Source organism: Canis lupus, chromosome 26, assembly GCF_003254725.2.
Source record: "Canis lupus dingo isolate Sandy chromosome 26, ASM325472v2, whole genome shotgun sequence".
Classification (NCBI taxonomy): Eukaryota; Metazoa; Chordata; class Mammalia; order Carnivora; family Canidae; genus Canis; species Canis lupus.
In genome coordinates this window covers 7751812-7878259 of record NC_064268.1, presented here as the reverse complement: position 1 = coordinate 7878259, position 126448 = coordinate 7751812, and the positions used below count along the sequence as shown (strand labels likewise).

The 126448-nt window shown below is 50.1% G+C and overlaps 5 protein-coding genes and 2 long non-coding RNA genes across 15 annotated transcripts; 4 read left to right on the top strand and 3 right to left on the bottom strand.

The window, feature by feature from the left end:
• The first annotated feature begins 13587 nt into the window (after positions 1-13587).
• Positions 13588-61429, top strand: TMEM120B (transmembrane protein 120B). 5 transcript variants are annotated; one of them, XM_035706676.2, is made up of 12 exons: positions 13588-13791; positions 32212-32330; positions 34072-34188; positions 38673-38732; positions 39360-39455; positions 45626-45715; positions 52587-52652; positions 53552-53613; positions 55026-55118; positions 56806-56870; positions 57206-57274; positions 57665-61429. In XM_035706676.2, the coding sequence occupies exons 1-12, from the start codon at positions 13723-13725 to the stop codon at positions 57776-57778; spliced, it is 1020 nt and encodes a 339-aa protein (XP_035562569.1). In that variant the 5' UTR covers positions 13588-13722; the 3' UTR covers positions 57779-61429. The 5 variants fall into 5 exon arrangements, with proteins under 5 accessions (XP_035562569.1, XP_035562571.1, XP_035562568.1 ...); XM_035706678.2 differs by lacking the exon at positions 45626-45715; XM_035706675.2 differs by lacking the exons at positions 53552-53613; positions 57665-61429 and having other exon boundaries at positions 56806-57328.
• Positions 54252-71208, bottom strand: RHOF (ras homolog family member F, filopodia associated). 3 transcript variants are annotated; one of them, XR_007406248.1, is made up of 7 exons: positions 70534-71208; positions 70198-70285; positions 62033-62142; positions 61812-61946; positions 59671-60920; positions 57685-57742; positions 54252-54846 (listed from the first exon to the last, which is right to left on the bottom strand). XR_007406248.1 is itself a non-coding variant. In XM_025473834.3 (5 exons), the coding sequence occupies exons 1-5, from the start codon at positions 70657-70659 to the stop codon at positions 60756-60758; spliced, it is 624 nt and encodes a 207-aa protein (XP_025329619.1). In that variant the 5' UTR covers positions 70660-71208; the 3' UTR covers positions 58576-60755. The 3 variants fall into 3 exon arrangements, 1 of the variants encoding a protein (XP_025329619.1); XR_007406249.1 differs by having other exon boundaries at positions 59759-60920; XM_025473834.3 differs by lacking the exons at positions 54252-54846; positions 57685-57742 and having other exon boundaries at positions 58576-60920.
• LOC125753755 (uncharacterized) lies at positions 62138-71606 on the top strand. The gene is made up of 2 exons (XR_007406250.1): positions 62138-65963; positions 69699-71606. It is a non-coding gene; the product is annotated as an uncharacterized LOC125753755 (long non-coding RNA).
• Positions 71607-72006: 400 nt separating this feature from the next.
• Positions 72007-78055, bottom strand: LOC112676353 (basic salivary proline-rich protein 4-like). Its single transcript, XM_049102128.1, has 4 exons — positions 78051-78055; positions 76950-77780; positions 76726-76822; positions 72007-74232 (listed from the first exon to the last, which is right to left on the bottom strand). Exons 1-3 carry the CDS (start codon positions 78053-78055, stop codon positions 76744-76746), a joined length of 915 nt encoding a protein of 304 aa, XP_048958085.1. The 3' UTR covers positions 72007-74232; positions 76726-76743.
• A 2978-nt stretch (positions 78056-81033) lies between these two features.
• On the top strand, positions 81034-104859 carry SETD1B (SET domain containing 1B, histone lysine methyltransferase). Of its 3 annotated transcripts, XM_049101955.1 has the most exons (18): positions 81034-81223; positions 81745-81932; positions 82164-82262; positions 82894-83164; positions 85232-85344; positions 86232-87470; positions 90939-91766; positions 92134-92395; positions 92486-92643; positions 92818-92838; positions 92926-93040; positions 93592-94071; positions 95386-96639; positions 97499-97665; positions 99769-99900; positions 99997-100116; positions 100194-100331; positions 102250-104859. In XM_049101955.1, exons 2-18 carry the CDS (start codon positions 81759-81761, stop codon positions 102421-102423), a joined length of 5745 nt encoding a protein of 1914 aa, XP_048957912.1. In that variant the 5' UTR covers positions 81034-81223; positions 81745-81758; the 3' UTR covers positions 102424-104859. The 3 variants fall into 3 exon arrangements, with proteins under 3 accessions (XP_048957912.1, XP_048957910.1, XP_025329614.3); XM_049101953.1 differs by having other exon boundaries at positions 81036-81223; positions 92486-92838; XM_025473829.3 differs by lacking the exon at positions 81034-81223 and adding an exon at positions 81482-81633 and having other exon boundaries at positions 92486-92838.
• A 3202-nt stretch (positions 104860-108061) lies between these two features.
• HPD (4-hydroxyphenylpyruvate dioxygenase) lies at positions 108062-117832 on the bottom strand. The gene is made up of 14 exons (XM_025473827.3): positions 117726-117832; positions 117584-117610; positions 116739-116801; positions 116303-116407; positions 115678-115720; positions 115406-115488; positions 114367-114456; positions 112896-112999; positions 112166-112243; positions 111473-111635; positions 111268-111339; positions 109708-109830; positions 108470-108586; positions 108062-108376 (listed from the first exon to the last, which is right to left on the bottom strand). The coding sequence occupies exons 1-14, from the start codon at positions 117726-117728 to the stop codon at positions 108266-108268; spliced, it is 1182 nt and encodes a 393-aa protein (XP_025329612.3). The 5' UTR covers positions 117729-117832; the 3' UTR covers positions 108062-108265.
• On the top strand, positions 108211-125468 carry LOC112676503 (uncharacterized). Its single transcript, XR_003146562.3, has 4 exons — positions 108211-108348; positions 111499-111631; positions 114419-114483; positions 125030-125468. It is a non-coding gene; the product is annotated as an uncharacterized LOC112676503 (long non-coding RNA).
• Positions 125469-126448: the final 980 nt, after the last annotated feature.

Genomic DNA, 126448 nt, shown 5'->3' with positions numbered 1-126448 from the left:
TCAATCCTCAACCAATTAAACCCACCAGGTACCCCTGGAGCCTTGTTTCATAATAAGAAAATTCTTTTTTTTAATTAATTAATTAATTAATTAATTAATTAATTAATTTTTAAGATTTATTTATTTATTTATTCACGAGAGACACACAGAGAGAGGGGCAGAGACACAGGCAGAGAGAGAAGCAGACTCCATGCAGGGAGCCCGATGTAGGACTTGATCCTGGGACCCTGGGATCACGCGCTGAGCCGAAGGCAGGCATTCAACCACTGAGCCACCCAGGTATCCCACTAAATTTGCTCATTATTGTAATTCCTGTGCCCAGCATGGTGCTTGGCACATAGCAGTCTCCACACACAGCACAGAGCCCAACACAGGGCTTGCTCTCATGACTGTGAGATCATGACTTGAGTCAAAATCAAGAGTTGGATGCTTAAACCACTGAGCCACCCAGGCTCTCCATGTCTCTTCCCACTCATTCCCATTCTTTGATAACCACTAATCTATCTTCCATCTCTATGGATTTGCCTATTCTGGACATTTAATATACATGGAATCACAAGTTATGTGGTCTTTTGTGACTGACTCCTTTCACTTAGCATATTTCTTTCTTTCTTTCTTTCTTTCTTTCTTTCTTTCTTTCTTTCTTTCTTTCTTTCTTTCTTTCTTCTTTCTTTCTTTTTTTTTTAAGATTTTATTTATTTATTCACAAGAGACACAGAGAGAGAAAGGCAGAGACACAGGCAGAGGGAGAAGCAGGCTCCATGCAGGGAGCCTGATGTGGGACTCAATCCGGAGACTCCAGGATCACACCCTGAGTCTAAGGCAGGCTCTAAACCACTGAGCCACCCAGGGATCCCCAGCATATTGCTTTCAAGGTTATTCCATGTGGTAGCATGTATTAGTACTTAGTTCCATTTTGGTTTGCTTTCAACTTATTTATTTTTTTTAAAGATTCCATTCATTTATTCATGAGAGACACATTGAGAGAGAGACAGAGAGAGAGACAGAGAGGCAGAGGCACAGGCAGAGGGAGAAGCAGGCTCCATCCAGAGAGCCTGATGCAGGACTCCATCCTGGAACTCCAGGATCACCCCCTGGGCCGAAGGCAGGCACTCAACAGCTGAGTCACCCAGGAGTCCTGGCAATATGTACTTTTCTATATATATGTCACAATAAAAAGGTTATCATTGTTGGAAATTTGGAAATCAAGTGTTCTGTTTTATTAAAGATGAACAGCATTGAAATATTTCTACCATCCAAGCTCTGTGAATGGCAATTTTTTAGGTGGGAGAAAAAAGAAAATTTGTTAATAAATCTTTGTTGAACAAACCTTCTGCCTTTTGTTGGAAGAAACAGAAATTCTGAGAAGTCACCAGCAGGTGGTGCAATGAAACAAGACTTAATCTTGTAACCTAAAAAGCAAACCAAAATAAAAACATAAAAAGCAGCCAGCAGTCCGCCTAGTCATTGGAAAACATTTTTGTGAATTTCCTATTATTTATAATCTTCCTCCAATATTTTCCATCATACGAAAGAATCTGGCACATAGGGCTTCACTGGGTAACTGTCAGTCTTTATTCTTCAAATGCATCGAACAAAGAGAAAAACATACTATGTTTTCTCCCTTTTGTTTCACACCAGGAATTCAAAATAGTAGGAATGGCTGGGACTCGTGATATAGGGCCTTTTGTGTCTGCAACAAATGAGAATGGCAAAGGTGTCTACTAATACATTCCTCATATATTCTGAGATGGCATTTGGCTTTTGAGGTGAATTAGGAAGTGTGCAGTTTCTAAACCTTTATCAAGACCTTCCTTCCACTCATCTCTGGTTGATAACAGCCATTGGAGGTTGGAAAATTTTTCTCTAGAAAATTAATGAGAGAGACACCTGGGTGGCTCAGTGGTTGAGGGTCTGCCTTTGGCTCAGGGTGTGATCTCAGAGTCCTGGGATGGAGTCCCACATCGGGCTCCCTGCATGGAGCCTGCTTCTCCCTCTGCCTGTGTCTCTGCCTCTTTCTCTCTGTGTCTCTTGTGAATAAATAAATAAAATCTTTAAAAAAAAGAAAATTAATAAAATAAGGGATATATATTTTTTTAATCTGGAGACAAAGCCAAAATAGGAATCACCATGCTCATCATCCCTTTTATCAAGATATATTTCTTTGGGGCAAGGTGGGCATCAGGACTGGGAGAGGATGGTGCTGGCAATGGGAGATTGGTTACAATGAGGGGGAATGATCAGATAAGTAACTATACTAAGGACAATGGGAGACAGGTTTCTCACTCTTGGAAAGAGAGTTGGGAATATGGAAAAGAGAGAAAGCTAGAATGAACCCTGTGGAGTAGCTTGGCCCAGGTGTCCCTCTCTTATTAATTTTCCATATTAATAATAGAGTTCTAAATAAAGGTGCAGGGAAACCTGGGTGGCACAGCGGTTTAGCGCCTGCCTTTGGCCCAGAGCGTGATCCTGGAGACCCGGGATCGAATCCCACGTTGGGCTCCCGGTGCATGGAGCCTGCTTCTCCCTCTGCCTGTGTCTCTGCCCCCCCCCCCTCTCTCTGTGTGTGTGTGACTATTATAAATAAATAAAAATTAAAAAAAAATAAAAATAAAAAAAATAAATAAATGTGCAAATAGGTACAAATATATATGTACAAACATACATGTGGTCCCTAGATCTGTCCTTGGAGAGAACTGGCAGTAGTGATATCCCATAGTGATGAACATACATCCAGTACCTGAAACTTGGTTTTTAGATTTCATTCTCCACTAAAAGGAACCAACAATGATGGGAGAAATGGCTGATTCCAGAGTTGGAGCAGGGAAAATATAAGATGTGTTTGGAATATCTTTTTTTTTTAAGATTTTATTTTTAAGAAATCTCTGCACCCAACATGGGAATTGAACTCACAACCCCTAGATCAAGAATCTCATGTTCTACTGACTGAGCCAGCCAGGTGCCCCTGGAACATCTTTTTGTGTCAAAAAAACCAAAAAACCAAAAAAACAAAAAAACTAAGGAAGTGGGGACCTATTGCGAGGGCACAAAAGTCAGCTAAAGAATGAGAGTAACTACAATGGAGAAGCTGGGAAAACACTACCTTTGGGTGTTTTTAAGATTTTATTTATTTATTCATGAGAGACACAGAGGCAGAGACATAGGCAGAGGGAGAAGCAGGTTCCCTGCAGGGAGCCTGATGTGGGACTCTGATCCCAGAACTCCGGGATCACACCCGGAGCCAAAGGCAGCCGCTCAACTGCTGAGCCACCCAGGTATCCCAGGAAAACACTACCTTAATCAAGCAAAATGAACATCATCTCTAGTGGAACACATTGAGGTTCTAAACTACCTGATGAACTGTAATGAGAACATAGCATCACTTCTGAGGTGGACCTAAAAAAAAAAAAAGAAAGATACCTAACCCTAACCTTAGTCTAAGCATGCGGATGTATTAGGCAAACCTAACTGAGGAAATGTCTACAAAATAACCATCCTGTCCTCTTCAGAAATACCAAGACAAGGAAGACAAAGAAATATTGAGGAAGTATCCCATATGAAAGGAGTTTCCAGGACGTCTGGGTGGCTTAGTGGCTGAGCGTCTGCCTTTGGCTCAGATGCTGATCCTGGGGTCCTGGGATTGCATCCCGCATCAGGCTCCCCGCACTGAGCTTGCTTCTCCCTCTGCCTATGTCTCTGCCTCTCTGTGTGTCTCTCATGAATAAATAAATAAAATCTTAAAAAAAAAAAAAGTGAAAGGAGTTTCCAGAGGCATAGCAGCCAAACACAGTGGGAAACTTGAATGGGGTCTGAGGTTTAGAGGGCAGTGATATATCAGTCTTAGTTTCTCGATTTCATTGGTTGCACTTTGACTGATTAGGAGAATGTTCTTTATTGTAGGAAATGCTCACCAAAGTATTCAGGAGTGATGGGGCAAAGCAGATCAGCAATCTACACCCAAATGGGTTTGAAAAGTCAGTTCTTTGTATTGTACTTGCAGCTTTTCCTTAAGTTTGAGATTGTTGAAAAAGTTAAAAATTTTTATATGTATGTATAATCAAATCACAGAAAGGGAGAAAATGGGGCACCTGGGTGGCTCTTCAGCTTGGGTCGTGATCCTGGGGGTCCTGGGATCGAGTCCTGCATCGGGCACCCCATGGGAAGTCTGCTTCTTCCTCTGCCTGTGTCTGCCTCTCTCTCTCTCTGTGTCTCTTGTGAATGAATAAATAAAATCTTTAAAAAAAGGGAAAAATATTTGTGATTGTGTATATGATAAAGGACTTGTATCCAGAATATGTAAGGAACCCTTACAACTTAACAATAAAAAGGAGGGCAGCCCGGGTAGCTCAGCAGTTTAGCGCCGCCCTCAGCCCAGGGCCTGATTCTAGAGACCCGGTATTGAGTCCCACGCTGGGCTCCCTGCATAGAGCCTGCTTCTCCCTCTGCCTGTGTCTCTCATGAATAAAGAAATAAAGTCTTAAAAAAAAAAAAACAATAAAAAGGAAAATAATCCCATTTACAAATGAGCAAAGGATTAAAATAGACATTTTCCCCAAAGAAGATATACAAACGGTCAAGAAATACATGAAAAGACATTCAATATTTTTAGAAATTAGGAAAACATAAATTAAAGCCCAATGAGATACACTCCATGCAAAACTGCAGGCATGGCTAAAATGAAAAACACAGACAATAACAAGTGTTGACATGGATGTGGAGATACTGGAGTCTTCATGCATTGCTAGTGAGGGTGTGAAATGGTGCAGCCACTTTGGAAAATAGTTTGGCAGTGCCTCAAAATGTTAAACACAGGGGTACCTGGGTGGCTCACAGTTAAGCACCTGACTTTGGCTTAGATTGTGATCTCAGGGTCCTGGGATCGAGCCTCACATGGGGCTCTGAGCTCAGTGGGGAGTCTGCTTCTTGTGCCCCTCCCTCTGTCCCCTGGCCCCCATGCTCTCTTTCTCAAGCAGATAAATAAAATATTTTAAAAAATGTGTTAAGCACAGTTACCATCTGACTCAGCAATCCTTTTTTTTTTTTTGACTCAGCAATCCTACTCGTAGGTTTAATACCAAGAGAAAAGAAAACACATATCCACACAAAAACTTGTACACAAATGTCATAGCAGTATTATTCATAATAGTCAAAAAGTGGAAACAACCTGAACTGCCATCAACCAATGAAGGGATAAGCAAAATGTGTATTTCCAGTCTGAATCTGAAGGCCTGAGGACAGGAAAGCTGACACTGTAAGTTCTAGCCCAAGTCCAAACGTCTGAGAAACTAGGAGAGTTGATGCTGTAAATCCTCATCTGAGGGCAGGAGAAGACCGATGTCCCAAAGTGGTCAGGCAGAGAGAGAGAGAATTCTCCACCTTTGGGTACTCTTCAGACCCTCAACTGATTGGATAAGCTGCCTCCTAACATTGGAGAAGACAATCTGCTTTACTCAGTCTACCAGTTCAAAAGATCTTTTCCAGAAAAACCCTCAGAGACACACCAAGAGTAACATTTCACCAGACATCTGGGCATTGTGTGGGCTAGTTGATATGAAATTGACCATCACAATATCTCAATAAAGCTATTGTTTGGGGCACCTGGCTGGCTTAGTTGGCAGACAACATGTGACTCTTGATCTCAGGGTGTTAAGTTTGAGCCCCATGTTGGGTATACAGTTTACCTAAACAGTAGCAACAACAAATATATATAGTAACCTTCGAAACTGTCAAGGTCATGAAAACCAAGGAAACACTGAGATACTATCACAGACCAGAGGAATCTATTAAAGACATGAAGCCTAATGCCATGTCAGGTTGAATTATGGAACAGAAAAAGGATGTCAATGGAAAAACTGGAAAAAACTGAATAAAGTCTGAAGTTTCATTTATAGTAATATGCCTATGTTAATGTCTTGGTTTTGATAAAGGTGTCATGGTTATGTAAATTGTCAGCATGAGGGAAAACTGAATGTAGAGTATGTGGGAACTCTCTGTACTCTCTTTGCAGCTTTGTAAATCTAAAAGTATCCCAAAATAAAATGTTTATTTTTTTTAACCTAAATATACTGTCAGTGCTTTCCAGTACTTCCATAGTGTTGGGCACTTTATCTATATCAATGCATTTTTTTTTTTTTTTTTTTTTTTATAAATTTTTATTTATTTATGATAGTCACAGAGAGAGAGAGAGAGAGGCAGAGACACAGGCAGAGGGAGAAGCAGGCTCCATGCACCGGGAGCCCGACGTGGGATTCGATCCCGGGTCTCCAGGATCGCGCCCTGGGCCAAAGGCAGGCGCTAAACCGCTGCGCCACCCAGGGATCCCTATATCAATGCATTAATCCTCGCGACAATCCTAAGAGAGCAACTCCCAACTTATTTATTATTATTATTTTTTAAAGATTTTATTTATTTATTCATGAGAGACACGCAGAGAGAGAGAGGCAGAGACACAGGCAGAGGGAGAAACAGGCTCCATGCAGGGAGTCTGACGTGGGACTTGATCCCCGGTCTCCAGGATCACGCCCTGGGCTGAAGGCAGCGCTAAACCGCTGAGCCACCCGGACTGCCCGCAACTCCCAATTTAATAGAGAAGGTGAATTATGGACTCAGGGTCAGGCATCTGACAAATGGGAGAGCTGGGATTTGAACTTGGGTTTGTCTGGCTAGGCCAAATAAATCATATGCTTTCCAGCCAGGACTTACAGCCCCAGGTAGGTTCAGTAATGCAATTAACTAAATAAGGACAGAAAGGACATTTTTATGCCCGAAGTATAAATATTAAATAAATGACATTTAATGACCATGCTTGCTGTTTACATTATAAACCTGTGAACATGGGTGTGTGGCTAAGTTGGAAGAGCACGTGACTCCTGATCTTAGGGTCATGGGTTTGAGCCCCAGGCTGGGTGTAGAAATTATTAAAAAAAAAAAAAAAGAAATTATTTAAATAAATAAAGCTTTTGGGACGCCTGGGTGGCTCAGCTGTTGAGTGCCTGCCTTTGGCCCAGGGTGTGATCGTGAAGCCCTGGGAAGAAGTCCCACATCAGGCGCCCTGCATGGAGCTTCTCTCTCTGCCTGTGTCTCTGCCTCTCTCTGTATCTCTCATGAATAAATTTAAAAAATCTAAAAATAGGGGATCCCTAGGTGGCGCAGCGGTTTAGTGCCTGCCTTTGGCCCAGGACGCGATCCTGGAGACCTGGGATCGAATCCCATGTCGGGCTCCCGGTGCATGGAGCCTGCTTCTCCCTCTGCCTGTGTCTCTGCCTCTCTCTCTCTCTCTCTCTCTCTCTCATAAATAAATAAATTAAAAAAAAAAGAAAACAAAATTAAAAAAAAATCTAAAAATAAATAAATAAATAAAACTTTAAAAAATAATAATCCCATGAGCAGAAAGACAGGGACTTAAAATTTCTATCAAACATCTGAAAAACAGGCGCCTGGGTGGCTCATTGGTTCAGTGTCTGCCTTTGGCTCAGGTCATGATCCTGGGGTCCTATTGGGGAATCCATGTGGGTTCGAGTCTCACATCAGGCTCCCCATACAGAGCCTGCTTCTCCCTCTGCCTATGTCTCTGCCTCTCTCTATATGTCTCTCACGAATGAATGAATAAAATCTTTAAAAAAAACCCACACATCTGAAAAACATTTCAGGAAAAAATATTCCATCAATTTACATGATGGACTGTTTCTGTTATACTAAGTTCATGCAATCTTTCTTTTTCAGGGTGCAGGAGTGACCATGTATCTTTAATCAGTATATGCATGTCATTTTGGGCTCTACTTTTTTACTTAACATGATTGAATATACCTGTTTACAGGCATCCATTTAGTTCCCATAGTGATCATTTTAACAGCCATCTAGTATTATATGAAATAGACTACAGCTTACTTCACTGTTTCTCTGTTGTGGGGCATTTGGGATGTTTCCAGTGCATGGTTGATCTAAAAAGTGCAGCTATAAACATCTTTGCACAAACTGCTTGTTAAAATCTTTGGGGACTATTTTCAGCAAGGGCATTTGTGGGAAGCAGATGAAAGAAAAGTCCCTGGAATCTTCAGTTCTCCTTGGACAGATGCTCTTTTTTTTTTGGAATTAGCTCTTGGCATCCTGTAATGTGTAACACAGCTACCAGTAGCTTAATGATCTTGGATATGTCACTTCACCTGTCTGCAACTTGGACTCTGGCTATTGAAAATGCGGTCCTCAGACCAATGTTATTGTCTGCAAGCTTGTAGAATTATAGGATCCTTGGCCCTTTCTAGAACCTACTGAATCAGTTAATGAGATCTTAGAAGGTAGTTCTTTTTTTTTTTTTTAAGGTTTTATTTGTTTATTCATGAGAGACAAACACAGAGACAGAGGCAGAGGGAGAAGCAGGCTCCATGCAAGGAATCCGATGCGGGGACTTGATTATGGGACTGCGAGATCACGCCCTGAGCCAAAGGCAGATGCTGAACTACTGAGCCACCTAGGCGTCCCTAGAAAGTAGTTCTTGATCACATTAAAAGTTGGGGAAACTATGCCTTAATATTCACCTGTCAAACAGGGAGAATAGAAGTCCTTCCTCAAGGCTGTTGTGAAGGCTTAATGCATTAATGCATATACATAAAGTATATACAAGAGCACCAGGCACATAGTGGGTGCTATGTGTTTGCTACTTTTATGACTCTTTTCAGCTGGTCATACAAAGTCTCAGACTGACAGGTTTCCTAAATAGAGTGCCTTAAAAAGGGATTTCCCTCTGGTGGTGTGGGCAGGGGGTGAGGAGGATAATACACTTTCCCACTCCTCATGATCAAAGTCCTTTAGCAGAGCCAGATCTAGTCCCAGGGAGCTGACAAGTGAATCTGAGAGCACTTTGGGTAGGAACTGGGTCAGGGTGGCAGCCAGGGAAGATCTGATACTTCTGGCCCCTGAGCGGCGATGCCAATTGGGGTGGCCAGCCCCTGCCATCTACAAAAGGGTTCCATGAATAATGCATGTGCCCCTATATTCCCATTTTTCAAAAGAAAGTAAGAGTTTGGATTTTAGGGGTGCTTGGTTGGCTCAGTTGGTAGAGTGGGCAGCTTTTGATCTTAGGGTTGTAAGGTTGAGCCCCAAGATGGGTGTAGAGATCACTCTAAAAAATTAAGTTAAAACGCTTGGATTTTGGGGCACCTGGTGGCTCAGTGGTTGAGCATCTGCCTTTGGCTCAGGTCATGATTCCAGCATCCTGAGATCGAGTCCTGCATCAGGCTCCCCACAGGGAGCCTGCTTCTCCCTCTGCCTATGTCTCTATGTCCCCTACCCCCGAATAAACAAAATCTTAAAAAAAAAAAAAAGCTTGGATTTTAATATAAAATTGTCCTTTTCTTTTTTTTTTTAATATTTTATTTATTGAGACACACACAGAGAGAGAGAGAGAGAGAGGCAGAGACACAGGCAGAGGGAGAAACAGGCTCCATGCAGGGAACCCGACGTGGGACTCGATCCAGGATCTCTAGGATCACATCCCGGGCTGCAGGCCGCACCAAACCGCTGCGCCACTGGGGCTGCCCTGTCCTTTTCTTAATTAAAAAAAATTACATAAATGCTTATAGTGGCTTTATTCATAATCAGCCCAAACTGGAAACAATCCAAAGGTCCCTCAACTGGTGAATGGAAAGGAAAAGCAAATTGATCATACAATGAAATATACTCAGCAGAAGAAAAAAAATGAACTATTGATGCATAGTTGCATCAATATGCAGCATAATGCATTTGGGATCCCAAATCTTTTGGTGCTGGTGAAGTTACAGTAGTATGGACCAGATTTATCTTTTCATCTGAAACAACCACAAAATGGGGAAGCTATATACAAAATGATGTTTCTTTTTTTTAAAAAGATTTATTTATTTATTTATTTATTTATTTATTTATTTATTTATTATTATTCATGAGAGACAGAGAGAGAGAGGCAGAGACACAGGCAGAGGGAGAAGCAGGCTCCATGGAGGGAGCCTGATGTGGGACTTGATCCCGGGTCTCCAGGATCAGGCCCTGGGCCGAAGACGGCGCTAAATCGCCGAGCCACCTGGGCTGCCCCAAAATGATGGTTTTTTAAAAAAAGATTTTAAAAATATATTTATTCATGAGAGACAGACAGAAACACTCAAACACTGAGCCACTCAGGTGTCCCCAAAATGATGTTTTTCATTCAAAACACTGGATGTCAGTCAACAGAGGATGGGGGCACTGAGAAATAGGAAACAAATTGTGGGGGTTATTTCTACCATTACCCCACTTATTGTCTTTTTTTAAAAAAGATTTTATTTATTTTTTCATGAGACACACACACACACACACACACACACAGAAGCAGAGACACAGGCAGGGGGAGAAGCAGGCTCCATGCAGGGAGCCCAATGTGGGACTTGATCCCAGGTCTCCAGGGTCACACCCCAGGCTGAAGGTGGCACTAAACCACTGAGCCACCAGGGCTGCCCCCCCCCCCCCACTTAATGTCTTGAGAGAGTTTCTAGGCACTGGTGCAGGGAGAGGGGGGGGTCTCACGTGAAGCCTGGCAGATCCCCAGAGTTGACAAGATAGAGCTGAGAGCCCAGGGGGACGGAGGAGGTTAGAATTGTAGAGAGGAAACAGCTGCACACAGAGAGTCCAGAGGCCCGCCAAACCCTACCCCTACCCCCAGCAGTCAGCTGAGTACTGGTCAACATGTATGCAAGGACAACCACCTGAAGCCAGGGAAAGAACCACCTAAAATAATTAGAAGTAAGCATGTATAGCACTCACACTGGCCCAGGAATAGTGCCTTGTTCCACTAGCCACCCTGAAAAACTTCATGATTCATTGGTCCTACCTCACATAGTGGGGAAAAATTAGCTCTAGACTGAGCACTGTTTTAGTCTCAGATAAATGTTAAAAGCAAGATTTGAAAGGATAAAATTGTTTCCAAGTAACTACATCTAATTTAAAGCTCAAGAATATTTTTAGGAAAACTGAAATACAAAAGAAGGAGGGGGAGGGGAGAGATAGGGAGGAAGAGAAGAAAAAGTGATTGAGGAAGGGAACCAATCAACAAGGTAAAATTCACAATGCCTGACATCCAATCAGCAATAACCAGGCATGCAAACAAAGCCTTTTCACCTTTATTGGGAGATATTGTTATGAATTGAATTGTGTCTCCCAAAGATATGCTGAAGCTCCAACCCCCAGGGATGAGAATCAAAACTCAAAGTTCGTCATTAATTTGTTGGGAATCTTGAGTAAGTCATACTTTTCTTCAGGCCTCATTTAAGAATTCCATATATTTCTGTGTGCTTATGTGTATATTCCCTATGCAGTTTTTGGAGTGGTTTGTGAACCCCAAAAGTTGAGAACCTCTGCAGTAGATGATCTTTCATGTGTATTCCTTCGGTAGATATTAAGGCCTTACTATGTGCCACACTCTGGGGATACAGTGATGCCCGAGAGAGAGACAAGATCCCTGAGATCTCATGCAGATTATATACTCAGGGAGGGATTCATACAACCAACATGGAGACAAGTACTTTCACATAATGGTAACTTATACAAAGGAAATAAGACAGGTAACATATAAGTGATTGGGAGGAGGCTTGAAGCTCTGGGTATTCAGGAAAGGTCTTTTTTTTTTTTTTTTCCAGAGATGTTACACTTTGAATTGTGTCCCCGCAGAAAGATATGTTGAAGGTCTAATACCCACTATGTCAGAACACGATCTTATTTGGAAACAGGGTCTTTGCAGACGTAATTAGTTAAATTTAGATGAGATCATGCTAAAGTGTGGTGGACCCTTAAATCCAGTAAGACTGGTGTCCTTATAAGAGGAGAGGATACAGAGACAAGCACACAGGGAAGAAAGCCATATAACAACAGAGGCAGTGCTGGAGGGATGAAGCTGCAAGGCAAGGAATGCTAAAGATTGAGGGCCACCACAATATAGGAAGAAGTTAGGAAAGACTTTACCCAGTTTGGAGCATGTCTTTGCTGACACCTTGATTTCACACTTCCAGCCTCCAAAACTGTGAAAGAATATATTTCTATTGTTTAAGCCACTCAGTTTATGGTATTTAAGCAGTCCAGTTTGTGGTTAAGGCAGCTCTAGGATTTCTTTTTTTTTTTTTAAGATTTTATTTATTTATTGAGACACACACACACACACACACAGAAGAGAGAGAGAGAGAGGCAGAGACACAGGCAGAGGGAGAAGCAGGCTCCATGCAGGGAGCCTGACGTGGGACTCGATCCCAGTCTCCAGGATCAGGCCCTGGATTGAAGGTGGTGCTACACTGCTGAGCCACCCAGGCTGCCCAAAAGTACAGAACTTTTTTTTTTTAAAGACTTTATTTATTTATTCATGAGAGATACACACACACACACAGAGGCAGAGACACAGGCAGAGGGAGAAGCAGGCTCCATGCAGGAAGCCGGAGTGGGACTCCATCCTGGGTCTCCAGGATCAAGTCCTGGACAAAAGGCGGTGCTAAACTGCTGAGCCACCTGGGCTGTCCCCTAGGACTTCTTTTCTTTTTATTTTTTGGTAAGTAGGCTCCATGTCCAATGTAGAGCTTGAACTCAGGACTCTGAGATCAAAAGTTCCATGCTCTATCCAGTGAGCCAGCCAGCTGCCCCCAGCAGCCCTAGGAAATTAATACAGGTGTCACTATAACTAAGGCTTGAGGGATCCCTGGGTGGCGCAGCGGTTTCGCGGCTGCCTTTGGCCCAGGGCGCGATCCTGGAGACCGGGGATCGAATCCCACATCGGGCTCCCGGTGCATGGAGCCTGCTTCTCCCTCTGCCTATGTCTCTGCCCCATTCTCTCTCTCTGTGACTATCATTAATAAAAAAAAAAAAAAAAAAAAAAAAAAACAAACAAAAAAACAAACAAAAACCTAAGGCTTGAATGATGAGAAAAAGGCAACCATATGAAGATTTAGAGGGAATGTTCCATGCAAGGATAGGAAGAGAAAAAAGTGTCTGGGAAGTACTGATCCAGGGGGCTGAGATAGGAGATGTCACTGGGAAGGGAGGCAGGGACAGATCCTACGTCCATGCAGGGAAGGAGAGGCAATGGTGTCACATGAGCAGCAGACACTGCTGTCGAGAGTCGCGCAGAATCTCTCGCAGGGGACTATGCAGATGACAGGAGTCTAGATGTATTAGTTGCAGTAAGTCATGACACGGTGAGACGTCGGGTCCCTCTCTGCCCTTCCCCTCCCTGCCTGGCGACCTTGCTGGATGGTCAATGTCAGTTCTAGCATTACAGGCCATTGGCTTTGGCTCTGTTCAGGCAATGAATGCCGAGAGTGCTGAGCTCTCAGCTCCCCCAAATCCTCCTTCCTCCCGACTCCGGACATGCCAAATAAACACGATCTTGTGCAAATGCAGGGCGGAGAAGTTCCCCAGCGTCAACCAGGAGACACTGGAAGGGCAGCAGCACCCGCCAGGAGACGGCAACCGAGACCGCCAAGACCCGAGGACCACAGCGGTCTCGCGGCGGGCGCGCGGGGGCGGAGCCGGCGGAGGCGCGTGCGCATGCGCGGGCCGCCTCCGGCGAGGGGGTGGGGCGGGGCCGGGGCGGGGGCTGTGACGTCAGGTGCGCGCGTGGCTCCGGCTGCGCAGGAACAGCTGGTGCCTCCGAAGGCGGCGGGCGAGTGGCCGCGCTGGGGTGCCGGTGTCCGCCCGCGCCACGCTGCGGGAGCTGCCGCCGCCTCGCATCGCCGCGCCATGTCCGGCCAGCTGGAGCGCTGCGAGCGCGAGTGGCACGAGCTGGAGGGAGAATTTCAGGAACTGCAGGTAGGGCCGGGCCACCTGGTCGCGCAACTCTGCTACCTGCGGTGCAGTGCCTTCCCCTTCCTGCTTCCCCAGCCGGCGCGGTGGGGATCATCAGGGTCCAGGGCGGTGCCCCTGGCTGGGCACCAGGGGCTGGTGGTCCGCGTGGGCCAGCACCCTCCTAACTGCCAGCACTTCAGTTCTTCATCCACTTGGGGCGCCCGGTCCTAGCCCCCCATTACCCCGCCTTCGCACCGGCTCTGCTCCGCACACCTCCTCCTCTGCAGAAAGTTGGTCTGTGGCCTCTGAGGGGAAGTTCCAGGTGTGTCATATGGGGCAAGCCTGAGGGGACAGATTTGTCCTGGGTTTCACAAAACAGCCCAACCCCCACCTCGGCAGGGGTCTCCCCTAACCTCACCCCGTCCACCTGCTTTTGGCAGCTCAGCTTCTCTATTCTGGTGAGGTAGCCCTCTCTTCTGCAACTGCATATTGCGAGATGTGCTTGGGAGCCGTTCACCTTGAACCCCTAGGCTTTGCTTAGGGATTAAGGACCCCTGTTCTGCGTTTTGGGGGCTCTGGTGTCTATGCCCTACTCTCCGCCGCTGCTGCAGACTGTTTGGCCTTGTGGATGACATCTGTCAGTTCTGACAGCTGGTTTGCCCCCGTCAGTGATAGAGGCTGCTCAGAGCCCTCACCCATCTGGCCCAGAACTTTACACCGGATAGGATGAGGCCAGATGTAAGAGAGGCCCCTTGAGAGAATGACATTGCCCCTGTGGGGTCCTGGCCGGAGGAGTTGTTCTTGCAAGGAGGTTCAAAGAGGTCCCAGCTACCAACTCAGGTGACTAGAGACACCTCATTTGAAACCTTGGCATTGGCCAAGAAGGACTTCTGGAGCGCTTCTGGGGATGGAGCTTTTTTCTTCTCCAGCTACTAGATTGTATTTGTTTTCTGTGGAGTTGGGCTCTGTTTGCCAGAAATCACATTGCACAGCCTCACCCCACTTCTTCCTATCCTCAGCTGGAGCAATGACATGGAGCTCTTATCTGCAGTTGGTTGGCCTCTTACAGTGTCCACAGGAGGGGAGAGGATTTTGTCTATGATGGGTCTTCTAGACATGAGGCAATAGACCTTGATGTTTAAAGAGAGGGGTGCTGCAGAGATGGAGCAGGAAGGTGGAGGGGTGGGGTCTGTTTTAAGCATGAGCAGAGAATAACGTAGGCCTTTTTTGGCCTGTGGGGCACGTGTGGGTTGGTGCCCTCTCCTTCAGGTCCAGGGCGTAGGGCTCACCCAGTTCCGAGGGGATCCTTCTGGCTCCAGTCCCATCTAGAAGATTCAGCTGCTTCTTAACACTTAGTCCTATTGGGCTCTCGGATCATGTTCAGCCGTGGAATCATGGAAGGGGTGTTAGGGTTGAGAGTGGGTGAAGAGTTTTACTGTGAGGAGCTTTTTTCCTGAATTGCTTTCCCTTGCCCTGCCTTATACTAGGAGGAGGAGTTGTCTTAACACTTCAGAGCCATTCAGTTAATGCAATCAACAGCAATTAGATAGCTAGTCTTGGCAGGCAGCACTTGCAAAGGAGGCATTTGATTTATGTTCTTACTTCATATCTTTGGGGTTCAGGTGTGTGAGGGACAGAGAGGAATGGAGAATTCTGGATTTTGTCCCCTGGTACACAGCAAGGGCTGTAGGACAGCTGACTGGGGGGTAGGAGGAGCTGTGATGTCACCTGCTCAGTTCTTCAGCAATGGGGGAACTGGAATGGACTGGGCCTTTGGAGAAGAGGGACCCTGCTGGCCTCAGGATTTGGTGGACAACTCCCAGGTCAGAGGCCAGTGACGGATGGAAGGCCACAGAGTCCCCTGTGAGTCAAGGTCATAGACTAGAGCAAAAACATTGTCTATATCTTCAGTTCATAGATGGGAAGCTGAAGCTTGAGAATCTAATTCACTCAACTGGGGTCACACAGCTCTTGAGTGGTAAAGCTGGCACTAGAACTTATTATTCTAAATGCTTAGTTCGGATGTCTCTCATTGTGCTGGGAGGCCCCTCTCTTACCTCCACATCCCCCATAATAAATATGAGAACTTTGAACACCTGAGATGAAAGTTTCTGGGATAGGTGTATAATAAGTAGGGTGTACATCGTCATTGTGTGTGTGTTGGACAGACTTTCAAATACTTTTCAAATATGTATTGGGAAGTCACAACAGGTAGGCAGGTGGAGAGATTGGAACTAGAAAGGAAAGATTTATTATTATTATTTTTTTAACCAGAAAATTCCTGTCTATCTTAGTTTTCCCTATGTCTGCCTCAGAATCTGGGATTGGTGGGTTTCATGTTTGCACCTCTCTGATTATGTCTTTCTTGAGGTCATAGCTAATGTCTCTGTTTCACCTCTCCTTCCCTTTTTCAAATGAGGAGAGGAAAGAGGAAACCTAGTTGTCAGACCCCAGAGGATTTGAAAGGTCTTTGGAATTCCCCGCCCTCTTGGCAAAAGTCAAGTCATAATCTCTAGGACTTTCTTTCTTTCTTTCTTTCTTTCTTTCTTTCTTTCTTTCTTTCTTTCTTTCTTTCTTTCTTTTTTTTTTAAAGATTTTATTTATTTATTCATGAGACACACACAGAGAGAGAGAGAGGTAGAGACACAGGCAGAGGGAGAAGCAGGCTCCACGCAGGGAGCCTGATGTCGGACTCGATCCCGGGTCCCCAGGATCAGGCCCTGGGCCGAAGGCGGCGCCAAACCGCTGAGCCACCGGGCTGCCCGGACCTGTTTTCTTTTGACTGTGATTTGTATCTGCCAGAGCCTCACTAGATTCGGGGGCAAGGTCAAGTGGCTATGGGGACTTTGTTTTCTGGTTGGGATTTCAGCCATGCTGGTGAATTGAGCATCTGTCTGAAACCAGTCCATGTTTGGCCCTGTGGCCTGTGGTATGACCACAGAAGGTCACTTACAGACACCGTGGCAGGTGATTTAATAAACATTTCCTGACTTGCATCACTGGAAACTTGACCCCATCTCTGTCCATCCAGGAAGGAGGTGGCCTGAAGAGGCCTTTCCCTAAACCTGACTTCACAGAAATGCAGGGGCCTGGTAGGCCAGTGTCAAAGATTTTTGGCTTTTCCTACCAATGAAACAGGCAGCCCTCTGGCTGCTGTGTATAGAATAGCTATGAGAGGGACAGGGTAGAAACAAGAAGGTCAGTATTATTTTATTAAAGCTCTATGAAATAGATCCTCTTATCCCATTTTACAGAGAGAAAATCATATACCCAAAGCCACATGTCTTGTATATATTGGAGTCAGGATTCAAACCCAGGCTGTTGAACATCAAGGTCTATACTCTTAACCACTACCTAAGGCAGGTCTGTGCCTTTTGTAGCCTTTTGTTTCTCATTCCTCTTGCATGGCCTTATGGATCTCTTTCTTTAGAAGTGGGCTGTGTGGAAAGAACCCCTGGCCTGCCCCTGTCTACTACCTGCAAGCCGCCTCTCTGAGTTTGAGTTTCTTTGTCTATAAAACAAAGGCTGACAATAATAGCAACAGTAAGAGCTAACTGTATGATCTATGGATTATTTCATTTAATCTACTTTCTACTGAGGCTGAGAGATGTTAAGTAGCTTGAAAATCATGGGATTTTGGAATTTGAACCCAAGTACATGGTACTGTGTACATCAGATATTCTTTGAGTTCTTAACACAGTGGACTCCCAAAGTATCTTGAGACCCTTGGCTCTGGAAAGAAATATTGAACTTTTGAGGTCTCATTTAATTTGTACAGTGCTTTGACATAATGCATTAGTCAGGATTCTTAGTTGCAAGTGACAGAAACCTCGTTCAGCTGGCTTTAAGCCAAAAAAAGGAGTTTATTGGCTCATATATTGGGAAGTCCAGTGACAAATGGCTTCAAGTCAGGCTTGATCTTGGCGCTCCAATGATGTCTTTGTGTGTATCTCTGTTTCTTCTTCCCTTTAAAAAAAAAAAAAAAGATTTTATTTATTTATTTGAGAGAGAGCATAGCAGGGGGAGGAGCAGAGGGAGAGGGGCAAGCCGACTTTGCATTGAGGGCACAGCTTGAGGTGGGCCTGGATCCCATGACCCTGAGATCATGACCCTAGCTAAACCAAGAGTTGGATGCTTAACTGACTGAGCCACCCAGGAACCCCCTCTCTGTTTCTTCTATATCAGCCTTATTGTCAGGCAGTCTCTCCCACGTGTGGTAAAGATGTGCACTGGCAACCCCAGGTTGGCATCTACCAGCTTAGCAAATTGGCAGAAACAGAGCATCTTCCCTGGTAATTCCAGCAGGAGTCCCAGGGCCAACTTTTTGTCCTAACGTGGGTTATATGATTATCCCTTACTTAACCAGCTACTGTGGCACTTATTGGCTGGGCATTGGTTACATGTCTTCCCTGGAGCCTAGGACTGGAATGATATGAAATAAGAATAATCCAGTTAATCCTATAAAGGAAAATAAAAATACTGGTAGTATGGCTGGGTGGCTCAGTGGTTGACCCTCTTTGCCTTTGGCTCAGGGCATGATCCCGGAGTCCAGGGATAGAGCCCCGCATCGGACTCCCTGCATGGAGTCTGCTTCTCCTCCCTCTGCCTGTTTCTCTGCCTCTCTGTGTGTCTCTCATGAATAAATAAGTAAAATCTTAAAAAAAAAAATACTGGTAGTAAAAGAAAGAAAGGGATGCTGGACACGCATCTTTTGGAGGGGGGAATCTATATTTGTGATTCCCACACTGTGTCAAGGCACCTTCAAGGAACTGCTTCAAGCTCACAGGGACACTATAGGGTAAAATTAAATTTTCAAGGAAAACACAATGACATCTGCCATACACCACTTAAACTGCTAATTTGGCATAGTTCACACCTGCACGTTAGATCACACTAAATTCTTTTTGATGATATCTTATCTTTGTGAAGTTAGGTTTCTAGTGGTCTGTGATTAGAATCAAGTATTATGTGAAAATCTGTATGGAAAAGAAATGATGGTGACAGTGTCCAATCTGATTCCAAGGTTTGAGAATTTAACACAAAGCCCAATAAGTACACACATCCCATTAGTAAATAATTTTGGTTATTTCAAAATGAAATAAAAATGTTTTTGTCAATTTCTGCATATTCTTTTCCTCAAAAGGCTACTGAGTTGTTAGACATAAATACTTTTCAGTTATTTGACTTGAAAAGTATACTGAGACAAGAAGGGCATGGTGAATCAGCAAAGTTTGTGAACCTTTCTTTTATGCCCCGAGTATGGTGGTGTTGACACAATTATGTATATTTGCCAGAATTCATTGAGTTGTACACCTTAAGATTGGTGAATTGATATGTAAATTATACCTCAATAAAATTGATATGTATAATATACCTAAATTAAAAAAAATAAACCAGTATATGGCCTGTTACCTCATCTCCTAACTCCTTGACAGCTGAGGAAACTGAGATACAAAGAGATTATATGACTTAGCTAAGAAGTGACAGACTGTGGATATGAAAAGTTAGGTTATCCTGCCTGCCAAACATCTGGCACTCATGTCTAATACCTGCACTTACTGCTCCTATAGCAGACATCACGAATCAATCCTGGCACATGACTCAGTTTTTTCCAGTATAAAATTGTTGCTGTTTCGGTGAAGTCAACTTGCCATCCTTAGTAGTGTTTTCATGGTGATGAGTCTTAGTTAAATATATTCAGCATCCAGAAATCTTTGTTTGAATTTGCTTCCTTGGAAAGATAATTACATAAATGTAATCTCTCAAAAACTTACCCCTTGGTGGGCAGCCCCGGTGGCCCAGCGGTTTAGTGCCGCTTTCAGCCCAGGGTTTGATCCTGGAGACCTGGGATGGAGTTCCACGTCAGGCTCCCTGCACGGAGCCTGCTTCTCCCTCTGCTTCTCTCTCTCTCTCTCTCTCTCTCTCTCTCTCTCCCCCTCTGTCATGAATAAATAAATAAAATCTTAAAACAAAACAAAACAAAACAAAAAAAACCTTACCCCTTGAGAGAAGCACAGCTATCAGACACCACATTTTGGTGGTGGCCATGTCTGTTGCAATCTGTTGGGTTGCCTACCAACTTGCAATGCTTCTGGGCCAGAGCCCTCTCTGAAGATGCCGTGAGATTCCATTGCTGGCAATTCTTGCAATAATTGTTGACTTGGGTTGTGACTCCCCAATTCTGGGTCTTATTATTTAGCCAAGTTGTGTTAAGCAGACATTTCCAAATGTTTCACAGCCATGCTGAGACCTGGAGTCATTAACCTCATCTTCCCACTGGGGCAGAGCTTGGGGCCTGAGAGTACAGGAGAGGTAGCAGATCACCAAACCTCTGAAAGAAACTCACTTGTTTGTGTCTTCTACATGTGCTATAAAAGGATGGTAATTAGCCATTGTAGGAAAGAAGGTATGGGCATCCCAGCTCACAGAGCCAATATCAGTGTTTTTCTCTCTCCCTCTCTTTTAATCCATTCTACATGTTTAGAAGTAATGCATATCCACAAAGTTAAACATTCAAATAGAGATGTTCAAGAATTTTCAGAACACTTGTCTGTAAGAGCTAAACACCAGAAACCTAAATGTTCTTCAGAATGGATATTTCCACTGAACATCCATAGGACGGGCTATGATGAGCAGAATAAATAAACTAGAGCTACATGTGTCAACATGAATAAACGTTTTTATTTATTTTTTTAAAAGATTATTTATTTATTCATGACAGAGAGAAAGAGAGAGAGAGAGAAAGAGGCAGAGACACAGGCAGAGGGAGAAGTAGGCTCCATGCAGGGAACCTGACATGGGACTCGATCCCAGGTTTCCAGGATCACACCCTGGGTGGAAGGCGGCACTAAACCGCTGGGCCACCGGGGATGGGGATGTCTGGATAAACGTTTTTAAAAGAAGAGCAACATTGAGTGGAAAGTTGCAGAGACATATATACAGTAGGACATGGATGATAAAGTTAGAAACATTCCAAACAATACTATGTATTGCTTGTCAATACATGTTTATATAGTGCAAGGGAGTGATACGGGCCAGATTCAGTATAGTGGAAATTCGGTAGGGCCCTGGTGAGAAGCAAATGACTCCCAGAAGGGTCTCACTGAAAGGAGTTTAAAGAAAGGACTTTACAGAGATGTGGCAATTTAAGGGTCAGGCCCCTAGAGCTGGGGCCAGTCCTGTTCCTGAAGAGGGGAGGAGATGGTGCATCACCAGAGCTTGACCAAAGCTTGTTGCTGGGGAAGGAGAGGTGTAGGACAGAAGCTGTAATTATTGAAGGTTGCAGCAAAGTAGAGAGGAAGCAGAAGCAACAAATACCCTAGCTTCTCTCTCTTCCCACCGTGCATCCCATTGGCAAAACCCAAGTAGGAGGCAAGGCAAGGGAGTGCAGGAGTTGCAGTCCATAGGGGTCAGCCTCCTTGGGCTCAGAGAAAGAATTGATCTGGGGTGGGCAGAGGGGCAGAGGTAACCAGTAAAGGGGTTCCCCTCTTTGGGGGCAGAGGATAGGAATACCATCCAGAAAGAATACATAGAAGCTTTTAACTCTCTGTGCACTATTATTTTTTAAACTGAGGGTGAGAATATGGATGCTCATGTTTATTTTCTATCAATTATATGATTTTCTATCCATTATGTGATTTTATATCTTTTTTTTTTTGTATGCCTGAAATACTTCATAGTAAAATGAGCAGGAGACCAAAAAGTAACCCAACAGTACCAAAAGGCTTATAAAGAAAAACATCTCTAGTGTGCCTGGCTGACTCAGTTGGAAGAGCATGTGACTCTTGATCTTGGGGTCATGAGTTCTAGCCCCATGTTGGATGTAGAGATTACCTAAATAAATAAAACTTGAAACAAAGAAAGAAAGAAAGAAAGAAAGAAAGGAAGGAAGGAAGGAAGGAAGGAAGGAAGGAAGGAAGGAAGGAAGGAAGAAAGAAAGAAAGAAAGAAAGAAAGAAAGAAAGAAAGAAAGAAAGAAAAAAGGGGGGAAAAGAAAGGCAGCTTTATAGGTTCACTGTCAGTCATTTATATGATTATGACCATGCAAATACTATTTACTGCAGAATTGAGTAAATTGAGTAAATTGTATTATGCTTGTATTTTCTCTCTTGGAGATTTTAATTACATTTATATAGTTAGCATTTGATTCTTTACTGGCAATGGTTGCTCATAATTATCCTCTTTTTTTTTTTTTTTTTTTTTTACCCCTAAAGCTCCATCCGTAGATAAATCAAGTGTGTTTCTTTTCTTTGGCCTTGAACTAGACAAGTTAAGGTGTGGGGGTCTGCTTGTGCTCCCAAATGGAGTGCTTTCTTCTGCAGCTGCTTATCTGCTTTGGTGCCCCCAGCACTCTGGGTTATTTTTAGAGGTAGCAACTTGATGTGGTAGTCAATCACATTTAATAAGCTGGTACTCCCCACACTGTGTGCAGAGTGGACTCCCAGTGTTTGGTGTTTCCCATGTTCTAATCCACTGCTGCCAAGTTTAGAAATAAAAATAGTGGTTTGGCAGTTTGTCATTTTCTTTAAAAGTTAAACATATATTTACCATATGACCAGCAATTCCATTCCTAGGTATCTACCTAAGAGAAATGAAAATGTGTCTACACGAAGATTAGTACATGTTCATGGTCATAATAGCTAAAAAGTGGAAATAACCAGAATTTCCATTAACAGGTGAATGGATAAACAAAATGTGATGCATCTATACCAAATTTGTATTGTAAAGTAGCAATAAAAACATAGTAATGAAAAAAAAAACACAACATAGTAATGCATGCTTCCCCCTACTATCCAAAAGCACAGCCTTCCTATGGAAACCTTTCATAAGCCAGAATGGCGTAAAACAGAGTATCCCCTGCTTTCCGAAAGCTTTATGCCACTGCTTTTATGAAAGACCTCCATTAGTACCTGTTTTTGCTAACCCAAAGAGATCTCAAGAGGATTTTCACTTTTATGAAAAAAGCCACTGCTTTACTAATGGAAGTCTTTCATAAAAAGCAAAATGGTATAACATGAACTTTCAGAAAGGAGGAATACTTGTGTATGCTACAACATAAATAAACCTCAAAAACGTGATGTTGAGTGAAAGAAGCCAGACCCCAAACCACATATTGTATGATTCCATTTATATGAAATATTCAGAAAAGACAAATCTGTAGGAACAGAAGGTAGGTTAGTGGTTGCCAGGGATTGGAAGGAGGGGAGTAGGGAGGAGGGACTGCTGTCGTGGATGTGAGGGATCTTACTGGGTGGTGGTGGGATGCCCCAAAACTGGATGTGGTAAATATAATAAGCATCACTGAATTGTACACATTAAATGAGTGAATTTTATGATATGTGAATTATACTTCAATAAAGTTGTTTAAAAAAATGATGGCTTAGGTTTTTGGTTTGTAGAAAAACACCCAATCTCTGTTCAGAGATCTACATTTTTAGGTGCCTATTTAGTTACTGGCTTGGTGAAGGATTCATTCAATGAGGCTCCAAGTCTTTGTTTTTGATTCCTTGAAGATGATAGTGCCCAGGGCAAGAGGTTGGTAGTAATGAGTCCAAGATTTTTGGCTTTTTTTCTTACCTGGAGTGATTAACTTTGCCCAGAAGGAAAACTGTTCTTTGGTATTTTTTTTAAAGGTTTTGTTTATTTATTCATGAGAGACACAGAAAGAGAGGCAGAAACACAGGCGGAGTGGGGAGAAGCAGGCTCCATGGAAGGAGCCGGATGCGGAACTCGATCCCGGGACCCCGGATCACACGCTGAGCCAAAGGCAGACTCTCAACTGCTGAGCCACTGAGGCATGCCTGTTTTGGGCATTTATTTATTTATTTTTTAAGATTTTATTTATTCATGAGAGACACAGAGCGAGAGAGGCAGAGACATCGGCAGAGAGAGAAGCCAGCTCCATGCAGGGAGCCTGATGTGGGACTCGATCCTGGGACTCCAGGATCATGCCCTGTGCCGAAGGCAGGCGCTCAATCGCTGAGCCACCTAGGCATCCCGTGTTCTTTGGCATTTTAATCCAAATTCTGACACTTGCCTCTGAAATGAAGACATTCAATCCAAACTGGCAAAGTCAAACAGAATAAAACAGTATTTGTTTATGTAATTGAGAAGTCAGAGGTGTATCACCTTCAGGTATGAGTCGATCCAGGGGCTCAAATGAAACCATCAGGGCTCAGCCTTCATCTACCTCTCTGCCCTGTTTTCCCATCATTTGATTCATACTCAAGCAAAACAGCTCTGTTAGCTCTGGGCTCACGTTAGATCTTCCTCCTTCAGACTAGTAGAAGAAGAGCTTCTTTTTTTCAGCAGTTCTGGTAAAAGACCTCCAGCTGAGTTTTGTTGGTTTTGTTGTTTTTTGTTTGAGTTTTGTTGGTTTTGAATGCCTGTCCCCAAATCCGCCACTTGGGTCTGGAGACTCATATTCTGATTGGCCAGGCCCAGGTCATACGCCCTCGAACCTGGGACAGGTTCAACCCCATTCCTAGCCAGATTTCAATAACTGAGTGTGGGGAGGGATGGATTTCCAAAGAAACTGTGGAGACATGAACCAGAAGAGGAATAGCTGCCTGGTTGGCAAAAACAACAGAAGGCTTCCATATGGTGACCAGTTCCATTTGAGGCCACAGGTTCAAGGCTGATGGATGAAAGCCAGGATTGAATTGTTGCAGTGTGGCTCATTCTGCTCATGAAAAAAGCATTTCAAAGCACAGGTCTAATTGAGGGTCTTCTGGAGACACCCTCATCTGCAGAGGATAGCTAGGAATTCCAAGGGAGAACAAGAATTGTATTCCCCACCCTACCTCTCAGAACCACCTCATGGACAGTAGTGCATCAAGAGACAGCTGTTGTGAGATCCCTGGGTGGCGCAGCGGTTTAGCGCCTGCCTTTGGCCCAGGGCGCGATCCTGGAGACCCGGGATCGAGTCCCACGTTGGGCTCCCGGTGCATGAAGCCTGCTTCTCCCTCTGCCTGTGTCTCTGCCTCTCTCTCTCTCTCTCTCTCTCTCTCTCTCTCTCTGACTATCATAAATAAATAAAAATTAAAAAAAAAAGATACAGCTGTTGTAAAATGGTGCAGCTGCTATGGGAAATGGTATGGTGGTTCCTAAAAAAAATATTAAATATAGAATTACTATTTGATCTAGCAATCCCACTTCTGGGTCTATACCCCAAAGAACCGAGAGCAGAGATTTGAAATAGATACTTATACAGCCATGTTCATAGTACATTATTCACAATACTCAAAATATGAAAGCAGCCCAAGTGTCCACTGAATGAGGAATGAATAAGGAAGATGTGATATGTACACACGCACAAAATGGAATATTGTATATATATACAAAATTCCATATATACAAAATGGAATATTGTATATATATATACAAAATGGAATATTAGTCATAAAGGAGAATGAAATCTTGCCATTTGGAACAATTTGGATGGAGCTAGAGTGTATTGTGCTAAGCAAAATATGTCAGAGAAAGACAAATACATGATTACACTCATGTGGAATTTAAGAAACAAATAAGCAAAGAGAATAAAAGAGAAGCAAATGAAGAAACAAGCTCTTAATTATAGAGAACCAAGTGATCATTACCAAAGAGAGGAGTGGGGAGATGGGTTAAACAGGTGATGGGGATTAAGGAGGGCACTTGTCATGATGAGCACTGGGTAATGTATGGAATTGTTGAATCACTGTATTGTACACCTGAAACTAATAGAACACTGTGTTAACTAACTGGAATTTTAAAAAATGATTTTATTTATTTCTGAGACACACACACACACACACACAGAGAGAGAGAGAGAGAGAGAGGAAGAGACATAGGCAGAGGGAGAAGAAGGCTCCATGCAGGGAGCCCAATGTGGGACTCGATCCCGGGATCCTGGGAGCACATCCTGATCTGAAGACAGACACTTAACCACTTAGCTACCCAGGCGTCCCACTAACTGGAATTTTTAAAAATTTAATCATTTATTTCCCCCCAAAAGTCTCTGCATTTTCTTCCCAAAATGTTTCCGAGAAGTCAGATGTAAATTATGAAGAACTGAAAGGGTTCACATGTTGTATAATTCAACTAAACTATATTCTCTTCTGTTTGGTTTTCCAAAAAAAAAAAGACAAATAATATGTAGAACCACATATTATTTGTCACATATATATAAAGTATCTAGAAGGTCAAATTCATAGACAAAGTAGGATGGTGGTTGCCAGGGGCTGGGGAAACAGAAAAGAGAGTTGTTGTTTGATGGGTTTGGAGTTTTAGTTGAGATGATGAAAAAGTTCTGGAGATGAGTGGTGGTGATGGTTTCACAATGATGTGAACATATATAATACCACTGAATTGTACATTTAAATTTTTTTTAATTTTTAAAAAAGATTTTATTTATTTGAGAGAGTGTGTGGATAAGCAGGAGGGGCAGAGGGAGAATCAGACTCCCTGTTGAACAGGGAGCCTGACTTGGGGCTCAATCCCAGGGCCTTGAATTCATGACCTAAGCAGAAGGCAACCCCTTAATTGACTGAACCACCCAGGCATCCCTCCACTTAAAATTATTAAGATGGTAATTTTTAAATGTGTTTTATTAGAATTAGAAAAAATTTAGAAATTTTAAATGATTAAAATGGTAAATTTTATGTTATATGTATTTTATTACAGTTAGAATAAGAGGTAGCAGTCTGGAGAAAAGTTAGGATCCATGAAATGAATTGATAATCTTTCCTACTGCTTATGGGATTGGTATGAGGTGAAATCAGCAGATTCTGGGTGTGGGTGAGGGATACCTTGGGAGTAGAGAGTATGTCACACAAAGGACCTTGTTTCTGACTCCCCCCACCCCGACACCCCAACCCCATATTGTTCTCCTCTTAGCTGTCAAATCCTGAGTCTGGAGCTGAAGACAGGAGTGGACCAATATATGGTCTCCCCTGGGAAGTGGCTCTAGTTGATGGCAGAGAGAAAGAACCAAAGGGGAACAGGAGTGACTCCATATGCCCAGGGACAACATTGTGGGAAGATTCACAGACTTCCTATCCCTACCCAATCTGATGCTTTAGGATTGAGCAGAAAATATCACCAGCAGAGATTAGAGAAGTGCCTGTAGAAAAGTAGATGTCATTGAGTGTTGGTAAGATGTCGACAAATGTCATATGCTGTAAGTGGGAGTGTAAATTGATACAGCCACTCTGTGGGCAGTTTGCCAAGATCTATTAAAACAAGGCTGTACACTTTGACCCAGTAATCCTTCTTCCCTTCCCTAGAGAGATGCTTGTGTGTATGCCCATGGAGGCAGTGCAAGGATATTTTTTAATGTTGCATTGTTGGTTATAGGTAGAGACTGGAAACAACCTAAATATCCAGCAATAGAATGGCTCAATAACTGTGTCCATAGCATGAAATTTTGCATAGCTCTGAAAAGAATGAAGTATACACATTCTTATGTTTGTAGATCTTCAAGACATATTGTTGAGTGAGAAAAATAAACTTGTGGAATCATATCTATATTCTGATACTGTTAATATATTTTTAAAAATCAAAAGTATGGGCTTTAGTGTATAAGCTATGCTGCTGTAACAAAGAAATCCCCAAGTTAAAAAAAAAAAAAGGCTTAAATGAGGTAGCTTATTTGTCACATAGCAGTCCAAAGAGAGCTGTGGTCCAGGGTAAGTGATGTTCAGTTCTGTGTCGCTGTATAAAACAATAGTAATTACATTTTGCTCATGGATTCTGTGGGTCAGGGGTTTAGACAGGGCATGATAGGAGTGGCTTGACTGTGTTCTGATGTCAGAGCTTTAGCTGGGAAGACATAAATGGCTAGGAATACCTTACAGATTGTGGCTGGGATCATTTGGAGGTTTATTTCTTTTTCTCTTTTTTAAAAGATTTTATGTATTAGAGAGAGAGAGAGAGAGAAAGAGAGAGGTTAGTGAGCAGGGAGGGGAGGGAGAAGCAGGCTCCCCACTGGGCAAGGATCCCAATATGGGGCTCGATCCCAGGACCCTAGGAGCATGACCTGAGCCAAAGGCAGACACTTAACTGACCAGGTGCTCCTATCTGAAGATTTCTTTACCCACTAGTCTAAATGTCTGAGCTGGAATGACAAGAATGTTTGTCTCAGTTGGTACGATTGATCAGAGTGCCTACGTGTGACTAGGTTTTCTATACATCATGGTGGCCTCAGGGTAGATGAACTGTTTGCTCTAAAAGCAAGTGTTCCAGCAAATAAGGCAGAAGCCACATGGCCTTCCATGACTTTTTTTTCTCAGAAACTATAGTGTTGCTTCAGCCATATTTTATTGGTTAAACCAGCTACAAGCCTATCCGTATTTAAAAGGAGCGAACATGGGATCGCTGGGTGGCGCAGCGGTTTGGCGCCTGCCTTTGGCCCAGGGCGCGATCCTGGAGACCCAGGATCGAATCCCACATCGGGCTCCCGGTGCATGGAGCCTGCTTCTCCCTCTGCCTGTGTCTCTGCCTCTCTCTCTCTCTGTAACTATCATAAATAAATAAAAATTTAAAAAAATAAAAATAAAAATAAAAGGAGCGAACAGATATCTCACATTTTTATGTGAGGAATGCTAAAGGATGGGCGATCATGTTTTAAAACCATTACAGGTGGGAAGCTCTGTCACATGAAGTCATCAGAGGTTGGTTTGGCTGGGGAAGGGACATTGGGATTTGCCATTGACATCAAATGGCTTCCATCTCTGATTTTAAGGTAACTGCACCTCTTGTTGCCATATCCCAGCCAGGGAAGGGGACAGTGGAGGGCAAGCAGCTCCTTATAAAGATGTGATTCAGAACTTACACACACCACTTCTACCTGCATCCCTTTGGCTAACTCACAGTCCTCCTACTACACATAGCTGCAAGGGAGGCTGGGAAATGTCTATTTCTGGGTGGCTATGTGCCCAGCTAACAACTCAGTGGGGTCCTGTTATTTAAGGAAATAAAGGAGAATAAGTATTAGGAACAATTCATTTTTGCAACAGTGTGTATTTTTCATGTACATGTATAAATATTTATGTGCATATATGTAGAAATAGGTCTATATAGATATACATAGGTAAATAGACTACAGTCTGGAAAAATACATAGATAAAAGTCCAGAAGAATCTGGTAATAGTAGTTACCTCTGGAGAAAGGGGAGAAGACAGGGTGCTGGATATTCATAGGTGACTCCAGCCATAGCTGTAGCATTTTAATTTTTTTAATTTTTATTTTTTAAAGATTTCATTTATTTATTCATGAGAGACACAGAGAGAGAGAGAGAGGCAGAGACACAGAGGGAGAAGCAGGCTCCATGCAGGGAGCCTGATGTGGGACTCGATCCCGGGTCTCCAGGATCACACCTTGGGCTGAAGGCGGCGCTAAACCGTGAGCCACCCAGGGATCCCCATGTAGCATTTTAATTTTTAACGAGGATATTGTCTTCATGTTTTACTTAAGAAGTTAGATATTAATTTAAATCCAAGGGGGCCTGGTGAGCATCTGGCTGCTGATGTTGCAGTCTCGATCTCATTTTTCTGTGGTGGGATCCAGCACCAAAGATTGCCAGGAGGTAGCATGGCCCTTTATCTTTCAACATCAGCTGGTGTCACCGAGGACTCTTGGTTCAGAAGCCCCACCTTCTCAAAAGCTGAGTAGTCTACTTGGGATCTCTCTTCCCCCATCCTTCCTGTCCAGTTCTGGAGAATTTCCTGTAATACTAGCAGATTAGTTGAACATAGAGGGCCGAAGAATTCAAAAGTGAGTAAATCACAGCCTCCCTCTTTACAAATTACTTGTTAAGATAGGAAGCTGGTCACTGTAAATGGAGAAAGCAGTGGGCAGCAAGCAATCAAAGTTAAAATCACAGACATGGTGTCCTTCCTGATAGGAGACACTGAGGACACAGTGTCACTTTAATGGTATTTCTGATCCAAATGCATAACCAAACTCCAGTCATGAGGAAATATCTGACAAACCCAGATGGGGATGACATTCTTCAAAACAACTGGACTGCACCCTTTAAAAATATCCATGTCATGAAAGACAAAGAAGAATTGAAGAACTGTTGTAGACTAAAGGAGCCTAAAGAGAAACGATGATTTGATCATTGGACGATGGATATATAAGAGAATGTTGTGTTCTTAGGAAATACACACTGAAGTATTTAAGAGTAAAGAAGCATGTTGTCTACAACCAATTCCCAAATGGTTTAGAAAGAAGTGGGCAAACTTTTTTTGGCAGAAAGGCTATGGAATAAGGATTCTAGGCTTTGGTGGGCCATATGGTCTGTGTCACAACTACTCACTCTGCCTGTTGTAGTACCAGAGTAGCCTCGACAATATGTAAATGAATGGGTGTGGCTGTGCTCCAATAAAGTTTATTTATGGATACTGAAATTTCAATTTCATATGCTTCTCACGTGTCATGAAATATTCTTTTGATTTTTTTTTCAACCAGGCAAAAACCATTTCTAGCTTACTGCCCATACAGAATCTTGTGGTTGGAGATTTGGCCTATGGGCTGTAGTTCACTGGTGCCTGTTATAGAAAAAGAACACACAGGGCAGCCCAGATGGCTCAGCAGTTTAGTGCCGCCTTTGGCCCAGGGCGTGATCCTGGAGACCCGGGATCGAGTCCCACATCAGGCTCCCTGAATGGAGCCTGCTTCTCCCTCTGCCTGTGTCTCTGCCTCTCTCTCTCTCTCTGTGTCTCTCATGAATAAATAAATAAAATCTTAAAAAAAAAAAACACACAAACACATACACACACACACACACACACAGTATAAAGCAAATATGTATGGCATAATGACAACAGTGAATCTGGGTGAAGGGTATACGGGAGTTCTTCAGCAAGTTTGAAATTATTTAAAGCTAAAAAGTGGGACACCTGGGTGGCTTAGTGGTTGAGCATGTGTCTTTGGCTCAGGGTGTGATCCCAGGTCCAGGGATCGAGTCCCGCATTGGGCTCCCTGCAAGGACCCTGCAAGGACCTGCAAGGAGTCTGCTTCTCCCTCTGCCTATGTCTCTGCTTCTCTCTGTGTCTCGTGAATAAATAAATAAAATCTTAAAAAAAAAAAAAGCTAAAAAGTTACAGAAAAGACATGATTTTCCTCTCCAGGGACCCAGGAAGGAGAGTGAGAATGCAGTGTGAATTCAGGGGGACCAAGCCCATTCATCTCAGGGCCAGAGTAGACTTGCTCAATATTCTTTGATGTTCCTAATTTTATCTCTTCACTTCATTGCCATCACTGCTTCTTTATTTTCTGGCTTGACTGTCATATTCTAGAGACCCTGCCTGGCAGACATGAGAGTTTAGGCTTTGACCATCCCCCTTTTTTTCCTCCCTCTGGTAAATACATTTATCCACCACCCAAGAAAATAGACACTTTAAATATGTTCATTGGATTATGGTTTTTAATTTCATGGTCCCTGTCCCTCATGCTGTTTCCTCCAAATTGTTGATGTTTGTCTTAGATGATCAGAACTCTAGAGGGAAGGGTTGTTACTGAGCATATGGTGTAATGTTGGGTGAGGTGTGCTGTGGCAACATGATCAAGAAGTTGCTGTGTTCATCCTCCCTGCATTGGAGGGAGTCTTTCCCTAGGCCTTGTGGCCCTGAATTGTTATTTCCAGAGCCTGAGGTAGGGAGGGCTGACTTTGAGGGAAGATGTTTGTCCTTATTTGATTTAGCAAGAAGTCTCTTTATTGCCAGGATGAGAAATCTAACTCAAACTAGCCTAAGTTAAAAAGAATTTATTAATTCATATCACCAAGAGTATTACATTCAGACCAGGTTAGATCTCAGGGCTGAATTGATGCTGTGAGAATTCTATCTCCTCCTGCATTGCAATTTTGTTTTCCTGTTTGGCTTCATTTGCGCAGCAGCCTCAGGTGTACTTTCTAGCGATTAGCAAACCTAGAAGGAGGGCATTTCTAAACCAATACTTCTAAACCAAAGTCCCAGGGCTGACTGTCACTGGCCCAGTTTGAGCCACGTGTCTACCTCTGAACCAGTCACTGGTTAGGGCATCGGAGGATGCTGATTGGCCAGGCCTCGATTACATGACCATTCCTGGCATGGAGACTGTTAGCTCTACTCAAACCATCTGGTCCAAGAAGAGGTTGACAAGAGGTGGCCCCTCAGAAGCCACCTCATATTTGGTTGCTGTTGCTAGTAGGAAGGATGGAAGCCAGGCAGGAAACAAAACAAAACAAAACAAAACAAAACAAAACAAACAAAACAAAACATTGGTTCTATACACAGGTTCTGTGCCATGCTGCCTTCCCTAGTTCCAGTCCCAGTTTTCTAAGCTACATCTTTGATGGTGGTAGTTGTATCATTGTAGCTGTCAAACTGACTTCCACAGCCATATTTCATGACACAAGCAAAATATGAAAAACCACCCATTCACATTCTCCCCTACACCCTACTTGGGCGCCTCTATCTCTCAGGAAACCCACAGGATCTACAGGCAGAAGCTGGAGGAGCTGACCTCACTCCAGACTTTGTGTAGCGGCTCCATCAACAAGCAGAAGACGCGACTGAAGGACTTGAAGCACACACTCCAGAGGTAGGCAAGGCTGCAGCTCTTCTGGTTTTAAGGGACTTGCCCAGCTCAAAGCTGGCTTGAGCAGAGAATGGAAATTTTAATGGAAAAAAACCAGGAGTAGTTTCAGACATCACTGGATCCAGGGGTCAAAAGATGTTTTTAGGAATCTGTTTTTTTTCCCCCTCTCTAAATTCTGCCGTCCTCTAGATTGGCTTCACTCTCAATTGGCTGACTGTCCCCTTATGGTCACTGAGATGACCATCAGCAGTGCCAGACTTATAGCTTCCAGACTTACCTCCCCCATCCTTACTTCCTATTGTTTTTGTTGTTGGTGGTGGTGTTATTGTTATTATTATTATTATTTTTTACCACAGCACAATCACTTGTTTTTCAGTGAAAGTTCTGGATGTGATTCTCATTGCTGGAATTGGTCACATGCTCATATTTTAACCAATCACTGAGACTCTGGTTAGGCAAAAGTAGGTCATATGCTTAGTTTATGGACCTGGGGGATGGGACAGTCTTACTTGACTATATGGAGTGGGAAAGAGGAGGAGAGGTAGTTTCCCAGAGGAAAGTTATTATAGGTCTCTGGTGTAGGCGGTAGGAAGTCTGGCATCCCTGGGGTAGGGAAGTTTTTAAGCTCATGACTTAGTTCAGTTCTTGAGGTCAGGATCATATGTTCACTTGCCAATCCTCATGTCTTCATGGTGTGGAAAGAGCTCTCATCCCCCATAGGTAAAGGGGTCTAGAGAGTGATTAGACAGGCAAGGAGACTGAGGCTCTGAGTGGCTTATCCAGTTGACTTAGCTGGGTCTCCATACTATAGTGTATTAACTCTTGGTCAATTCTTCCCTCCCCTTGTGGGCAATTTTTGCAAACGTTACTAATTATATCCCTAACTTTGGCTGACCATTTTGGAAATGGGGGCCCATTAGTCATGGAGTAAGAGTGTGAATGGTTCCATGTAATGACATTGCCACTCAGAAAAACACACCTTACTTACGGTAAGACTCAATAGTCTTTATCAGTCTAGGATTTTTCATCCATGGCACTGTTGATAATTCTGCTGCAAGGTCTATGCTATGTATTCTAGGATGTTTGGCAGCATCTCTGGACACTACCCGCTATATGCGAATAGAATCCCCCATTCCTGTTTGACAAACAAAATGTTCCTAGACATTGACAATTGTCCCCAGTTGAGAACCATTGGGTTAGAAGGTTGACCCATGAGGACACACTTAATACACTGAGAGGGTGTCCACTGTCTTGTTTTTCTAGTCTTGAGAGTTAAATATCACCAAAAAAACCCCAGACAGTGATCAGTTAACTGCTAACAGTTTTAAAGCACTTTCCTGTCTGCACTCCTAGTAATCTTCAGGCTCTTCTTTTAGAAGAGTAAGAAGCAAGGTATTGCCTCTAGAGGTCCATTGAGGTCCTCATACCTTGTATGAAGGGTCATTCTAAATGTGTTACATTTAGCGTACTCACTTACTCCTCACACCAGTACTGTCCATGAGGTAGGCCTGATGTTACCCCTGTTTTTCGGGTATGGAAAATAAGATGGAGAGGTTAAAGGGCTTTTCCAAGGTCACAAGCTAGCAGTGACCCAGTGTCAAACCCACAGGGTACAGAGGGAGAATTGAGGTTGCAAGAGGCATTGAGATATAAAGACAGGAGGGCAGTGCCCAGAGCCCCCGGATTCTTTCTCTAATTTGAGTAACACCCCGCTTATCCTATGCCCACACATCTGACCAAACAGGTACAAGAGCCATGCCAGTCGGGAGGAGGCAGAGCTCATTCAGCAGATGAGCGCCAACATCAAGGATCGTCAGAACATCTTCTTCGACATGGAGGCCTACCTGCCCAAGAAGAATGGGTAGGAGCTGGGAACTTACCCCACCCCTGCAGTGGGCAGACACCCAGGCCTAGAGTACTGGTCTGTGTGATTCCCAGCTGCCTGCTGGGGCTTGAGGTTGAGGGAAAGGAGGGAAGCAAGAGGAGACAGAAGGCAGCTTCCTCAGATGTTTCTCCACAGAACAGGATGGGGTCTCAGAGTGACCTTCCTGGGAGGGCTTTTGTAAGATTTGGTTTCCAGCACCTGCCACATGCGTGGTGCCACCCAAGGTCAAGAGAAGAGATGTTCTTTCCTAAAGAACAAACATTTGTTTATTTTATTTTTATTTTAAATTCTGGTATAGTTGACAGTACTGTATTAGTATCGGGTGTTCATCAGCCGATGCTCATCAGCACGAGTTCACTGCTTCATCCCCATCACTTGTTCCCCCTACCCCCAGCCCCTCTCCTCTGATGACCATCAGTTTGATCTCTGTAGTTAAGATTGTTTCTTTTCTCTCTCTCTCCCTCTCTCTCTTTCTCTCTCTCTTTTCCTTTGAGAACAAACATTTATTGAGTGCCTGTTGTATGCCTAGCATTGTGCTGGGGGCTTTTGAATTGTCTACAGCTTGGTGAATCAGACCCAGGTATCCAAATTCTAAAAGATTCAAAGACAATTGGGGGTGTTCTGCTCAGGTGGCTCAGCCCATGTTTGGATGTAAACACTCTGACTCCAGAGCTTTTGTTCTTTCTGTCTTCCTCCTTTGGAGAAGTCCCATTTCCTCCCTCAGGTGACATCACTGCCACCTGTTCCAGAGCAAGATCAGACAGTGTTGTATCAAAACCTGGTGCAGACTGCTAAGTGTGCTCGCATCAGTTACCTCTGGCCCTTTCTCCTGGTTTGGCCTACCAGTAGCCAGAGGCCCTATCAGGAGGCTTACTATCCCTTTGACATTTAAAGCCATTCCTCTTGGCTTCTCTTTTTGCCATATTTGATGAAAAACTCTTTGAGTTGGGTAGTGATGATTTTCCATAGAATAAAACTGCATGACCCTTTTTAAAATTAAAAAAATACATAAAAATATTATTTATTTATCCATGAGAGACCCAGAGAGAGGCAGAGACACAGGCAGAGGGAGAAGCAGGGTTCCCACAGTGAGCCTGATGCAAAACTAAATCCCAGGATCTCAGGATCACAACCTAAGCTTAAGGCAGATGCTCAACCACTGAGCCACCTAGGGGTCCCTAAATTTTTTAAAAAATATTTTATTTAGTTATTTAAGAGATAGAGACACAGAGCAGGAGCAAGGGGAAAGGCAGAGGGAAAAGTAAGCTCCCCACTGAGTGCTGGAAGCCCGATGTGAGGCTCGATTCCAGGACCTTGAGAACATGACCTGAGCTGAAGACAGACGCTTAACCCACTGAGTCACCTGGGCGCCCCAGCATGACCCATCTTTACAGTGTGACTCAGATACACTTTCCCAGCTCTAGTCACCTTAGTCCTCCATACATTTTACGTTGTCTGGCAATCTTTGGCTTCATGTGACGGAAAACCCAACTCAAAGTGCTTACAAAAAAATAGGGAATTTATTGGCTTGTATAATAGAAAGGTGCAGATTTTGCTGTGGGTCTGGCTGGATCTTGCTGCTCAAGTAATATTGTTAGAATATTGTTAGGCTCTGTCTCTTAGGGAGCTTTCCTTTTACTCTCTTTACTATGTGGGTTTTGTTCTTAGGGAGACTTTCTCTGCAAACTGGCCCCAGTAGCTCTGGGTTTGCATTCTGCCAGCTTACCAGTTCCAGTAGAGAAAGCCTCTTTGTTTCTTAGTAGTTCTGGGGGGAAAAAAATCCCAGGACTGAGTCTCATTGGCTTGTGACCAATGTGTCACGTGACCATCCTTAACCCAATCAGGAGGATGCACTGGTTTGATGGGCTAAGTGCAGCTCACTGCCTTACCCTAGGAACTTGGGGGGGTGTTGGTGTTGGTGGGGGGATGATGAATCTCTGAAGGGAAATGGCACTGCTTTTTCAGGAAGTATACTGTATCACTAGGCAAAAAAAGAAAGATGTTCTTTTTACACCTCTGCTCCAGTTACACCATACTGGAAATGCCCCTAGACTTTACTCAGAGCTAGAAAGAAGACTCTTCTGTTTGCTTTTCTCCTCTGGACCTTCTACTCATCCTTCAAAGTCTCATTCAAATATTGTCAATTAGATGAAGCCTTTCCAAAACCCCTCTCCCTCTGTGGAATTAACCCTTCCTCTCCCAAAATTTCATAACCATTTATTTGTACTTTATTAGTGCCATTGGGGTACAGGCTATTGTAACAAAAGCCTGATGATGCAGGGCCTCCAGCAAGTTGGTGGTTTCTCTTCTCACACAGCAGTCCAGAGGTCAGAGGACCAAGAGTGATGGGCTCATGGGGTCCTGTGAGGACTCAGGATCCTTCCAGTCCAGCTCCCTGCCTCTCCACTCTTCAGGGAGTTGTGTTCATGTGCATGGCCAAAGCTGGCTTACACCATCACATCCTCAGGAAGTGGAGGGCAAGCAGATCCTTTTTACAAAAAAAAAAAAAAAAAAAAAAAAAAAAAGTTTGCCATTCCCCAGCAAAGCCAAAAACACACAAATTCTATAATCTAGAAATTCCACTCCTATCTCTATAGCCAGTGGAAATGAGTGCTTCTGCCCTCCAATAGACATGTATATGAATGTCAACAGCAAAGAATCCAGACACAAGGGATCCCTGTTTGGCGGTTTGGCGCCTGCCTTTGGCCCAGGGCGCGATCCTGGAGAACTGGGATTGAAAACCACGTCGGGCTCCCAGTGCATGGAGCCTGCTTCTCCCTCTGCCTGTGTCTCTGCCTCTCTCTCTCTCTTTCTCTGTGTGACTGTCATAAAAAAGTAAAAAAATAAAAAAAATAAAAAAAAAGAATCCAGACACAAAAAGGATACATCACATGTTGCATTAATTTTTTTTTGTATGAAATGTCCAGAATAGGCAAATCCATAGATGGACAGTAGATTAGTGGTTGCCAGGTGCTGGGAGAAAGGAGGAAAGGAAGTGACTGCTGATAGGTATGGGCTTTCTTTGGGATGATGAAAATATTCTAGAATTAGGTAATGGTGACAGTTCTATAATATTTTGAATATACTAGAAACCATGAAGTTGTATACTTGAAAAGGGTGAGGTCATAGGGGTGCCTGGCTGGCTCACTCAGAAGAGCATGTGACTTTTGATCTCAGGGCCATGAGTTCAAGCCCCACGTGGGGTGTAGAGATCATTTAAAGAAATAAAACTGGGCAGCCCGGTGGCGCAGCAGTTTAGTGCCACCTGCAGCCGGGGGTGTGGTCCTGCAGACCTGGGATCGAGTCCTGCGTCGGGCTTCCTGCATGGACCCTGCTTCTCCCTCTGCCTGTGTCTCTGCCTCTCTCTCTCTCTCTGAATAAATAAATAAATAATCTTTAAAAAAATAAAACTTTAAAAAATGGGTGATGTTATTTTATATGAATTACATCTTGAGGGATCCCTGGGTGGCGCAGTGGTTTGGCGCCTGCCTTTGGCCCAGGGCGCGATCCTGGAGACCCGGGATCGAATCCCACGTCGGGCTCCCGGTGCATGGAGCCTGCTTCTCCCTCTGCCTGTGTCTCTGCCTCTCTCTCTCTCTGTGTGACTATCATGGAATAAATAAATAAAATCTTTTAAAAAAAAATTACATCTTGATTAAAAAAAAAAGTGTTCACAGCAGCTGTATTTCTATTAGCCAAAAACTGAAAACATCTTAAGTGTTCATCAGTAGTAGAATGAGTAAGTAAGTTGTGGTATCTCCATTGAGTGGAATACTATACACAGACAACATGGATGAATCTCACCAACATAATATTGAGGGAAAGGAGCTAGGCATAAAATATACTGTAGGTATACCTATAAATATACTGAAGGTTATACTTCAGTTTTAAAAATAACCCTTTTTAAAAAAAATAAAAATAAAAAAATAAAAATAACCCTTAAAAAAAAAAGATGTTATTTATTTATTCATAAGAGATACACAGAGAGGCAGAGACACAGGCACAGGGAGAAGCAGGCTCCCTGCAAGGTAGCCTGATGCAGGCCTTCATCCCAAGACCTTGGGATCATGACCTGAGCCAAAGGCAAATGCTTAACTGCTGAGCCACTGAGCTACCCAGGTGTGCTAGAGAACCTTCAAATTGACCTAGAGATTGTACACGTGTTCACCTCACTGGTTGGAATTTAGTCACATGCTCACATTAGCTACAAGAGAGCCTGGGAAATATGGTCCCTAGGCCAGCTAAAATGGGAAATGGCTTGGTCATGACTGTTGTGTGTCACAGTTGTAACATACTCTAGTCATTCTCACTCCATGTGAGAATTTTACCGCTAAGTTTAGCACTCTATTTTCTAACATAGGTGCTTAATGCATGCTTACTAAGTTTGAATGTTTTTGGTTGGGGCCCACTCCCAGGGCTGGTAAGGAACAAGTCGGCACTCACAAGTACTTTCCTTCCAGGCTCTACTTAAATCTGGTCCTTGGCAATGTGAATGTGACCCTTCTCAGCAACCAGGCCAAGTAAGTATCTCAGACTCCCACCTGGCTTTAGGGAATCCAGGCATTTTGCTCTTTCAACTCAGAAGAAATGAACCAAGCTAGAATTTTTGCGTAAATAGAAAACATTAAGAGTTGGGCTCTGGCTCTTAGTTTTTCTGACACTCTCTTTTCTGTGGGGAGACCATCCTCAGACCATTACTTCCTTCTCTTCATGCAGTTGATACATTGGGTAAACAGAACTGCTACTTTCCCATGAGAAATGGGCCCTGCTCCATTCCACTCCTTATAACACCTAGTTCTCCTGGGCAGCAGGCAGTACTGTCCATCTGAAAGTGGTCAGTTCTGGGGGTAGGAGAGCTCTGGTGTTTTTGTTGCTGTAGCATCCCCATCATCGGCCCGGAGATCTACCCCAGGAGTCCAGGGACACGGGAAGCTTTACATATGGGTCCTCTTTCTCTAATCGATCATCACCATTAATTCAAGACCAGAGCTTTCCTTTGGGATCAGAAGGTTCTTGTGGGCAGTGGGTGGTGGTAGGTGGAGGATCTAATGGGGCTGAGGATTCTGCCTCAAGATGAAATATGGTTATATTACTGTAACTATAGTTAATAGTTATATGACCTTTCCTGGGGGTGTTGCTCACTGCAGATTTGCTTACAAGGATGAGTATGAGAAGTTCAAGCTCTACCTGACCATCATCCTGCTCTTGGGTGCTGTGGCGTGTCGATTTGTCCTCCACTACAGGTAACAGGAAGTGTATTGGTGTGTGTAGACATGGGAGGTGGGGGGGGTCTCTTGTATCTGCAGTGTTTGGTAGGTTGTAGGTAGAGAAAAGCCTTTTCTCATGAGAAATAGCAGTCCTGTCCACTCTATATCTGTCTAACAAATATCTACTGAACCCCTATTGGAGAGACCTTGTAACTTGGGAAAGAGCCCAATGGCATACTCATGTAATGGAATATTATTCTAGTAATAAATCGGAGTAAAGTATTGATACGTGCTACAACATGGATGAACCTTGAAAACATTATGTTCAGTGAGAGAAGTTAGTCACATACATACATATTGTATGATTCCATTTATATAAAGTATCCAGAACAGGCAGATCTATAGAGATAGAAGGCAGATTAGTGGTCAGGAGCTGGGTGGAAGGGAAGTGGGAGTGGGTACTGTTGATGGACATGGGATTTATTTCCTTCCTTCCTTCCTTCCTTCCTTCCTTCCTTCCTTCCTTCCTTCCTTCCTTTTCTTTCTTTTTCTTTCTTTCTTTCTTTCTTTCTTTCTTTCTTTCTTTCTTTCTTTCTTTCTTTTTTCTTTTCTTTCTTTTCTTTTCTTTTCTTTTCTTTTCTTTTCTTTTCTTTTCTTTTCTTTCTCTTTTTCTTTTTCTTTTTCTTTTTCTTTCTTTCAAGATTTTGGGATCCCTGGGTGGCGCAGCGGTTTGGCGCCTGCCTTTGGCCCAGGGCGCGATCCTGGAGACCCGGGATCGAATCCCACGTCGGGCTCCCGGTGCATGGAGCCTGCTTCTCCCTCTGCCTGTGTCTCTGCCTCTCTCTCTCTCTGTGACTATCAAAAATAAATAAATAAATAAATAAATAAATAAATAAATAAATAAATAAATAAATAAGATTTTATTGATTTATTCATGAGAGACACAAAGAGAGAGGCAGAGACACAGGCAGAAGGAGAAGCAGGCCCCTCACAGGGAGTTCAATGCAGGACTCGATCCCTGGACCGGAGTCACACCCTGAGCTGACGGCAGATACTCAACCACTGAGCCACCCAGGTGTCCCAGGCATGGGATTTCTGTTGGAGTGAGGAGAATGTTCCAGAATTAGATAGAGATGATGAATGTACAGCTCTGAATCTATAAAAAGTAATGATTATATACTTTTTAAAAAAGATTTTATTTATTCATGAGAGACACACAGAGAGAGAGAGAGAGAGAGAGAGATAGAGAGAGAGAGAGAGAGAGAGAGAGAGGAACAGACACAGGCAGAGAGAGAAGCAGGCTCCATGCAGGGAGCCTGACGTAGGACTCCATCCTGGGACTCCAGGATCACACTCTGGGCTGAAGGCGGCGCTAAACCGCTGAGCCGCCTGGGCTGCCCTGATTATATACTTTGAAAGGATGAATTGTAGGGTATATGAATTATGTATCAATTATAAAAAAGGGAAAGAGAAAGAGAAAAAGGAAAGAAAGAAGGAAGAAAAAAAGATAGATCATAGACTGCCTGGGTTTGAATCCTGGCTTTGGGACTAACTGATGGTTACCATGAGCAGGTTCCCTCTGAGAGCCTCAGTCTCCCCATCTGTGAAATGAGGGTGACACCAGGCTTTGGTAATGCTGCGCATGGAGAGCTCTGCCCAGCACCTGGCACCAGTGGTGCAAGTGAGAGCTCGGCTACTGCTTTGGGAGCAGAATGGGGCCACACTGCTCTGAGAGGCTGAGTCCAGTGGGTTCAAGCTGCCCTGCCTCAGGGGGTTTTATTTCTCCCCCTGGCCATGGGTTTTCTGCTCTAAAGGGAGGCAACCAAGTACAGCTTGGGTGTTTGGCCCATGTGTCAGGGGGTTATTTCCTGGCAGGCTCTTGGCTGGGAGTCCAGTTTCTGATCTGGCCACTTGAATGTCCAGACAAAGGCCCTTTTAGGTCCTGGGCCCATGCCTGCTTGCTGCCTCGGGCCTGGCCTGTTTCCCCAGAGGGTAGAGGCTGCACACACCAGTACTGTCTGCTCACATGCCCCTCCGGAAGGAATAGAAGTTCTTGATGTGCAACCAGATTCCCTTGCACCGGGACATCTGGGGCCCTCAAAGGACAAACATATGGTGTGTTGTCAAGTTTTAAAGTTAGTGAGGGCCTGGGTATTTCAGTTTCTCCCCACCCCTTTCTGTGTTCATTTCCTGGGGCTGTTGGAACACAGCACCAAGAGCTGGATGGCTTAGAACAACAGAAATCTGTTCTGTCACAGTTCTGGAGTCTAGGAGTCTGAAATGAAGGTGCTGATGGGACCACACTTGCTCTGAAGGCTCTAGGGGAGGATCCCGCCTTGCCTCTTCTAGCTCCTGGCGGTGCCAGCTTCCTTGGCTAAAAGCTGTCTCCCTCCAGTCTGAGCTTCATGTACTTCGGTCTCATCACACAGCCTTCTCCCCTGCATGTCCCTGTGTTTCTCTCATGGCCTTCTTATGAGGACACCAGTCTTTGAACTCAGGGTCCACCCTAATCTGATATGACCTTATCCTAACTAATTAAATTTGCAAAGACCCTATTTCCAGATAAGGTCATATTCTGCGGGCCTGGGCGGATGTGAATTTTGAGGGAACACCTAGTGTATGTTCTGTGGGTTAAAAATAGGACAGGGGAAGGGGGCTGGATGGACAGCTCATCTCCGTTCTGCCTTCAGGGAAGTTTGTCCTGCTGCTTAACCTTGGGCAACTGACCTAACCTCTCCCCACCTCGGATCCTTCCCATATGAAATGAGGGTAATGGGAGCTACCTGGTAGGATGGCCGAGAGGACTGGATAGGTTCTATTTGCAGTATTTAGACTAGTGCCTGGCACATAAGTGCCATTAAAGTGTGAGCAATTGTGATTGCTGCCATCATTTTGTGCTAAGGCTGGGTGGGCTGGAAGAGATTGCAGCTTAATATCCAGTGCATCCAAGGAGGAGGAGTCTCTTTCCTTTCTTTGCCCCCTTGGGATGGCTTCCTTGCTGGGTGCCCCACCGAAAGGCCCTTCTATGGTGCCTCTAGGTCTGGAGCTGGGCTGGGCATAGCCAACGTCCTTCAGAACTGTGGGTTCTAGGTCCAGCTCTGCCTCTCCCAGACTGTGTGACTTTGAGTAGAGCCCTTTCTACTCATCTTTCCTATGGCCAGAAGACATCTGCCCATGTTGTCTGGTCCTTGGGAGGCTTTGGTGAGCCTGCTGGAGAGTGTGATGCTTCTTTCTTCTGCCTCAGGCCAAGAGGCTGTGTCTAGTTAGGACTGTCCTCTATCAGGATTGGGTTTTGAAGCTTCAGGAAAACTGGTTGGAATTAAGCTCAGGTTAGTTGGGTTTGGGTTTGGATCTCACTCCTGGCCAGCTCATTTTCTCTCTCTGAGCCTCAGTATCCTCATCTGTAAAATGGGAAGTTGTACTGTGTTGGTTTGTGTTTCCCCCAGAAGCAACCCCCAGGGTGAGCATTTGAGTGCCAGTAGTTTATTTCAGAGGCAATCCCAGGAAACATTGGTAAGGGAATGGAGAGTGAGACAGGAGGGGCTATCCTGTAGGCACCTGGAGCCCAGTGCTGCTGGAGAACTGAGGGAAGGCATGGGACATGCCTCAGTTATCCCACTTGAGGGGCGGCTGAGCAAGAATATTTATCTTCCAGCTGCTGTTGTTCAGGGGAGTTGAGGACTGCTGCCAGAAGGTGTTGATTCCCTGTCCCTCCTGATCTGCTTCTCTTCACCAGCAGAATGAGCTCTGAGGGCCTGAGAAAGCCCCCAGACATGCCAGGAATTCCAGATTCCAGCTGCTGGGAGTTAGATAGACGGGCATAGATGTGGCAAGTGGATCTGCCACAAGAAGCAGTCCTGTGGGGTTGTTTGAGGATCCAGAGAGATTGTCCGTGTAAAACGCCTGCCGCATCGCAAGTTCCCAGTAATTAGAGCTGGCCTGGTGTGGCCACCTGAGTCATGGTCCCCAAAGATGTGCTTGTTCTAATCCTCAGAACCTGCAAATATGTTACAAGGCAGAACATCTCCGCAGATAGATTAAATTAAGGGTCTTGAGAAGAGATTATCCTGAATTATTCAGTGGGCTCAATGGAAGTACATGGGTCCTTATAAGAGGGAAGTAGGAGGGTCAGAGTCAGAGAAGGAAACATGATGATAGAAGTGGAAGTCATGGTGATGCCATGCCACGAAACAGGAATGCAGGCACCTCTAGATGCTGGAAAAGGTAAGCAAATGGATTCTTCCCTAGAGTCTCTGGAAGGAAGCCAGCCCTGCTGACCCATTTCAGACTTCTGACCTCCAGAGCTGTAAGAGAATAAATGTGTGTTGCTTCCAGTCACTAAATTTGTGGTATTTTGTTACAGTAGCAACAGGGAGCTCAGACACTCAGGCCAAGCAGGCTGAGGCCGGTGCTCAAGCATGTCCCTGCAGTGCTGCGGCCATACAGCTTTATTTTTATTCCCCCTCTTCACTGATAAGATATAGGAAAGGACTAGTGAAAAACATGCTGGTAAACACGACTCAGCCTGGGCCTGCCTCCTGTCTGGAAGTGAGCTCAGAAGTCAATGTGTAAGTGACCCTCTGCCCTGGGGAGGCTGTCCCCACCCCAGCACCCCATTCAAGTCAAGCCTCTGGGGCAGCCCGGGTGGCTCAGCAGTTTGGCGCTTGCCTTCAGCCCAGGGCGTGATCCTGGAGACCCGGGATCGAGTCCGGCATTGGGCTCCCTGCATGGAGCCTGCTTCTGTCTCTGCCTCTCTCTCTGTGTCTCTCATGAGTAAATAAGTAAAATCTTAAAAAACAAAAAACAAAAAACAAAAACAAACAAGTCAAGCCTTTGACTTCCTCAGAGTTAAGGGTCTGGGACTCACTTCTCAAACTTTGGGTACTTTGTGATATTTCCCAAAATTATAACACGGAATGTATGTAGCCCTCCCTGTGTGCTAGGCCCCATTCTACGCGCTTCATATATTAAACTCAGCTGATGCTCACAAGCAGCCTGCACGGGACCTGCTATCATTCTCCCCACTTCAGTAGAGGAAGTGATGTCACAGGAGAATCACCAACTTGCCCGTGCTCCCACAGCAGGGAAGAGGCAGAACAGGGATTTGAACTCAGGCCCTGTGTTTCCAGAGTCTATTCCTGACCCTCCCAAGACTGCCTCTGCAGGCGATGGTTCAGGAGGGCTTGGGGTTGAAAGTGTGTCATCTGTGGTCACAAAACAGGGTCACGTAGCTCAAAAAACACCTTCCAACTTCTGCACTTAGTATTCGAGTCACCCCCTTCCATTTCCGTCTGAGGGTTATCATAGTTGTCGTAGTTCAGAGGTAGAAATGGAGGAGATTGGGAGTGTTCTCCCTCCCCTGTGCAGACACCTAGCACCCCATACGGTCATCTCTGTTTCCACACTGAGTGGATGTGTATGGCACTAGGAGGTACAGAGGCGCTTCCATTTGGGGTGGAAGATATAGCCTTCTTTAGAGCCAGTGGCAGGGGAGCCTTCTGGGGGGCTTTCTGTCATTGGCTCCGTGCCAGGATCCTTCACCCCGGAATATTCGGGTAGGGGGCGAACCTTCGAATTTTATAGACAGCAAAGCTGAGGCCAGGGAGCCCTCTGACGAGGTCACAAGCCGCGTTTCTGCCAGTTCTCCCCTCTGATCAGGGCACAGCAACAGCTCCAGCCGCTCTGTTCTGTTGGCCTCTAAGGGCCTTCTCTGCCAGGCTCTGGGCTATGGGTACCGTAGAAGAGGCAGGGAGTTCTTAATTCATCTTACAGACAATTCAGGCCATAAGAATTTTTTTGTAAGTGCAAGAAAGTTTATAGATGTTTTAAGGGGACAGAAGGAATTTACATTTAGACAGTTTAAAATAAAGTATGAAGCTTTCTACTTAAAGTTCTCCTGTTGCCATCAGACAATAAGAATTTAGAAGGGAGACAGGGTATCCTAGGCTGTGCGCTCAGGGGAGGAGATGAAACCTCAGCTTGAGCCTTAAAGGCAAGTAGGATTCTGGTGGAAAGGTGAGGAGGGGCACAGGCATGCGAGGTGGTGGCCTGGCTTCCTCTGTCTTCCCCAGATTGGTGGGTGTTTCCAGAGGTGGCCTGGGTGAGCGGCCCTCATCATGGTTTGCTGTTCTGTTGCAGTGCAGGTGAGAGAGCCATCCCTGATTCTCATGCCTGCTCCCCTTCCCGGGGCTGTTTCTCTCCACCAGGGTGACGGACGAAGTTTTTAACTTTCTGCTGGTGTGGTATTACTGTACCCTGACAATTCGGGAGAGTATTCTCATCAGCAATGGCTCAAGGTAATTGGGGGCCCGGCTTTGAGGGGGGGGCATAGAGGGGCCAAAGGGAGATCTGTCATGGAAGGGATGCAGGTGAGGGCTGTTGACCTCAGCCTGTGTTCCCTTCCTCCATGGAGGGGAGAGGTGTCCGTGACTTCAGAGCCATGGAGGAGGAAAACTGTGTCAGCTGCTGCAGTGTCCCCTCCTGTGGTCCATCTCCTGCTTACAAAAAACTCTAACTCAGATGGGTTTAACACAACAGGAAATTTGTTTTCTCATATCAAGGAACAGGTCCGTTGGGACTGACTTCAGATCAAGCTTAGTCTAGGTGCTCATACAGTGGCATCAGGACCCACTTTCTCTCCACCCCTCACCTCTGCTGTCTACTGCGCTGTCTTCATTCTCAGGCTCCATGCAGAGGCACCCTGGAGCTCCAGGCCCACATCTTTATTTCTAGCATTCCCAGCGAAATAGGGCACATTGCTGTCTTCCAAGGGTCTCCCTGGGTCACATGGGCACTTGCAGAACTGATGCCTGTCTCTGAACCAATCACTGTGGCTGGAGAATGCACGGCTGTGATTGTTCGAGCTTGAGCCTCACGTCTGCCCCTGGTGACAAGAGTGGATAGTCCCCCATAGGGAGTTGGGGAGGATGGAGGACACGTGGTGAGGGGCTTGGTTCAAATCTGCCCTGTTACCCAGGTGGTGCTGAGAAGGAAGACGGCCAGACTGGGGGTGAAGCTTCCTCAGTTCTAATCCCACTGCTGTTCCCAAGCAGCTCTGCAGCCCTGGACAACTGATGTCCCCTCTCTGGGCTATTTCACAGCCCTCTGGGGGGAGTGTGCCTCCATGGTGCTGAGTGAATCACACAACCAAGGGTCCCCACCTCTGAAGGCCTGCAAATACAAGGAGCCTCTCTATTTTGTTATTCTCCTTTCTACCTCTCCTATCTCTGAGTGGAGAGTCTGGGGGCCCAGTTAATACCTTAGACTTGGCACCTACAGGACCCATTCTCCATAGGTCTGATTCCTTTTTGGGGTAGCTGTTTCATCTGTGTGTGCCATGCTTGTTCCGTGTTTTTCCCTGAAATGGAAAGTAACAATCTCCCAGCCCCTTCTTGCTTCCTTCCTCCTGGACACTAGTAAGGAATTGTTATGAACTATGCATTTAGGACTGGGGGCATACTGCAAACCCCTAAATAATTTGCCACCTTTTCACTTTTCTGCCCAGTGTTCTCTTATGGCAGATCCCTGCTCTGCTGGGCCTTAGCCTGAAGGTAGAGCCTAGAGGTAAGGACCAGGGGCCCAGTGATTTTTAGTTATACAGCCCTATAGCCTGTAGCCTGTTAGAAGAGATCAGTGTTTCTCAAACAGCATGCATTCTTGACCCATCCTTGTCATTTTTACCTTTTCCATGTACCATCTGGATGATAATTTTCACATTTTAAAGCAACCTCTCCCCCCCCTTTTTTTTTTCTAACTTAAGTACTAGTTTATTTTAAAAGGAAATTTTATTTCATCACCATACATGGAAAACCAGCATTAGTTGCAGGAAAGAGGAAGTAGTGTAAAAATATCCTTTTGTTTTCTTCATATAACTTATTGGAGTCAATTATTCTTGCTTCCGGAAGGCTCTGAGCCTGAGGCCTGCTATCTCTCTGTGCGTGCACATGTATGTAAAAAGGGAAGATTAGTGGATCTTGAGAGACATTTTTTTAAAAAGATTTTATTTATTCATGAGAGACACAGAGAGAGACACACACACACAAGCAAAGGGAGAAGCAGGCCCCATGCAGGGACCCTGACGTGGGACTGGATCCTGGGACTCCAGGATCAGGCCCTGGGCCAAAGGCAGATACCAAACTGCTGAGCCACCCAGGTGTCCCTTGAGAGGCATTATTGAAGAGACTCTCTCCTTGACTGAATCAGGAGAACAAAGAACTGAAAAGATGACCTCTCACCATGTGATTCAGTATCAGCTAGTGTTACGTTGGAGTGTCATCTAAAACTTGGTGGTACATACCCCATGCTTTGGGAAACACTGAAGTAGAACATCTTACCAAATAAATAACATTTATAGTCTTCCTTAATTTTAGTGAATAGTATCTTTCTGCTTTTGGGTGTTGTCGGAGGGGAGCCAGGATGGTAGATAGTGGGGGAAGAGGGCCAAGGCAAGTGGCAAGGCCTCCTTGTCATGAATTCTCTTCCTGTCCCCATGGGGTTACTGTCAGTCTTAAGTTTTATCCTTCTGCTGGACTCATATTAAGAGTCTTCAGAGGCATGCTACAACTCTAACTGTAACTAACACATTAGTAAGAGTTACTCTGGTCAGCTCTTTAGTGTACAAGCTGTAGTGGGAGGGGGTGTGTGTGGTTACCAGGAGGAAAGGAACAAGCCTGAGTGGAGGTCCCTGCAAGTGTGGGGCACACCAGGAAAATGGGGAGGGGGACACTGGGGGACAGAAGTGGGGTTCCAAAGCCGGGCCTCATTTGCCTAACACTTCAGCAAGTATCTCAAGTCTTAATGGCACTGTTCCTGTGGACCTATCTCTCTGGTCTCACTTGGGGCAAGGATTTGGATGTGGTGGCATCTGGGATCTGGAATGGGTAGGGTAGGCTTGGTGCTTTATCTTCTGGAATGACTACAAGAGCTGTGGCTCATTAGCTCAGCACAATAATCAAATCAAGTTCCCTTGCAAACCCTGCAAATGAGGGAAACTACCTGATAGGAGTACACATGACGGGGATGGGGGAGAGGCATATATAGGCATACCTTGTCTAACTGTACTGTGCAGATAATGTGTGTTTTTACAAATTGAAGGTTTGTGACAACTTTGTGTCGAGCAGGTCTATCAGCACCATTTTTCTAACAGTATTTGCTCATTTTGTGTCTCATGTTTTGGTAATTCTTGTAGTATTTCAAACCTTTTCATTATTATTGTATGGTTATTAGTGATATGTGACCAGTGATTACAGTTCACTGAAAGCTCAGATGATGGTTAGCATTTTTCAGCAATATATTTTTATTTTTTTTAAATTTTTTTATTTTTTTAATTTTTATTTATTTATGATAGGCACCCAGTGAGAGAGAGAGAGGCAGAGACACAGGCAGAGGGAGAAGCAGGCTCCATGCACTGGGAGCCCGACATGGGACTCGATCCAGGGTCTCCAGGATCGCGCCCTGGGCCAAAGGCAGGCGCCAAACCGCTGCGCCACCCAGGGATCCCTATATTTTTATATTAAGGTCTGTGCATTGGTTTTCTAGACATGCTATCGCAGACTTACTAGACTACAGTATAGTGTAAACATAACTTTGATAGGAAAGTTATAGAAAACCAGAAGTTCATTTGACTTGCTTTATTGCAGCGCCCTGAAAGTGAACCCACAAAACCTTTTAAGTATGCCTTATATTAATGGTTCAAGGAGGTGAAAAGGGCGCCAACAATGTTAACAGTCCTCCTCCCTGAAGTCTTGCTCCTTGGAAGCGCTGGCTTCCAGCATCCCAGGCCAGCATCGCACCAGCTCAGCAATCTCCTAGGAAAGGGGCTCTTTCCTCCGCAGATCCAGGTGTAATTCGAGGCAGCGTTCTGATTGGCTCGGCTGCCGAGATCACCTGCTCATCCCTGAGCTAATCGGTGCGGCCGGAGGGATGCAGAGTCCTGATTGGCTGCCTCTGAGTCACGTGCCCGTATGTCCCGTCATCTCGCCCTCAGCCACCCAGACTCGGTGTGGGGATGAGGTGGTTCACCCAAGGAGAAGCCTGGCGTGATACCAGAATGTGGGGATGGGGTGGAGGTGGGGTGATTGACAGAGAGGCAAGACAGCAGATGTCCTCTACACCCAGAATAAATAATGAATCAGGGATCGTGTTAGCTTCTCTGGACAGCCAGCCCATGGGTGCCTGGTGCCAACTGGCAGTTATAGGGGCCTTTCCTAGGATAAAGCCGTGCAGGGGTGGCCAGGATGGAGGGATCCACAGTGTGGAAGCCGGTCCCCCACCCACCCACGTGACCTGGAGCTCAAAGCCAGAAATAGTCTGCGGATGAATAGTTGCTGGTGCCTGCAAGTCGTGCACACGTGCAAACATGGCTAGGGTGTCCTGAAAGGAGGCGTGGTATCCTCGGACACAATTCCCAGATGCTAAGCCATGCTATTCCTACACGGTGCCTGGGTGTGTACCGCTCTTCATTGGGTATCTACCATCTGCTCATTAAATCGCCCATAAGCCCCTGCAAACTTTATTTCTTTGGTCACCCATTAGAGTGACCACTAATGGGTCTAAGTTTCTTTGAGGGTGATAAAAATGTCCTAAAACTGATGTAGTCATGGTTGTACAACTCTGAATATACTACCACTGACTTGTATATTTTAAATGGGTGAATTGTACGATATTTGAATTAAGTTATAGCAGAACAGTTGCATAAACACACATGTGCACAAAAGCAGCCCAGCACTCTGGCGTGTGCAGATGGATGAGGGAACTCGAGAACACCGTGCCAGGGAAGAAGCAATTTCTAGCCTTTCCTAGTACCGCTGAGCCCTGCTTACCGGGGGCATCTGTCAGAGCTGGGCTCTGGCTGCTGTGGCTGTGCAATGAAAAGCTGCTGCTCTGCCAGGCTTGCAGCACAGAGACTGCGTCTGGCTCTGGCCGCTCCCACACGGGGAGGGGGCATCTTTCAGGGGGGCTTTGGGGAATAGGACAAAGGAGCACAGGATTGGCCAAGCTTCCAGGGCTTGTGTGTGGCTCTGCGAGAACTTAGGGGGAAGTGGTTTCAGAGAGGCTTCTTGGGTACTCTTCAGGCTGAAAGTCTGAGGCTGGGGTTATCTGCCTCTTTCTGTCAGAGAATGAGAGCCAGGGGTCCTTGTAGACATTGACAGGCAACCCAGAGACATGGTGGGATGGGAGGAACCGGAATCAAAGAAGTGGGTGGATGTCCTACCGTGTTCCTCCATGCTGGTGGCATCAGACCAGCTGCTGCTTCATCAGCCACACCTCCTGGACATCATTTCAACATTTATTGCGTGTGTACTGTTTGCTGGGTGCTGTTAATGCTGGGAATAAAGAGCCATGTGAAACCTTGTTTCTAACCATAATGCTTGAGGCCTCTGCAGGCCATGCCTGCACCCCTGATTTATGTCCAGATCTATTGTGGGACTGCAAAGAGGAGAGATGAGTAAGATCCAGTCTCTGCTCATGGGATCTGCATTTTGGTTGGAAGGTTTTAAGGCCACTCAAACCTGCTTATTAGGACAATCCAAATTAAAACCTCAACAACACACTAATTTTCACTAATAAGATTGGCAGAAAATTTAAAACTTGGAATCTAGCATTAGTGAGGGTTTGGGGAACCCAGTTTCTACTGCTTAGTCCTTGGGAGGAAGGAGTCCTGCTGCTCCCAGGCTGCATTTGGCAAAGCAGATCGCTGCCACATTGTGTTCTCTGCCACAGAGTTCTGAGACAGGGGCTGGACAGGCCAGGAGAGGTAAAGGTTTGAGGGTCCAACTTTCATCCTAGGCTGGAACCTTAACACTGAGGAGGGGGTGCCAATGAGGCTCCCTCCCCTGCTGTGAAGTGAGAGCCCTTAAGGGGGTACTGGGTTCTGAAAACGGTTCCCACAGCTTCTACACTGGACACACAAGGGCCAGGGTTGGGCCAGGGCCTGCTGTAGGTAGAGGAGCAGATGAGCCCGGGTCGTGGGCTCCCAGGGAGAAAGTGCATCTGGGATGATGAGATGCTGCGAGGTCAGTGTGTGTGTTCTTTCTCTGTGTCTGCAGGATAACAGAGGTAGCTACAGCTCTGTGTGCGAGTGTGGGTGTGTGGGCTGTTTATTCAACACACTTACTGAACACCTGCTCTGAGCCAGGTGTCACAGATACATCAATGAAGAACACAGACAAGATCCCTGCTCTTCTGATGTTTACATTTAAGGGGGAAAAGGGTTCAGAGTACACATGAAGGGAAGAAATGAATAATTTCAGACAGTGGTAAGCACCACAAACAAAATAAAACAGGGTAATGTGATCCAGAGTGGGGCTGCCTGGCTGTTTTAGATAAGGTAGTCAGAGAAGGCCTTTTGGAGGAGTTGACAGTTGGTCCAAAACTTGAATTTGGACCAGGAGCCAGGCAGGCCAAGTTCTCAGAGCAGAGAGAATAGCTAGTACAAAGTCCCTGTTGGTCTGCTTGGGCTGCCGTGACAAAATACCACAGGCCGGGGGAGCTGAAACAACAGAAATCTATTTTCTCACAGTTCTGGAGGCTAGAAGTCCAAAATCAAGGTGCCAACTCCATTGGTTTCTCCTGAGGCCTCTCCTTGGCTTGCAGAACCCACCTTGTCTTCATGTGGCCTCTTCTCTGGAGCATACCCACCCCTGGTGTCTCTTCCCCTTACATGGACCCCACCCTGTTGGATGACGGCACACCCTCAGGATGTCATATAACCTTAATTATCTCTTTAAAGTTCCTGTCTTTGAATACAGTTACATTCTAAGGTACTAGCTAGCCCTAAGGGAGTTAGGGCTACAACATAGAAACCTGGGCGGGGGTGGAGGGACACATAATTCAGTCCATAATAGGCCCTGAGGTAGCAGTGGGCTTGGCAGGTTCAAGGAGAGGACAGGGAGATGGGGCTTGAAGTTGGGGTGTGGTGAGGGATGTGCTTAGGGCCACGGGAAGCCATTGGAGGCCCGAGTGCTTCTGTGGGTCTCCTGGCTAATCTGCGAGTGGTTTGTGTGTGATTGTGTAGCTCTGGGGGACAGAGGAAAGGCTGAAATCATGGCATGGATCTATTTCATGGCTGCAGAGTAGCCCATGCACACATGCATGGGCTCATAGACTGGGAATGAGCCACCTGTGTTTCCCTCCACACCTGAACTCCCTCTCCTTTTCTTCTCCAAGAATTAAAGGCTGGTGGGTGTCTCATCACTACGTGTCCACATTCCTCTCTGGAGTGATGCTGACCTGGTGAGTGTCTCATGGGGGCCCGTGAATAGGGAGCTGGCAGTGGACGAGAGGGCACCTTCGAGGCTCCTGGCCTGGGCTGACTTCTGGGCCAAGGAGGAAAGTGTGAGCTTACAGCCAGCCGGGAGGCAGGGATCCCCTAGGCCAGCTGGGAGGTTTCTGGGGGTGTTCCGTTGGCCTGCTAGTGGGGACACAGCTGGCAGGGAGCAGTGACAGAAAGAGGACACAGATGAGGCTCCAAAGGAGACAGACAGAGGGAGTGGGGATCAGCAAGAATTTAGGCTTCAGAATGATGATCCAGGCCCCCTGCTTCTAGAATGGGCTTAAAGAACAATGACAAAAGTAACCTGGCCCAGCCCCAGGGACACTGGTGCAGAAATCAGGACCTCCATTTAATTTTATTTATTTTTTATTTTTTATTTTATTTTTTCCATTTAATTTTAAAAGCTTTTCTTCTTGAGGTGCCTGGCAGGCCCAGTTGGAGCATCTGACTCTTGATCTCGGGGTCACGAGTTCAAGCCTCATGTTGGGTGTAGAGATTACTTAAATACGTTTTGTAAAATTTAATTATTTTTTAAAGGATTTATTTATTTATTTACTTACTTACTTATTTATTCATTCATGAGAGACACAGAGAGAGAGAGAGAGAGGCAGAGACACAGGCAGAGGGAGAAGCAGGCTCCATGCAGGGAGCCTGACATGGGACTTGATCCCGGGACTCCAGGATCATGCCCTGGGCTGAAGGTGGCACTAAACCGCTGAGCCACCTGGACTGCCCAAATACTTTTTTTTTTTTTTTTTTAATTAAAAGCTTTACTTCTCTTAGCTGGAATAGAGAGGGGCAGGGATGAATGTCTGATTTCACAGCATACCTCACCTTTGCTTTCCCCACTTCTTTGCAGGCCTAACGGACTGATTTATCAGAAGTTTCGTAATCAGTTTTTAGCGTTTTCCATTTTTCAGAGTGAGTGCCTCTTATCTAGGTTTGGGGAAGGGAACACAGTTTCCTGGGGCTTTTGCCTTGGAGACCCCTGTCATCCCTCCTCCCTTGTAAGGGGTGTGTCTATGGAAGGAAGCTTGGGGCAGGGGAGGGTCCCAGAAATCCAGCAAAGGGACGTCTGCCCCCAGATCACCACCGATTCCTGGGGGAGGGGCGGCCTGACCACCCTCACCCCTAGGAGCCCCCATCACTGCCTTTTCTTCCCTGTGTCACAACTGGGCCCATGGTGATGTTTGGGAACTGAGTGGTATTGGGGGCACTACCTCAAAATGGAAATAGAGTATATGTTCTTTTTTTCATTTAAGAACAGCTCTGGCTTGGGGCTTCTGGCTGGCTCAGTCGGTAGGGTGAGTGATTCTTGATCTTGGGGGTGTGAGTTCAAGCCCCACATTGGGTATAGAGATTGCTTAAAGGTAAAATCTTAAAAAAAAAAAAAAAAAAAAAAAAACAGCTCTGGATTTATATGAGTGAATTGGTCCTAGGGGTCCCCTCTGAGAGGAGTTTGGATAGTTGGAGATAGGGACAGAGTTTTGTTTTTTACCAAATACCTAGTTGTTCCCTTTGAATTTTATTGTGTGCATATAACTGATACAAAAATACAATTTAATTGTTTTTAAAGGTTTATTTATTTATTCATGAGAGACATGGAGAGAGAGAGGCAGAGACACAGAGAAGCAGGCTCCATGCAGGGAGCCCCATGCGGGACTTGATCCCGGATCCCGGGATCATACCCTGATTCGAAGGCAGACACTTAACCACTGAGCCACCCAGGTGTCCCCCACAATTTAATTTTTAAGGAAAACTCTAACAAAGCCGAGAATGAAAATTATATATAATCTCACCCTTAGAAGTGATCACTGTTAATAGATTTAAGTCCTTTCATTTATTCATATATACGTATATACTGCATTTTGTAGTTTATAAATCTGGGATCTCTATACATATAGCTTTGCGTATAACCTGTTATTTTCTTTTAACAATAATGATGGTTTTTTTTTTCTGTGTCAATACATGGCATTCTGTCTCCTCATTTTTAGTAACTACTAAGTATCCCATTTTATGAAAATGTCTCTTGCTGTCTTGGCATTACACACAGCTCCCAGCATGGTGCCACCATTCCAGCGAGCATCTGTTCTAGAAGTTTCTAACCTCATTGGTGCTTAGTTGGGTCTTCAGATAACCGGCTCCCATTGTATTCTGGATAAGGGATAAAGTAGGTTCAGGCTGAAGTGTGTGTGTGTGTGTGTGTGTGTGTGTGTGTGTGTGTCTCTCTCGGGCTGAGAGGGTTGCACCCTCTGGGCATGGAAGACCCCTGAGTCTGCACGGAGGCACCCAGTCCTCCAGACCCTGAGCTGGGCGCTGTGCTCCCCCTGCAGGCTGTGTCCAGTTCCTGCAATATTATTACCAGAGGGGCTGCCTCTACAGGCTGCGCGCCCTGGGGGAGAGGAATCACCTGGACCTCACCGTGGGTGAGTAGCCCAGCCTGGGGAGGGGTGGGGGGGTGGGGGACAAGTGCTGGTCCCTCCCTGCTCCCTCAGACCTCACCACTAACTCCCAACACTGGGAGCACGAGCCAGTAAGAAGGTAACAAGACCTACCATCCACAAAGCCAGGGCTGCCAGCCTCTACTTAAGTTGCTTTTCATAATTCATGATGGATTCTGTTCCAGCCAACAAGCCTGAGGCCAGCTGTGTGCCAGGCCTTGATGCTAGCTTCTGTCTTACTCTTATTTTTTAAAAATTTATTTATTTATTCATGAGAAACACAGAGAGAGAGAGAGAGAGAGAGAGAGAGGCAGGCAGAGACACAGGCAGAGGGAGAAGCAGGCTCCATGCAGGGAGCGTGATGTGGGACTCAATCCTGGGTCTCCAGGATCACACCCTGGGCTGAAGGCAGGCGCTAAACCACTGAGCCACTCAGGGATCCCCTGTCTTATTCTTTTTAAATGTCTATTTTTTTGCCTGTGTTTTGTAATATACATAATTATATAAGCATAGTGTTGTTGTGCATGTATAATATGCCTACATATAGGGACGCCTGGGTGGCTCAATCTGTTAAGCATCTGACTCTTGATCTCAGCTCAGGTCTTCATCTCAGTGTCATGAGTTAAAGCCTTGAGTTGGGCTCTATGCTGAGCCTACTTAAGAGGAGTAATAATAATATGGCTACATATAAATATGTATAGACACATACACATATATACATCGGGAATGTGTACTAGACTATTATATATATATATTTTTTTTTTTGAGAGAGAGAGCGAGAGAATGTAGTGGGGAGGGGCAGAGGGAGAGAGAAAATCTTAAGCAGACTGCACGCCCAGCTCAGAGCCTCACACAGGGCTCGATCTCAAGACCCTGAGGTCATGACTTGAGCTGAAATCAAGAGTCAAAAAAAAAAAAAAAAAAATCAAGAGTCAGATGCTTAACTGACTGAGCTACCCAGGCACCTGTGTGCTTAACTTTTTTTTAACTCATGGATCAAGTCCCCAGTCAAAAGAGCTTAGAGAGCTCTTGTCTCAACTTTCACAGGAAACTAATAAAATTCTGTCATCTTTTGAGATGGTCATTTCAACTGAATTACTCTGCAGAGTAGGCCCTACTTTGTCAAGATGCAGTTGAAGTGATACATGCAAAAGTCCATTTTAAAATGCAAAATTCTGGGATGCCCAGGTGGCTCAGTGGTTAAGTGTCTGCCTTTGGCCCAGGGCGTGATCCTGGAGTCCCGGGATCGAGTCCCACATCAGGCTCCCTGCAGAGGGAGCTTCTCCCTCTGCCTGTGTCTCTGCCTCTCTCTCTCTCTGTCTCTCATGAATAAATAATCCTTAAAAAACTGCAAAATTCTGTGCAAATTAAATATATGATTAAAAATCAGTGCCTGGCATGTCCGCTTTCTTTAAGTGTTGTCAAGCCCTAGGAGTTCATGGTGACTCGAGGCATGAGAGCAGTCATGCCTGTGACGGGTGTTCTACATGCTCTCTGGGTGGTGTTCATAGTTGAGTGTCACCCATTGATGACAGGTGAGGGCTCCCCCCCCCCCCCCCCCCGTGGCTAATCTCCGGAGACTGGCATGGCTTGGTGGTAGGTGCTTGGTGGGGCTGTGGGAGCAACTGAACCCCCTCACACAGACCCTTTACTTCCTCTTTCATCTCCACAGAAGGATTCCAGTCCTGGATGTGGCGGGGCCTCACCTTCCTTCTGCCTTTCCTGTTCTGTGGCCATGTGAGTCCCCTGGAGTTTGTGGGTATCCCCTGTTCTGGGCTGACCCCTGGGAACAAAAGGTCCTCAGGCCTCTCCCTCATTCACCAGCTGTCCCTGAGCTGAGCATCCCACAGGGTCCTGGAGCAGACATGGCCCCTGTCTGTGCCTTGTGCTCTGGGATGCTGAGGCAGGAGCCAGCAGTGGCCTGTAGCACCAGCATACTGAGCCCCAGATCTTCAGGCTGCTCTGGCCTGGTGGACACCAGAAGCTGGGGGCCTGGTCCACCCCCTGGGCTTCCCCATGTGGGTCTCCAGGGGAACCCGATGGGGTAAGTGGTGCCTGCCTCCTCTCTCTAGTTCTGGCAGCTGTACAATGCCATCACGTTATTTGAGCTCTCCAGCCATGAGGAATGCAGAGAATGGCAGGTATGGTGTGTGTGTGTTGGTGGGGCAGACGAGGGGTCCTGGGGAAGGCTGAGCCAGCTTCCTCGGCCACCCCTTTACTTCCCACCATGGGGCCCTGTGCCCTGAGCTCCCTGCTCCTGGGGCCCAGGAGACCCTAAGTGGTCTGAGAACCCTACTGAATGCTAGGGGGGTGTCCCCACCTCGGGGCCCTGCATGACCCTGAGGACTCATGCACTTGGTCCAGAGCCCTGCTTTCTATGGATGGAACTCTGCAGTTTGCCAGTGGCTTGTTCTAAGAGGGTTGCGAGGTCACAGAAGCAGCTGATCAAAGCTGGCTCCCCCTTTTCTTCCTTTCCCCTCCTCCCCCTGCCACCCTTCCCCCATCTCCTTGCATGGCCCTGCCCCTGCCAGGTGTTCGTGTTGGCGCTCACATTCCTCGTCCTCTTCCTTGGCAATTTTCTGACCACACTCAAAGTTGTGCACGCAAAGCTGCAGAAGAACAGAAACAAGGGGAAGAAGCCGTGAGCCAAGGGAACCTGATGTCCCCCGGCCCCCCGGGGTTCAAGACTGCAGGGGGTTCCAGCTGGCACCCTTGCTGGCTGCCGGGTTTTGTCCCCACAGTGACCGTGGTCACTGGCAGCAGCCAGCCCAGGGGCCAGCGCACGACTGTGAGAAGAGCCGAGGCCCGGGTCCCTGGCAGACAAGAGGAATGTGACTCCAGTCTGTTGGCACTATGTCCACCTGCTCCAGCCTCCCTATTTATGACCTATTTAACATGGCGGGGGCCTCCGGACTGCTCCCTAATCTGCAGTCTTCCCCCCCTGCCCTCCTGGTCAGGGCCAAGCCCTGGTCGGTCTTCCTGGGGTGGGGACGGGGGGAGCCCTAAAGACTCAGGGAGTCCCTCAAGTTGGGGTCTAGCTGTGCCTCGCCCGGGTGCCGACCTGCCACTTGCTGAGTCCCCAGCGGGTGGAAGGAAACGCCCGGTGTCCTGTGGAGCCTCCCTCCTCGGGGCACACTGCTCCTGCTGTAAGCTCTCCTGGCCGCCGCTGCCCCGTGCCGGGGGTATTTAAGTTCTCAGAGAACCGCTGTCTGTCTTGTGCTCTTTGCAATTCCTGAGTCTCCAGCCTGCCTGCCACCCCCCGGGGAGAGCAGCTGCCCTGCTTCCCTTCCAGAGGGCTTGGAGGGGGGCGGGAGGGCTTGCTGCAACCACCAGGGGGCGTCCCAGCCCTGGCATCACTTGGGTAGTGTGAGGGCTTTTTTTTTTTTTTTTTTTTTGACACTTCAGAGTTTGGCTTCCTGACCGCCACCCCTCAGCCCACTTCCCGCCACCCCTCAGCCCACTTCCCGGAATTCTTGCAGTGAGTACTCAGGGAGGGGGACCCAAACTTCAGCGCTGTTTGAGACTTAAGCCATCACAGAGGTCACCCACCCTCCACCTCCCTCCATTTCCCTCCTGTTCTGGAATGTGGTGGGGAGAGTCTGAGCAGGCTCCCTCCTGGAGGTGGCAGTTGGGAGGCTAGGACAAGTCTGCTGGTCACCTTGTATCCGATTCTCTATTTGTGGGGCAGGTGAAGAAGCTAGCAGGTTTGGTTGAGTGTTTTGCCACTGCTTCCCACACTGGCCTCAGTTACCCTTAACTACCTCCCTACAAACCCCTCTGACCAGAGTTCACTGGCCTCCATAGTCATGCTTTGGTCCTCAGGGAAGTTTAAGCTTTTTTCATTGTTACATTTTTAAAATAGGAAACTTCCCCTCCACCCCAGTAAGAGTCTACATAAAAACCTAGATTTCTGCTTCCCTAGAAAAATGGAAAGTTCTTGGCTAGGCTGAGCTGCCTGCCTAGGATGGGGTGCTTGCATTCTAGTGAGCCACAGACCCCAGCCCTCCCTTTTATACCTGTCCTGTTTCACTCCAGCCTGGGTCTTCTGAGCTGATTCTTAGGCACTTGGGTTTTTCCTAGACCAGGAGTCAACCAACTTTTTCTGCAAAGGGCCAGATCATCTGTCATAACCACCCAGTCTGCAGTTGTCGGGCAAAAGCAGCCAATGGATAAATAAATGGGTATGGCTGTGTCCCAACAAAACTTTATTTACAAAAACACACAGCTGCCAGATTTGGTCCATAGAGTATGATTAGCTTAACCTCTGCCCTATACCATCATTTGTCCACGAGGCCTTGGATTGAGTGCTCTTTTGACTCCCCAGGGCATGGCAGGGTGGGGTGAGGTGGGATGGGGTGGCATACGTAAGTCTTTCTCTAGCAGAGGACTTCAGAGAGGCTCAAGCTTAGTGGGGGCTGAGGCAAGAGATCCCTGGAGGGCAGGAGCCACCTCAAGCCATTATCCTGTATTCAGTTAACGCTAACTTGTGGCTCACTCAGGAAGCAAGCAGCTCTGATCTCTGGGGCATTAGAATCACCTGGAGCACTTGTTTAAAAACTCCTGGATGAAAAAAATAAAATAAAATAAATAAAAATAAAAACTCCTGGATGCCTCTGAACCCAGACCTTCCAGATGGTTCAGTGATTCTGTAGCTGGGGGTTGAGTGTTCTTGCAGGAGGCCAGGATAGTCTCAGCTTGGCAGAAGTGGAGGCTGTGAGGGACAGAGGGAGCTTGATGACTAAAATGAGTCAGTGCTGTTGTTTTGCAGATAGGGAAACCAGTCTAGAGAGGGCAGTGACTTGCCCACGACCACTCAGAACTGATGACAGTTTTCATCTTGAGCTTCCAGCAGTGGGGGCAGTGGGGGGTTGCAGGTGCCAAGCCCCTGAGCCAGGGTTGCCTGGGTGGTCCAGGGTGCTTTTTGAGTTTTTAGAATGTTTCTTCTCCCCCTCAGGCATGTGTACATGCCATTGCAGCTCTGGAAAGATGGCAGCCCAGCTGAAGTCCTGGGTGGGGGCGGGGGCCAGCCCCCATGTCCGGGGCTGGTGCCTGTGTTGTCCCGATAAGTCCCTGTCCCATTGTGGCCCCAAGTTCCTGGAGGAAAGCAGCCAGAAGTCGGAGGATGCAGCAGTTGCCTATCTCAGGAGCCCAGGGAGGCGGGTGACACAGGAGCAGTGGGTTTGGGGACTGTGTGGAACGCTGACAAATCCATTTATCCACGTACCAGATGTAGTTCTTTGTTTCAAGCATCGGTCTGCAGGACCTATCGGTGTGCGATGGGACACACATGGCTGCGGGGAGGCTGTGTACTCCTGAGTCCTAGGGACAAACGCTGGATCTGGGGTCTGGAGGGGCTGAGTCCAGCATCCTCACCCACCTCCATGCCGGCCCACCTCCAGTGTAAACCCGGAGGTGATTTCATGGTCAGAGCCCCAGCTGAGAAAGGAGACATCTCCAGAATGTTCTAAGAGTCTAGCCACAGGCTCCAGGCACGGGGAAACACCCAACTCCAAGTGTCCTTGGAAAGCTGGCGATAGGACAGGTTCTGGGGGTACAGTCTGGGCCTGGCAGCCTGGGCCCCGTCAGTCTTGCACGTTGGGCTGGGAGCCCTGCCCAGAGGGGTCAGAGGAGCAGGCACAACCGGTGTTGTTTCTGCCGCTGTGCTTTCTTCAAAGCACTGAGCGCAACCTTGGCCGCTGCTCGGAAGACGTCCTCCACGTTCTCCCGAAACTTGGCAGAACATTCCAGGTAGAGCGCAGCTCGGATCTGTTCACAGGCGATCTGGCCCTGGGTAGGGGAGGGGCCTGCATTAGATGAGGCCTGGAGCCTGGGGCACCTCCTGACCCCCCACTCATGGATCTGGGGACTTGAAGCTGGCTTTCGGGGCTCTCTGGAGTGTGGAGCCCCCTCCTCCCGGTCCCAGGCCCAGCCCCCGCAGCCTGTGTGGATGGATGGGAAGGGCCTGTGGTGTGGCCTGAAGGCCAAGGGCAGCTGAGGGAAGCCCATCCCAGCCTCTGCCCTGCCCCCTGCTCTCATCCCTTGTCAGGGGAAGAGGGAGCTGCATCCCAACTCTCAAGAACTGGGCCCACTGGGCCAGCCATTGTGTCAGCTGGGCCTGTGAGAAGAGCTAGAGGCCTCCAGACACGGAGGGCTTCCTGCATGCCTCTCCCTTGTCCCTCCTCACAAGCTCCATGTAAGCAACAGAGCTGGGCGAGGACAGTAAAAACTAGCTCTCCTTCTAAAATTTACTTTTATTAGTACTTATTCCTTTTTATTAAACTTTCTTATTCATTTTCCTTTGTGTTCTTTTTATTGTCCCATGCTTCAGCCAGAAAGCTGCAGGGTCTGGTTTTGCCTGTGACTCCCGCGGGTCGGGGAACCCAGTGTTCGAACTAGGCCCACCCTCCCATCCCATGTGGCAGATGGAACAGGATGGTGGTTAAGGGCTCAGACTCTGGAGCCAGAGTGACTGGGACAGGATCCCGGCGAAGCTGCAGGTTAGCTGTGTGACTCTTAACCACTGTGTCACCTCCCTGGGTCTCAGTGCCCACCAGCCCCCTGTATGCTAACAGTCTGCACTTCAGGGTTATAAGGATTAAAGTGAAGTAGGGGAGGAGGGGGAGGAGGGGGGGGAGTACGAGGGTGGGGAGGGAGCAGAGAGGGGGGCCTCTCCCTGACCTGCATGTAGGTGATGGGCTCCAGCTGGGCGGCCCGGAGCTTCCGCAGCTGCTCCTTATCTTTGCGCAGGTCTGTCTTGCAGCCAATGAGCACCATGGGGGTCCCACGGCAGAAATGTGTGACCTCAGGGAACCACTGTGGAGGGAGAGGACATGCATGGGGCTGAGGCCAGATCCGTGGCCCCCACCCTTGAAGCAGACTGGCTGGGCCCCAGGCCTCACCTTGATGAGGACATTATCATAGCTAGTAGGGTTCATGACGTCATAGCAGATGAGCACAAGGTGGGTGTTCTGGTAGGACAGGGGTCGCAGCCGGTCATAATCTTCCTGCCCTGAAATGGGAAAGTAGGCAATGGGTAAGGGAGGCACCACCTCCTCTGTCCACCCGAGTCCCCCCTCTAGGCTCTAAGGGGTGAAGGGTTGGTGACTCTGTCTCTAAGGCCTCGGTGTGCTCATCTCTAAGACAGGTGGCAGCCCACAGTAGCCAAGATTACAGGGGATAAAACCCATGTAGTGCTCAGAACTGGATCTGATTACAGGGTAATCAGGGGAAGCTGGAGGAACTACTAGCAATTATGTCCATGGCAATTACCGCCCCCCCTGCCACCGGCCCTGGCACTCAGGTGGAAGATAACAGACTCAGGCCAAATCAGCTCCCCTTGATCAGGATCTTGGAGGGTACCCCCAGGCTGAGAGGTGCATGGCCTTGGGCTGCATTCCTCCTGCCCTTCAGGCAAACCCCTGGAGGAGAGTGGGGGTGGGGGGACCCGCACAGCTGCTGTCAGGCTTACCTGGGGAGACCCAAGGCTATGGGTGCTTGGCCCCTCCCCTGTACCACTGAATCAGACACCCAGGCTGGGTGTGGTTTTTTTTTGATGCTTTTTAGTATTAAAAAGTATTTTAATTATTAATTATTTGGTATTAAAAAGTATTTTTTACAATGAGGATTTCAAACTTGCAGAAAGGTTGTAAAAGGATGCCAAAAACTCCCTTCCTTGGATTCCTGAGTATTTACATTTTGTGCCACTTGCCCTTCGTATATGTAAACACTTGAACCGGTGAGAGTGAGGGGAGAGTGATTTCGGGCATTTTGCTGCTTCACCCCAGGATACTTCCCTCCGGTTTTCTAAGAAGAAGCCCATTCTATCACCGCCTGTAGCACAAATGTCAAGCTGGAGCAAACACCACCAGCGGTGTGCTCGAACCCAACCCACAGGCCCAGTTCAGATCTCACTGGTAATGGCCAATAGTAGTTTTGCCCTGGTCCAGAAGCCAGCCCAGGATGATGCACGTAGTCACCACACTAATAATATTTTATTATTCCCACAGTGAGAACTGAAGCCCCTTGGGCTCACTGACAACTTCCCAGCCACCTCTGCAAAGACAGAAATGTGACTTCCTTCCATTATATCAGACACAGAGGCCCAGGAATCCCTGCCCCTCCCCCTAGCCTGGGGGTGCCTGTGTGGTGCCAGCTTGCCCTCCGGCTCCCTCCCTGCCAACGCAAGGACAGGCCACATCCTGCTCCTGACCCCCAGCTGCTGCCAGGACACTGCCATACTCTCCCTTCCCACTGGCTCTCCCTCTTGATCCAGGACTCCTGACGGTGTGCAATGAACGGGACTCCCAGCTATGACAATGGCTAGGCCAGGACGACTCCATGCTACCATTTAGCCAGAGTCCTCCCAACACTGTGGAGGGGGTGAGGGGCTGTCAGGGCCCAGTTGACTCAGACTCTTCTGCCCTCATCACCAGAAGGCTGGAGAAATCCTTGTGCAATGGTGGAAACCTGGCCCAGGATGCTGTGCCAGCCCATCTCCTGCAAACCATCCCCTCTCCTGATCTTGGTCCATGTCTTTGTAGACCTATGCTGTCTGATAGGGTAGCTGCTAGCCCCATGTGGCTAATTTCAATGAATTAACATTAAAAATTCAGGTTCTCCGTTGCACTAGCTACATTTCTTTTTTAAGATTTTATTTATTTGTTCAGGAGAGACACAGAGAGAGAGAGGAGCAGAGACACAGGCAGAGAGAAGCAGGCTCCATGCAGGGATCAAGTGATTAATTGCCACGCAGGGCTAGTGGCTCCCGTAATGGGCAGCATGGGTGCAGGGCTTCCCAACACTGCAGAAAGTTCTGTTGGGCAGCATAGCACCATCATCGTCCAAGCCATGGCTGGTCTCCCATGATTGGCTGCTGCCCCTCAACAATCCTGTCTCCACCCAGCAGCTGGCTGAATCTAAGACATAAGATCTTGCCTCTCTACCCTCAAGTGAAAACTAACTTCAATAGCTCCCTACTGCCCTTTGTATAAAATCCAAACATCTCCCCAGGTGCCACATGACCTGGCTCCCATGGACCCTGACCTTTCTCCTATGCTCCACCCCCCTCACCGTTTCTCAAACCCACCAAACTCCTGTGCCTCAGAGCCTTTGCACTTGCTGTCCTCCCACACCTGGAACACTTACCCTACTCCCTTCCCCCATTCTCTTCTTAGCATTTTATTTTAAAACATTCAGACTGAACATCCACATTATTTCCCTTTTCAGGACAAATAATGTCCTGAAATGTCAAATAAGGTCTTCTACTTCACAACACCAACACTTTATGGCTTATACACTTTATACAAAGTATACCCTATACACTTTGTCCACAAACGGTTAAGAAATCCTTACAGCCATCACCTGATGGAAGTGAATATTTCGATTTACACAGAAACTGAGCTTCAGAGAAGAGACCCCGCCAGGGCTCAACCCCCGGTTGCCAGTTGAGTGTTCCTTCTGCTGATAGGCAGCAATGCTCTATTTCACTTTGCATTGTGCAAACACAGGTTCTGAGCCTGAGGTATAAGGATGAGGTTCTGAATCCTGGCACAACATATATGTCTATTCCCTGTTAGAAATACGGTGGGAATGGACAGTAGTTGTAAAACGGGCCTCCTCATGCTCCAACAGCTCCCCTCATCTTGACTGGCTGGCTCCTCAGGGAGGACTGCCCCTGTCCTGGGCATCCACCATCTGTGCTCAGACACCGACTGGTCTACTGCCTGTCTCCCCAGGGAACATGTAAGCGCACAGGCACCATGTCTGTCCTTTGAAAAAAAAAAAAAAAAATCATCCCTGGTGCCTAGTAGGCCTCCAGTCAAGCCTGGCCAGTGGTTGTCCAGAGCTGTTCAGCTCCCGTCAGATGCAGCAGAGACCAGGGCTGCAACGTGCCTGGGCGTTTAGCAACGCTGGCCTGTGAGGATTTCGGCAGAGCTGAAACGGGCAGAAGTTGGGCTGCAGTGGGTGAAAGGAGGAAGTCAGACTGGGCCTGACCACCTCCTCTACTCCCCGGCCCCAGGGGCCTCGGCCCTTGCCCATTGATCCCTCTTGCCCAGGCAGTAGCATGGCTCACTCCCTCCTTCCCTTCAAGTCTCTGTAGAAATGTCACCTCCCTCAGGAGAGCTTTCCTGACTGCTGCCCCACGCCTGACCACATTTTTATTATTCTTCTGAGTACATGTCGCTCCCTGATGTTGGGTTTCGGTTTGGTTTTGTCTCTGCTATGAGCACAGAAGTCCCTGCCGACAGGGGCCATCTCTGTACAACCCTCGGCTATATCCCCTGGGACACAGGTGAGCCCAGTAACTGGTGAATGAACGAACAAAGGAGTGGGTGGGTGAATAAGGTGAAATGATCATTTTGGCAAGGGCATTTCACTTCTAAAGCCTGTGTTAATTTAAGCAGCCACCCTGGGAGGTAAGCTAGTTGGAGGAAGTTCTTCCTGCTAGGAGCCCATGTGGCCAGAGGGCCCTTTCTCAAGGTCATGGACGGGTCCCTGCAAGCTGGAGCACCAGCTGGGCCCTCAACTCTTAAGGTCAGCTGCTGACCATGCCACTCTCAAATTGCCAAGAACTTTCTTAGGAAGACTTCTCCAGACTTCCCAACTGGCAATCAATCTCTGGGCCTTGTTTTCTTACAAATGATTTCCTCACCTGTGAAATAGGTATGTGAGGAGCAGGTGAGCCTTGAGAATAACACTAAGAAGAGTGAATGAATATCAACAATCCGTGCCGGCAAAGCTCCCTCCTTATGAAGGCTCGTGCTCCTCATGGCTTCACTTGAAGCCCACTGACTGCACTAACTCATCATTCCTCACTACAACGCTAAAAAGGTAGGGCTGTTGTTACCCCATTTTACAGATGCAGAAACTGAGGCACAGAGAGGTGAAGTGAATCACCTTGAGGTCACACAGCTAAATGGAAGCTCTGTTAAAGACAGATGACTGAAGGTGAGACTACTGGGGGTGCCTCTCTCTCAGTCTACTGCAGAGGGTGGGAAGAGGGCCTTACCCTACAAGCCCAAGGCCTGACCAAAAGGCTGCCAACACAGGTATCTCAAGAGAGGAGAGCTCTGGGAGGGGACGGGCAGCCAGCCCAGATCCTAGCTCCCTCCTCCAGGTTGCCTTCCTGGCTTGACTGTGCCTGGCTCAACTTTTCCCAAGATTCAGTGTGAACCTCCACGTGGGGACCGGGTCTACAAATGATGGATTCTTGGATGCTGTTGACCTCATGTCCCCTTGGGAGACGTGGAGTGTGGGAGAATTAGGCTAGATTCACATTCTGTGACCTGGGTGCCTTCCCTCACTGAGCCTCAGTTTCTTTATCTCTCAAAGAGGGTGATAACCCTACCCCTGATATTGGAAGTAAAGGAACCATAGACTAAGCAATGCTGGACAAAGGTGAAGGACTGCTACTATGGTTACTATTAAAACAGGAACTTCCAGGGGATGGGGACCTGGGATCTAACCCCAGATCTTTGAACCCACAAGCTTTAGGGGGCCCCCCAGCCACAAGGTGATACCATTATCCTCCCCCATTTACCCACACTGATGCCAAGGCTTAAAGGGGCCAAGTCACCGGTCTAGGGGCACACTAGGGCCCCACTCTGGCCTCTGCAGATGAGCTCACATGGAATTACGTGCAAAGGGATGCATTTATTTCTAGTGAGGAAAGGTTTTCTGGGCCACAGCTCCCCCTTGAAGTGGCCCATCTTCCTGACACCGGCAGGGCTGTGGGGCAGGGAGGAAGTGAGGTTCTTGCCTAGCATGAGGGTATTTCCTTTGTGGGAAGGACCTCTGTTGTGGCAGTCATCTTTCTAGGGGTAGGAGTCTCTAAGGCCTGGGGCTAGGTTGAGGAGAGGGTGTCTTTGGGCTACAGGGATCCCAAAATCCCCAGCAGTTGGTCCCCAGCTCCCATCAGGGCGTTGGTCAGGGGAGGGGCAAGGGCAACATGAGAAGGGGAAGCTGCAAGAAGAGGAACCCACTTATTGCTATTGGGGTCCGCCCACCTGGGTTTCCTCCCTGGTGGGTGGGGGGCAGGAGTAGCTGGGCTTTGGCAGCTCCCACCTGAAGCCGGAGTGTCTTGCAGCTTCAGCTCTTTGAGCCCCCAGAGCTCCTGGCTCCTAGACAGCCCTCTGGTCCTCGATTCCCCATCTCAGCAAAACTCCTTTGCCTCCCCCACCCCACTCATCCTATTGTTCCCATCTCAGGCTGGGAAGGGGCCTGTGGCTCCCCACTTCCCTGGCAACCCCCATTCCATCCTGTGCCACCCTAACCCCTGGACTTCACCCCAAGGCCCAGAGGGCTCCATCTCTGGTTGGTGTCTTAACATCCCACCTACCCCCACCTCCCCTCCACCCGGGAAACTTCAGACAGAACCACAGCTTCCTGCCGTCAAGGGTGTCAGGGCCCCCAGCAGGAGCAGCTGCGAGGGCAATACTGCTCACATTGCCCGCCTCCCCTTCACCTGTCAGCACTGAGAGCTCCATCACCCCTCCACCCACCCTCTCACCTCTAAGGAGTCTGTGTCTGCTTCCGTAGGATGGAGACAAGGCCAGACTGACCTCCCATGCAGACCCCTGTGGTCTGGTCCTGGGTATGGAGAAATTCAGCCTCCCAGGGGTCACCCCTGAACCAGAGCTCTGGTCACCGATGATTGGTTGGAAAGATACCACTCTGTACCACCCCCACCACAAGGTCTAGCTCATTAGGTTCCAGGACCTTCTACATAACATTTACTAGAGTTGTCTCCAGCTCAGCCACTCCCCTCACCCTCCTTAGTCTTTTTCTGTAGTTGGTCCCCTGGCCGGCCATCGTTTTCTGCCACTTATTTTTGTTCTCCATCCACCCACAGGTGGAGACGATCTCACTGCCTTTATCACACAGGCTATGCTCCAAGGGCGCCTCTGCATCTAAATATCTTCTGCATTAATTCTGTAGGCACCGTGCTGGGCACTGGCATATGAAAGAATGACCCAGTCTCTCCTTCATGTTCCTAGTGACAGGGCTTCCTGGGTCACAGTGACACACCCAGAAGGAGCAGCCACGTTTCTTTCTCCCTGAGTATTCCTTCTTGGGCTGTCCTGTTGACCATGAAGCCAATCTACTTCCCTAGGACTCCACTGAGTCGTTCAACCCCCAGTTCTGTTTCCTGCTTGCCAGTGTCCTGTGGGGGGGGCCGTGCGGGGGAGACTTAAAAATCATGACAACGTTTAGCCCTTCCCAAGAGCCGATCCCTGTGTTACATATCACATGGGTCTAATTTAATCCTCAAGACTACTTTAGCCCTCATTATGGATAAGGAAACTGAAGCCCAGGTGTCCCTGATGACACGCAGCCCAGGGAGCCAGCATCAAAGCCCAGGTCTGATTCCAAAGCATGTGGCAGGAAGATCATCATCGCTGTGGTGGCTATGTGCCTCTGATGACTGGGCCTGGAGCCCCTCCAATCCCTCCCACAGCAGCTGTGAGAGCAAAGCCTTCCTTATACCAAACAGAAACTTTCTAGAACCTCCACACAGCAGTCTGCCCTGATAAAATTCTTTTGAGCATCTTTCTCTGGGTGAGGCCACAAAGACCAGAAGTGGTCCCTGTGCCAGGTCCGATGGGGGAGGCTTCTATGAGCAGTGAAGCCCAGGGATCTGACAGGAGAGGCCCTGAGGGTAAAGGACAGAGGAGAATGAAAACCTGCCTGTGACTCTCCCTGCCTCCCCAGCACCCCACCCACAAAGCGGGGCTAATGGACCTGCCCCTCCCTGGGTCCCCGACAGGAAGCATGTGAAACTAAACGTGTAGCAGACACACTGTAAGTTTTACTGCTCTTATGGTTACGCCCCCAGGGAATTTCTCAGCAACCTTTGGCTTTCTTAGTTCACAGGGCTGGAAGCAGGGCCCTCATCCAACAAAGGGGGAGTCCTTTAGAAGCCACTACAGGGTGGACCCCACCATACAGTAAAGGCTGCCAAAATCAGGAACGGAAGAGGGGTCTTGGGATGGGACAATCCCTGTTCTGATTCTCTCCAGAGTGGAATGGGAGATGCTACTGGCAGACTTGGGGTGGGGGATGGGCTCCATCCAAGGCCAGTGGAGACTTCTCCTCATACATACAATGCTTGGCTGGCAGTGGACGGGGCACCTGATGACGAGCTTCCACGCAGGCCACTAAGCACTGAGTCACAGAGGTTGGGTGAGGTCCCACCTAGGGATCTTGACCTTTGTCCTCCAATGCTGGTTCAGCCCAGAAGGGGATTGATTAAGGGCAGGATGGAAGCTCCTTGAGGACACTCTGCCTTCCCCCCACAACAGCCCACAGCAGGGACTGATAACTGACGTGAGATTAGCATAAATCCACATGCCTTAGGAGCTGCAGGTGGCAGAGAGAACCTTATTCTGGACTTAGAGCTCTGTTCCTTCGCAGTGCTTGGTTTATCCCCAGGAAACCAGGAAGACACAGAATTGTAGCCAGAATCCTAGAATCACAGGCACAAAAGTGTAGACCACAGACTTGCAGAACTATGTACTGTAGCCCATGGAATCTCAGACGTGTGGAACTCATCATTTATGTCCACAGGACCCTGAAGCCTCAGGACTGTCAACCACAAAATCCTGGAGTCACAGGCTCTGATATGTAGCTCAGAGGATTCTAGAACCATAGGACCCAGAAATTCAGCCCACAGAATCCTAGCACCAGGGGACTCAGATCTGCAACCCACGGAATCTTCAGAGACCACAGCATGCAACACACGAAATCCTGGAACCATGGGAAGCAGAAGCGATGCCCACGGTTTTCTAGAACCAAAGGAGGGGAACGAAGCCGTGGGTTCTCAGCACTTAGCGCTAGGAGGATGGCCGAGGAGCTCACCTCATTCAAGTGCCCTCCCTTTCAAAGACGAGCGAGTGGGGCCCTCTGAGCCTCCAAGGCCGCCCTGCCAGCGCCCCTCCGCGACCGTCAGGGGTGATGGGAGGTCTGAGTCCCACAGAAGCTGGCGGGTGGGGATGCCCGGAGGGGGATACCCAAGCGGGGGAAGCCCTTGGAGCACCCGGGACCCTCGGTGCGCAGGCGCACTCACCCGCGGTATCGTACAGGTTCAGGGTCACCTCCTTGCTGCCCACAGTCACGCTGGCCGTGTATTTCTCGAACACCGATGGGGCGTAGTCCTGTCGGAGAGGGGTCGGCTGGTTCTCACGGGGGCCCGGTCACCCTATGCAGCTCAGCTCCCCTCGCCCGGCTGGACTCGAACTCCCGAGGGGGCGCCCCGGGGTGGCGACTGCCTCTCCCCGCGCAGGACGCCGGGGCGCCGGGGTCCAGGCTCGAGGCGAGGGGTGACGGCCGTCCGTCGCCCCCGGGGGCCCAAGCCCGTCTCCCCACCGCAGTCCGGCCCCCATCACTCCCGCGGCGGCCTCACCTCAGGGAAGGAGCCCTGGCTGTACACCATAAGCAGCGATGTCTTGCCGCAGCCGCCGTCGCCCACGATCACGATCTTCAGCTCCTTCCTGCCCGGGCCCGGGCCCGGGGCCCCGGGGGCGTCCATAGCCGCGAGCAGCCCGCACTGGCAGCCGCGCGGGGCAGACCGCGGGGGCTGAACAATCCGGGGCGGGGCCAGAGAGACCCCGCCCCCTGGGTGCCGGCAGCGCCTCCGCCAGGCAGCCGCCCGGGCCCACCTCCCGGCCTGTTTTCCTTTCCGTTAGGGCCCTGGCCCGCGCAGTTCACCTTTCATTCCCGGGGAAACAGACAACCGGGAAGCGGGGGCGCTCGGTCTGAAGCGCGGCTCCCGCTTTCCCGCCTGCACGTCAAGGCGCGCGCCCCCCACCGACCAGATTCGATCGTTTCCGCCGCTCCTCCGGGGCACCCCCGATTGGCAGGCCCCGCCTCCTGGCAGACGCCCTCCGATTGGCCGGCTCGGCCTCCCCCGTCGGACAGGGGCCCTTTGATTGGCGGACCGTTGCCCCAGCACCAGGATTCCAGAAGCCTTCGGTCTCCAGCTCTAGGAGAAGCCCCCTAGGTCGCCCCGCCTCAGCTGCGTGGCCCGGGGCAGTCGGCTTCTGGGCCGTTTCCCCACGAGGTAGGTTGGTAACGCAGGGCAAGACGCCGGCGCGGGTGGGGCGGGGGGCGCGGCTACCCACCCAGCCCAGCCCCACGGGCGCCAGTGGGGGTGCGGGGTGGGGAGTAGCAGTTCACCTCCCCGAGAGCACAAGGTGGACGTCTGGCGCCCCCTGGCGGGCAACCGCCCTGGGGCGGGCGGCTTGGAAAACAGGTGAACGACTCCAGACAACACCCTTTGGGGGTTGGCCCCAAACCTCGCGGGCGGAAGCCTCTTTCTAGCACAGGCCAGAGGCGTGAACCGAGGAAGACACCGTCGAGGAAGGGTTGGGGAAAGCCAGGGCAGATCTCGTGAAGATAAACTGGGACCCCTGATAATCCCCCATCCCACCCTGAAATGTAATAAAGCGCTCGCCAGCCAGCAGCCACGTATCTTCATCTCAAGAATTCTCATCACTCCTCCCACTTCCCCGACCAAAACTGCTATTTATTGAGCACAATGTGCAGGTACTATCGGGCGGCTGGCTGAGGTCGCCCCTGCCCCCCATTCCTTCCCTCCCCGCGACTCTGGGCCAACCAACGGTCCTTTGCGTAAGCCAGGCCAGTTGTCAGGAGTGGCAGGGGACGCCCGGAGCCGGGGTGCAGCAAGCCGGCATTGAGGCATGGCCAAGTGAGACGGGTCCTACCGGCAGGAGTAGTCTCCTCAGAGAGGGTTGGAGGGATTCTCGATCTCCTGGCCCCCAGGGAAGATTTTCAATCTTCCAAGTTCTCAGCAAAGACCAGGTAAACTACTTCACGGAGGTAACTGCCAACCTGGCAATTCCATGAACACGGGGTAGGTTTTCAGCAGATGCAAGATAAGGTCTGACCACCAGAGGGCAGCAGCGACTGCCCGTCGAAGCTCACAAATAAAGAGCCCAGAGTTGGGAAAAGGAGGTTTAAGTCCCAGCTGCAGGTTAAGAGAGTCTCCTATGCTGTCATGGGCCAGAGGGCCACCTGCTGGGTCAAGCACCCCCCACACAAATTTACAGCAACTCATTCCTTTTTTCCAACACAAATTTATTGAGAGGCAACCATGTTCCTTCCTGCAAAGCAGCTAAGTCTTGGGGAACAGTCTAAAGGAGTCTGGGAGATGTGAACAATTTAGAGATGAGGGCTTAGGGAAGGTCGAACCTAATACAGGCAATGTTGAGAGGGAAGACCAATGGAAACAGGATGGGCACCCTGGGCAAACGCATGGTGGCTGGAAAACCCCATTAGGTTCCACGGTGCCTGAGAGTGAGCAGGGAGGCCAGACAGGGTTGTCAAGGTAACTGGAGTCAGATCAGGGAGGGCCTTTCTGCCAGGCTCAAGAGAGGAAAGCTCCTGAAAAGAAGTGCCCAGCCAAAGCCAGGTACTCAAGCTGTCTCTGGTGACTTAAGAGAAGCTGTGACTGGCTGGTGAGGCAGGGCTGGGGGTGTGTCTGTAATGGCAGCCTGAGGCCAGCAGGAGATGAAGGATGAAGGAGGCCTCCGAATGAGGGGAGAACCACTTACCTTTCCAGCCAGCCCTGGATCTGACCCTGAGGCTCAGGGAGGGCCTGGAGGGCAAGAGAATGAGGGGCCGGGGAGATTCAGTTAGGAGGGTCAACCCACTCTGAGCAAACTGCCACCTGGGGGTTAACCACACCGCCTGACATTCCTCAAAATCTGGGACCTCAGTTTCCATTTTCTCTCCTGAAAAATGGGGCTCCGATCTCAAGACAGAACACATGGCTTCCACCAAACTAGGGGGGGGGGCGCTCGGGGCGGAAGAAAAAGGAGGCTTCCGGGCCCTGCCTGCATGCAGGCAGAACAGCTGACACTGGCCCCGGCACACCCACCCACCCCTGCATCACCAGGAGGCTGGCAGAACCCCAGCCCCACCCGGCCTGGAGTGTTTGAATTGGACTCCGCTCCAGTGGTGCAGGGGCTGGATCTGTACCTAAAAATACCCAGGAGCCAGGCCAGCTGCTGAGAGCTTCCTCAGAGGCAGCTGGGCCAGGGCAGGCCCGCTGAGCAGGGCCAGCTCGCAAGCTCTGGGAGCCCTGCTCCCTTACCTGAGATGTTCTGAGGCCCCAAGTCATTCACCTTCTATTCACAAGGAATTCCTGGGGAGGTTTAGGAAAGCAAGCAAGAGTCCTTAAATTGGTTCTTGCCATAGAGCTGTTGGACACCGAAGCCTAGGGGAGCACGCCAGGTAGCATGAGTGGCGTGGACTCGTTTGGCCTGTGCCTCCCGCCATAAGGCCAGCTGAGCCCAGAAGAGAAATAAGGGCCAGATCCACTTCCGTCTTGTCAGGGCAAAGTCTGACCAAGCATAGGTTAGGATGTGGAAGTTAAGGACAATTCTTCCAGCTTCTCTTGCCCTGGTACTTGAGAACATCCTAGGAGGTCACCTCACTCCTGAGGGGTCATCCAACCCAGCGGCCGCAGAAGAAATTGAGCTAATTCTTTGTGGTACCAGAGATGGGAGGTGGCCAGGGGCTGACTGTGAGTCAAGGACTCTCTCCAGGGCTCAGTACCTGGCGGTGCTGGTGGGGAGGTCGTGCAGGAACACAGAAAGCTCCCCCTCACAAAGCCAGACTCAGAAACAGCTCAAAAGGTCATCGTCCACATTCCTCCTGCTTCACAGGGGGAGACCTTAGCTTCCGGAGGGGCGGGGACTTGCTGCGGTCACTGGCCAGTTGGAGACAGCGCTGGACCCAGGCGGCCTCCAAGATGGCGGGGCGCCTCTCGCCACAGTCCGGGCAGAGGCAGTCTCCACCCGGAGGGTCTGAAAGGTCGTATTCCAGGCTGGGGCTCACGCTGGATGGGCCGGAAGAGGCGGGACCCTGGTGTCCAGTAGCAAGGCAGGTCCAGCCACCTCCCAGCCTTGGGCCGCCCTTCCGCTGGCGTGGCCCTCTCCAGGCTGGCCCCACCGGATTGGCGCCAGGAGCGCCCCGCCCGGAGCTCGCTCGGTGACCAGGGGGCGGGGCCAGCCCGAGCGGGGAGGAACTACACGGCCGAGGACAGACAGGCTGCTCCGCCTCTCCCTGCCCCATCTCCCTGCCCCAGGTGATGGGTGTGGGGTGGGGGTACAAAAAAAAAAAAAAAAAAAGTGAAAGAGGTAAAGAGGAAATGGAAGTGGAGGGAGTATGACCCTTACAGGTCGTTAAGGACACCTCTCCTTCCCCAGAATCATACCCAGACCACAGTTTAGCACCTAATTGCTCCCTAATAGTTCCGAAGCCGGCTATGGCTCTCCAGCCTGGGGCTGGGAGAGGCGAAGTTTAAATCAATTATTTAACCACGGACGCCCATGAGACGCCCCGTCTCTGGGAACCTTAAGGACTCTATCTAAAGGGTCAGAGGACACCCTCAGGCAACACGCCAGTCACCTGAGGATCAAGGGGGTTGAATAATCAACTCAATAGCAGAACCAAATTTAAACCTCAAATTTTAGGCCAGTGTGAAAGGAAGAGGCCCATGAGATATTAAGAACGTGAGCCTCATCAACTTTTGGAAGTGCCCCCCCCCCCCAGCCCCGTGCGCATAGGGGCAAAGAAGTGTGGTGCCAGGTGCACGGGAGGGAGCCTCCTTCCTCCCCGCCCCAGCAAAGGACAAGATGGACCAACCCCAGCTTATCTGGGACTGGAGACCCTCACAGAGCCAAGGGAAGGGGGCCAGAAGGAGTGAAGAGCACCACACTGGCTACTTTCAACCAGACTGCTTTCCCAGCTTCCTGGCAGTGATGCCAGCAGACAGCTGGCACGAGAGGAAGCCCAAAATAACCCAGACAGCTGGGGTGGGAGGGGGTGCCACGGACACGGGTGATGGGCTAGAAGTCAAGACACCTGGAACTCCACCCTGGCTGCCACTGGTGGCCTCGTGACCTTGGGTGAGTCACTTTTATTCTCTGGGTTTTTGGGGGAGTGACCCCAAATCATGACCCCATTAGGGACAGTCGGTGAAGCTGAGGGGAGGCCACCATTCCGACTCAAACCACACAGGAGGAAAAACGGTGCTGGCTCCCTGCCTACGGAGAGTCAGTCTTCCCCTTTGCCCCAGGCTTTGCCACGTGCCTCGGGGGTGGGTTGGTGGGGGAGGAGCTCGCAGACAGCCCAGCCCCCACTCCCTGCAGCCACATGGGAAAGGAGGCCAACTAATGTGCAGCGAGAACGTGAGGCCAAGCCCCCTAATCACACTTACGCCTACCACTCCCGTTTCCAGACTGCATCTTTATTATCGTTTCACACTGGAGACTCGCCCAAGGTCACCAGAACAGAGATGGGATTTAGAGCCTCCCTAGATTAACCACCAGGATGGCTCTCAAGAAAATCTCCAGGTCAAGCTCCGCCCCTCCCCCAAGCTTTGGTTTAGTCTTCACATTGAGGGGTGGGGCAAAAGTAGGCAGGGCTCATCCCACAAGGAAGCCAAACCTCAGCCCAAATGGGGGAGTGGTGGGGATCAGTGGCACCTGGACCCAAATGGTTCATCAAAGTAATCCCTAACTGGAGATCACATGGGGAAGGGATCAGAGATCAAGGGCCACGCCACCTCCAGCTGTGGAGTTTCCTGGAGACAGTAGTTAACTATGTATGAGCAGCCAGCTTGTATCAGGAGGATGGGGAGAGAGTTGCCATTATTGGCAAGCTAACGCCTCTGTCAAGCACTGAGCATGGGGTTTCAAGTGCACTAACGCCATCCTCGCCATACCTCCGGGTGTTACCCAGCCCAGACGTTCTCAAAAGGTGTCCTCAGACTGCAGCCATCAGGATTACCTGGGAGCTTGTTACAAAGGCAAGTTCTCAGGTCTCACCTACTGAATCAAAAGCTGTTGGACTGGGAGACGTTTGTAACGAGCAGGCTCAGGGCTGGGAATCACTGACCTAGCCCCATTTGAGCAATATAGGGAAACGGGCTCAGAGACCAAGCAGCTCATGCAAAGTCACAGCACGTAAATGGCCAGCCAGGTTTCAAATCCCGGGTCTGATTTTACAAACAGTATTCTTTTTGAGGGTGGTGGTGGTGCAGAGAATCCGTGGGAATTCCAAGGAATGGGGAGAAGAGTCAAGAAAGCTCTTTCTCAGAGGAAGCTGGCCCAAAACTCAGGTACTTGTGTTCTCCACCTCCCTAGCAGCTAGACATCAGAGGGGAAGAGGCCAGCTCACACAGTCACCCCACACGCCCCCACTCTGGGCAGGAAGGGAGGGCCAGAGCAGGGCCGGGTTTCCTGGCAGCAGACACTACCTTTCAGAAGAGGCACCCAGGGCCCTCTCCCACCACAAAACACACAACTGGTAAATACTTGCAAGTGCAGCCTCCTATGCGCTCAAGACTGCAGAGAATTGCACACCCCAAACTCTTGACAACAGAAGCTGACAGGCGGGGATGGATGGACCTAGCAGGGAGCCGATTTCACACACACAGTCCCACACATCTGCGTGGGGGAGAGGCTGCAGAACCAGCCCAGCGGGTTTGGGGTGCTCACCCTCACCCTCCCTGAGCTCCCAAGCCCCCCGAATCTCCCTGGCAGGCTGGGAAAGGACTCACACCTACCTTCTTGTCAGAGTGACATTAGGCCTGCTGGTGCTGTCCAAAGGAGGATAGTTCACTCTGGGGGTGCCAGGCAGCTGCCTTTTCTCCAGCCAAGAGCCTGACAGGGGAAAAAGTCGGAGGGTTTGTTAGGGAGTGGACAGGCACAAACCGGGCAGGGTCTCCTGGAGGGAAAAGTCGCCTCACAAAAGCCCCCCCCTTATTTCATCTGCCCCGGTGGCCCTCACCCTGGAAAGGATGGGGGTGGGGTGGCTGAGTCACGAAGTTCAGCCCCGGCGACCAGCAGCAGGAGGCGGCTCATCTGCATTCCCAAAGACCCGCCCGGTCCGCATCCCCTCCCCGGAGAAGGGCCGGAGGCCTGAGGGCTTAACCCGAGCCATCCGCCCGGGGGGGTCCCGGGGAGGGCCCGCTCCGCTTTCCCAGGCCCACTCCTCCCCCGCCCCCTCCCGGCCTCCGGGGCACAGGGTCGGAGGGTGTGCCCGGAGCCGCCAAGTCGGGACGTCGGTGGCCTCCGCGGCGGCCTCGAGCCCAAAGTGGGGACAAGGGGGCCCCCGCCCCTCGGGCTCGGCCATCGCGGGCGCCGAGGCCGGGCAGGCGGCGAGGCGGCGGGGATCCGCCTGGGGTCAGGGCCGGGCCCCGAGGGAGGCTTCACCCGCCGCGGGCGGCGCCGTTCGGGGGGGGGGGGGCTCGAGGCCCCGACCGGCCGCGCCTCGCAGGGAGGCCTCCTCGTGCCCGCGCGGGCCCCGGGTCCGGCGCGGGGTCCGGACGGCGGCGGAGCCCGCGCTCGTCGTCGAGGCCTTCCCCAGCCAGGGGCGTCCATGCGGGCGGCGGCCTGGAACGCGGGCGGCGGCGCGCCGGCCTCCCCTCCCCCCGGCCCCGCCGCCTCCTTCCCTCCTCCCGTCTGGCGCGCAGCAGCCGCCACCGCCCGAGCCGCGGGCGGCGCGCGAAATGGCGCCCGTCTGGCCGCCTCGCCCGGCGGAGGCGAGCGCGGGAGCCGCGGCCGCACGACGCCCCGGGGCTCGCGGCCCCAGCCACAGCCTCCGCGACCACCCTCCGGCCTGGGGCGCTACGCCCTGCGGGCTCTCGGGCCCGGCCCGGCGAGGGGCCGCCGTCCGCCCGGACCCCCCAACGACAACTGGGAAGGGGGAGGACGGAGGAGGGCGGCCGCCATTAGCACTTGCAGCCCGGCCCGCCCGGCCCCGGCCCCGGCCCCGGCCCCGGCCGGCGGCTCAGCTCTGAACCTGAAAATAAAACTCGTGCTTGGGAGGGAGGAGCGAGCGCGGCCGGGAGAACAGGCACCGCTCGGTGGCAGGCGGGAGAGATGCTGCGTCATGGTGCCAACATGGACGCCGGCCTTTTGTCCTTTTCTGCTTGGGAAGCGCAGGCACGCCCCGGAGCCCCGAAAAGCCGGCTTCGGAGTGCGAGCCCCGCCGTCACGAGAGACAGAGGTCCTAGGCCGGGCGGGGAGGCTTCCTCGTCTTTTGAGCCCCCCACCTCCAAAAACACTTCAATTTCCTCCTCCCCATCAAGGCTCAGACCTAGAAAAGCTAGAGGGACGACCGCAGGCGGCTCCCTGGATGCCCGAGCTCGCCGGGGAGACCCTCCCCTCGCCTCCTGGGCAGAAGGGGCAGAGGGTCTGCGGAGCCCTCGTCCCCCCACCCCTCCCCACCCGCTGCCAAACACAAAGCTCCAGAAACCTCCTTCTCCCCTCAGCTCCCAAACATCTGCAGCCCTTGGCCTGCTCGAAAAAAGATTTCCTCGAAGGGGCAAAAGGCACTTTTTTTTTTTTTTTTTTGAACTTACCCGCTCAGCCCGGTGCCATGGAGTCTGGAAGATCAAGCTGGGCGTAGGTTTTGGACGTGTTATGTAAAAAATATCTTGGGGGGGGGTTGTTTAGTTAGGATTATTGGAGGGGAATGGTGGTGTCTTTCTTGTTACCTTTTTGTAAGTTATACTCTCATGGCATTTTCTGCTCCTTCCACTTCTGCAAACTTTCCAGGGTTGGGTTGGCAAAAGGCGGCTTCGCTGAGGACTGTTTACTGCTCTGGATATAGCAATGGTGTGATCGTCATTAAGAGACAAAAGGCGAAAATACACAGTCAAATCAAACAAAAGGCAAAAGAAGCACGGCCATCCCAACCACCATAGAAAATACCCGCGAGTTAACGTTGGTGTTTGGCTCGAACCAGCTAGGACTTGTTTTCCAGTTTTAATCTAGTTTCCTGTGACGGCTTTAGTCTCTGTACACAAAGAGAAGGTCTTCCTTTCCCTCACCCACCCCCCTACCAAGACGAGAAAAACAGAGCTGTTTTTCTTCAAATAGATCGATTTTCAAAGAAAGTGTACATGTTACTGGGAAGAAAACTGACTAGCATTTATTGCTGTAAACATTTTCAAAAGCTTAAAGCTAAAACCTTAGCTTTATAGAAAGCAAAATCGTCTAGAAGCATTTTTAACTGGCTTATATTAGACAAGAGCGACAAAGACATACATGCAGATGAAGGTTCAGAAAATTAAGGACATCTCAGCAACATTAACATAGAAACTGCACTGCATAAGGACAGAATGGATTGGGTACTTACAACGTAAAAGGTTTTTAAAAACTTAAAAGAATAACAACTGCTTACAATTTTTTGTTGCTGCCATTTCGCTAATCCTACAGCTATACATTTAAAACATTACCTTGTTAAAAAGAGAGCAGAAGGAGTTAATAAGATGGCCAGGTTTAAGTGTTTAATAGAGGAAACTACATATATTTAAAAATTTATTGTTCAGTCAAGAGAATACAGATTAAGACAGCTCCAAGCTCCCACCCACCCACCCAAGAAAAAAAGAGGAAAAAAAATTAAATATGTCGTTTACTTAGGTTTTTTGGAATTCAAAATTGTTAACTGCTGACATTAATGGTGTGCTATGACCTAGTTATACAAGACAAAGATGGATTCCAAGTCATAAGGAAAAATCCAGATCTTTTTAAAAAGTCTTCTTCATTCTTCCAATTGTGAGTCCTTTAGCCTGTTGACAAATGTTAAACACAACACTGAGGCGTCCTGAACTGGATGGTGGAGTCAAAGGAAAAACATTCCCCATTTGCAACAAAGGAAAAACCCACTTGGCCATTTAATTCCATTGCAGAAAAATGGCTCCCCTCATCTGTTGGCCTCTCCTTGGTGTCTGATGAACGATGTTTTGAGATCAGCGTCTAATAACTCAAGCCCTATAGAAGCCGCGCGCTGATTGGCTGCCGCGCCCTGCCGCCCTGCTCCAGCCAATTACCTACCCACGGCCAAATTACAAACCCCGAAAAGAGCCCCAATATAAAATACACCACCACGGAGCCCCAGCAAGGCGGCTCCTCCGTCTCGGCCGCCCGAGAGGAGAGGTAGAGGGGGCTGCAAATGCGTCCTCGCGAAGCCCGGGAGCCTCGGAGTTGAACTCACAAAATGGAAGCCGCGCGCTGATTGGCCGCCGCCACTCCCGGACCTTTAATAAAGAAAGGGGAAGGAAAAGATAAATGCAAAAAAGGGGGACTCTCTCTCCTCTGCTGGTGGCTGGAGGAAGAAGGGGGGGGAAGCATGTGTATAGGACAATTACAGGGCGCTCCTCTCCAAAAATAAAAACGGAGCAAAAAGCCTCTATCACCCAGGTCCAGGCGAGGGCTACATCCTCCCAGGAATGTGAATGCTAATTTGGCTAAAAATCCTGGTTTCCCCTCCCTAGCTCAGCTCCAAAGGGGAGGGGGTCTCGGGGCAGAAGAGGAAGCCGGAGAGAGATACCTCGATTGCAACTCGTCTTGAGTCCTCTTGCCTACCCCCACGGTTCCCAGCGTCTAAACACACAATCACCCCCCCCCCCCCAAAAAAAAAGCCCAGCCCTTTCCCCCGGTCCCCCACGCGCCCACCTCCGGTCTTGGCAGTTTGGAAACAGTTTTGGAGGCCCCAGGCGCACGCCGCGGCGACCGCGGCTCGGAGGGTAGCCCCAGCCGCGGGAGGTAGAGCCGGAGGAGACCCCCCTCCCCCGCCAGCCAAGCCCCCCACCTAAGTCCCAGCAGAATAAATAAATTAAAAGGCCTTCCCCCGGGGAGGGGGGAGGCAGTGTGGGAGCGCGCGAGTGAGGGGTGGGGGGCCGCTGGGGCCCGGGGCTTTGGCGGCGCAGCTGCCGCCGCCGGGAGAGTGCCTGGGGAAGCGGCGAGGAAGGAGAGGGGAGGAGGAAGAGGAGGAGGAGGAGGAAGAGGAGGAGGGTGAGCGCTCGGGTCGGGCTCCTTAGCGGTGTATTGTGGGATGTGCGGCTACTGGGAGCCGAGCCTCCGCCGCCAGCCGCCTCCCGGGCAGCAGCAGCAGCAGCAGCGGCAGCGGCGGCGGCAGCAGCAGCTCCGGGCCCGGCAGCCGCGGCGGCGGCGCCCCCCCCTCCCGGCCCCCCGTCCGGCCGCCCCGGCCTCGGCTCCCGCGGGGGACACCATGTACTGGCTGGCGGCGCAGGGAGGCCGGCGCCCGGCGGGGATGTAAGCGCGGCTCGGGGAGGGAGAGGCCGCGGGCGGCAGCCGGGCGGCCCGAGCCCCCGGCCCCGGCCCCGGCCCCGGCCCCGGCCCCGGCTCGGGCCGAGCCGGCGGGCGGGCGGGCGGGCGGGCGGCGCCAGGCCTGCCGCGAGCCCAGCGCGCGAGCCGGGCCGAGCGAGAGAGCGAGCGCCACGCCGGGCGGCCGGGCGGCCGGACGAGCACCATGGGCCGGAGCCCGCGTCCTCCGGGCGCCCCGGGCCCCGCCAGCACGCACCGGGGGCCCCCGGGAGCCCCTCGCTGCCGCCCCGAGACGGTGGCCGAGCGGGCGGGCTCCTAATTCTCCCGGAAGGCTTATTCTCTCGCTCTATTCTTATTTTGGGGGGAGCCAACTAGACAGCCCCTTTTGGGGCGCGCTGGTAAGGTGGGAGGGGGTGGGGGCTGGACGATTTGATTCTTTCGCGTGTGTGTAGAAGCGGCCGCCGCCGCCGCCGTCGCGGCGGAGACGACAACAACTTGCTCGTTTTCAGGTTGGGTTAACGGCATGGAGAACAGTCACCCCCCCCACCACCACCACCAGCAGCCCCCGCCGCAGCCCGGCCCTTCGGGCGAGAGGAGGAACCACCATTGGAGAAGTTACAAGTTGATGATTGACCCGGCTCTGAAAAAGGGACATCATAAACTGTACCGCTACGATGGGCAGCATTTCAGCCTGGCGGTGAGTAGCCGGCGCGCCTCCCCGCCACCCCCACCCCCCCCAGCCGAGCCGGGGGCGGGGGGCAAGCGGTCCGAGTGGCCCACGGTACCCCCATCCGACCACCCGGCCAACTGTCAGCCGGGGCCCCAGCCCTGGAGTTTGACAAGTGCCTGGAGAGGGGGGTCTGTCCCTGCCCCTGGGGAGTGGGACCGGCCCTCTCACTCCGCCCCGCCCCCCCACTCCTCCCCACAGATGTCCAGCAACCGCCCGGTGGAAATTGTCGAAGATCCCCGGGTCGTTGGGATCTGGACCAAAAACAAGGAGCTGGAGTTGTCGGTGCCCAAATTCAAGGTAGGACCCCTCCCCCCGACCCCACGGGCCCTCCCCCACCCCTCCCCACTCCTGAGTTCGAAAATAACGCCAGTCCTGACCGAGCCCAGCCTGATTCGGAGTTCCCGCCCGCCATCCACGGCCAGGGGAAGTTTTGGCGGGGAGGGGGAGATGGCAGCCAGAGGGGTGTCCCCTCTCAGCTGCTGTAAACAGAGTAACACTCAGTGAAACTGTAATCAAGGACTGATACAGTGTCCTGCCGGCCCAGCTGGGGGCTCCGGGTCCCCACCTGGCTCCTTTGGGCCAGGCGGCTCTGCCCCGGGACCCGCCCCCCTTCTCAGCCTTGTGGCTTAAGGGGGACAACTTCCTAGACCAAAGGTTCGCCCCTGACCCGGCAGCAGGGAGAGGAGGCCGGAATGGGGGGTGGGGAAAGAGAAACTGTTTCTTTTTCCCCTTTCCTTTCGAACCCAGAGGACTTCCACGTTCCAAACGATTTAATCCTCCGCTTCCCGGGCCCGCCCGCGTGCATTTCCACCCCCCCCCAAATTATTTTTTACCCTTCATTGTTTTCAACGGGCATGGGACTGGGGAATGTTGTGTTTCCCTTCCGTTTCACTGTTCTCCCAACTCCCTTCCCCCTCGTCCCTGCCAGATCGATGAGTTCTACGTGGGCCCGGTGCCTCCAAAGCAGGTGACATTTGCCAAGCTAAATGATAACATCCGAGAAAACTTCCTGAGGGACATGTGCAAGAAGTATGGAGAGGTGGAGGAGGTGGAGATTTTGTACAACCCTAAGACCAAGAAGCACTTGGGCATTGCCAAGGTGGTCTTTGCCACGGTCAGGGGAGCCAAGGAGGCAGTTCAGCACCTGCATAGCACTTCTGTCATGGGCAATATCATCCACGTGGAGCTGGACACCAAAGGTGAGTGGGGGCCCCTTAGGACAGCCTACCCTGGCCAGAGGCAGGCCCTGTCACTATAGCTCCCTTTCCTCCCAGAGCCCCTCTTTCAGTGTTGCCCCCCCAACCCTATTTTTTCTTTGCCCCCTCCTGAGGGTAGAGTCACGTGGAGCTAAATGTGTTGTCGGTTGCTAGGAGACAAGCTATAATTTACCAAATGTGCTGTCCTTGGCTACTGCATGTACCCCCAGGGACCACCCAGAGGCTTCCCCACCACTGACACCCCTGTGGGCCCCTCTCGGAGCCCTGGTGGCCTGGGTTTAGGTAGTCCCCAGTGTTGCCATCTGTGTTAGGGAAGGAGGCAGGGTTTGTTTATTTGTGAGGGGCTGAGGGAGAGCCACTAGAATGCCTTTAAATACGTAAAGGGTAGGTCCTTCAACTGAAGAGAGAGTCCTCCAAGAATCCAGGGTCTCCACCCCCCTAATACTATCCCTTCCCTCTGGAAGTGGGAACCAATATGGGCCCAGAGTTTGGTTTCATTGATGATGTTCCGAAGCTGGGCGGGCTGCTCTGGGTGCTCAAGGGTTGACACTCTGCCTTCCCTCCTCTCTCTTAAAGAGACAGCAGCACCTCCCATGCACCAGAATCCTGCTATGTGCTCAGTTTGAGCTGGCTGCTGGGAGCATGTTGCTGGAGAAGCCACTCTTCCTCCCTTAGGTTCCTGGGAGGCTTCTCCTGGATGCTGAATGGAGGGGCTTTCAGGACTAGGACTATAGGGCATCCCCCTCAAGTTCGCCTGTGGCCTCTCTAGGGCAGTTCCCACCAATATAGAAGAAGGTGCTGGGTGCCCTGAGGAGCAGCCTGCCCTGTGACTGGGCAGGCACTGTTGGTGGGTCCAGTGCCTCTTGGGGCCTCCTGGGAGATACTGCCGGGGAGGGCATAGGTGGGCAGCTTCCAGGAGTTCTGTGAGCACAGGGTTCAGGGGCAACCAGGGCACATCAAACCCAAACAGGAAAATCCAAACCCTTCTTTTTGGCTTTTGATAACTAATGAATGTACATTGACTGGGTCTCTAAGATCTTACTAGAACTGGGTGGGCACAGTTATCCCACAAAGTCTTGCCAAGCCTGTACCTAGTTCTGAGTCTCCTCAGAGCAGAAGCCCAGGTTCCTGCCTAAGCCACAGTACCCCTCTCTCTCTTAATTTCTCACTCTGGGGAGTACAGACCCTTCCAAATCTGCATATCCCTTGGGTGGCTGCAGTCCAATGTCTCCCTGAGAATTGAATTGTGGAATCGTCTCCCCATCACATGCCCATTTTAAGGAGTAACCAGCTTTCACCAAAATTTCATTTCTGAAAAGACCAAAAAATAAAAAAAGTGGGAGGCCCTCAGAGACTGCCAACTAACTTTGTATTTCAAGAAAGAGACCGGTAAAGTGTAAAGTGTTGCTCAAGGAATGCGTCTCCTTTGCATATGTAAGCAGCTGCCTCAGAGGGCTCTATAAATATCAATAATCTGGGGCCCCCTGGTCTATAGAGGCCTCTCTGCTGAGGAGGAAGGGTTACCAGACTGGCTCTGTGGAACTGAGTCCTAGGCAGAGCTGGGGAGCCAGGGCAGCCCTGCCAGAGGAGGGACAGGTGGAGTTCACAGTAGTGTGGTACTAGAGTGTGTTGGACAAACTCTGCTGGTCACCTAGCCCCAGATAGTTAGCAACAAACTGTCACCTCTGGGTTCCTGGGTCTCTCCACTTGCTATAGGCTCTGGCCATTAAGTGAGAAAACCTAACTCTTTGCTCTGGTGCCGTGGCCCAAGTGATAGGAAGAGGCTTTGTGTTGGAGTGGCATTTCTGTTTTGGGGGCAGTCCCAGCCCCACAGAGGATTAAATTATGAGACTTAAGGTCAAAAGATTCATACAGTTTAGCAGCTTTGTTGAACAGACAGGACTTCTCAGGGAGGTGGTTACCCAGTCAGGGTCACACGGTTTCCCAGGCTTGGGGTTTCAGGCACAGGGGCCCACAAGGAAGCCAAACTGGGGGGTCTGCTCCATCCTGGAGCCTCCTTCAGTTCTCCTTCCCTTGTCCTTCCCACAGGGGAAACCCGCATGCGGTTCTACGAACTGTTGGTCACGGGCCGATACACACCCCAGACCCTCCCAGTGGGTGAGCTGGATGCTGTCTCTCCAATCGTGAATGAAACCCTGCAGGTGGGTTTATCACCATCAGTACCCATCCCCTGACACGAACACACACACATTCTCTCTCTCTCTCTCTCTCTCTCTCTCTCTCTGTCTCATCAACAACCTGTGATATGCCCCCCACCTCCACTCCACCACCTCCAGTGCCAGACCAGCGCCTAGCAGGGAACAAAGCCTGGCTCACCTAGGCTGGGATTCCCACAGACCCACAGCCTAAGACTCACTTTCTGTGCTGATGCTGAAACGTTGCTGTGTCTGATGCCCTGTGCACTGCTCTTCCCCCACCCCTAGAAAGCAGGGTATAGGTCCTTCTTTCCAGAGCAAGACTGACTCCTTATTCAACCACTGCCTTCCACCTAGACCACTCTTACATGGGGAGATGCTCAATCCAGCTCTTTCCCAGCAACAATTCAACTATCCTCAGGAGTAGCACTTCCAGAATGAAGAGTCTTTGCTGACTTGCTAGGTTGTTCATTAGGCACTTTTAACCATGTCATGCTATTAAACTCCTACAACATTGGGAGACCAGAGGGAACAGGGCCACCCCTTCACTACCCAAACCATAGTTCATCCTGCTGGAAGGTCTGATTTCTGACAATCTGAGACAGGAAGGAAATCCCAGTTCAAACCAAGCTGTCAGGATCTTCTCTTTTCTCTGTTTAGGGATTATAAGAAGTCCTCAAGGTTCCTTGAGGATAACCAGCTATCCTAAGATTAAAGAAAACTTAGGACCATCCAGAAACTCCTCTTCAATCTCCCCTCCCCCATTTCTTTTACCGTGCTGAAGTTCTAGAGTGACCAGCTTGGCTCTAAGATCCCCAGAGTGAGAAGGGAGAAGAGCCTCCTTCCACTGCAGAACCTCACACACGGCTCCCCCTCTCTTTCTCCCTCCCTAGCTGTCAGATGCTCTGAAGCGCCTCAAGGATGGTAGCCTGTCTGCGGGCTGTGGCTCTGGCTCATCCTCTGTCACCCCCAATAGCGGAGGGACCCCCTTCTCCCAGGACACCGCGTACTCTAGCTGCCGCCTAGACACACCCAACTCCTACGGACAGGGCACGCCACTCACGCCGCGCCTGGGCACCCCCTTCTCGCAGGACTCCAGCTACTCCAGCCGTCAGCCCACACCCTCCTACCTCTTCAGCCAGGACCCCACAGTGACCTTCAAGACCAGGCGTCACGAAAGCAAGTTCACAGATGCCTACAACCGCCGCCACGAGCATCATTACGTCCATAACTCCTGTGCGGTCACCACAGTGGCAGGGGCCCCCACAGCCTTCAGGGGCTCCGTGGACCTCTCATTTGGGGCAGTGAGCAGCAGTGGAGGCAACAGTGGCCCTCCATTCAAGGCCCAACCACAGGACTCGGCCACATTCGCCCACACTCCGCCACCTGCCCAAGCAACCCCCACTTCTGGAGTCACCTTCAAGTCGACCTTCTCTCCATATCAGACCCCTGTGCCCCCTTTCCCCCCACCGCCCGAGGAGCCCACCACCACGACCACCTTTGGGGCCCGCGACAGTGGGGAATTCAGGAGAGCACCTGTGCCACCACCCCTGCCACCCACCGAACCCCTGACCAAGGAGAAGCCGGGCACACCACCTGGGCCACCACCTCCCGATGCCAACAGCATGGAGTTGGGTGGCCGGCCCACCTTCGGCTGGAGTCCTGAACCCTGCGACAGTCCAGGCACGCCTACGCTGGAATCATCCCCGGCTGGGCTGGAAAAGCCCCATGATAGCTTGGACTCCCGCATCGAGATGCTGCTGAAGGAACAGCGCACCAAGCTGCCCTTCCTTCGGGAGCAGGACTCGGATACAGAGCTGCAGATGGAGGGCAGCCCTATCTCCTCCTCCTCCTCCCAGCTTTCCCCACTGGCCCCCTTTGGCACCAACTCCCAGCCAGGCTTTCGAGGCCCCACACCACCATCCTCACGCCCCTCCAGCACTGGCCTGGAGGATATCAGCCCCACGCCACTGCCTGACTCAGATGAGGATGATGAGCTTGACCTGGGCTCAGGGCCCCGGCCCCCTCCGGAACCAGGCCCCCCGGACCCTTCTGGTCTTCTGGGCCAGACAACTGAGGTAGCCTTGGACCTGGCTGGAGACAGGACCCCAACCTCAGAGAAGATGGATGAGGTACCACCATGTCTGTCCGCCTCTGTCTTGGATTGGTTTTGTCTCTGTGTCTCCCTCTTTCCTCTGAAACATTATCACCTTAGGACGATTAGCTAAAATGCAGAAGCAACAGGGTTAGGGCAGCTAAAATAACAGGTCAAACACAGAGAATAAAAAGAGAATGAAAAAAAGCATCAGGAGCTGTGACTGAGCAGCTGGTTTGCCTCTGAGCAACCTAGTAGCCATAGAGAGAAGGGAAACATTGACCTAGTTCTGTTGGGTCTTCTGTTAGGTGTGGGAAGACATCTTCTAGGGATCAGTTCTGACTTGGGCTTCTTTGGTTGGAGTTTGCTGAGATAGTACAGACTGTGGTTAATGGTTCTGGATTCCCTTCTCTGTTGGGTGGCTGGAGGGTGGTCAGGGCTGATCCTGCAGCTCAAGCTTATTTGGGAAGAGGGATTAGCCAGAGACTGCCTTCTTAGGCTAGGCCAGGGGGAGCTCTGGAGCACTGGCTCCTAGAATCTGGTGCCCTCTAAAGAGATGGGAAGCTGCGGGTGGGCAGGGAGGGCATTGAAATTTCCCTTAGTCCTCTCCCTCTGTCTCCAGGAGTGAAGGAGTTAAGGGTTAGCCCAGGGGGAGGGCCACAGCCAGAAACAGGCAAAATTGATGGTTCTTCACCATCCTCACTCATAGATCCTCATCTGGGGTCTTATTACCCAAATATCCAGCCTCAGGGTTGAGGTGAGGGCTACTGTGTGCTGCAGTCCCTTGGAGGGAAGGCTCAGGTCACCTTCCTTGGCTCTGCTCCCCACTCCTGGTCCAGGCACCTGTCATGGCCCTCCTGAAGGCCTGGATTGGAACCTGTGCGCCCAGTGGGGATGAGCAGCCAGGGACTTCGACAGAGGTCTCTGGCCCCGTGGGTGGCAGGAAGAAGGGTTCCCCCCTTCCCAGGCCCTTTGATTAGGCAGATTTGGCTGCCTCAGGGAGGAACAGAAAGGAACTTGGCCTGCCCAGGAGGGGACTGCAGGTGGCTGGGGCTCCAGAGGGCCTCCAGGCGTTTCTAGGGAAGTGGTTTCTGGTGCCAAGGGGTCGGAGCAGGAGGAGTTAACAGGTGTGCAGAGGTGGGGGGCTAGCAACCTTGCTATCTTTTCTTCCCTCTCTGCTGCCCGGGGTTAGGGGCTGTTTACCATGCTGGCAGGCTCGTCTAGGACTCGGAAGCCCAGAGTAACCGGAGGGACTGGGCTCTCCCATCTTGTCATTGTAGGGAGGGGGAGACTGAGGCCCAAGAGAGGTGAGGTCGGGATGCCTCAGGACTTTAGCCCTAGGAAGACCACGCTGGCCCTCGGGAGCCCCCTGCTGGCAGCCTGGAGAGCAGCACCCAGGTTCCTCCCGACGGAACCGGGAGCCAGTCCTAAACCCCGACTCGGGAGGAAGACTCCCGGAGACAGAGCAGGGCGTACCACTGAGGGCCATTCGCTTTCTTCACAGAGGCTGGTGATTAAAAGTTCGGGCTCCAGTCCTTGAGCCTGGAGACCCAGCTCTGTCACTTACGGGTTCTGTGACCTTGGGTAAGGTACTCTCCCTCTTTGAGTCTCAGTTTCATCGTCTGTGAAATGGGACGGTGCAGGTACCTGCCTTACACTGTCTACGGCTTAAGTGAGGTGCCGCAAGGGAAGCTCCAGGCAGGGCGGCGCGGGCTGGTGCTGAGTTCTCGGCGCTGGGCTGGTTCCCGCTGGTTCTCACCCCCACCCCCAGGCGCCGGAGGGAGGGGCAGGGCCGAGGAGCGCCGGATCCGGGTCTCCTCGTGATTGGCTGGCCGCGGTGCCGGCTTAACCCTCGGTGTGCTGCGCTCGCCTTGCTGGGCGCTGTCCCGGCCTGATCTCCGGGTAGGTCCGTGCGAATCGCGTTAAGCCTGCCAGCAGCCTCTCCAGCCCGTGCGTGCGGACCCTGAGAGGGAGGGAGGGTGCATGCATGTATGTAGAGGGGGTCTAACAAAATCCGGAGCTTCCTGCAGCTCCAAGTTTGGTATTCCTCCCCACAGCACTCCCCCCAGTTCCATTTGAGCGCTCCCTCCCATTTCCATTTGAGCAGTCCCTTTCCTGAGGATCTGACCTCTGACCTTATAGCCTCTACAGACCTCTCCCCCTCAGCCTTCAAATGTACTCCCTGCCTCTTCCAACCTACAGAGGCTCTCGTCTGTTCAGCCAAGTTCTTCTAGGGCAGGACCTGAGCACCTTCTCACCTGTGCCCTGACACTAGAGCCTGGGGGTGATCCAACTCTCCTCTCCCTTACCCCTGCCCTGCCTTTTCACTCCATCTCTACCATGTACACTAAAATACCTCCTTCTGATTCCAGGCCTGTGTCTCCAACTCCCCAAAGCCTTGTGTCCCAGTATAAAGGGGTCCATGCCCATTTCAGAGCTGGGGTCATCCTTGGCTCCTCCCCTGTCCACTTAGCACCATGTCCAGGCAGGCATACTGAGCTGAGTCCCAGCCTTCTTTCTGAAGGGCTGTGCCTCCTAGGCCAGTGGATTTTGGCTGTTTCCTCACTTGTCAGAGGGATCAGAGTCAAGTCCCACCTTGCAAGGCCACAGTGCAGATAAGAATAAAACACCTCATACCCACAACACTCAACCCCCTGCTGGCCCACACTATGTGCAGCCTCAAGACAAGATACAAAGAGTAACTAAGGAAAATAAAGATATACCTCCTATTGATACTGCCTTAATACTGCTAAACCTTGTTACTTAGACAACACCTTCGCCACCTGGCCCTCTTTGCTGCAGTGAGGACAGCAGGCTGACTGGGAATGCGGGCTGGGGAGCCACTGACTGGTTTGAATCCTGGTTCCCTCTCTTACTGGCACTGTGGCCTTGGGCAAGTTACTTAAGCTTTATGCATTCCAGTTTCCTTGGTAAAAATGGAGATAACAGACCTACCTTGTAAAGTCAGTCTGAGGACTGAGTTAATATATACATCAAGTCCTTAGAAAGATGGTTGGATGTGGGAAGCACTATAGAAGTGTTCGTTTGTAGTGTCACCTCCCTGTCTCCCTCCCAGCTTCCTTTTCCTCCACGGTGGGCTATGTATTTCACATCTTCATTCTGCTTATCCTTTGCCTCTTCCCTTTAGAAGGTTAGCTGCATGAGAGCAAGAATTCCGTCTGTCTTGTTCACCTAGAATAGTGCCTGGCCCACAGCAGGTGCCAAACAAATGTTTGCTGAGTGAATGAATGGATCCTTATAACCATGAGGCAGATAGTGTGATGCCCATTATGCAGATGGGGAAACTGGGGGCTTAGTGAGGTTAAGTGATTCACCAAGGCCACATAGTCCATAAGGGAGGGGACCAGGATCTGAGCCTCAGAAACCATGTTGCTCATTAGTCTCATGGAAGGCTTCTCTGACTTTCTGGTGTTTGGAAGGGCCCTAGAAGCCAGCTTGGCCTCCGAGGCTTCACCTTACCACTCTTTCCTGGCTCTTTCTGCAGGGTCAGCAGTCCTCAGGCGAGGACATGGAGATCTCGGATGATGAGATGCCCTCAGCCCCCATCACCAGCGCCGACTGCCCCAAACCCATGGTGGTGACCCCAGGGGCGGCGGCTGTGGCAGCCCCCTCCGTGCTGGCTCCAACCCTGCCGCTGCCCCCGCCCCCTGGCTTCCCACCACTGCCCCCACCCCCGCCACCACCCCCACCACAGCCAGGCTTCCCCATGCCCCCACCTCTGCCACCACCCCCACCCCCACCACCCCCAGCCCACCCGGCTGTGACAGTGCCCCCCCCTCCACTCCCAGCGCCCCCGCCTGGTGTCCCACCCCCACCCATCCTGCCACCGCTGCCACCCTTCCCCCCAGGGCTGTTTCCCGTGATGCAGGTGGACATGAGCCACGTGCTGGGTGGCCAGTGGGGCGGCATGCCCATGTCCTTCCAGATGCAAACGCAGATGCTGAGCCGTCTGATGACTGGCCAGGGCGCTTGCCCCTACCCACCCTTTGTGGCAGCTGCGGCAGCGGCAGCCTCAGCTGGGCTGCAGTTTGTCAACCTGCCGCCCTACCGGGGCCCGTTCTCCCTGAGCAACAGCGGACCAGGCCGCGGGCAGCCCTGGCCACCCCTCCCCAAGTTTGACCCATCGGTGCCGCCACCAGGCTATGTGCCACGCCAGGAGGACCCACACAAGGCCACTGTAGATGGCGTCTTGCTGGTGGTGCTCAAAGAGCTCAAAGCCATCATGAAGCGTGACCTGAACCGCAAGATGGTGGAGGTAGTGGCCTTCCGGGCCTTCGACGAGTGGTGGGACAAGAAAGAGCGGATGGCCAAGGTAGGCCGTGGGTGCATGGGGTTCCCCAGGTGGGCAGCAAGCACTCTCTTTCCTCCCGAGACATGTTATCAGAGTCACTGCTCCAATAGGACAGCATGGGTGTTATTTTGTGATGACATGGATGCATAGTTTCTGCATTTAGCTTGTGTGTGAGTGAGGAAGTTGAGGTTCAGTGAGGCAGAGAGGGGTGCAGGGAATGTCTGGAGCAGTGGGCACCAAGTGCAGCCAGTTTTATGGGAAGGAAGTATCAGTTACTATGTGGCTGTCACTTTTGGGGGAGGGTAGGCCTCTCAGAAAGGGCCACCCGACAGGAGTCACTGGCAGCACCATAACCAGGGTGACAGTCTCCTCCTCTCTGGCACTGCAGGCCTCACTGACCCCGGTGAAGTCAGGCGAGCACAAGGATGAGGACAGGCCAAAGCCCAAGGACCGCATCGCCTCGTGCCTGCTGGAGTCGTGGGGCAAGGGTGAGGGCCTGGGCTATGAAGGCCTTGGCCTGGGCATAGGGCTACGTGGGGCCATCCGCCTGCCCTCCTTCAAGGTCAAAAGGAAAGAGCCACCAGACACAGCCTCTGCTGGTGACCAGAAGCGCCTGCGGCCCTCAACCTCTGTGGATGAGGAAGATGAAGGTAGGTGCCCTCCCCCACCCCCGCCCCCGGTATGGGGGAGTCTCCTCCGGCGTTTCCTCCACCTGGCTCGGACACCCTTCTCTCCTGCAGAGTCAGAGCGTGAACGGGACCGGGACATGGCGGACGCCCCTTGCGAGCTCACCAAGCGGGACCCCAAGGGAGTGGGTGTGCGGCGAAGGCCAGCCCGGCCGCTGGAGCTGGACAGTGGTGGGGAGGAGGACGAGAAGGAGTCACTGTCAGTGTCCTCATCGTCATCGGCATCCTCGTCCTCGGGTTCCTCCACGACCTCACCCTCGTCCTCTGCCTCCGACAAGGAGGAGCGGGAAAGCACTGAGGAGGAAGAGGAGGGGGAGGAGGAAGAGGAAGAGGAGGAGGAAGAGGAGGAGGAGGAAGGCCCCAGAAGCCAGGTCTCCTCCTCCTCAACCTCATCTACGTCAGATAAGGTACATTCGGGTTGGGGAGGCCTGGGGTGATGGGCCAGGTGAGGGGGCCCCTTTGGCTCATCCTGGCCTCCCATCCTTCTCCCCCAGGATGACGATGACGATGACGATGAAGATAGTGAGGACCAGGATGAGTCTGAGAATGACGATGAGGATGTAGCCCTGTCGGAGGCGAGTGAGAAGGAAGAAGTGGACTCAGATGGAGGTGAGTGGCACAGGTGGTGGCACCTGGTCTGGCCCGGGGTCCCTCTGCAGAGCAGAGCCTGAGGAGCTTTCCAGCAAAAATGTGAAGTCATTAAACACACACATGTGACATACCGTACAATTCTGTTTATATTAACACATCTAGAGTTGGTCGATCCATAGAGATGGAAAGTAAACCTGTGGTTGCTTGGGTCTGAAGGTGGGAGGATAGAGGGGTGATATCACGCTAAAGGTATTGGATTTCTTCTTGAGCTCAGAGGGTGTTTTGAAACTAGAGGTAATTGTACAACACTGAGAATGTAGTAAATGCCACTAAATTATTCATTTTAAAATGGTTAGTTTTACATTCTGTGGATTTACCTCAAGTTTTAAAAATGGTGATTAGTTAACACACACAAGTACATGTGAGTGTGTGCACATACACGCACCCCCCCCCCCCCAGATGTCTAAGGGCCCCATTCAGTGCAGGGGCCCTAGTTTGAGACTTTTGGTGAAGAGTCTAGTCAGAGCACAGCAGATACTGAAGGGCTCTTGCCTGTGTCCCCTGCCCAGAGGAGACTATAAGCATCCCCACCTCCAAGGCTGGAGCTGGGTCCTCCAGCGAGAGTTCTGAGTCTTCTGAGTTCGAATCAAGCTCCGAATCCTCCTCATCGTCCTCAGAGGATGAAGAGGAGCTGGAGCGAAGGAAAGAGGAGGAGGAAGAGGAAGAGGAAGAGGCAGCAGCAGATGAAAGTATGGCTCCTGTGGTTCCTGACGAGGACTTTGAGGAGAATGTGGCCACGGGGGCACCTGTAACGGAGTCCTCGGTCATGGAAGAGGAAGTGGACATCGAGGCTGAGGATGAAGCTCCCGAGGAGAGGACCCCCGTGCCGGAAGAGCCCTCCTTGCCTGTGTGTGTTGAGGAGCTGGCTAGCTGCAAGGAGCCCCCCGAGGAGCCAGGCCTGAAGGAGGAAGGGGCCAAGTTGCTGTCTCCAGAACCCCCTGCTGGAGAGGTGGAGGCCCGACCCCCGCCTTCCCCAGAGTGCACCCCAGGTAATACCTGCAGCCCCCAGTGGGGCGGTGGGGATGGAGGAAGGATGTCCTGCCCAGGCTCCTTTGGGTTAATCTCCGAACCTTCCTGAGCTCCAGCTTCCTCATCTGTAATGTGGGATCAATGGCTAGTGTCTCCCCAATGGGGTCCTGTGGGAGGACAAAGTGAGGTGACACAGTGTGCCAGCATGGAGCCTGGCACATTAGCCAGAAGGTGCTAGTCCCTTAAGGGAACCACTGCTGTCACAGGTACTCAGTGCCAGTATTCCCCTCATGGTTTGGTCCTTGGCCCATTAGTCCCAATGGGATGCTCCCAGAAAAGTGGGGGGATGGGAGAGCAGGTGTGCATGGTCATTGTAGTGACAGGCAGGTGAGGGAGGCTCCGGGATGCTGGACCAAGTAAGAGGGGCTGTGGGCACCACCACTTCTGTGGCACTGCACAAAGTGTATTAAAAGCTCTAACATACCATCCAGTGGGACTTTGTGCAACGATAAAGATGCCCTCTGTCTGCCCTGGCCAATACCATAGCTATTAGACACAGTGTTGCTAAGAGCACTTGAAATGTGGCAAGTGCCACTGTGGAACTAAATTTGTAACATTATTTAAGTTTAATTAATTTAAACTTAACCATGTGTGGTTAGTTTGTACCTCTGATAAGTTGTTTAGCAAAAAAACCTGTTGTATTTTGTTTAATTCTGTATTATTTGTCTACAGAACCACAGTCTTGAATATTGTTGTAGGCACTGACAATACAACAGTGGGCCAAACAGACAAAAATAGCTGCCTTCATGGAGCTTACATTCTGGGGCTGGGTGATAAATGACAGCAGATAAGTTAAAAAAATGTATTATATGACGGTGAAGATAAATGCTAGGAGAAGGGCTCTGATAAGTCCTGCAGAAAAGGGACTTGTTGAATTTTTACATTTTATTTTATTTTATTTTATTATTTTATTTTATTTATTTTATTCAGTAGCAGAGCTCATTTTCTTGATCCACAGGACATCACCATTCTAAGGACATAATGCCAAATGCTAGCTAGCAACCATGTCTCCTATGTCTTTCATTTATTCCACCTTCATTTTCAAGCATCTACTGTGTGCCTGACCCTGGGCTGGGCACAGAGAAGCCTTGAGTAGTATAGCTACTACTATACTAGTAGTATAGCTATAGGGGGACAGTCCCCGTATTCAACTCCAGGAGGCTCAGAGGACTATGAGGTCAGGTATTAAGCACATAGTAGGACAGCATAAATAAGGCACCAAGAGTTGTTTGAATGGAATAGTAACGGTCGGGTTTTTGCCTAACTCTTTGCAGAGGATGACCTGGAAGTGGAGCCCCCTCCGCTGCTCTCCTTACCCCTGCAGCCGCCACTACCACCCCCTCGACCACCCCGGCCGCCGAGCCCACCACCAGAGCCCGATACCCCAGACCCTGCACATCCACCTGCCCCTCTGGAGCCCCCTCCGGAGGAGCAGCCCCCGCGTACTCCCGGCCTCTGTGGCAGCCTGGCCAAATCACAGAGCACAGAGATGGTGCCAGCCACACCGAGTGGGGAGCCCCCACTGTCAGGGGGCAGCAGCGGTCTGTCCCTGAGTTCCCCACAGGTGCCTGGCAGCCCCTTCTCCTACCCATCGCAGTCCCCCAGCTTGAGTAGCGGGGGTCTCCCGAGGACACCTGGTCGGGACTTCAGCTTCACACCCACCTTCCCTGAGCCTGGTGGGCCCCTGCTCCTGCCTGTCTGTCCCCTCCCAGCTGGCCGACGTGATGAGCGGTCTGGCCCCCTGGCCTCCCCGGTGCTCCTGGAGACAGGCCTGCCTCTCCCCCTGCCTTTGCCCCTGCCCCTGCCCCTGGCCTTGCCCGTACCTGTCCTGCGGGCCCAGACACGGGCCCCTGCCCAGCTGCCACCTCTGCTGCCAGCACCGCTGACCCCCTGCCCACCCCCCATCAAGAGGAAGCCGGGCAGGCCCCGGCGGTCCCCGCCGGCTGTGCTCTCCTTGGATGGGCCCTTGGTCCGGCCACCGGCGGGGGCTGCCCTTGGCAGGGACCTCCTCCTCCTGCCAGGTCAGCCACAGACCCCTGTCTTTCCCAGTACCCATGACCCCCGGGCCGTAACCCTGGACTTCCGGAACGCGGGGATCCCAGCACCCCCACCACCTCTGCCCCCCCAGCCTCCTCCACCCCCACCTCCACCCCCTGTTGAGCCCACCAAGCTGCCCTTTAAGGAGCTAGAGAACCAGTGGCCCTCCGAGGCCATCCCTCCAGGCCCTCGCGGGCGTGATGATGTCACTGAGGAGTTCATGGACCTGGCCAAGGTTCGGGGGCCCTGGCGCCGGCCGCCTAAGAAGCGCCACGAGGACCTGGTGGCCCCAGCCTCACCTGAACTCTCGCCACCACAACCCCTCTTCCGGCCCCGGTCCGAGTTTGAGGAGATGACCATTCTGTATGACATCTGGAATGGTGGCATCGACGAGGAGGACATCCGCTTCCTGTGTGTCACCTACGAGCGGCTGCTGCAGCAGGACAACGGCATGGACTGGCTCAATGACACCCTCTGGGTCTACCATCCCTATATCCTAGCCGACAGGGCGGGGTCCTCATCCCCCTCTCTGGGCCCGATCTCCCAGGACATCCGTGGAGGCACTAGCACAAATGCCCATCTCCTACCAAGCAGCATCTGTGCTGGCACCACACCAGACTCCATATGGAGTCCTCATTGGCACTTCTAGACACACCTTCTGTGTCAGGCTCATCTCAGCCCCAGAGTTAGGAGGTCTCAGGGCTGATTGTACAACATCCTGGCAGCAGAGGCTGACAGGGCCCACTCTTCCTAGCCCCCCTCATCACCTCATTTAATTTCCCAACAGCTCAGTGAGGTAGGGGGCCGTTATTCATATCTTATATGGAAACTGAGACTCGGGGAAGTTAAGCTACCTGCCTGAAGTCCTACAGCTATGAAGTACCAGAGCTAAGATTTGAACCCAGGCCAGTCTGCCTTCAGAATCTGGGCTCTTAACCATGATGTTGCCCTGATAGTTGGTAATAACCACAGGCAGCACAATCCAGTTGGAGCAGTCATCACCCCCATTATGTCAAACTGATTTACTGAACACTTCCTCTGTTGCAGGAAGTCTGTAAGCACATAATCATGCAGAGAGGCATTGTTATCACCCCAGTTTACTGATGGGGAAACTGAGGCAGGAAATGGCTAAGAAACAGCCAGGGCCATGCAGCTAGGTACCCCTGGCAGAGTTTTGTCCATCAGAGCTGGCCAGTGGGCAGCCTCATGGAGGTGGCTTAGGTTCCAGGGGTGGGAAGAACCCCCTGGAGTTAGGCCTTAGGGTAGAGGCTGGGCCCAGTGGGACTGGTCTCTGGAAGGACTGGGAGGGGCTCTCTAAGAATGTCCATGTGGCCCTTAACCCACACCCACCCACCAGCCTCTCTTCAGCTAAGAAAAAGAAACGGGATGATGGCATCCGTGAGCACGTGACGGGCTGTGCCCGCAGTGAGGGCTTCTATACCATCGACAAGAAGGACAAGCTCAGATACCTCAACAGCAGCCGCGCCAGCACCGACGAACCCCCAGCAGACACCCAGGTACTGCCATCAGGCGCCTAGACACACCGGAGCCACCCAGGCTGCAGTGGCAGGGGGATTTCCTAGCTGGGGTGCTGGGCTATAGGAGGGGTTGTGGAATTTGGCTGGCACAGAGGGTGTTACCCCTCACCAGGCTGCTTAGGTTGGAAAAGAGAGGCGAGGATGGAAAGTGGGAGCCTCTGAGTTTTTCATCAGGGATGTGAGGATAGTGGAGTTGTGTTTCCAGAAAGTTCATTCTTTCCTTTTTAGATTCAGCAAATGTCTGTTGAGTGCGGGTGATTTTAGGCACTGTTCTGGGTCTACAGTAGGGAATGAAAGAAAATCCTTTACAGAACTTACCTTTTAGTAAGGAGGTAGGAAATAATCAAGTGAACATATAAACATGGCATTTCAAGTAGGAGAAGCAGGAAAGGAGGTCAGGGATTGGCGAGTCAGAGGGGTCAGAGGTGACAGTTCAGCCAGATCTGAATGGAGTAAAGAAATGAGCCACGTGGATAACTGGGAGAGGCCACAGAAAAGTAGAAAAAGGCTTCGATAAAAACTTAAAACGGAAGCGTGCCTGGCTGGCTCAATTAGTAGAGCATGCGACTCTTGAGATTGTGAGTTCGAGCCTCATGTTGGATGTGGAGCCTACTTAAAAAGTTAAAACAGGAGAGGTACTCGCTAAGTCTGGAAATCATGCACAGAGTGAATAGCATGTGCAAAGGCCCTGAAATGGGAAGGATCTTGGGTGGCATGAGAAAGGGAAGGAAAGTCTAGCTGAGGCCAGAGACAGAACAGGTCATCAGGGACTGAAGGCTGTGGTGTTGAGGTTAGATTTGTGTTCTGTGTGTGACAGTGAGCTGCATGGGTGTGGGTGACATGGTTCAACCCATGGTTTCCAAAGCTGCCACTGGCTGCTTTGTGGAGAGTTGGCTGCAGGAGTCCTGAGGGGAGACTAGCATGGTTGCTGCGGTTCCCAGTCCAGACACATAAGTAGGTTCGACTGGGTTTGCTGTGAGAAAAAAGTGAGTGTGTTTGAAAGACTATTATTTCTTTTTAAGATTTTATTTATTTATTCATGACAGACACACACACAGAGAGAAAGAGAGAGAGAGAGAGGCAGAGACACAGGCAGAGGGAGAAGTAGGCTTCACGCAGGGAGCCCGACGTGGGACTCAATCCCGGGTCTCTAGGATCACGCCCTGGACTGAGGGCGGCTCCAAACTGCTGGGCCACCAGGGCTGCCCTGAAAGACTATTAGAAATAGTAGAATATTAGGAAGCCGAAAGGACAGAACTGGGGGCCAGATTGGCTGCAGGGGACAAAGGAATTGGCTGGGGCTTTGCTGGGTCTGGCTGGATGCCCAGCACTGAGGTGGGAAGCTGGACTTTGGCGGTTTGTGGAACACCCAGGTAGTGGGGTTAGGCTGCTGGATTTCTGAGTGCAGTAGAGAACCTGGGAGGGGGCCTTCTGGTCATCAGGGTGGAAATGTTAAGGGAAGGTCACAGCAAAGACGAGCTCACCCAGGGAGAGGGCGTGTGGGGAGGAGGGCAGAGGACAAAGGTGGCCCAGGGAAGGAAGGGGCCGTGATGAGAGCCACAGGGGTCGGGGTGAATAGACACTCACCATCTTCTCTCCTGAAAGTGGAGGTACTTCAGATCTTCCAGCTGAGACAGGAAAGACAGCAAGTGTAAAGGGAAAGTTGTGTTGTTGTGTTTGCCTGGAGGATGTTGAGGACATTCAGAGTCTGGCAACATTCAGAGTCTGGCAGGAAGGACAAGTGAGGGCAGCCCCGGTGGCACAGCGGTTTAGCACAGCCTGCAGCCTGGGGTGTGATCCCGGGTCTCCGGGAAGTCCCACGTCGGGCTTCCTGCATGGAGCCTACTTCTCCCTTTGCCTCTCTCTCGAAAAAAAAAAAAAAAAAGGAAGGACACGTGAAGAAGAGAGTTAACAAGTAGGGATGGGACAGGCGTGGACAAGCCCAGAGCAAGGAAGCTGGGAAGTTGGGAAGACAGGGTCGCCAAGGATGTGCTAGGGACACAGGTACCCCAGACCACGGCGAGTGGGCCAGCTTCCCCTGAGGCAGCCACAGCTCTCCTGATCCATCATTGTCCTTGGCAGGGCATGAGCATCCCCGCGCAGCCTCACGCCTCCACTCGGGCCGGCTCAGAGCGGCGTTCCGAGCAGCGCCGTCTGTTGTCCTCCTTCACTGGCAGCTGTGACAGTGACCTGCTCAAGTTCAACCAGCTCAAGGTAAGGCTGGACCCTGCCCAGGGTAGCAGGGGTGGGGGGCAGCAGGACAGAGATAGAGACCAGGGCTCTCAACTCTGAACTCCTTCCTTCCCATAGTTCCGGAAGAAGAAGCTCAAATTCTGCAAGAGCCACATTCACGACTGGGGCCTGTTCGCCATGGAGCCCATTGCAGCTGACGAGATGGTCATTGAATATGTGGGTCAGAACATCCGCCAGGTACGCACTGCCTGGCCAGCAGGGCGCAGGGGTGGGAGAAAGGGGGCCAGCCCAGACTGAGGCCTTTTCCTGGCCAGGTGATCGCGGACATGCGAGAGAAGCGTTATGAGGACGAGGGCATTGGCAGCAGCTACATGTTCCGGGTGGACCATGACACCATCATCGATGCCACCAAGTGCGGCAACTTTGCACGCTTCATTAACCACAGCTGCAATGTGAGTGCCTGTCAGGGGTCCACTGCCACTCCTGCCTGTGCCTGAAGGACCCAGAAGCTTCTGGCACAGAATCAGTGTGGCCTCCCTCCCAAGTTCTGGTTGCCCAAGGGTGATGGGGGCGGGTAGGGTGTTTTCTGTTCTGAAAAATGGGCACAGTGAGATAAAGTGCTCAAGAAGTAGTCCGCTCAGCTCACTGTTACAGAGTTCCTCCTCTGTGCTGGGCTCAACCCTCAGAGCGTTCGTTCTAGGGCAATGCTGGCCAATAGAACTTTGGGCAGTGGTAGAAATGCTCTGCATCTGTGCCATCCACTGACTCGATATTAGCTGCATGTGGGGGTGAGCACTTGAAATGTGGCTTTTAATTTAGTTTAATTTAAACATAAATAGTCACACGTGGCTAGTTAGTGATGGTGGACGGCGCTGCTCCAGGGGCCAGGGAGTGTTGATAATGAGGACGATTCTCATGCTGAAGACAACCACGGGGAGCCTCAGACAGTGGGCAGGCAGCTAGTTCCAGAGCAAAGATGCCAAACTCTTGTTTTGAGTCGTGACATCGCTATGTGGCTAGTGTCCATAGGCTAGTTACATCGTGTCTCAGCAGCTCAGTTTCCTGATCTGTAAAACATGGATGGTAACGGTCTCTCCCTGTAGGTTGTTGGGAGAACCGGATGTGTTCCTGAGTGCAGGCCCTCTGAGTGATGACACAGCTAGCTCTCACAACCATGGCTGCATCATCACTTGGGCCAGTGGGGACTTTGTCTTGCCTCTCCAATGGGATCTGAGGGTTAGGACAGAATCCCCCAGGTGGCAGTGAGTGGAGCAAACATTCTGCTCAGTGAGGCCCTGGAGGAGAGAACAGCTAAATGGGCAGTAAAGATGGAGTATAGGGGGAAAGGGGGCAGGTAAGAGGATGAGGTTGGCAGGGTTAGGGTGGCCAGATCACTCAGCCTTGCAGGCAGATCTGAGAAGTTTCTCTAAAAGCCAAGCAGGCTACTAGAAGGTTTTGAGTCATGGGACGACAGGATCTGCTGTTCCTTTGGAAAGATTTCCCTGGCCACTGAGTCAGGAGTAGGTTTTCTCAGTGCACCAAGAGGTAGTGGATGTGGCTAAGGCCCACCGAATGATGATAGGGGCCTGACTGGCTGTGGAGTGGGAGAGCAGTAGACAGAAGCCTTAGGTCCTTTGGAGGTGGAACCCACTGGGTATGGCAGTGGGGCCAGATCCAGCCCTGGGAGAGGGAGGTGCGGGAGGTTGAGGCCTGGGCACTTGGGTGGATGGTGGAGCCACTCCCTTGAGTTTAGGTTTGAGTTTACAGAGTCAAAAATGCCTCTGGAGCTGCCAAAGGCAGACATCAAGCAGGTACTTGGATTTCTGGGTCTGGAGCAGGGTCTGGCAAACCTTTCCTTTAAAGAGCCCGATAGTCAATACTTTTGGCTTTGTGGCCCAGAGGATCTCTTAGCAACTACTCTGCCATTGTAACAAAAGCAGCTGTAGATAGTATGTAAATGAATGGGTATGGCTGTGTGCCAATAAAACTCTGCTTGCTGAAACAAGCAGCTAGCGGCTGGAGTTGGCTAACCTCTTCTCTAGAGCTCAGAAGTGAGGTCTGGGCCACAAACTAACTGTGGGAGTCACCTGTAGTATAAATGGAAGTTGAAGCCCTGTGGAATAATTTATTATCATTATTGTCATCATCTTTCTGATTTAGTATCAGACGCGAGGAAGGGGTCCCTGTCACCCAGATGGAGCAGTCGAGGCTAGCATGGGTAGCCAGAGGCATGGGAGGGTGGGAGGTCATGCTGCAGATTAGTCAGGCCTCCAGTGGAGCCCAGTCAGGTTCAGGGGCCCTGTGGCCAAGGGCCCGGGTGGGTTGTCAGGTGAGTCATTGGCTCACCCTCCCCTCCTGCCTCGCCCACAGCCCAACTGCTATGCCAAGGTGATCACAGTGGAGTCGCAGAAGAAGATCGTCATCTACTCGAAGCAGCACATCAACGTCAATGAGGAGATCACCTATGACTACAAGTTCCCTATCGAGGACGTCAAGATCCCCTGCCTGTGCGGCTCTGAGAACTGCCGGGGGACCCTCAACTAGGTCCTGCACTGGCGCCCCGCAAAAGGCTGCCCGGGGCCCAGCCCCACTTCCCACCCCCATTTCAGGTGCTGCCCCCTACCCAGCGGCAACGTCAGGGCCTGGCGCCCCCAACACTACCCCCAGGACCCAGCGCAGCTCCGGCCCCTCAGCGGGAAAGGGCTTTTCCGTCTCTCAGCCCACAGCCCTTTGGTTTTTTAAAATGCTCCCTTCAGGATTTTTGTTGAACTCCAGCGTAAACTTCTCTCTGTCCATGTCTCTTACTCTCCATCTCTTTGTCTCTTGTCTTTCTCTTTCCTCATCTTCCTCCCCTTCCCTCCCCAGCCTCTTCCTATGAATGCTGCTATGTTGTTTTGTCTTCTCTTTGCTCTCTTCCTTGTCCTAAGAAAAGACATTTTAACCGTTGAAATGTGAAAGCAGAACCAGAGAGCAGGGACCCTCAGGGGAGGCCGCAAAAGCCTTGGTGTGATGGTGTGTCGGCCCACGTTCCGGAACCCCCGGGCCAGGGCGCTGGGCCAGGTGCTGCAGAGAGAAGGGGGTCGGCCACTGGGCTCTGACCTCAGAACACTACGCAAGGCCCCCTCTCTGCTGGTGAGGACTCAGTGAGGAGAAGACCCCCCCCTTCCATTCCTTTCCCAGCAGCCTGAGGGCGCTATTTCCCTGAGCAGACCCTGGTGGAGCCAAGCGCATCCCAGGCAGGAACTACCCCCTGGGCTCTCCCTGCCACCCCATGCCCTGCCATCCCCCCAAAAAATCTTGGGTTCAATGTTTACTTTCTCATTCAAATGCCAGCAATGAGGGAGCCTCCTGGAGGCCCCAGTGTGGGCGTGGGGGTACTGGGAAAGGTCCTGTCTACTCTCTCCTGCCCTCACCTTCACCCGGGCGGGGGGGCCTCCCAGGGCAGGCAGGTCCTCCAGTCCTGCCACTACGGGTCTCTGACCATACGCATGTGGCATTTTTTCGTTTATAAGCTTCACCTGCTTGCCCTTAGCCCACACCCCAACTTAACCCGCCAGCAGCCCCCTCATCCCAAGAAGGCAAGAGCATATTTATTTTTGGAGTGAGAAGATTATTCTCCCAGAGAAAGGAAAATCTTGGAAAAGATTTTAAAACTCAGATCTAAGTCTGACAGGTTTTGTTTTTTTCCTTAACCTTTTATACTCCCTTCCCATCATCCTCTTCAGGGTTTATTTCTATGGATTTTTTTTTTCCTGTGCGTGCATAAAATCAAAACGAAGGGAAGAAATAGGTTTTTGAAGTTCAGAACCAACTTCTGTATATAGGCTGCCATAAAGGACTTTTTCTCGGGAACATTGTTTCTTGTAGAAACATTTGGGAAGATTTTTTTGCTCATTTCTTTGTATTTCCAAAAATCTCTCTCTCTCTCACACACACACACACACACACACACACACACACACAAGGCAAGTCCCTCGCACCCCAGACAGCAGAGCAGGCATGTAAATAATTTCTGGAAAGTGACTGTTGTGACCAGGAGTCCTCCTCACCCAGACGGGAGAGCTCCCAACGGGGCCACCCCCACCCTGCGGATGCAGGCCTGGAGCCTCTGGTATCTTCAGCTTGTGTCAAGCTTGTTATCATGTAAATTCTGTACAAAGAATTATTATTTTTTTTTGTCGTTGGTTTTGTTGTGGGTTTTTTTGGTGTTTTTTTTTTTTTTTTTTTTTTTTTTAATTTCTTTACCCCACGCCCTCCCTGTTTGAGATTATGCCCGCCGGTTTCAGGGTTTCAAGGTCGATGAAATTGGTGGCATTAAGACACAGAGGAGGGACGGGGCATAGCGGCGACCTTCTCTTCCGTTTGCGGTTTTCTGCCTAATTGTGCAACTGAGGAAATATTTATTTTTCACATGAGGAAATGTGTAGTTTGTAGAGATGGTTGATTTAAAGTCACTTGTGCGGCCCCCAAGGGGCTGCCTTCATTCTCACCCCTCTCCCTGGAGAAGAGGTGGAGGGGGGTGTGAGGAAACCAGGGTTGGGGGGCCTGCCTCCCCCCGCCCCCTGGCCTCACCTTGCCTGACCGGTGAGGGGCTGCATCCTCCCTGTCCCCAGGAACCCCCACCCCACTCTCAAAATGGTTTGCCATATCCAGAAACATGGCTCATTTTTCTTTCAATGCCTTCGTTTTCATTGAACAAATCTTTGCTTTTGAAAACTTGGGGGTTTCTGCTTTTTTTTTCCCTCTTGTCCCTCCCACCCTGCCTCCTCCTGCGAAGAAGAAAACCCATAAATTTTAGGGATGTTTGTGCATATAGACTCTGTCATCCGTATGTAACTTGTTTTGAAGAGAAGTGTTTCCGTTGTGGGTGTGTCTTGCTGTAAATATTTGTTCATATTTTTGTGAATTCAATACTATGTACCATTGTATTATAGTAACTTTTATAAAGCAAACCATAAATATACTGACTTTTCTTACAGATACGCCGTCTCTCTTGCTCTCCTCTCCCTCTCCTCCTTTCTTTCTGATGGGGCACACCCTGCTCAAAGGGAGTGTGGTCTGGCGAGGCTCAGGTGGTACAAGGAGCTAGGCATGGTGTGGTCCACTCAGACCGGTGGCTCTTAAACCCTAAGCCTATTAGGTGGATTCTGTGTACTGGGCCAAGGTATAGTCAGACTAGACCTTTTAAGATTTGTTTTGCTTTTAAGTTTTGCTTCTACAACTTTTCATAAAATCTTACGGACCTGACACTGCTAAAGGTTTGCAATTGGGAAACAAATTCAAATATCCTATTGCTCTCACTGGAAGAAATTGAAAAAGGTCCTACCTTAAAGATGTTTGCCATTCCTTTCAAGGAAACAGGCCCCTGGTTTGCATTTGAGGGGGAGGGGACTGATAAAACAGTTTGAGAAGCATCCGGCAGTTTGTTAGATGTCTGCTTACCCCTGAGGACAGATGCCAAACCCCAGCAATAAGCAGCGTGGCTAGAAAAAATGCCCAACCTCCCTTCTTACTAGTGAAATGTAGATTCTACACAAAACAGCCAATATTGGCCGGTGGGCAGGGGGTTGGGCACTTGGGCATCAGTAGTGTAAGCTTACATTGCCACAACCTTTAGGAGGATAATTAGATATTAACAATCAGTTAAAACTGCACATAAACTTTGGCACAAATGTTCAACTGTCTGGAATCAAGCCTGACAGCCTCAAGCAGGCAACAGTATGTATAAGGATGTTCTTTGTAGCCCCACTTTGCAAGATGTCTTTGGTGGCAGGCTGGTTTTTGGAATTGTACATCCAGACAGGTGAATGTTACCCAAGGTGGATTCATGTGGACAGGAGAAGCTGAGGGTGAGACTGAACAAGGAAAAAGGAAGCAGCCGCTGGCTATTCTGTTCATTCAACCAATACTGAGCACGTACTATGTGTCAGTTCTCTAAGCACTGGGGACATAGGAGTAGAGAAAACACTCCCTGTCTTTAGGTGATTGTGTTGTGAGTGAGCCAGGCAAACCTGAAGAATACATGTCATGATAAGGAGAAAAATATCTACAATAAAGGGGTATAAATTGAGAGAGTATGAGATTTTGAATACAGTAGGGGAATCTGCTTAGTCCACATGTGAGCAAAACTCAAAGGAGATCAAGGAGCTGGCCCCATGGACACCTGGAGGGAGGATGTTGAAGGCAGAAGGAACCATAAGTGCAAAGGTCCTGAGGCTGAAAGCCACCTGGTGTATTTGAAGACCAGCACAGATGACTGTGTGGCTGTAGCTGAATGAGGGAAGGGAGAGTAAGGGAAAGGAGGTCTGACAGGTCCCAAGTAAGGGAGAGGGGGAGGCAGATGCTGTAGGGCCTTGCAGGGCACATAAAGACAAACTAGGGCATCTAGCCCAAGGCACAGAAAGGAAATGCCCAAATTTGAGTTTCCTTCATCTTCCCTCTTGAACCTCCTCCTCCTCCTCCACCTTAGTCAATGACACTTCTATTCCTCCCCTCACCTACTCTGCTGTGGCTGGTTACCTAAACTCAAAGCCCAGAAACCCCAGACTTCTCATTTTCCCTCCACTACCCAGTGAGATGGTTCTCTTCCTCCCTGCTTCTTCAAATCTATCTACCTCTCCCTCTGCTCCTCAGTCCCATAGGACAAGTCCTTTCTTCTTGGTCCTGCTATGGAGGCCAACGAGGGAGCCCCAACTTGAGCCATCTGCATGTAGACCACGATGGGGTGGGGAGGAGGAAGTGCCAAGCAGACTCTGGCAAAGACCCCTCACCGAGGCCTCTCTCCCCAAATCATAAGAGCAAACACAGCACTGACACCATGCCAGCCACTGATGTAAACTTCTGCTATTAAACCTACAGCAGTGCTAGGAGTTGGGTATTATTACCATTCCCTTTAACAGATAAGGAAAATTGAGGCACTGAGAGGTCAAGTAGCTTGCCCAAGGTCACACAGCTAGCAGTTAGCTGATCTGGGCTGTGAACCCAGGCAATCCTGCTCCCTAGTCTGTGCTCAGCTAATGAGGGTCTGCTCTGCCCATGTGCGATCTAAGGAGGCACCACCACTTGGCACCAGCTGATTCTTGCTCCGTAAGAAGGCAGCCCAGAACTGCTTGGTTGTACCAAGAAGAACCAGAATCCTAGAATTTGTATGTGAAATATCCCAACTTTCTGAAATGATGACTCAAATTCGTTTAAAACTATACAGACTAAATAAAATACATCTGTGAGCCAGATTTGGCCCATGAGCCACCAGTTTGCAACCTTCTGTGATACAGAATTTCTCTGCTTTGCATAAGCCATGGGAAAACAGAGGCAGGTATTTTTAACTGAGGCTGCCATTGTTCCTCTGGCTTCTCACTGCTGTTCTTTTCATTTCTGAAGTTCATGATCCCAGAAGCCCTGACTTCTATAATCTGCTGGGGGGGAAAAATCCCCAATTTCCCTATTGTATCAACTTAGAATTTTTCCTTAGACTCAGATCCGTCTGCTCCCAGTTCTGAGCTGACTCACTCGCAGGAAGATCTGACAAGTATCAGAAGCTCCCAATTCCTTTCTCCGGTTTTAAAACGGGAGGGCAGAAGCCTAAGGGCTCAGATCCCTCCCACCTGCTCTCCTTCTCAGACCAGGAGCCATGTCTCTAGGTTGCTTAGCAGGCATGTGCGCCGAAGCCCCTTGGCTGACACTCTCCCCTCTCCAAGTTGGGCGCAGGGCAGCAAACCTGGGGACAGCTCATCTTTAGCTCTCATAAAGCCGTCAGACGGGATGCTGTCAAGTGCGGTTTCACCGCGAGGCTTACTACCCTTCCTGAGTATGCTCTCCGCAGGCTTTTCCTTGGCTGATTCCCTCACCTCCCTCCCCAAGAGGGGCTTTCTCTCGACTGAAATTTGTAACATCTCCCAGCTTTACCTTTGCACAATCTCCCAATCACCGCTTTACCTTCATAACAGCATTTGCCACTCTGTGAAATGATACTGTCTTCCCCTCTAGATTGTCATCCCTCTGCACCCCTTGCTTGGTTCCAGAATTCTCCCTGACCGGCGCGGTCCCACTGAGCACAAAACGCGTGCACCCGGTGCCTCCCCGGCTCCGGTAGGGCTGAGACCAGAACTCGGAGGCGTGCGGCAGCGTTACGGCCCGGAGCTCCCCCTGCAGGCCAAAGGGCGGCACAAACACCACGTCCCCGCACGGGACCGGTCGGCTTTATTCGGGAGGGCGGGCGCAGGGAGCGGCCCAGCCGATGGGGGCGTGGTCCGCGGTGGGTAGGCGGGGCCTAAAGAGCGGCCAGTGAGGAGGCCTGCGCGTGGGCGTGCTCCAGGCTTGGGGGCGTGGCCCGCCGTACGCCGGCGGGTGGGCGGGGCCTCGGTGTCTCCGCAGGGCCCGCAGGGCCTTACATGCCCGGCATCATCCCGTTGGTCTCCAAGTCGGTGAGGTTGCCCCGCAGGTCCTGCTCCTCCTCGAAAGCCTTGAACAGTGAGTTGAAGTTGCCGGCTCCAAAACCCTGGAGGGGGAGAGAGACGAAAGTGAGCGGCCGGCCCAGAGAGCCAGCCAGGCTACCTGCCTGCCCTCGGGGCTGGTTGGGAATTGCTGGTACCTGGTGATTGTGGCGCTGAATGACTTCCAAGAAGAGCGTGGGCCGATCCTGCATGGGCTTGGTGAAGATCTGCAGGAGGTAGCCTTTCTCGTCGTAGTCTACCAGGATTTTCAGCTCCTAGGTAGGATACAGGAGGCTGGGTTAGGGGGCAGCTGGCCCACACTCTACTCTGACACCGTGGAGTCTTTAGAAAGTCCATAAGAGCTCCTGCACCTGAAAGCCAAGAAAAGACCCCATTCTCCCGCAGTTCCAGACACCTCCAAGTAGATCCTTAAAGTTCCCATTACCGGGATCCCTGGGTGGCGCAGCGGTTTGGCGCCTGCCTTTGGCCCAGGGCGCGATCCTGGAGACCCGGGATCGAATCCCACATCGGGCTCCCGGTGCATGGAGCCTGCTTCTCCCTCGGCCTGTGTCTCTGCCTCTCTCTCTCTCTCTGTGACTATCATAAATAAATAAAAATTGAAAAAAAAATTAAAAAAAAATAAAGTTCCCATTACCACCTTCCCGCCACAGTCCGCGGCGTGTAAGCCACCATCAAGGTTGTCCTGGATCACCCCAGTAGTCTCTACACAGGTCCCCCTGCTTCCGGCTTGCCTCCTTACAATCCACCCTCCCCACAAACACCCCAAGGGATCTTTTACAAATCAGATCGTATCATTCCTATTTAAAATCCTCCGGTGGAAATCAGGGGCTGCCCTAAAATTGATTCTGATGGTAGCTGCACAACATAAGTGAATAGCTAAAAACCATTGAACTGTGCACTTTATTTTTTAAAGATTTTTTATTTATTTTTTATTTTTTTTATTATTTATTTTTATTTATTTTATTTATTTTTTATTTATTTTTTATTTATTTGAGAGAGAAGGAGCAGGGGGAGGGACAGAGGGTGAGGGAGAAGCAGACCTCCTGATGTGGGGCTCTGTCCCTGGACTCGAGGATCATGACCTGAGCTAAAGGCAGATGCTCAAGTGACTGAGCCACCCAGGCGCCCGGAAGTGAGCATTTTAAAAGTGCCTTTTGTATCAATAAAGCTGTTAAAAACAACAGGGCAGCCCTGGTGGTGCAGCGGTTTAGCGCCGCCTGCAGCCCAGGGCATGATCCTGGAGACCCTGGATCAAGTCCCACGTCAGGCTCTCTGTATGGTGCCTGCTTCTCCCTCTGCCTCTCTCTCTGTCTCTATGAATAAATAAATAAAATCTTAAAAAAAAAAAAAAAAACCACTCCTGCACTAGCCTCACCTCCAGGACATCAATGCTCTCCTTCACTTGAATCTTGGCCGACTTGAGCTTCTCCCGAAGTTGTTTGTAGTATGTTGATGGAACAGCCAAGAACTCCATGCCTCTGTCTCTCAAGTGGCGAATCTGTCTCAGGGAAGGGTCAAGGTCAGTCTCCTGGCTCCCTGCTCCGCACCCCTAGCCAGGAGGAGGTGGAGTCCCTATCCTAGTTCTCCCTGCCTGCCAGGATGCATCCCCCCAGAACTCATGCCCTTCCACGCCTGGGGCCTGTAGGCTTGGTTGATAGAACAGCAATCACTAACATTTATGGAATTCTCATTATGTGTCTGTCTTAAGTACTTCCCATGTTTTGCCTCATTATGTCTGTGCAGTAATTTCTTGAGATATCTGGACAATTACTATCCCCATTTCATAGCTAGGGAAACCAAGGCATCAAGAGATTAAATATCTATTCTCAACATAGTCGCGGAGTGATTTTATTTAAAAAGACAAGTCAAATCATGTCACTCCCTTGCTCACCCCATGGTGGTGTCTTGTCTCAGAGTCAGATTGAAAGCCCTCACCATCTGCCTTCACTCCCACCTCCCGACCTCATCTCCTACTCTCTCCCTCACTCATTCTGTTCCAGCACAGCACTGATCTCCTTGCTGTGCCTTCAACTCTCCCCTGCCTGCCTGCCTGTCACTTCTGCTTGGAGCACTTTTCCTACGTGTCCACATGCTTCCCTCCTTCCAGCTCTGCCTTCTCAGATGCCTCCTTCTCCATGTGGCCCTTCACGACGGTCCTATGGCCCTATTTAAATGTGCAATGTCTTTACCCTCCCTCTCTCATCGCCCTGCTTGGTGCTCCTCCAGAGCACTCACACAACCTAACACTTGTATTTTACTTGTTTTGTTTCCTGTATCCATTAGAGCAGAGACTCTTGTCTTGTTGGCTGATGTATCCCAAGTACCTAAAAGGGTGCTTGGCACATAGTAGGTGCCCACTACACATCCAGTGAGTGGGTGAATGAATGAGTGAAATTGCCAAGGTCGTCCAGTGATTTCTTGGTTAGGCCAGGACGGAGTGGGACAGTCCAGGCTCTTGTCCACTCTGATATCCTGTCACCTCAGGAATAGCCAAGACCCAGATTCTCCAAGGGCTAGTTCCACAGACTCAGCACATTTAACTTGGCTCAAAGGACCTAATCAATCTCCTAGCCTAATATCCTCATTTTCAAGGTGAGGCAACTAAAGCCCAGAGAGGGTGTTGAATCCTCCATGGACACACAGCAAATCACTTGCAGAACTAGGACTAGAATCCAGGCTTCCTCTTACTCTGGCACCTGCTACTTTTAAAGCTAGCAGTGATCTGCAGAGAAACACAACTCTCTGGGGTGGGACTGTGCCTGCACCAGAGTGTCAGGAACCAGTGAGAGATCCTGGTCAGCCACCTGAGCTGGTGGGGGACTCCTAGGATTGCTACTACCTCCCTGCCTGCCTCCTGCCCCACTCTCCTCCATTTTGCAGATTGGTTCTGGAGCTGAGTTGAAAGGGAAATTAGGGCCAAGAAAGGGCTTCTAACCGCTGTGATGATGTCTTGGGTCTTGAGAGCAATGTGCTGGACCCCAGCACCCCCATTATAGTCCACATATTCCTGTGGGAGGGAAACAAGGAAAACATTGTCATTAGCTCCTGTTACCCACATTCTGCTCCCCAAAGAGTCTTCAAAGCTCATCCCTACTTTCTTCTTCCCCAGCCAAACAGCCATGGTCCAGGTAAGACCTCACCTGGATCTGGGATTTCTTTTTGCCAGGTGCTGGCTCATTAATGGGCATCTTGATGGACTCCTCATAATTGGCCACCACGATGGAGCGCAGAGAGCTGTATTCTGTGTGCACCTGTGTGTCATCTACAGACCAGAAACGGTGGAACTGCAGATTCTTCAGGTACCTGTGGGATGGCCGTAAGGACACATTGGCTCTGAGTGCCAGGCAGGGACTGGCTCCTTGTCCCTACTTCCACCTTCCAGAATTTGTCCCCTGACTAGTCTCCAGAAAGGAACCCACCACCATCCACATCACACACACTGTAGACTTGTATCTTTATTATCACAATTTTCCTTCAGGTGGAAGGGAAGTGTCTTCTAACAAGACCTTTGTGGTATGGCAATGGTCCAACAGATAGAAGTGCTTTGAGAAGGGCACGTGCTTCTCATTTGCACAAGGGTGCTATCTGGGGTAGTGACAGGCTTCCTCCAGGTCTCCCTGGACTGTAACACCCTCTGTGCCAAGCTTCCCCAAGGGTCCTCAGAGGATCACCTTGAGCCTGAAAGCCTCTGGTCTCCAGGAAACAGATGACTCAAGTGACATCAGGGTAAGCTGCTGAGGGCTTGTGCTCCATTTCCCACTCTGGTGTCTAGAGACAAGAACTGGGGAGTGGGCCTGTCTCCTTTGCAGCAAGGGGTTGGGCCAGGGACTCACCACTCTGAGGCGGACACCATCTCCTGATCAGGCTGGTTTCCCACGATGTGGTCAATAATCTCAAGACTGCAGCTGGGCCTAGCGGTAGGGTGGGAAGCTGTTAGGAGATGAGGACAGGCTACGTCCTAAATCTCCACCTCCCCGCAGTGACAGCTCACTGTGACATGGCACACACTAGACGGACCTCATTGCTGTCAACTTGTATGCTATTACTAGCCCCATTTTACAGATGGGGAACTGAGGCAGAGAGAAATAAAGTCACTCTGAAGGTTAAATAGCTAGAAAATGACAGAGCTATAGGCCACCTGGGTGGCTCAGTCAGTTAAGCATCTGCCTTTGACTCAGGTCATAGTCCTGGGTCCTGGGATCGAGCCCCACATCACATCATTGGGCTCCCTTCTCAGCAGGTAGTCTACTTCTCCCTCTCCCTCTGTCCCTCCCCCTGCTCAAGTATGCACTGTCTCTCTCAAATAAATAAATAAATAAAATCTTTAAAAAGATGACAGAGCTGGGGTTTGAGCCCAGGTAGTTGGTTCAAGGGCCTTGGTGCTCAGCCTCTGTGCCGCCTCTTCAAGCCACCCTTGGGGATCCTTAGGAGTTCCTCAGAAGGCTCCCAGATTCTCTGCCCCTCAGAGAAGCCCAGTCTGCATGGAGCATCAGGGCATCACTTTCCACTCTGCACTCAGGACTCTCTATCCCCCTTCCTTTCCCCAGCCCGAGGGGCACTCACAGCTTGGAAAGCAGGGGGTCCACGCATGCTGGGGCTTCGAATCCAGGCAAGAACCGGCCAGTATAGTTTATCTTTTCCACCAGGGTGTGTGTAGTGTCCCCGTACTGTGGGTGGAAAACAGCCTGGCTTGGCCCCTGAGCTCTCCTCCCTGCCAAGACTGGGCCACTTTCCTGGTACCCAACACAGTTCCCACCTGGCTCTGACCCTAACTCCCAACTCTCTCTGTGATCTTGGGAAAGTCAATTCCCCTTTCTGAAATGAATTGCAATCTGTCATTTGTTTGGGACTTTATTTGACAGTCGGCCTGCCGCATGGGACCAGAATCTCTGGGAGAGTAGGAACACTGTTTTTGCTCATCATGGTGCCCTCAGCACCTGGGGTAGTGCCTGGCTCATTATGGGTGCTCAATAAAAATGTGTCAACTAAGTGAGAATGATGAGGGCTTTGGATCAAATTATATCAAAAGGTTCTGGGGGACCTGTTTGGCTCCATCTGTGAAGTGTAAGACTTAATCTTGGGGCTGTGAATTCAAGCCCCATGTTGGGTTTAGAGATTACATAAAAATTGTATCTTAAGGGGTGCCTGGGTGGCTCAGTCAGTTAAGCGAGTGGCTCTTGATTTCAGCTCAGGTCATGATCTCAGGGTTGTCAGATCGAGCCCTGTGTTGTACTCTGTGCTCAGCTTAGAGTCTGTTTGAAATTCTCTCTCTGCCAATCCTGTTGTCCCTCTCCCCATACTCTCTCTGTCTCAATGACTAAATAAATACATTAAAAAATTAAATCTTAAAAAAAATTAAATCTATAAAAAAGGTTCTTTCAATCATCTTAATGATCTTTAGGTTGTATTTATCCTGAGGTGGGACCGGTGATCATCTCTGTATGACAAGAGCATAGACTTGGGAATCTTTGCTGGGTGTCTGCAATATACCAAGCACTGTTCTAAATGCTGAATGATCTCATTTGAGCCTTTGGGCCCATCCAATGAACCTGGATCGGTGATGGTTGAAGAAATTGGAGGCACAGAAATGTTAGGTGGCATGTTGCAGATCACACAGGTGGTCCAGCTGCAGTCCTTGCTCATTTAAATGAATCCCAGAGAGGTGGAGTACTTTGCCCAAAGTCACACAGCCAGAGCAGAGTGGAACTTCCCCAGACCCTATTTGCTCCCTCCTTCAAAGCCCCTGTCCTTGGGTTACATCCTTGTGTTATCATTACCATCTTCCCCCTCCCCTCCATTTGCAGGGGAGGAAGGGAAGCACCCAGCAGGAACTGGAAGCTCCCACCAGCCTCTGCACACTGGCCAAGCCTTACAGACAGTCAGACTTGAAGAAGAATGTCTGTGTTGAGGCACCGGGGGGGGGGTGGGGGGGGATGGCATTAGGGAATTGGTGGGGAGAGGGATGGGTGTGGGGCATCCTGGCATCTCGGGGGAGCTAACAGTGGGAGTGGTAGGGGTATCCAAGCAAACTCACCGTCTGCAGCACAGCCAACTTCACCTTCCCAAACTTATCTTCCTCTATCCAGGGCTCCCGCATGATTTTGGCACCCTGTTCCCGGGCTTTCTACAAAGAAGATGGATCTCAGAGGCAGTAAGTGCTGGACCCTCCCAGAGCCCTGGCTGGCTGCTCCATGGTCCTGCCTCTGCTGGATGGCCCCCTACTTTGTCCTGCCACAGGCTCCTCCAGCTTTCCTAGCCCTGGGCAGGAATGACAGCCAGCTTTAGCTGTTGCCCCTGACACCCATGCCTTGTGCCTGTTGGGCAGATAGGGAAACTGAGGCCCAGGCCCAGAGTTGGGGCTATGAGAGACAAACTAGTTGGGGGTGGGGGGGTATCCCACCTCTGCTATCTCACTTTGTGACACTTCCCCACCCCCAGTCCTCATCTTGCCCATCTGTAGACCAGGTGGTTGGATAAGAATAAAAGCTGGCATTGGTTGAGCACCTACTATATGTCAGACCCTCTGCAGGGTGCCTTATATGCCTGGCTCATGCATTTATTTAGTGAAACCTTACTGTATGTCTATGTTTATCACATGTCAGGCAAAGGTGAAGGTATTTACCAAACTCCTTCTTCCTCACAGCAGCATTACAGGAAAGGTACTGTTCTTGTCCCCATTCTGTAAGTGGTGAAGTTAAGTCACTTCCCCAAAGTCTCACAGATAGTAAGTTTCAGACCTGGGCAGTGTGCCTCTGGCTTCTATGCTCTGAACCTCTAAGCTGCCTCTTGAATATAGTGTTTGGTTCAGAGTCGTGCTCATGAAATGGTAATTATGATCTCATTTCCTCTGTGTCAGACTTGGTAAGGTAGGTGCTGTGGTTGTCCCCATTTTACAGATGTGGAAATTGAGGCTGAGTGAGAGGGCAGGCAGCTAGCAAGGGGCAGGGCATCCCTGGAACCTGGGTGTGCATCACACGAGTGTCTGGGCTTGTCACTCCAACACGGCGGGTCCCCCAGCCCTGACCAACAGGGCTTCCTGTGGCGGACAGAGGGCAGCCCGGGTGCACACTCACCTGCACGATGTAGTCACAATCTTCCACCTCAAATGCGATGTCCTTCACTCCATCACCGTGTTTTACCAGGTGGTCGCCCATCTCTGTGGCCGGTAGGGGAGGTCATGGCCCTGGAGTCACAGCCCCCCTCACTTCTACTGTCAGCCTTTGAGCTCCATCTCCTTCTAGGCTGGGGAATCCTCGCTGAACCAGACATACTCCCTTGTCCCTGACCCTACCCACCATACCGAGTCTTCACTCCCTGGTACCCTGAGCCCCTTGGGCCTCCTCACCTTTGTTCCAGGGGTTGAGGGCAGAGGAGAAGACAAACACAATCTAAGATGTAGAGGAGAAAGGAGGTGTAGCTGGTGGTTCAGGTTGGCACATGCAGGTGTACCCCAGCCCCTCCTCCCCACCCACCCATGAAGCACCCCAGTGGGGCATTAGGATCACATCACTCCTCCCAGCCAGGAAGGATTCCTTGACCGTGGGTTCCAGCCCCTTCTCTGCCTCAACATCCCCGCTGAGATGAGCTGTTGCTCAGGCTGCCCATGGGAGAGAGCCCCAGGGTTCCTAGGGATCAGGGCATTTCTCAGACTTTCAGGTCTGATGTCTGAGGCCTCTGTTAACTTCTCCGAAACATCTGTGAGGCCAGTGTTGGGCCAGGCTAAGAAGGAGATAAAACGAAGATCCCTAAGATCTGTTGTACAAAGGTGCAGTGGAAGGGTTGGTGGGGGCTCTCAGCTCATGCTCCCTCAGCCTCACCAGACATCCTGGGAGAAAACCAGGTGGGCCTGGAGAAACAGCCTCCTGTTCCACTTCACTCAAGAGGCATCAGAGCCCTTAGGAGGCTCAGAGATCAGCAGGGGCAGATAAGCTGGCCTCCTGGGTGAGTGGGGTCCTGGGGTGGGGACTCACCTTGCCTTGCTTGATCACGTGGCTGACTACCTCCCGGGAACCCGTCTCCAGGCCCTTGTAGGCTAGTGGTTCAAAGCCCATCTTGTTGCAGTAGAATGATGCAGCCTGAATCACAGAGTTGCAACCGGGTTTCCAAGGAGCCAGCCTGGGCATCCCTCGCCCTCAGCTGAGAGCCTCTGGTCCCCCTCAGCCTGTCTGCCCCATTGCCCCAGGTACAGAGTCCATCCTGGGAGGAAAGGCCGCTCCCTGGCCCATTCTGACGTCAGATTAAGTTTCCTGCTGGGGTCTGAGGGCCTGATTGTGTAATTAGTATCTAAAGACTGTTTTTCCTGGGATGGTCCCAACACTGGCCCTGATCCTCCCCACACAGGGGCCAATCACAGGCCCAGCTGGAGGCCCGCCTTCTCCTACTCTGATACCTGGCCCCGGCTTTTACCTGCTTGGCATTTCCAACCCAGAAGGTCACGGAGTGGAAGTGGAGAAATCGGCCTCTCTCGGGCTGCAAGAAGAGAGAAGGGGAGAGGCTGTCTCTGGATGTGGGCCTAGAAAAGTGTAGATGGAGAGGTGTCCCCTAACAACTTTCTTTGTCCCAGCCTCAATTCCAAAACTGAGAAGCCTGCAGCCTTGTCAAGCCTCAAAAGATGTTTCTCATGTAGAAACCAAGCCCCTGGGTGTTTGGGATTGGAAAGCCTCCTTAGGAGGCATGCCCAGATTTCACGGAGGGGAACTGCTATATGGTACAGCAACACGGATTTAAGTTAGACCTTAGAAAGATCTTCCAGGGGCACCTGGCAGGCTCAGTTAGTAGAGCATGTGACTCTTGATCTTGGGGTCATGAGCTTGAGCCCCACATTGTGAGTAGAGGTTACACATTTAAAAAAATCTAGTGGGACGCCTGGGTGGCTCAGCGGTTGAGCATCTGCCTTTGGCTCAGGGTGTGATCCTGGGTCTAGAGATCGAGTCCCACATCAGGCTCCCTGCAAGGAGCCTGCTTCTCTCCCTCTGCCTATGTCTCTGCCTCTCTCTCTGTGTCTCTCATTAATAAATAAATAAATAAATTTTAAAAATCTAGAAAGAACTTGTAAACAGGATTAAGAGATTGGCAGGAATTTAAGAAGAGGTAACGTTTTTCTTAGGAGAACTGGGTTGACTCCAGCTCAATCTCAGGGGAACGAGGGGGTGAGCACAGATGAACCTGAGTGTGACTCTTGGATATCACATACCTACTGAAATTCCTTTTCTACTCTTTGCCCTGACCCCACATTTCCCCCTCCTGCTTACCTTCTTTCCTTTGTCGCTGTAAGTCGTCTAAGGAGAAAGAAAAGGACAGTAAGACTTGGAAGCTCAGACACAAGGCACTTCTGGAAGTTTCACTTCAGATCATCACTGGGGGAGGCTTCCATGGCCCCAAGCAAGCACTTACCATGATTAATCTTGGTCAGACGTCCTCCTCTAAGACTGGAACAAGAGGCCAGTGGAGTGCTGGACAGAAGTATTTAACACAGAGCAGATCCCGCCCCTGGCCTCCTGGCCTTCCTAGGGGTGGGCGGGAGCTGATCCAACCATGAAAGCTCCTAGGCTTGGGAGCCTCTGATCCAGCTGCCATCTCAGTGGACAAGGTGATGTTGTCAGGCCCAGAGCAGGGGAGGGACTCTCCCAGGCCCGCTAGCCAGTGAGGTAGAGCCAAGGCAAAGAGCCAAGGGCACACTCCAGGACCCCAAGTTGGGACTGTGATCTCTGCTCTCCAGAATCCAAAGCTCAGAAATCAAGGCCACACAGAGTGCAGTAGTGGCTGTAGAATTGTTGTTTAGGGAGAATTTGAGAGGGAATTAGGGACTGGTCTTGAAGCCCTGTTTGAATAGTGAGTATGTGGTTTATAATTAGTTAAAAGGGTCCTACTCCATAGTGGTTAGAGGTATGGGTTGGGGGTTTGAATCCTGGGCCTGCCATATACTATGTGACTGGGGAAAGTCACGGAACCCCCCTGAGCCTCAGTTTCCCCTTGTGTAAAATGGAAGCAATAATAGTATGGTTGAGATTAAGTGAGATAAAACATAAGTCTTTGGAATAGAGACTGGCACATAGGAAGATCTCTGCTAATGTTGGTTATGATTACTTATGTTTCTTTAGGGCTTTGGGCAGCTGATAGAGAATAGGGGACCTTGGTGTTGTCAGACTGAGTAATGGGAAAAAGGTTATGGCCCTGCCCTCTGCGCCAGGTTCTCAGTATCTGCAGAGTGGTAGAAGGTAGAGCAGAAGGCTCCAAGAGGAACGCCAGGGCTCTCCCAGAAACCCCACACCCGAGTCCTCAGGTTTCACATTCCTAAATGATGGAATAGTGGGGTGCCTGGGTGGCTCAGTCAGTTAAGTGTCTGCCTTTGGCTCAGGTCATGATCCCAGAGTCCTGGAATGGAGTCCTGTGTCAGCTCCCTGCTCAAGGAGGAGTCTGCTTCTTCCTCTCTACCCCTCCCCCTGCCGGTGCGCTCTCTCTCTCACACTCTCTTTCAAATAAATAAATAAAATCTTATAAAAAGAAAGATGGAATGGTGACTGGTGGCCAGCCATGGCATTCGCCTGAGGGTTCCAGGACAGCCCCCTGCCTCTTGCTCCACCCCAAGTCCCCAGAAACTCTGTTGCTGACCCATCCTGCCCTCTTTCCAGGGAACTGACTTTTTGACTATCGTCATTGCCTGGAAACTTTTTTCAGCCTCTGATGCTTACAGTCTTGACCCACGACTGTGTTATGACCTCTACCCTCTTGCATCAGTTGGGCTCCCAAAATGTCCTGCACTGGTCTTTTTTTTTTTAATATGGAAAAACAGATCAGCGTGTCTAGGAGTGACTTCAAGGATCATTTGGTCCAACATTCCCACATTTCATTTTTTTTTTATTTTTTTATTTTTTTTTTATGATAGTCACAGAGAGAGAGAGAGAGAGAGAGAGGCAGAGACACAGGCAGAGGGAGAAGCAGGCTCCATGCACCGGGAGCCCGACGTGGGATTCGATCCCGGGTCTCCAGGATCGCGCCCTGGGCCAAAGGCAGGCGCTAAACCGCTGCGCCACCCAGGGATCCCCCATTCCCACATTTCAGATGAGAAAAAGTAACAAAGAGCAAGAAAGTGCCTGAGGCCACTCTCTTCTTCCCTTCTGTCTTTCCTCTCCTGCCTTTCCCTCCCTGCCAGGGAGCAGAGAGGGACTTGTGCCAGGGAGGAGGCTCCTGCTTCCCACCTCCCACAGCAAACCCTGCCAGGCCTCCTGAGCTGCTCTCAAGTTGCCGTCTTCCCCAGGGAGCCCTGTCAGCAGTCCCAGCCACAGGTCTGAGGTTCAGCTAAGCCCTGCCGTGCAACCCTGGAGGATGGGCTCAGGACAGTTAGAGAACTTTCCCAGGCCATGTAGTTAGCAAGAGGCGTAGTAGAGCTGGGATGTGAACCAGGTTATTCTGACTCCACAACCCACGCTTCTAATTGCCACACTGCCTTCCATGCACGTAGATGTTCGTGTTCCCACCGGACGGATGGGGAGACTATGCCCAGGGAAGGGAATGTATATGTGTCTGCAAGGTTGCAGAGCTGATAAAAATAGAGACCCAGACTCTGGCCTATTTGCTTTTGAAGTTGGATCTCCACCAGTCCAGACAACTTCTCCCAGCTTCTTTCTTCTGTTTTCTGGGCAAGTCTGGAAGCTGGCAAGGTGTCCCCCTCCTTATTCTGCCTCTCCTGGGGGTGCCTTGCCAACCTGCCCTCAATGTCCACCTCAGCCCCCGGTGTCAAGGTTTCCAATTGAGAAAACCAGTGTGAAGGTAGCCCAGAGTGGAGCTCGCAGGCCAGAAGCTTCCACCAGCGGAGAAGGGCTCTGTGCAGCCTACTCAGCCTCCCAGGTGAGAAGGAACATGCCGTCCCCTTGTTCCCAGGGGCCAACTTGAACCTCCCTCCTGGAGCCTGGCCTGGATGGTGTCCTAGGCACATAGTCAATGTTTACCAAATCCAGGGAGCAGGTTATCAGCAGCCTCAGAGTGCTGAAGGTGAGTGTCTGGCTCAGCTGGCCAGGCTGGTGGCTTTGTCCTGCCCTCTGGACTTTGCTTCCAGAAACACTGAGGATCTCAGGCACACTCTGGATACACTCCTAGGTGATTCTTATGACAGCAGGCAGAAACCAGGGAGGGAGAACCTGCAGGGCCCCATCTCTGGGGGCCCCCATGTTCCCTCCTAGATTCTCCTTAGGCTGGGCCTGGTAGGATGACAGGTCAGTAGCAGCTGGGTATGGCTGTCTCTGCTCCTTGTTCCTCAGTTACCACCTTCTGTCCAGCCTGAGCAGGGAGCTGGGTTCTAGAGACCTTGCTTCTGGAGCCCTCCCTTCAGATGCACCCCTTGGACTCATCCTCCACTGTGCCCCGGCATGCAGAAAAGAATGAATGCTGCGGGCTGGAGGCTGCTGGTCACAGAAAGGCCTATTTGCAAGGTTGAGCCTTGGTTGGCACTGAGCAACTTGGATTTCAGGAAGGTTCCCAGCATCCCCAGAAATGACAAGAGTGTTTCCTTGTGTGTAAACTATTCCTATTCCTACAAGCCATGTGCTTTATGTTGAACATGTGCCTTCTTTCTGGGAGTCTGGGATCTGGGCATGTGCTGTGCAAGAGTCTTTGTGACCAGCCCCCAGTAAAAACCCTGGTGTCTGAGGCTCAGGCAAGTTTCCTTTGTAGACAATATTCTACACACACCCTTGCTGGAGGAAATTAGTGTATCCTATGTGATCCCACCCAGAGAAGACCCTTGGCGTCATGTAGCTGGTCTCTTCTGAACTTCAACCATGTGCCTTTTCCCTGGGCTAATTTTGCTCTGTGTCCTTTAGCTGTAACACATCTTAGGCATGGCATGAGCATGATCATACGCTAGGTCCTGTGAGTCTTCCTAGCACATTAACAAACATGGGAGTGGGCTTAGGAACCCCTAACACTGTGATGGCAGCAACAGGATTTGCTCAATGGATCCTGACTCACTGACATCCTTTCAAAGAGATGAATATGAGATTCCTAGCTGTGTAAGCACTGGCTAGCTTCTTTCCTTGGGACCATGACAAAGGTGGCATTGGCTCTGAGGCCTTCTCCAAAGCCCTTGCTGAGCACTTGGTACCTGTGCAGGGGACATGCGGCAGGGGGGCCTGCATGACATTCTGGAATGGTCAGCCAAGCTTTGGTGCCTGGGTGGCTGTGCAGTTACCCATGGTGCATGGCAGTGGCTTGAGCTGCAGATGAAGATGTTGTAAGAAGTAAAATTACTTCTGGGATTTGACACTCAATAGATGGTACCACATGGAAGTTGAGGAGCTGGATCCCTTTGCCTCTTTTGGCTGCATTGGCAGGGAGAGTGGGGTGCCTGAGTGGCTCAGTCATTTGAGTGTCTGACTCTTGGTTTCAGCTCAGGTCACAATCTTGGGGTCAGGATATTGAGCCCAGCATGGGGTTCTGTGCTCAGTGGGGAATGTGCTTGAGATTCTCTCTTCCCCTCTCTCTGCCCCTCCCCCTGCTCATGTTTTCCTCTCTCTCTCTCTCTCTCTCTCTCATAAATCTTTAAAAAGTATTACATTGGGGGTGGGGGAAATCTCAGTGGGAGTGCTGCTTTTGATTTTTGTTTTATCCTCAAGGCAAGAGGAGAAAGAGCCCAAACATTTCCAATGATGGGCTTTGGTTGGACCCCAAATGTCAAAAGTTTGTATTATTCTTTCCTCCAAATGGGAGTGAAAATGTTAAATCAGTTCTCAGACCTGGAGCAAAGCTTTAGACAAATCAGAGGGAAAAGAGAAGGTGTAGGCGGGGTAGTCCAGCTACTGCTGGCCCCACCCCCACTCCACAGATGCTGAATTTGCTGCTAGGAGTTTAAGTAAATTTGCAATGAAAATAAAGGAGAAGGATTTTTTTTTTAAAGATTTATTTATTTATTTATTTATTTATTCATGACAGAGAGAGAGAGAGAGGCACAGACACAGGCAGAGGGCGAAGCAGGCTCCAGGCAGAAAGCCCGATGTGGGACTCGATCCCGGGTTTCCAGGGTCACACCCCGGGCTGAAGGAGGCGCTAAACCGCTGGGCCGCCAGGGCTGTCCAAGGAGAAGGAATTTTTAAAAAATATTTTTTAATTGAAGTTCGATTTGCCAACATATAGTATAACACCCAGTGCTCATCCTGTCAAGTGCCCTCCTCAGTACCTGTCACCCAGTTACCCCATCCCCCCTGCCTGCCTCCCTTCCACTACCCCTTGTTCATTTCCCAGAGTTAGGAGTCTCTCATGTTTTGTCACCCTTTCTAATTTTTCACACTCATTTTCCCTCCTTTCTCCTATAATCCCGTTCACTATTTCTTATATTCCCCATATGAGTGAGACCATATAATGTTTGTCTTTCTCCGACTGACTTACTTCACTCAGCATAATACCCTCCAGTTCCATTCACGTTGAAGCAAATGGTGGGTATTTGTTGTTTCTAATGGCTGAGGAATATTCCATTGTATACATAAACCACATCTTCTTTATCCATTCATCTTTCGATGGACACCGAGGCTCCTTCCACAGTTTGGCTATTGTGGCCATTGCTGCTATAAACATCGGGGTGCAGGTGTCCTGCCATTTCAATGCATCTGTATCTTTGGGGTAAATCCCCAGTAGTGCAATTGCTGGGTCATAGGGCACATCTATTTTTTTTTAATTCAGCAATTTTTTTTAAAGATTTTTTATTTATTCGTGAGAGACACAGAGAGGCAGGCAGAGGGAGAAGCAGGCTCTATGCAGGGAGCCCGATGTGGGACTCGATCCTGGGTCTCCAGGATCACACCCTGGGCCAAAGGCAGATGCTCAACTGCTGAGCCACCCAGGCATCCTGGGCACATCTATTTTTAATTCTTTGAGGAACCTCCACACAGTTTTGCAGAGTGTCTGCACCAGTTCACATTCCCACCAACAGTGCAAGAGGGTTCCCCTTTCTCCACATCCTCTCCAATATTTGTTGTTTCCTGTCTTGTTAATTTTCCCCATTCTCACTGGTGTGAGGTGGTATCTCATTGTGGTTTTGATTTGTATTTCCCTGATGGCCAGTGATGTGGAGCATTTTCTCATGTGCATGTTGGCCATGTCTATGTCTTCCTCTGTGAGATTTCTGTTCACGTCTTTTGCCCATTTCATGATTGAATTGTTTGTTTCTTTGGTGTTGAGTTTAAGAAGTTCTTTATAGATCTTGGATACTAGCCCTTTATCTGATAGGTCATTTGCAAATATCTAAGGAGAAGGAATTTTTTTTTTAAGGAGAAGGAATTTTTAAAATACCTTTGTATTTCATAGCTATTATATTTGGATGTATGGTTAAAATTGATGTAAAACGTTATATGCCAATAATTTCATAAGTGCCAGAGGGATTGTCCCAATTAGAGAGTCCCTCTGCCCTCCCCACCACACACACACACAAAAAAAAAAAGAAGGAAAGAAAAAAAAAGTCAATGGGATGTAACTTTCTTGAATTTTGCCATGTGGACAGCTTGGAATTTGAAATCTTTTTTTTTTTAACATTTTATTTATTTATTCATGAGAGACACACAGAGAGAGGCAGAGACATAGGCAGAGAGAGAAGCAGGCTCCCTCTGGGGAGCCTGATATGGGACTCGATCCCAGGACCCTGGGATCACGACCTGAGCTGAAGACAGATGCTTAACCACTGAGCTACCCAAGTGCCCTGGAATTTGAAATCTTTTTTTTTTTTTTTTTCTGAAATCTTTTGAAAAAAAAAAAAAATGAAATCTTTTGAGTGTTGAAAACCAAATAATATTCTGTAACTAATGATTTATTACTATGATTTTTGCCTTTTGGACCTTCTGGGGGGAGAAAAAGGTAACTGAGAAGGGGAGGTAATCTCTAAATGGAGATAAACTTTTGGGGCTTGAAAAAGCAGGTTTTTAAAGTTGCTAATGAGCTCTTGTGAAATTGCCTGACTGTGAGAAGCATATTTTTGAGGGCATCCACTTTGGCTCTAAGACCATTATGACAGAAAGGGTTAGGAAAGCTGTCTCAGGGATCCCTGGGTGGCGCAGCGGTTTGGCGCCTGCCTTTGGCCCAGGGCGCGATCCTGGAGACCCGGGGTCGATTCCCACGTCGGGCTCCCGGTGCATGGAGCCTGCTTCTCTCTGCCTGCTTCTCTCTGCCTGTGTCTCTGCCTCTCTTTCTCTCTCTGTGACTATCATAAATAAATAAAAAAAATTAAAAAAATATATTTTAAAAAAAAGGAAAGCTGTCTCACTTGGCTGCAGCAGAAGAAAAGCCAGTGCCTTTTCCCCCTCAGCTTTTTTTTTTTTATTTATGATAGTCACAGAGAGAGAGAGAGAGAGAGGCAGAGACACAGGCAGAGGGAGAAGCAGGCTCCATGCACTGGGAGCCTGATGTGGGATTCGATCCCGGGTCTCCAGGATCACGCCCTGGGCCAAAGGCAGGCGCCAAACCACTGCGCCACCCAGGGATCCCTCCCCCTCAGCTTTATTGAGGTGTAACTGACAAATAAAAATAGCCTTTAAAAATTGCCTATAAAGTTATACAATGTGATGTTTTGAGATCTATCAACTATCTCACCCTGCTGCAGGGGTTCCTACTGATCATATATAAATGTTTGCCACAATCAAGCTAATCAATGTGTCCATCAGCATCTTACTTAGTTACATTTCTTTTCACCACTGACTTTTGGAATCCTGAATTCACAGACCCGGGTTGCCCAGCTCCTCCTCCAAGCTGACACCTGCTGCTGTTCCAGCCTCATCACAGCCGTGTGGAGCTAAAATCAGGTGAAATCACTGCACTCGGTGAACTGGGCAGATTTGGGACACCCCTCTGTGGAGCATATGCTGTGAAAGCATTACGAATGCTGCTGGACTGTCTGGTTGTTGGCAGATGTCTGTGATGAAAGGTTTGCTTTCTGATGGTACAAGTTAAAACCCAGCTGCTGATTGGCTATTTCTGGTGCAGACTTGCTGCATTCCTAATTGAGACTCCTGCCCAAAACAGGAGGTTGGGCGAGGGCATGTCACAAGGACTGTGACCCTCCCACCCACTCCTGACAGATGGGGGACATCTCAGGGCTGTGGATTGTGTATTTGACTTTTTGTTTAGCTCTAATTTCCATCAATAAACTCATGGCCTGACTCTCCTTTCTGGCTTTCTCCTGCACGCACCTTAGTGGGGCTGTCTGCTAAATGCAGCTGTCCCCCAATAGACATTATCTTTTCTAGGGGACTCATCAGATCCATGCTCAGGGCAAAAGGGGTGGAGAGTCATATAAGTCCATTTTGAACATTTTTGAAAAAAACATTTTTGCCCTATTTCCTGAACCTAATGAGTCTTCCTGGATAAGTTGCATTAAAATGTTGTGGGTTTTTTCCTGTGAAAATGCTTTTGTCTTTCTTGTGTAGAACCCTTCCAGACAAAGGCCTGGGTGAGGATAGGGAGTGACTGAAAAAGAATTAAAGTTTTAATTACTGAATGGAGCATCCTGGATTTTTTAAAGATTTATTTATTTATAAGAAAGAAGAAAGAGGGATCCCTGGGTGGCGCAGCGGTTTGGCGCCTGCCTTTGGCCCAGGGCGTGATCCTGGAGACCCGGGATCGAATCCCGCGTCGGGCTCCCGGTGCATGGAGCCTGCCTCTCCCTCTGCCTGTGTCTCTGCCTCTCTCTCTCTCACTGTGTGCCTATCATAAATAAATAAATAAAATTAAAAAAAAAAGAAAGAAGAAAGAAGAAAGAAAGAAAGAAAGAAAGAAAGAAAGAAAGAAAGAAAGAAAGAAAAAGAAAAGAGCGGGAGGGGCAGAGGCAGAGGGAGAGAGAATCTCAGGCATACTCCACGTCAAGCACAGAGCCCAATGCAGAGTTCGATCCTAGGAGATTGTGACCTGAGCGGAAACCAAGAGTCAGACATTCAACCTTTCACCCAGGTGCCTGATACTGACTTTTTTTTAAAACAACAGCGAAAAACAAAACCTCAGTACTGGGAGGCTCAGAGGAGGAGAGGAGAGAGCATTACTGATCTCGTTTTTTTCAGAACTGTTCTGGAAGCTTTCCTTTCTTTCTGAAGGAAAGCTCCCCTTGCTCTCTTCCCAAGCAGCCTCTAGGTTTGAATTTGGATTCT

Bases quoted from the DNA above. Each gene is read 5' to 3' on its own strand.
- TMEM120B (XM_035706675.2), top strand. From the start codon at position 13,723: ATGTCCGGCCAGCTGGAGCGCTGCGAGCGCGAGTGGCACGAGCTGGAG. The intron at 38,733-39,359 runs GTAAGTATCTCA...TGCTCACTGCAG, and splicing joins CTTCTCAGCAACCAGGCCAA to ATTTGCTTACAAGGATGAGT. The intron at 55,119-56,805 runs GTGAGTAGCCCA...TCATCTCCACAG, and splicing joins TCACCTGGACCTCACCGTGG to AAGGATTCCAGTCCTGGATG.
- RHOF (XM_025473834.3), bottom strand. From the start codon at position 70,659: ATGGACGCCCCCGGGGCCCCGGGCCCGGGCCCGGGCAGGAAGGAGCTG. The intron at 62,143-70,197 runs GTGAGTGCGCCT...TTCCCATTTCAG, and splicing joins GAACCTGTACGATACCGCGG to GGCAGGAAGATTATGACCGG. The intron at 61,947-62,032 runs GTGAGGCCTGGG...CTCCCTCCACAG, and splicing joins ATGATAATGTCCTCATCAAG to TGGTTCCCTGAGGTCACACA.
- LOC112676353 (XM_049102128.1), bottom strand. The intron at 76,823-76,949 runs GTGAGGGCCACC...TTCCCCTGTCAG, and splicing joins CCACCCCCATCCTTTCCAGG to GCTCTTGGCTGGAGAAAAGG.
- SETD1B (XM_049101953.1), top strand. From the start codon at position 81,759: ATGGAGAACAGTCACCCCCCCCACCACCACCACCAGCAGCCCCCGCCG. The intron at 97,666-99,768 runs GTACTGCCATCA...TGTCCTTGGCAG, and splicing joins AACCCCCAGCAGACACCCAG to GGCATGAGCATCCCCGCGCA. The intron at 99,901-99,996 runs GTAAGGCTGGAC...TCCTTCCCATAG, and splicing joins TCAAGTTCAACCAGCTCAAG to TTCCGGAAGAAGAAGCTCAA.
- HPD (XM_025473827.3), bottom strand. The intron at 111,340-111,472 runs GTGAGGTCTTAC...TCCCTCCCACAG, and splicing joins AAAAGAAATCCCAGATCCAG to GAATATGTGGACTATAATGG. The intron at 109,831-111,267 runs GTTAGAAGCCCT...TCCCTGAGACAG, and splicing joins CCCAAGACATCATCACAGCG to ATTCGCCACTTGAGAGACAG.